At 39.5% G+C, this 144,179-nt stretch overlaps 1 protein-coding gene and 1 long non-coding RNA gene across 2 annotated transcripts; both read right to left on the bottom strand.

Moving 5' to 3' along the window:
• Window positions 1-44,009: 44,009 nt before the first annotated feature.
• On the bottom strand, window positions 44,010-47,020 carry LOC148117291 (uncharacterized). Its single transcript, XR_015736965.1, has 2 exons — window positions 46,620-47,020; window positions 44,010-44,907 (listed from the first exon to the last, which is right to left on the bottom strand). It is a non-coding gene; the product is annotated as an uncharacterized LOC148117291 (long non-coding RNA).
• Window positions 47,021-56,914: 9,894 nt separating this feature from the next.
• Gucy2f (guanylate cyclase 2F, retinal) lies at window positions 56,915-138,357 on the bottom strand. The gene is made up of 18 exons (XM_048428529.3): window positions 137,628-138,357; window positions 125,867-126,168; window positions 113,071-113,425; window positions 111,639-111,723; window positions 107,260-107,356; window positions 101,486-101,617; window positions 94,363-94,452; window positions 86,201-86,377; window positions 83,787-83,943; window positions 78,917-79,066; window positions 75,586-75,734; window positions 73,309-73,472; window positions 71,979-72,171; window positions 68,707-68,881; window positions 65,362-65,460; window positions 62,337-62,431; window positions 57,099-57,187; window positions 56,915-57,002 (listed from the first exon to the last, which is right to left on the bottom strand). Exons 1-18 carry the CDS (start codon window positions 138,355-138,357, stop codon window positions 56,915-56,917), a joined length of 3,327 nt encoding a protein of 1,108 aa, XP_048284486.3.
• Between the last annotated feature and the right edge of the window lie 5,822 nt (window positions 138,358-144,179).

The following is a 144,179-nucleotide window of genomic DNA, read 5'->3' as shown; positions in this document are numbered from 1 at the left end:
ACCTAGCAGACCTGATTCCACCACCTGCCAAGGCTGTGAGTACTAAGCTGTGATCATGGTCTCAGCTACTTTCCTCCAAACCCTGAGTGAGCACACAAACACCTGACCCACAAATGCCATTCAAATGCTTCATAGCCAGATTTCATGGTGTCAGCATTGTCCAGGAAGCCACATTTTAAAACCATGCAGCTTTTTTTTCTGCTATGGAAGAATCAGGAAAACCTCTTTTAAAGAAGCCATGTCTCTGCTTGCTTCTAGAAAATAGAGCCCACACAAGAAAGTGCTGCTACCAAACCATGCTTAACTGTGTTCTTTTGTGTCTAGGATTCCTTTCTAAGCTTTCTCAGGATGTAGTTGCCCACGTTGGCACACCAATCTGTAGAAGCAGGCTGCTTGTTTGTCTCCAGCTGCTTACCCCTGAAATAATCACACAGAAACTGTATTAATTAAGTTGCTGCTTGATCCATTAGCTCTAGCTTCTTATTGGCTAGCTCATATATATTAATTTAATCCATTTCTATTAATCTGTGTATTGTCACATGGCTGTGGCTGACTGGCTAACGTTCTCACATCTGGCTCCAGTGGTGCTACATGGCTTCTTCCTGACTCTACCCTTCTTTCTCCCAGCATTCAGCTTAGTTTTCCTCACCTAGTTCTGTTCCCGTATAGCTCTGCTATATGTCCTTTATTTATCAATGGAAATCACAGCATGCAGAGGGAAATCCCACATCACATTCAAGGCCAGATTGGTCTACAAGATCTAGTTCCAGGACAGGCGCAAAATCTACAGAGAATCCCTGTCTCTGTCTTGAAACCCTGTCTTTAAAACAAACAAACAAAACCAAACAAAAAAATGTAGTTTAAAACAAAAACAGTTCTAAGAACAAAGTTTGTAGAATATTATGGAAAACAAATTTGTCAAACATTTTTAATTTTCACCTCAAAGAACTAGGGAACAAAAGAGGACAAAAGTGGGAGAAAAAAGTAAATCATATAGAACAGATCAGAAATAGAGTGTAGGAAAAATACAAACAATTTAACTGAGAATTGGTTTTTAGAAAAACCGATCAAGAAAAAAAGATAATACTCAAATGAATAAATTATAAAAAGTATGGATCATTATAACTGATAACATGGAAACACAAAGGATGGATCATTAAGTTAATGCTATAAACAACCATATAGCAACAAATTGGAAATTCCTATATACCAAAATGCCATCTTAATGAAATGGGCCTTAACAGAGGATTGAAGCAGTAATCAAAAACTTCCCAACAACAACAACAAAGAAAACCCTGGAGGTTCCAGTAAGTCATGAATTTGTAAGTATTTAGAAAATATCAATTCTTCTCAAACTCTTAAAGATAATTGAAGACAGGAAGACACTGAACATTTCCAAATTCATTTAAAGAAGCCTATATTGTCTTGATATGAAGACGAGAGAAGGAAGCAAGAAGAAAGTTGGAGGCCAATATCTCATATGAAAGTAAATGCAAGAAATCTTCAAACACACACACACAAATACAGAGAGAGAGAGAGAGAGAGAGAGAGAGAGAGAGAGAGAGAGAGAACAAATTACTCCCCAAAAGTGCATATAGCCTATCATTACAGTCAATGATGAATGGTGAAAGCTTTAAACTTTCTTCTCTAACATCAGAGACAAGGCAAGGACTCCAATTATTTCCATTTCTATTCAGCACAGTGTTGAAAATCCTATCCACAGCAATTTGCTTCCTAAAAGAAATAATTGGTGTCTAAGTCAGAGAATAAAATAATAAAGCTTTCATATGACATGATAACATATGTAAGAAGCCCCACCAAAACAAAAACAATGAAAACGAACCCAGAAAAGTTCCAAAGCACAAAATCACATTCCTGCACATAACAATAAACCATTTGAATCTTGTATACAAGAACATTAGAAAACAACTGGGTTGCCTTGTCCAGCTTCAATATGAGGGCTTTTGCCTTGTCTTGTTTATCTTGTTTATCTTGTTGTTCTGTATGCCTATTGTCTCTTGGAAGCCTCCTCTTTTCTGAAGAGGATAGGAGAGAGAGTGGATATGGGGGAAGAGGAGATGGGAGGGAAGCTGGGAAGAGTGGAGGAAGGGGAAACTGTGGTCAGGATGTACTGTAAGAAAGAATCTATTTTCGATAATAAAAACATTGAAAAAACAATATATTGGAATAAAGTAATCAATGAGATAAAAGATATACAGAAAAAAATATTAAGTAGTGATGAAAGACTAAATAAACAGAAATGATATTTTATGAATTGGTATAATTAATATTACTAAAATGCCCATATTCCCCCTAAGTGATCTATGGCCTCAGAATAATACCTACCAAAATTCTGATTGCATTTTGCATTCTTATAAAAACAGAAAATTTTATAATTTGCAGGAACATGAAATATCACAAATAGTTAATCTTGAGAAAGAAAACTAAAGTGGAAAAAACAAGTAGACCTTGCTATTCTAATATGTAACAAAGCAGACTTCAAAGCAACTCTTGTGAGAAGGCATAAAGGGGGTCATTTCATACTAATCAAAGAACAATCCTTCAAGAAGAAATAACAATTCTAAATATATATACACCAAACACAGGCTCATCCAACATTAAAAAACAGCGATACCTGTATAAGGTCATAGATTAATCTAAGCACACAAATAATGACTTCAAACAGAATAGAATAATTCTTTCTGTTTTCCTGTTTTTACTGAGACTTCCTTTGTGACCCAATATGTGATTTGATTTAGTGAAAGTTCCATGTGCTGCTGAGAAGAATATTACATCTGTAGTGTTTGGATGGCATATTCAGTAGGTGTCTGGTGGGACCATTTGATCTATGGTATTAAATTCCAATGTTTTCTGTCTGGTTAATGTCTAATGGCAAGAACGGGATAGTGAAAATGCTAACTATTGTTGTTGCCTTTCTAAATGGGCATGCTATCAAACTACTTTTGTGTGTGTGTGTGTGTGTGTGTGTGTGTGAAGGAGGGGGGGGAGTTTATATCCATAGTCTTGTTCTGTCTCAATCTTATAAAGATAAGCTTCCCTTAACAGTGGATAGTAGTTAATACAGAGACTCATAACTTGCCAGAGTGTTGAGAATCAGTGACTATATATAAGTGCTCAGCCACAGGCAGATCATCTATATTGATCTTTCCTCAACCAATGCTCAAGAAGCTTCATGAAATCACGGACAGAAAGAATGGAAGAGCCAGAAGATGTGAAGGAGAGTTGTGAAATTCTGTCTTCTGGGTATTACATGACTGATTCACTCATGAATTCATAGCCACTGTGACTACCTGAACAAGATAAATCAAGTCAAAATTTCAACATGGATGATGGAAGGGTTCCCTAGGCCCCACCCCTACCTGAGAAGTTAATGGCAGTGAATGACCGCTGAGTGAAAGAAGGCCATTTTTCTTTGTGGACATGGCTAAGGTAGGTTGCCAATGCTCTAGTGGATGACTCCACATCCAGGTGTGTATGGTTAGTGCTAACTGGACTCAGAGACCTATTAATTCTAATTTCTGGTGGCATAAAGTGAAAAGGGAGACAAGCTTCTGGGTCCTCAGGGAGGTAACAGGTGACACTGGATGTGAATAAAATCAAAATACATTGCATACATGTATAAAAGTTTCAAAGAATAAATAAAAACTATTTTGAAATGACTAATAAATACTTTTTGAAATGTTCAATATTCTTAGTCATTACAGATATACAAATTGAATCTATTTTGAAATGTCATGTTGCTCCAATTAGAATGGCTTTTGTTTAAAAAAATGACTACAAATGCTGGCAAAGATATCAGGAAATGGCAACACTTCTTTACTGTTGGTGTGAGTGTAAACTGATGCAGCCACTGTGGAAATCAGTGTAGAGGTTTCGCAAAACGCTAAAAATAAAACTGCCATTTGACTCAGCTGTGCATCCCTGGGCGTATACCCAGAGGAGCCCATAAACTAAAACAGTGATATTTATACTTTTGTGTTCAATATGACTCTGTTCACAATATCAAGGAAATGCAATCAACCTAAACGTTCATCAGTTAATAATGAAAATATGGTAAATAAGCACAATGGGATTTTTCAGGAGTAAAGCAGAATAAAAATATAAAATTTGTAGGAAAATGGATGGATCTGGAAAATACTCTACTGAGTAAGATAAGCAAAGCCCAGAAAGACAAGTCCTGCATGATCTCCCTTAGATCACAAGAGCCTAGCCATAATCTGTTAAAGTAGTGTGCTTAATATTGATTGATGGTAAAAGCAGAAAGGACACAAAAGGTCCATTATATGGCAGGAGGGAACAGTATAACATATTGAACATGAAATATACATTTTAACAAGTTTGTTCAACATTATAACCTAAAAGAAAAATTCTTTGAGTGGAGGTAATCTCCATGGAAGAATAATGCTCTCCCAAAAAGCCATTGGTTATTAAACCAAAGTCCCAGTGTCTGTGTAGAGTACTTCCCTACAAGTTGTTGGCCTATATGGCCCAAAATATGTACTGTTGCCATTGCTCTTGATTGCCCCTAAAAATTTTGAGAGGACCCGATTGCTAAAGACAACCATATACTTTGGTCACAGAACAAAGAGAAGTCATGCTGGAGCTGAGCTGAAAGCTTCTTCCATACTGACTAGCCTTCCCAGTGTCAGATGTTACCTGTGAAAAGTGAAGACTGTAGGGAAAGATCATCAACAGTATTACCCAGTTTTTCATCCTGCGAGTTACAATAATGACCTCCCAGGCAAGATGCTCTACCAGTGCAATAGCTGTGTTTCTGTTATGGAGGTTATCAATTATCGGCGAATCAATCCCACACCAGTTATGTTTTAAGGGGTTATTTATTTTGGGGGGTAAAACTTACATACACCATAAACCGTCAGGAAGGGAGCCAAGTCACAGGAGCCGGGAGCAGAAGCCAGGAGCAAGCACCGGAACCAAGAGCCGGAACCAAGAGGGCCTGATCCGGCTCTGCTTCTCTTTTTAAAAGAGAAATATACCACGCCCCAGTGGGCTGGTATTTCAGCAGCTATTGGCTGACGGAGCAGAAGTCGCTCCCCGCTGCACTGTGGGCTCGTATTTCAGCGACTATTGGTTGAGGCAGCGGAAGTTACTCCCACAACAATCAATCACTTTCTAGGTGAAACCCATTTCACAGGAGGTAATTCATGCTTGATTCTGTAAATCTGATGACATCTCCATGGCAGGGGAGGTTATAGACCCTAGAGAAGAACATACTACTGCTTTGCTCAATGGTCATGTGGTCAAAATGTCTCCTAGACACTCATGTTTATACTCAGGGATTTGGCTGAGCCAAGTCTTCATCAGAGAAGATTCAATTCATAACTAGACCAAGTACCAAGAATAGGTGATGGTGGACTGCTTGGCCCTAAATGGAACAGCTTTAGCACCCTCTCCAAGCTTGAGGAACATTACAGAAGAGAAGGCAGAAAGAATGTAAGAGCAAGAGAATGGAGAATTGTGCAGCAATATATTGGTCCTTCATATGTCATAGAGATTGTACACATGAATACACTATAGCTGCTGTGCTCTGCATAAAATCTACACTCAATTTGGCCTGTCAACATTTCATCATTAATGCATGAAACTGCCCAAGGGAAAAAAATAACCTAAAACTCCTGACCTTACTATGCTACAAAGCTATAGTTATTAAAACAGTATGATGGCAGCATGTTTTTTTTTTAAAAAAATAAACTAATGTAACAGAACAGAGTTCAGATATAAACTCATAAATCTATCGCCTTTTAAAAGGAACAAGCGGCAGGCTGCATTCCCACCCGGCTCGCGCACGGCTAGCTTTACACCCGAAATAACAACACACAAATTGTATTCTTTTAAACACTGCTTGGCCCATTAATTCCAGCCTCTTATTGGCTAACTCTCACATCTTGATTAACCCATTTCTATTAATGTATATAGCACCATGAGGTGGTGGCTTACCAGGAAGGATCTTAACCAGAGTCCATCTTGGAGAGGAGAGCTATAGCATCTGCCCCACTGCCTTCTTCCTCCCAGTATTCTGTTCTCTTTACTCCGCCTACCTAATTTTCTGTCCTATCAAAAGGCCAAGGCAGTTTCTTTATCAACCAATGAAAGTAACATATAGACAGATGACCCTCCTGCATCATTGCCTACTGACTTTAACAAAGGTACCATAATGGAGAAAGGATAGTCTATTTGATGAATGGCTGAAAAGATGATATTCATAAGCAAAGAATAAAACAGTTTCCCCATCTTTAGGCTAGTCATAAAAAGTGATTCTGGGTCTAGCAAGACAGCTTAGTGGACAAGGTATCTTCCCACTTTGCCTGACAACTGGATTTTGAACCCATAAATCGACATAACAGAAGGAAAGAATTTACTGACATTCACACATGTGCCATGGAACATGCACACATACACACACACATACACTCATGCTAAATAAGCAAATATTTTTAAAGTGACTCCAAGTGGAGGATAGATTTAAATGTAAGACCTGAAGTTGTAAAACTGAAACCACAGAGAAAAAAAAATCTCTTGATAATAATATATCTTATATAATATATATGTACGTATACATATTATGTATGCATCAATCGAACTACATCAAAGTTTTCTTCCTTTTCTGAACATAAAGTAGACAGCCAAGAAGATGAAAATGTAATCAAAAGGTACTATGTTAGCGAGGATAAATGAAAATGGAGCCCTTTTACTATTCTGGAGACATTATGCACAGCAGTATGGATGTTCCAAAAGTTACAAAGAGAACTACTATATAATTCAGCAATTCTACCCTGAGTATATATCTAAAGGAAAGGAAATATGTAACTCAAAAAGATAAAATGAACAAGCTTTTTATCATTCATTTGCAATAACATTCAAATGCTTATTAAAGTAGAATTTAGAACACCCAAGACATGGAAATAACTATTAATGGCTTAATGCATTAAAGCGTGATAATGTGTAAAGTATAATATTGTCCAGCTATAATACCAGATAGATGTCATTTGTGGCACCATATGTAAGCTGAGCAAGCACCATGTTATGTGAAACAAGTGAATAAGGAAATAAAATGAAAAGACTATGATCTTATTTTTTATGGGATATTTTAAAAGTTAAATAGTGGCATAGAACAGAATTGTTGACAGGGTCTGAGGAATGGAGAAAATGGGATGTTAGTTAAAGTACAAACGTTAAGTAAAAGAAATAATTCATGGTGATCTGATGTACACTTTAGTAGCATAGCTAGTAGTAATATATTGCATAGTTAAAATTTATTAAGAGGGCACATCATTTTATTATTTGTGTGTGAAATAGTAAGTTTTACTATCAAATTTTCACATCCATAAGTGCATATCAATATATCATAGCCCTAGGCACATATCCATCCTTCCCCTAACTCAGACTTATCCTTATGTCACATCCCAACCCTATATTTAAAATGCTCCCATCACACAAAAATGGTAACTCTGCAAGACTTTGCACATGCTAAGCATATTCATTATGGTAAGCATTTCAGTGTGAGTGTGTAGAATTACCACTCTATAAACATTAACTATATGCATCATCATTTGCTAAATGTATCGATGAAACTGGAAAATGAATAAGATACAATATGTAAAAATTGTATTTATGGTTGTAATGATTTTGCATATAGTAAAACTTAATAATTAGTTTGTATGTGATTTCTCTTCGTGAAATTACAGGAAGAAATGATATTGTTATCCTTTTGCAAAGGTATAATCTGACACTCAAATTGTGCTTTTTTTATTATTTTTGACAGACTGTTAAAAATTCTGGTTTACTTTTTACACTTTCACTGCTGCAATTTATCTTCTGCTTTGCTAGAATGTGTTGTGAATAGAAATTCCAGAAGAACATTACTTTCTATATTAGAAAAAAAAGAGTTTGATTTTGAAAGCACCTAAAACAATACTAAAGATAAAAGTTTTTAAAAATAGAAAAGCACAAAGTGGATACTAATTGTAAAGCAAAGGATAACCAGACTACAATCCGCAGCTCCAGAGAAACTAGGTAAAAAGGAGAACCCTAAGAAGGATGCATGAAGTGCCCTGGGGAAGGAAAAGAGATGAGATCTCCTGTGTAAACTTGGAGAGTGGTAGAAGGGAGGAGAAGGGGGATGAGAACATGAGGGAACCTCATTGTAGAGTTGGGGGAGTGGGAGAGCAATGAAAGAGATACTTTGATAGAGGGAGTCATTATGGGGTTGGGGGAAACCTGGTGCTAGAGAAATTCCCAGGAATCCACACGGATGACCCCAGCTAAGACTCTTAGCAATAGTGGAGAGGGTGCCTGAACTGACCTTCTCCTGTAACCAGATTAATGAATATCCTAACCTGTTATCATAGAGCCTTCATCCAGAAACTGATGGAAACAGATGTAGAGATCCACAACCAAGCACCAGATCAAGCAATTGGAAGTCCAGTTGAAGAAAGGGAGGAGGGATTGTATGAGCAAGGAGGATTAAGATCATGTGGGGAAAACCACAGAGAGAGCTAAACTGGGCTCGTGGGAACTCATGAACTCTAGAACAATAGCTGGGGAGTCTACATGGGACCAAATTAGGCCCTCTGCATGTGGGTGACAGTTGTGTGTAGCTTTGTCTGTTTGAGGGGTCCCTGGCAGTGGAGCCAGGATCTATCTCTGCTGTATGAGTGGGTGTTTTGGAGCCTATTCCCTATGGTGGTATGCCTTCCTCACACTGGATGTGGTGGAGAGGGGCTTGGTATTGCCTCCACTTAATATGCCAGGCTTTGTTGACCCCCTATGGGAGGCCTTACCCTTTCGGATGTGTGGATGGAGGATAGGTTAAGAGGAAGTGAGTGTGGGGAGCAGGAGGAGGCATGGGAGAGGGAACTGTGGTTAGGATGTAAAATGAATAAAGATTTAAAATAAAAAACAACTAACAAAAAAAAGAAAAGAACAAAGAAGATGCAAGTTTTTTTAGCTTGAGTCAAAGGGCAGGAAAAGTGCAATGTGTTGTTATGTAAAATATCTGCTTGCATTATATGTTACCTGACTACGTTATTTCTGATGAACCAAAACTTCTCACTGCTTTTGAGGATAGGATGTCCAAGATCAAGGTTCTAGCAGAGGCAATATTTAATAAGGGCAGCTGTCTACTTCTAATACAGCACTTTGTGCTTTCATCATTCAGGGAGATCAAAGGCTATATCTGCACACGGTACAAGGGACAAAGAAGGCAGACTTTTACCACTGCCATTTTGTAAAGAAATTATCAACTTTTAAAGATGGAGTGCTCATGAACTAAATACCAAAAGCCCTGACTTCTTAAAATATTGAGTCGGGCATTAATTTTTAATATGAATTTGGGGAGTGACAGACACATTCAAACCAAAGAAGAAAGGTGATCATTTTGTTCTATTCTTCAAATGAACAGAAGACTATCTACAATACCATGCATCTGGCTTTATCCTATCTACTAAATGTCAATTTTTATTATTTTTAATTATATGCCTTTGAGTGCAATATGTGAACATGGGTACGGGTGTCTAAAATGTTCAGAGTTGTCAGATTTCCTAGAGCTGGACTTACAGGCAATTGTGAGCTGCCTGACTTTGGTGCTGGGAACCAATCTTGGGTTCTCTGCAAGAGCAATATATGCTCTTAATCACTGAATTATTTTTCCAGCCCTCAATCAATTTAACTATCCTCTACGACTGTTAGAGCCAAACTTGTAACATGAGGGGGGTGCTTGTTTGTGTTTTCTGTCCTGCCCAGCACCCCAGCTGTTTAACCCCAAAGAAAATGACACAGAGGACTCCGTAAGTTATAAAGCTGATTGGCCCACTAGCTCTAGCCTTTTACTGGCTCTCACATCTTGATTAACCCATTTTTCTGATCTATATTAGCCATGAGGCTCAGTACCTTTTTCAGTGGGGCAGCTCACATCCTGCTGCTTCAGCGGTCTGGGCAGGAGTGGGAGGAATCAACTTCCTCCTCCCCAGAATTCTGCTCTCCTTGCATCATTTACACTTCCTGTCTGGTTTTCCCACATACACATCCTGACTGGCCAATCAGTATTTATTTAAAACATGATTGACAGGATATAGAGAATTCTCCCGCACCACCTCCCCCTCTTTAAAAAAAAAAAAGGAAAATATCCATAGTTCATTTTTGGGGAATGTGGGCGTAGTATTCCAGGCTACTTCCAGCTGGTTGAGGGCACTGATAATCTTATGGGGACCTAAAAAAATTTAGAGTTATGATCAAGTCCTGATTGAAGTATCTTGTGAGTCTTGATCATCTCAGGCAGCAGTCTTGAACCTGTTCTGGATGAAGAACGCAGACATCTGGGCCATCTGTTCCTACAAAAATTTCTCAGGTGGTCTCCCTTGTTCAAACTGGATTTTTCTTAACTCAGAATAAATCCAGAGCCTCTCATTTTCTGTGGAAACAAAAGCAAAATCTCTTCTCCAAAGTAACATACCTTTTGACTTCAATTTTGAAGCCAAGGTGTTTTCAAAATACCTATCTTGGATTAATTCTGCAGCATTTATAAGCAAATATCTTTTAGCAGCTGTTGCTCCTTCCTCAGCATTCAAACAATTTAAAGAGAGCATAATAGCATACAGTATCAAGATTCCCTGTGTATTTTCCATCTTTACGTGGCTTTATTTTAACCTCTATTTCTATTATTTTTACTTTTAACCTTTGGCATTTTGAGACAGGTTCTCTGCATATCTTTGTCCTGGAATTCCATCTGTAAACCAGGCTATACTTGAACTCCCAGAAATCCGTCTGTCTCTGCCTCCCGCAGTGCTGGGATTAAAGGTGTGTACCACCACACCCAACTACTCTCTTTCTTTTTTTTCTATTTTAAGGCTTTAAACCTTTTTTTTTAAGCCTGCATATATTTTTAACACACTGTAAACCATTTAGAGGTTTTCTTACTCTTTGAATCTCTCTTTACTGTATATCTCTCTTTTTCTGACCACATGGGTCTTTAATTTTCTAAGAAATATGGAGAAAACAACACTCAAAAGCTCCTAAGGCATTTCAAGGTCCTTGCCAGGAAGCAAGCTGCAACAGTGTTTCCATAGTCTGGATTGCCTGCTTGAAAGAGTCAAGAGTTTTCCCTGGCAGGTCTGCCCAGAAAGCCGGCATTTTAAAACAGCGCAGCTTTTTTCCTGCTATGGCTGAAAACCAAAATTCTTTACTCTAGTCTTTCCCAAGCTTTCTCAGGCTTTCTGTGGATGCAGTTATCCACGTGGGCACCGTTCTGTAACATGAGAAGGCCTGTTTGTTATTTGGGTTTTCTGTCCTGCCCGGACCCCCAGCTGTTTAGTCCCAGAGAAAAATCACACTGAGATCTCTATAAGTTATAGAGCTGATTGACCCATTAGGTCAGGCTTCTTACTGGCTAACTCTCACATCTTGATTAACCCATTTTTCTGATATGTTTTAGCCATGTGGTTCAGTACCTTTTTCAGTGGGGCAGCTCACATCCTGCTGCTTCAGCGGTCTGGGAAGTAGTGGGAGGAATCAACTTCCTCCTCCCCAGAATTCTCCTGCTCTCCTTGCATCATTTACACTTCCTGTCTGGTTTTCCCACCTACACCTCTTGACTGGCCAATCAGCGTTTATTTAAAACATGACTGACAGAATAGAGACAATTCTCCCGCACCACAAACTACAAATAATGTATGATGAACTATTTTGGCACCCAAGTGGCCCAGATATGTTGACACACAAAATTAACCACATCAGTATGTGTTGCATGATATAAACTTTCTGAGGCATCATCTTACCATGTACCCTCTGCTGTTTTACAGCCAGAGATACATGTTGCTTATTCTGTGGTTAGCCTTAAAGTCACAGAGATCCTCCTGACTCTGCTTCACAAAGTGGTGGGATTAAGGGCATGTACCAACAAGTCTGGGTATATTTTTTATTAGAGCAGAAGAGAAAGATATGTCAAGACAAAAGGAATTTCTAAGAGCACCCCATGTCTAATGAAGTACACATGAGATCTGGATGGTTGACTGGGGACTCATGTCACCTTATACGTGATTTCTTGTTTGTTCATGGTAGTGACTATGATTATTAAAATGAAAACTTGTACTTTTATTGTTTATAATTTATAGCTTGCTTGATAATAGAATAGAAGATGTTGTAGTTGACTTTCCATAACTGTAATAATTTGCTGAGATATGTCCTTAGAAAATGTTTATTATGGCTCATGACTCCAAGATTTCAGCAAAGCAGGAGCAAAACCACCCAATATCTCTTATACAGAGGGGACACAAACATTCAAACCACAATAGAGAAGGTGTCTTTTTGTTACACATGGAGTCAACGTTCCATAAGCCCCCCAAGTGCACATTCTCAATGACCTAAAGTCCTCCTGACAAAGCCCTCCTCTTAAAGCTTTCAGCACCTCCCAGTGGCAACAAGATGGGATCAGGTCTTTAACACATCTGGATGATGCTGAAGATTCAAAGCATAGAGTTAAAAATAGCATGGAAATCTCTGTAGCTCATGTCAACTGTTTGAAAGGGACAGAAGTACAGGATAAAAACCCATTCCAAACTGCTTGATATTGACCAAGTGGTGAGAATAGTGCTTCCTCTTTGTTGCCTCTGGTTTATACAGGGTACCCATTCCTCCTCCTGCTTTAGGATTCAGTACCTCTAAATGCAAGAACTTCTACTCCTGACCTTTTTCTTGCAACAATTTTGAGCTCTAACTTTTTGCTTCTACTTTTTCTTCATGTAGTGATTTCTATGTAAAGGATCATTAATAAACTGGAATTGTCTTACTAGAGCAAACATATCTGAACTAATCAGTAGATGATGCTAACTGCTAAGCTCTGCATTTATTCATTTGAAATTTTTTTTTGTATTTTTTCATTTATTTATTAAAAATTTCCATCTCCTCCCTGCCTCCCTTTTCCTTCCCCCTCCCCACCTCTCTCTTGCTCTCTAGTCCTAAGAGCAGTCAGGGTTCCCTGCCCCGTGGGAAGTCCAAGGTCCTCCCCCCTCCATACAGGTCGATAAAGGTGAACATACAAACAAACCAGGCTCCCACAAAGTCAGTCCATGAAGTAGAATCAAAACCCAGTGCCATTGTCCTTGGCTTCTCAGTCAGTCTTCATTGACAGCCACATTCAGAGTGTCCAGTTTGATCACATGCCCCATCAGTCCCAGTCCAACTGGCCTTGGTGAGCTCCCATTAGATCAGTCCCAACGTCTCAGTGGGTGGACGCACCCCTTGTGATCCTGACTTCCTTGCTCATGTTCTCCCTTCTTCTGCTCATCATTTGGACCTTGGGAGCTCAGTCTAGTGCTCCAATGTGGGTCTCTGTCTCTATCTCCATCCATTGCCAGATGAAGGTTCTATGGTGCTATGCAAGATATTCATCAGTGTGGCTATGGGACAAGGCCAGTTCAGGCACCCTCTCCTCTGCCACCCAAGGAACAATCTGGGGACCTCTCCTTGGACCTGGGAACCCCTCTAGAGTCAAGTCTCTTGCAAACCCTAAAATGGCTCCCTTAAGTTTTCTGTCCTGCCCAATTCTGAAGCCGTTAAGTCCCAAAGAATCACACAGAGGTCTACATTAATTATAAACTGATTGGCCCATTAGCTCAGACTTCTTATTAACTAATTCTTATAACTTATTTTAGCCCTTAATTCTTGTCTGTGTTAACAATGTGGCTTGGTGCCTTTTTAGGTGAGGCAGTCACATCTTACTTGCTGTGTCTGGCTTCCTCTCTGTCTGGATGATGACTACAGACTGAAACTTCCCTCTTCCCATAATTCTCGCTACCCTGCCTCTACTTCCTGCTTGGTCATCCTTCCTATACTTTCTTTCTGGCTACTGGCCAATCAGCATTTATTTAAGATACAATTGACAGGGTATAGACCATTGTCCCATAGCACTTCTTCTTCTACTAAAAAAACAGAAACAAAAACCAAAAAACAAGAACTCTGAATCAAATCTCTTTTGGTTAGCTTTTCCCCTGACCATTATCCATAACAACTTGTAACCAACAGTCTAAACAAAATCAAACATCCATAATCCATTTTTTTTGGAAATGTGGGCATAGTTTTCCAGGCTACTTCCTGCTGATTGGGGGCACTGACAATCTTATAGGGACCTAAAGAAAATTTAGAATTATGGTCAAATCATGAATGGAATATCCTGTGAAGCTTGATCATCTCAGGCCGCAGTCTTGAATCTGTTCTAGATGTAGAACTCTGACATCTGGCCCATCCGCTCCTAGCAGAGATTTCTCAGGGTTTTTTTTTCTTGATCAAACCTGATTTTTCTTAATCCAGAATGAATCCACAACCTCTCATTCCCTGTGGAAACAAAAGCAAAACCTCTTCTTCAAAGTAACATACCTTTGGACTTAAATTTTGAAGTCAAAGCATTTTTTCCTTCCTGTTATATGGAAATTCAAAGCATTTTTTTATTTTAATGTCTTTATTCTTTTTTTTTCTTCCAAGCCTATATATATTTTCAAACCCACAGAAAACCATTTAGAGGTTTTCTTCATCTTTGAATTTACTTTTACTGTATATCTATCTTTTTCTGACCACATGAGTGGTCAGAAATTTGCTAAGCAATATGGCTAGGATTGAAGCTGTGGCTTTCATGGCTGAATCCAACCCATTCTTTAGTTTTTTCCTGAGAGTCTAGCCTCATGGCAAAGGTACTGGCTGGAACCATGTTTATTGCCACAACTCTATGGCATTTCAAGGTACCTGGTACCACCAAAAACTATGCAGTAAGCTTTTCATGGACACCATTTAAGTGTTTCATGGCAGAACTTCTTAAAAGAGATGCAAGGTTTTACAGCTAAAGCTGAATCAGGAAGCCTCTCTTAAATGAGAGCCCTTGCCTCTAGCAAACAGAGCCCACCTGAGAAAGTGCTACTAACAAGAAGCCATGTTTATTTCTATTCTTTTCTATCTAGAATAACTTCCCAAGCTCTCTCAGGCTTTTAAGTAGATTTGGCCATCCCCACATTGGGCACCACTCTGTTGACTGAGGTTTCTGTCCCACCTGATTCTGCAGCCATTAAGCCCCAAAGAATCACACAGAGGTCTACATTATTTGTAAACTGATTGGTCCATTAGCTCAGGCTTCTTATTAACTAATTCTTATAACTTACTTTAGCCCTTAATTCTTGTCTGTGTTAGTCATGTGGCTTGGTACCTTTTTAAGCAAGGCAGTCACATCTTGCTTGCTCTGTGTCTGGCTTCCTCTCTGTCTGGATGATGACTACAGACTGAAACTTTCCTCTTCCCAGAATTCTCAATGTCCCACCTCTATTTCCTACCTGTTTGCCTTGCCTATACTTCCTGCCTGAAAACTGGAAAATCAGCATTTATTTAAAATATAATTGATAGGGTACAGACCATTGTTCCACAGCAGAAAAAAATGTTTTAAACCAAGAGGTCACTGTGTGTATCATTATCTTAGAGAGCAGAGAGTTTTATTTTAGGGTTAGTGATGGCAAAGACTTAAGAAAGGTTTAGAAAAAAACCAAAAGGTATTCCAGTCTAAGAGGAAATTTCTATTAACATTACTTCTCTGTGTCATTCTGTGCTGTTATTTTTTCCTCTACTGATAAACTCATAAGGGTTAAGGTTGATTGTATATATTTCTGTAATCACTAGAATTTCTGAAGATGTTTTACTTTTTTGAGTCACCTTTCAACCTTTTGATCCTGATATATGTCAAAGAAATACAAATTCTGATCCTTTTCAACCATGCAATGGAAACAATTGGCCCACTCAGACAAAAGCAAGATATTTCCCATGGGATTCCTCTATGTGATAGACAAGCCTTTTTGTTGCATGTGTGTTTAGTAGCAGGGGGTTTCTTGTGGACTGCAAGGGTAGTCTTTAACTACCTTTAGGCTATATTTATGCCCATACTTTTATGTGTGGATCCATTAAGAATGATTCTTAATATGGCCTACGAATAACTTAGCACTCAACAGGCATCAGTTTTGTGGGAAGTCCATAGTGAGGCACAGAATCTGTTTCTTAAGATGAAGTTTAGGGGACTCTCAGAATAAAATGGAGGCCCGAAGAAGCGTGGGTCTCCCTCATATGCTATTGAGTTCTCACCCTGGCCATGTGCTCTGTGGATCTAAAAGTTCCCAAATAGCTCACTTTTGAGCTGTGCCATTGAGGTACATTATTTTTATAAACCCAGATTCTCTTGTTCTCTAAAAGCATGCTGGGAAATTTTCTGTTTAAAAACATAGTTAGAAAATGAAAGGAACAAATATGGGGGTGGTGCTGGGAGCTTGAAAAACATATTTGGGCTGATGAGACTGAAATTCCTTGTTATAGAAAGGGCTGGTTCAGAGCTTGCCTTCTTGCCTGCATGTTTTCTCATGTTTGTTTTAAACTCAGTGTGAGGGCTTGGGCCAGGGAACATGTGTCAGACCCAAGAAGGCATAGAACCACAAGTTCTCTTACACTTGTATTTTTAGAATAAAGTTGGATAGTATCTGAGCATGAAATAAGTTTACATGTAGAAAGAAATGGTTTGGGACATCACTGAAAGAAGAAGGCAAAGCCTGTGGAAGCCATGAGCTTGTGCCACTTTCAATTTCAAGTATTGTTGAAATTTTGCACTCCTAAAAGGAGACTGAGGGAAGGGAGTGAAGATCATGTGTTGTTAATTAGAAAAGACGGAATGAGAAGAATGCTTAGCTATAGCTTAAACTCTCCTTCTAGGTTGATGACAAGCCACATGTAAAGTTTAAGATGCGTATTTTTGAACTCAACCTTCTGTCCCTCTGAGCAGCTCCAGTGTATGGTAAAGAAGCAGATGTGGCAAAAGAAGACGATGTTTCAGGCTTTGAGTTTCAAAGGGCCAAATGGAAGTAGAGGTCTGGTCCTTTGGTCTTTCAGTCACTGAAGATTGAAGGGTTTGTGGCTCTCTGGGGCTGGATTCCTCACTCTGAACAGGAGCCCTGTTTTTTCAGGTGTTACTACAGAAGGGAAAAACAAAAGAAAAATCAGCGATGTGAAGGGAGAATGTGGGATTCCTCGGGTACAATGGCAGAGATGTCACCACTTCCTGCTTTGCCAAGGATCCTTGTATATTTCACTGAAACTGACTCAAGGATCCAAAATGGGTCAATTTTTAATTCTTCAAATGGGGAGAAGGTGCCTTTCAAAATGTAAGTCTTCTAGACCTCAATCTAGGTCTTCTAGGCCTCCTCTAGATAGAAGGAAAAGGGGGACGCTTGCCTGGTTATGCCTCTGCCTAGGGAGAACATAAGGAATTTTAATGATTTCCTGTGTAAAGTCCTTGAGGGTCCTTGGGTAGCCGTATAAACAGGAGGCATTTCAGTTGATTAGATTTATGTTCCTGAAATCAGGAAACAGACCAACATGGGCCTCTCTCTGTTCAGCTCTGTTCCGTGGGATTAGAAATTGGAATGCAATAGGACCTGCCTCAGGTTTCATCCTTTTTGGATTTTATCTCATCTCTACTTCAGTTTATATATATATATATATATATATATTGGAATATTGGTAAAGATAAAAGTTGTGCATACATAAACACATGAATATGTGTATATTAATATATGTGTATATTTGGGTATGTATATGTATGCATAAGTGTACATAAAAACTATCTCCATTCTCCTAGAAATTAAAGGCTAAAAGAGTGTCTGGCCTCCATGGTTGGAATGAGTCACAAAAGGGTCTTCTTCAGTCCTAGGAAAATATACCTATTAGATTCAAGGTTCAAATTATATAGTTGTTCTAGCTAGGGTTACTAGTGCTGGAATGAAACATCATGACAAAAAGCAACTTGGAAAGGAAAGGGTTTATTTGACTTACACTTCCACATCACAGTTCATCATCAGAGGGAGTCAGGAAATGAAACAGGGCAGGAACCTAGAGGCAGGAGTTGATGCAGAGGCTATGGAGGAATGCTACTTAGTGGCTTTCTCCATGTGGCTTGCCTCAGCCTGCTTTCTTACAGAACCCAGGACCACCAGACTAGGAGTGACCCCACCCACAATTACTGAACACTCCCACAACAATAATTAATTAAGAGAATATCCTACAGATTTGATTACAGTCCAATTTTCTGTAGGTATTTTCTCAATCTGAGGCTCCTTCCTCTCTGATGATTCTAAATTGTATCAAGTTACCAGCACAGTGGTCTGGAATTCGTTCCAGAAAATCCATTCGGAAAATCCACAGTCCCAAGTCAGTGGAGTCTAGACCACTATCATACTCCATTATACCATGCCTTCTGCACAGAACTTGCCAGTCCTCGACTCTTGTTTAGGCTGTGCCAACTTTAAACCTAGTAATATAAGAAAACAGTTTACCAAACTACAGTAGTCACCATGGATTGAGCACTACCTTAGTATTTCTCCCTTATGCATAGTGCCTAGAGGATCACATTTCATTCTTATCCAACCATGGGAGGTGCAGACTAACTACTATTATCTTCACTGAGGACAATATTGTTTCTTATTTGAGAAAAATCTACATTTCAGTTTTTAAAAATTAATTATATCATTTTTCCTCCTTCCCTTTCCTTCCTCAATCCCTTTCATGCACCCTGCCTTGATTTCTCTCAAATTTATGGCTTCTTTTTCTTTACTTGTTGAGATATATGTTCCTAAATATGTAAACACAACCTGTTCAGTCCGTATTACATTACTGGTATGTTTATGATTTCAGGGTTGACCACTTGGCATTGGATAATCAATTTAGGAGCTCTTCTTGAGGAAGACTATTCCTCCTGCTCTGAGCATTCCTTAGTTGCCTGAAGTTCTTTGTTGTAGAATGTGATTTTAAGATGTGTTACATTTGTTTATGCTATGGAACATTTGTATAATGATGTAAATATGTGTTGCATTCTTTTATGTTGCTTTCGTTTAGCTCTGTGAAGCTGTGTTCCTTTGACTGTATAAAACACCTGGTGATATACTAAAGAGTTGAATGACCAATTGTAAGGCAGGAAAAAGAATAGATGGAGGTGGCAGATAGAATAAATGGAAGGAGAAAAAGAGAAAGGGTGAATGGGATCAAGAAATGAGAAAAAGAGGAGAGAAGGATTTCAGGGGTCAGTCATTCAGCCACACAGAATTAGAAAAAAAAATAGATACACAGAAATAGAGAAAAGTAAAAGCTCAGAAGCAAAAGGGAGATGGGAAAATTTAAGAAAAGCTAGCAAGAAACAAGTCAAGCTAAGGCCAGACATTCATAAGAAAAAATAAGTCTCTGCTTGTGTGATGTATTTGAAAGCTGGGTGGCAGATCCTCCAAAAGAGAGAAAAAAAAACCAACAAGAGGCCTTTGTCTAGGCTTGAGCTCCCCCCTTTCCTGTTAGCATATCTATTGGTGTCATTTTTTGAGTAAATAAATCTAGTCAATGGTAAGTTCAGTATGGGAATCCAGAACTGTCTTCAAAGCCATAGCCTTAAGTATGACTATAAACTACCTCCGTGTATACATTTTATATTCATTGTATCCTGAGTCTTTGCAAAATAGTAAGATTACCTTGAAAAATACAAGTCTGCTTTCTTTACCAGAATGTTTCAAGGACAAAATGAAAGAATAGCTATTCCGCCCCACAAACACTTACAGAACATTATTGGTGAGGCATTGTTCTGGAGTTGGGGTATGCAAACACAGATAAGATTGAGTTCCTTCGCTCCAGGAGATAGATTTCTATGAGGCCACTCTGCCTTGAACTCTGATTGTCTGTGAAACTGCCTTAACGAGCATGAAGCATTATACAAGTGCCTATTTCCTACAATACTGTTTTATTACATGTACAGTGAAGGAAAGCTACCAGCCATCAGTACAGAAAAAGCTAGGGTAAAAATCGTACATGGCTTGCAGCAGATCCCTACAATACTCAGGAAATAGATGTTGCCAATTTCCAAGGCAAATGAATGAAGCAGAAACAGGCAATAATTTGAAAGGTGACTATAATGTGATGTGACTACTGCTTTTTGCACAATAAAAGTAGGTATGCACATCCAAAGGAGTGATGTCCCCTTCAGACCAGCACCTTGGGAGACTAAATCCCTGGATATTTATTGTAATCATGTTGCCATTGCTCAAAAACACTTTTTGGAACTTTGCTTCTTAAGTAATTGACTTCCAAGCCTATGACACATTTTCTTAAATACACTCAGTGGTGATAAATCTTTGTCGTTTAAGGGTGTATTTGCTTTTAGCAAATAGCCAGAGTCCTTCAGAACCAAGTCTGGAAAATAAGGTGGATGATCAAGCACAGAAACAAGAGTTTTTATAAGGAAAGAAAACACTTTCCTATTCTTTTTTCCATCCTGTTTTACTCAACCTACCTCTCTCTTTCCCACTCTCTATTACATGTAAGGCTATAAAAAAGACTCTAAAGTTGCAAGGCTAGGTAAGAGATAAATAGGAATTATAGACCAATCTCACTCATGATCATTGATGGAAGAATACTAAATAAAATACTGGCAAATTGAATCCAAGAACACATCAGAATCATCGTCTACCATGATCCAAGTCAGCATCATTCCAGAGATACAGGGATGGCTCAACATACAGAAATCTGTCAACGTAATCCACCATATAAACAAACTGAAAAATTAAAACCACACGATCATCTCATTAGATGCCGAAAAAGCTTTTGACAAGATACAACATCACTTCATGATAAAGGTCTTAGAGAGAGCAGGGAAACAGGAACATGCCTAAACATAATAAAGGCAATATACAGCAAGCCAACAGCCAACATCAAACTAAATGGAGAGAAAGTCACAGTGATCACACTGAAATCAGGAACAAGACAAGGCTGTCCACTCATTTCATATCTATTCAATATAGATCTTGAGGTCCTAGCTAGAGCAATAAGACAACAAAAGAAGATAGAGGGGACACAAATCAAAAAGAAGTCAAACTCTCACTGTTTGCTAATGATATGATAGTTTACATAAGCGACCCCAAAAATTCCACCAAGGAACTTCTACAACTCATAAACACTTTCAGTAATGTAGCAGGATACAAGATTAACTCAAAAAAATCAGTAGCCCTCCTTTACACAAATGATAAATGGACTGAGAAAGAAATCAGGGAAACATCACCCTTCACAATAGCCACAAATAACATAAAATATCTCAGAGTAACTCTAATGAAACAAGTGAAAAACTTGTATGACAAGAACTTTAAATCTTTGAAGAAAGAAAATAAAGAAGACACCAGAAAGTGGAAAAATCTCCCATGTTCTTGGGTAGGTAGAATTAACATAGTAAAAGTGGTAATCTTGGGGCTAGGGAGATAGCTCAGCAGTGAAGAGGACTGACTGCTTGACCAGAGGTCCTGAGTTCAATTCCCAGCACCCACATGGCACAAGACCACATGGCAGCTGACAACTAACTGTCTGTAACTCCAGTTCCAGGTCATCTGACACTTTCAGACCAAAGCACATAAAATAAAGTTAAATAATTTTTAGAAAAATGTCAGTCTTATCAAATGCAATCTACAGATTCAATGCAATGCACATCAAAATCTCAGCAAAATTTGTCAGGCCTCAAAATGATGATACTCAACTTCATATGGAAAAGCAAAAAAAAAAAAGAAAAGAAAAAGAAAAAGAACCAGGATAGCCAAAACAATCCTGTACAATAAAGGAACTACTGGAGGCATCACAATCCTTGACTTCAAACTCTACTACAGAGCTACAGTACTGAAAACAGTCTACTATTGGCATAAAAACAGACAGGAGGACCAATGGAACTGAATTGAAGACCTGGATATTAATCCACACACCTACTTGATTTTTGACAAAGAAGCAAAAAATATAAAATTGAAAAAAGGAAACATATTTAACAAATGGTGCTGGCATAACTGGATATCAAAAAGTAGAAGAATGAAAATAGATCCATATCTATCACCATGCACAAAAGTCAAGTCAAAATGGATCAAGTCCAAATGGACCTCAACATAAAGCCAGCCACACTGAACCTTATAGAAGAGAAAGTGGGAAGTACACTTAAATGCATTGGCACAAGAAACCACTTCCTAAATATAACCCCAGCAGCACAGACACTGAGAAAAACAATTAATAAATGGGACCTCCTGAAATTGAGAAGCTTCTGTAAAGCAAAGGACACAGTCAACAAGACAAAACAACAGTTTACAGAATGGGAAAATATTTTCACTAACCCTCACATCAGAAAGAGGTCTGATCTTCAAAATATACAAAGAGCTCAAGAAATTGGTCACCAAGGAGCTGGAGAGATGGCCAGAGATTAAGAGTACTTGTTGCTCTTTCAGAGGTGCTGAGTTCAATTCCCAGCAACCACATGGTGGTTTGCAACCATCTATAACAAGAACTGGTGTCCTGGCACACATTCATGTAGAACATTGTATATATAATAAATAAATAAAATCTTCAAAAGAAAGAGCTCAAAAAAGGAAGAAATTGATCACCAAAAGATCACATAATCCAATAAAAAAAATGGAGTGCAGACCTAAAAAGAGAACTCTCAGCAAAGGAATCTAAAATGGCTGAAAGACACTTAAGGAAGTGTTCAACATCCTTAGTCATCAGAAAAATGCAAATCAAAACAACTCTGAGATTCCATTTTACACCTGCAAGAATGGCCAAAATCAAAAACACTGATTACAACTTATGCTGGAGAGGTTGTGGGGAAAGGGGAATACTTCTGCATTGCTGGTGGGAATGCAAGCTGGTACAACCCCTTTGCATATCAGTGTGGCAATTTATCAGAAAATTAGGAACCAACCTTCCTCAAGACCCAGTAATACGAGTTTTGGGTATATATCCAAAGGATGCTCAATCGTGCCACAAGGACATGTGCTCAACTATGTTCACAACAACATTGTTTGTCATAGCCCATAACCTGGAAACAACCTAAATGCCCCTCAACTGAAGAATGGATTAAAAAAAAATGATACATTTACACAATGGAGTATTATACAGCAGAGAAAAATAATGACATCTTGAAATTTACAGTTAAATGGATGGAACTAGGAAACATCATATTGAGTGAGGCAACCCACACCCAGAAACACAATTATCATATGTATTCACTCATATGTGGTTTTTAAACATAAAACAAAGAAAACCAGCTTACAAATCACAATCCAAGAGAACCTAGACGACAATGAGGTTCTAAAGAGAGACATAAATGTATCTAATCTACATGGGAAGTAGTAAAAGACAAGATCTTCTGAGTAAATTGGGAACATGGAGAACATGGGAGAGAGTTGAAGGGTGGGAAAGGCAGGTAGGGGAGCAGAGAAAAAACTATAACTCAACAAAATCAATAAAAATAAGAGATAAGTAAGACTCTACACTCTTTCCTGTACAGGACAGGATGAGAAACTCCCTATAACAGAAGCTTCACGATGATAAAGAAGCTTAAATAAAGGAAACAGAAAAGCAAAACTACAGATTATTTATCTACAGGGTTTACCTTATCCCTCACAGAAGTCTTAATTTTAATACTTCTTTATTATTGAAAAAAATCATACAAGATGTTCTAATCATGCATATCCCTTATCCCCTCCCCGTCTCCTCCCAGATCCCCACCCACCAAACTCTAGACACTTTCTTTCTCTTTTCAATAAACAAACAAACAAAAAACTCTGAAAACACACACACACACTCACTAAACCAGAAAACAAATATACAAGTAAAGGACCAATAGGTCCAAAACTATGCCTAAACAAAGCAATCTGAGACAAGTCTACAAACATACCATTGAGTTTGTTTTGTGTTGGTCATCTACTGCTGGCATAGGTAGGCATGGGACCTGCCCTGATGTGTGGTTATTACACCCAATAAAACTCCACTGGGGAAAATTATTCTTTCCTTTGCAAATGGGTGTCAATTGCAGATTGCTTCTTGGTTAGGGGTTGGAGCCTGTGTCTACTGTCCCTTCTCAATGCTAGAACCCCATTTAGCTTGAACCTGTGCAGGCCCTATGCATGATACCACAGTCTTTGTGAATTCATACATGCGTCAGTCCTGTTGCATCTGGAGGGTTCTGTTTCCTGACAGACATTCATTCTCTCTACTTCTTATAATTTTTCATCCTCCTCTTCCACATAGCTCCCTTATTCTTGAGAGCTTGATGAAGATATTCCACACAGGAATTGAGTGCCCCCAAAGTTCTCACTTTCTGCATATTGTCTAGTTGTGGGTCTCTGTGTTAGTTCCTGTCTACTACAAAGAGAAGCTTCTCTGACGATGGATAAGCAAGGCACTGATCTGAGTCCCAACCTGTGTGGCTAGCACAACACTTCTCAATGTCATCAGAAATGCCCCGTGACTTGATACTTCCCTTGCAAATGCTCAACATCTCTGAAAAGTAATTTCCCAATTAGGTTATAAGTTAGAGATAAAAATTCTGCTTCTTGGGGGCTAGAGAGATGACTCGGCGGTTGAGAGCATTGGTGGCTCTTCCAGAGGACCTGGGTTCAATTCCCAGCAGCCACATGGCACCCCACACCTGTCAGTAACTCCAGTTCCGGAGTTTCTAAACACACTCACAAAGACATACATGCAGGCAAAATACTAATGAACATAAAATAAAAAATTATTTTTCTAAAAAAGAATTCTACCTCTTTATTTATTCCGACAGTAAAGCAATGAGACCATAGTAGAGGTGTGGTTGTCCCTGAGTGAAACTCTGAAGGGACTGAAAAGCACATTGCTGGCAACTGCACTTTTCTAGATCTAAACTCTCAACCCCTGCTGCCACCTTCTCCCTACTTCTGAATTTTTCAGTTAGAAAGAGCATGTCATCAGTGCCCTCACATTAGGGAGTTAAAAGGTGATTCATTTTTTTTAAGAGCATTAGAGATACGTTTAATCCAAAAGAAAGACACAGCCTGTCAGGGAATCTTGATGTATTAATAAAGAGATACCTTTAGGCAAAGTTGGAATATAGCAAATCACCAAAAACAGGCAACACCAACCAATTCTGTGGAGGTATCCCCCAGAATCAGCTCTTTGCCTAAAATGCTGGCTTATTCTTTAAGAGTCAGAGTTCAGACTATAGTAATTTCAGAGCAGACAAAGCCTTTAGAAAAGTCATCCTCTCTTCTCAAAATCTGATTTTCAGGTGGATGTGACAGGTAGCCAGAGTAAGAGGGAGCCTTTTTCTAGATTATACAAGAAGTGAATATGGTCCTGTGGGAATTGAGCTCCAGGCCCTGGATTTGCCACCACACTGGTCTCTTTCCTCTGGGCCAGCAGTTACTTGAAGAAATGCCCAGCTCAAGGGCTATGTGAAGTAGGACACAGTTCCTGTGCTAGTTTCCTTCCGCCCCCAAGGGAAACTCATGCATTTCTCTGGGGAGAAAAGAATGAGAGAAATATCAGAGTCTCATGCCATTTCCAGAGGCCCAGCAGCTTCCCTATTGAGGACAGGCAATCCTGTTAGGGACCCAGGAGCTTTGCTTTTGAGCCCAGGCAGCCAGCACCTCTTCCACAGAGATTCAAGTTTGTATTTGTTATTGAATCCTCAAGATAAACGATTGGAGAAAGTATTCAACCAACTATGTTTCCGTGGGGCCCAGAGCACATGGTCTTCATTAGAGTGAGCAACCGCAAAGCAGATTTCCCCCTGTGAAGGTCTGAAAGCAAGTTGAAATCTAGCCAATATTGTTCCAGCAGTTAAAGGCTGACTTCCAGTTGCTGCTTGGTTAAAATTCAAAGATCAAAGGAGATGACACCTGCAGGAGTAGGTAAGAGGTGCCGAAAGTCAACCTGGGGAATAGAACCCCAGAGGGACTGCAGCTAAAGGGATGTTTGTAACAGCTTTCCCCAGCTTCCTCTCTGTCCTGGCTCTGAACCTCAACACACCCAAGCAGAACTGATTGCCCACCGGCCCCATTACAAAGTTCAGAGGTAAGATTTCCTTAGACACTCCATCAGGTACTACTTTTTGTACAAAGTCTTTCCAGACAACTCCACTTCATCAGTATACCTCCGTAGCCTCTTGGCTTTCTCAGCAAGAGAATGATAGTTTACAATTCCATACATCTCTCCACTGTTGTATGCAGTGCTTTAGTCTCAGTGGGCATGCTGGCATTTTCTTATTTTCTGTTTAACAGTTTCATCCCTTTACTTAATGGATAGTATTTGTTCACACCCCCAACCACTCTGTCATTTTTTTCCTGTATGGCTGGATGCATTTAACTAGCGTTTCTTGCCTATGGGTGGGTGAGTGATTATTTGCTGGAGCAAGGACACCTTCTCAGAGTCTACACCATACAAGCTGTTTCTTTCTCAGTTACACAAATGTTCTCCACACTGGAGCCTAACTCTTCCTTCACACAACTCATAATGTCTCACTTGGGGATTTGCAGGAGATCAACAAAAACAACAACAACAGCAACAAAGAGTTTAGAGAGGTCACAGAATCACAAATGGAGTTCTCTAAGTGTTTGCTGGCTTTTCAAATCCACATTGTTTCTACGATCATAACTATGTGATCATACTGTATAGTGCAGAAATGGCTAACCCATCAAAAACTCACCTGAGAGAAGGAAAGACGAATGTGAGTCCCTTAGTGGGATATAGTAATGAGGCTAACATAGTAGGGCACAGGGCACATTGTGGGGAGAAACTATCCCTCTATAAGAGAGAAAAGAATGAAGAAAAAATCGAATTTCTTTAATCCTGGTACAAGCTAATTCTAGATTTGAGACCTGTAACTCTCACTTGGCTGTACCTAGAAGGCCAAACTTTAATATTGCGGATATTTGTTTGTCAAAAGTGGGTATACAACAGTAAAAGACTTTAGAAAAGCCAAAAGCCTTATGAAAGTGTGTGTGTGTGTGTGTGTGTGTGTGTGTGTGTGTGTGTGTGTGTGTACACATTCTCTTATTTTATAGACTACGCTCCAGTTTGGATGCTACAGCATAGACTAATAGCTCTGTCACTGCTTTTCTAATATATTAGTAACATGTCCCAACCCACACAATTCCTGCCACCAATTAGATGGCATATGAATAATAGGCTGACTGCCATTAATGCTGAGTGGAAATACACTATCAATCAAAGCAGAATAAGATTTTCTTTGAAGGTGCAGAGTATTAGGAGAAACAGAGCCTTATCTACAGGACAATGGATGGAAGTAACTCCTTTATATTTTAGACAAAAGCTGGTTTCTGATTTGTGGGGGGGGTTGTTTGTTTGGTTTTGGAATTCTCTGTAAATCTCTGAATCACCAAAGAAATCTAGAAATGTTGTCTTCTGAGGGATTATTCAAAAACAATTAGGAAAGAGGCGTTTCTTTTTTTTTCAAGGTATTTAATTGGCTTTATTAGACTGAGGAGCAAGATTTCTTTGGTGCATATGTCTCCTTCCTCAATTTATCAAACGACTCTAGAAAGGCTCCAGATGGAAAGTAGATTCTCACAGGAGGTGGCTATGGCAGAGGCCGCTATGGCAGTGGTTCTCAACCTGTGGCTCAAAACTTCTTTTATATTCCCTTTTATCTATACATCTTTCTTTCTTTATCTATTGATTTATTGATTGATTGATTGATTTATTAAAAATTTCCACCTCCCGTTTCCTTCCCATTCCCCCCACACCCCCTCTCCCTCCCTTTCCAGTCGTAAGAGCAGTCAGGGTTCCCTGCCCCATGGGAAGTCCAAGGTCCTCCCCCCTCCATACAGGTCTATAAAGGTGAACATACAAACAAACCAGGCACCCACAAAGTCAGTCCATGCAGTAGAATCAAAACCCAGTGCCATTGTCCTTGGCTTCTCAGTCAGCCGTCATTGCCAGCCAGAGAGTCTGGCACGATCACATGCTCCATCAGTCCCAGTTCAGCTGGCCTTGGTGAGCTCCCATTAGATCAGTCCCAACGTCTCAGTGGGTGGATGCACCTCTTGCGGTCCTGACTTCCTTGTTCATGTTTTCCGTTCTTCTGCTCTTCATCTGAACTTTGGGAGCTCAGTCCAGTGCTCCAATGTGGTTCTCTGTCTCTATCTCCATTCATCGCCAGATGGAGGTTCTATGGTGCTATGCAAGATATTCATCAGTGTGGCTATGGGCCAAGACCAGTTCAGGCACCCTCTCGTCTGCTACCCAAGGAACAAGCTGGGGACATCTCCTTGAACCTGGAAACCCCTCTAGAGTCAAGTCTCTTGCCAACCCTAAAGTGGCTCCCTTAATTAAGATATCTACTTCCCTGCTCCCATAACCACCCTTCCTCCATCCTAACCATCCCATTCCCCAAAGCTCTCCCCAATCCTCCCCTTTTCCCATCTCCCTCTCCATCTCCCCTTACACCCACCCCACCCCCACCCCTGTGCACCCAACTTTTGCTGGAAATCTTGTTTTTTAATATCTTCTAGGCAAGTGTCACCTGCCTCAGTAGAATTTCCTTACTAGTTTGTCAAGGCCACTAAGCTGTTGTGCAGTTCCCTTAAGTCAATGCCCTGGGCTGTTCAAACTCCATCTAGGTTTTGCATAAAGTATTATTCAAAATGATGACCATGTCTGGAAGCCTGAATGTCTTTTCCTACTTTGTAGGCATGGCAACTCACCCACGTCTCTCCCATAAGCCAAGAGGAACTAGCTTATATCAGCACATTGAAAGAGATAACCCATAAAAAGAAGTACTTACAACCAAATAGCAGTGAGTTTCTCAAGAAACTGTTCCAATGTGAATGTTTTGGACTTTCTCTAGGTTAGATGAAGCTGTTTAACAAAGTTCCTTTTTTATATCCTGGCATCTTGCCTTTTTAAAGTCTTCCTCTTAGCGACTCAGAAGAAAAATAACATCAATCCAAGGACAGGAGCTTGGCCCCGCTTTGCCCTTTTCTCTTTCATTCATGCTGTTGTGTTTTTGTCATTTTAATAGCACTGAGTTTCATAAGGACATTTTCATACAAGTGTACAAAATACTTTGACCATACTCCCCCACAGAGCCACCTTCATTTTTTCTTCTAATCTGTCCCTTTTACAGTTAGTTGCTTTTGTTCTTTCGGTAGAGTCTTTCTCTGTAGTCAGCTTGGCTGTTTTAAAACTCAACATCATCAGGCTCTGAGGACTGGAATTCTAGGCATGCCCAGCATGTCCGGGTAGTTATCTTTTTTCCTTTGGAAAGAAACAAAAAACACACACGGCGGCAGTGGGGGGGTGAGGGAGAGTGTGTGTATCTTCCTAAACAAACTGAGTTCCACAAACAAACAGAATTATAGAGCTACACCCTTATCATTGACAACAAAAAGTCAAGATTATCAAGTGTAATGTTTTCCAGGCAAAATAGTAACTAGGTTCTGTTGCTTGGTGTTCTTGTGGAACTCCCAACAATGGGAGTGGGGAGTGTCTCTAACTCTTTTGCCTGCTCTTGGGAACCTTTCCTCCAATTGGGTTGTCATGTCCAGCTGTGATATGACAATTTGTGCCCAATCTTTTTTGTATCTTGTTAGGCTATATTCAGTGGATATCTCCTTTTTTTTAAAGGGAAACAGAGGAGGAGTTGATCTGGAGGAGAAAGGAGGTGATAGAAGGGATGGGAAGAGTGAAGGGAGGAGAAAGTGTGGTTGGGATGTAATGTATGAAAGAAGAATAAATGTTAAAATAAATGAATAAATAAACAAAATAAAATAGCTTTTTAAATACGGTATTAAGATAAACATAGTAGTATATGTCTGGAATCCCAGCAATTGGGAGGCTGGGACTAAAGGAATGTGAGTTCAAGACAAATCTGGATTATATAGGCAGTCAAAAGATAAATAAATAAATACTAATGAAAGAATCTTGCATTTCATAATAATCAAGGAAAAAAATGATGTTCTAGCACCCCCTCCAAAATCATCAGAGACTGTTCCTTTCCTCACTATCCACTGAACAAACACACCTTTTGTATCCTTTAGGTGGCCCTGCCATCTGTTGTCTCACCTAAAATCCTAATGGATTATCTGAGTGCACAAAAGTCACTGCCAGAGGCCACAGATGGATCCATCTGAGACGTGGCAAGTTCGTAGGTTTGTCTAGTAGGTATCACAGTGGGACTTAGGTAATTCAGCGGTGTGTCCCTTTGTTGGAACACTAAGTTGCATGAGGGAAAACACCTAAGCACTTCTGAGCTGAAGACTTCCCATCTGCTTTTTGAAACTGTCCTCAAGTCCTTTTGAGAATGTTTAGATAACAGCATGAGGCATTCCAGGACAGGGAGTGCTTCCTGGTTCTCATGTTTGTGGCATAATCAAGCCCTGAATGTGTCAGGCACACGCATTCTGGTTGGCTAACCATATGCAAATATAGTTACAACACAACTTATTGCCATGGCCCAGGCAAAGTTTGATGCTTCCTTTATTTCTCTCCTCTTTTTCTGGCTTCCTTTCTCCATCCCTGCCTTTCTTCCCTTCCACTTTGAATTTCTTTCATCCTTCCTTTCTCTGTTTCTTTTAGACACCCCTTTTAGGATCAGAAAGAAACTTAGGGCAGTTCCTGGAAATCTGTGGTTTATTCCCCACAGCTGGATGGAGACAAGCACGCTAACTTGGCTGCAAAGACTAGAGCATGGCCCAGCGCTTACTGGCCTTGAGGTCTGGCCAGGCCTGACTTGTCAGGTCAGGGAAACCCTGCTGCTCTTGTACTCTGCTCTCCATTGCTCTGGCTCAGGTCAAGACAGAGCTCCGTGGCTCACACTGTCTACACTGGAAAGATCGTGCCGCTGTAACCAGCCAGAATGACGTTTTCCTCAACCCATTGTCCAGTCCCCTGGGAGTGCGGATGGCTCAACATAGCTGAGAACTCACTTCCTCTTAAGACTTCATCATGAAGTTGTAAAATGCTCGATGACTTCCTTCAAGATTGGAAGGCATACAGCTGCTGTCAGGCCAGGAATACTCGCCACAGGAAGCTTCCAAAAAGGGAAGAGTTCCCAGTTAATGAAAAGCAGTTAGCTCCGCAGCTTAAGAGAGAAGCAAGCTGGGCAGAGGGAGTTCGCCAGGATGGATAAAGGCATTTCCCATTTCCACTGAATAACAGCTTGAAAGGAAGTTCCCTTAAAAGTTTGGTTGTGGGCTTATGGCAAACTTTAAGGGAAAATCTAGTTTGATGCCAGGCAATGCCCCAAATTTGGAGGAAGTCATGGATGGCTGCTTCAGAGTAGATCAGTTGTAGCCTGCGACCAAGTTTACACTAGTCTGTGTTGGAAGCATAATAATTAGGACAATGAAGTAACTTTTTATAAATTAAATTTACTCTAAATGCATTCTTCCTACCTGGGGGGGATAAAATAATCACTTTTAAATAGAATTATGGATATTTTCACTTGTAGATTTTTTTTTGTTTCACAAAATAGAAGCTAGAAGCTGACCACCCTAGACCATTCACAATTTTAATGATTTTTGTTTTTCTCTGAAGTCTTAAACACTGAAGAGTACTGCAGTAATTTGTCCATCCTGTTTTTAACGCTGTATCTTCCCCAGTTTGGGCCTTATTTCTACTTGCTGCTTGCTTTTTTTTTAACTTTGCTTCATGCCCTAGAAGGTAAATCTTCAGAAGTAGTGTCAGATAACAGTGATGCTCATGCTAATCACTGCTCAATCAAGCGCCTAATGAGGTGCCTGGGGGAAGGCACACACATCATGCGTGTTTGCTAATGAAACTGTGAATAGCTATAGTATCATTGACAAACGAATTGCCTCCTGATAGGGACCTCACACACTCTTCCAACTCACCTGCTTGTCCACTGGCAAAATCAAAAGAAATAATTTGCTCCATTAGGGACATTCCAAGGGCATTTTATAATGGTAAAGGGAGGCATTTAAAGTTGTTCAGGTGTATCAGAACACCACACTGTATACCTTAAATATATACAATTTCAATATCTTTAACATAAACAATGTTTCTTGTGGTTTATTGATCATCATGATGCTTCTTCTGCAATGGTCTGGTCTGTGTAAATGTAATGTCTTTTCATGCAAGTGCTAGGATGTAAAAAATACATGATGTTCATACATACAGAACTAGAAACATGGAAGCAGCAAGGCATAAAAGAGCAGTCTTGTATCCCAGAGTAATCTGATCTCTGCAGTGTTCATGAATAAGTTGCCTGTTGTCTGATGACATAGAAACATGTCATGATGGCTCTTGAGATAGAGTAAAAATAAAAGGTTTAGCAAGTGGCCTTTATGTTCTTCCAGTTCTACTACTTTATGGATCTGTATGCTTTATACAGTCATTACTTAAACTATTTCACTGAAATTTCCTGATTAACTTAAGGTTTTTATGAGCAAGGCAGTCAATTTTCTTATATATGTGTTGATTATGGGTTTCATTGTGACATTTTCATATAATCATGTAATGTACTTTGTCACTACTGGGCTTTATGGTGATTCCAGATATGAGAGAAAAATATGTGGTATTCTCCCAATTGGCTTATTTCACTTAAAACAATGAATCTCAGTTCCTTCTATTTCTATGCAGATTATATAATAACTGACTCAAACTCTATTGTGTGTATATAGCAGATTTTCTTTATCCATCCTTGAGTTGAGAGTTACTTAGTTTGCTTCTAATCTTGGCAAGCTAGTTTTTGTATTTTTCTGTACATTCCTAGAAATTGTATAGCAGGTATATAGAAATTGTAATTTTGTTATTTTGAAGACTCTCCATGTTAATTTCCATATTGACTGTAAAGATCAGAAGACAGCATCAGATTCCCTGGAGGTGGAGTTGCAAGTGTTGTGAGCTTCCCAACAAGGGTGTTGGGAGACAAACTCCTGTCTGATGCAAGAGCAGAATATATTCTTAACCACTAGTCCATTTCTCTATCCCTTAAAATATTTTAAAATCAGTTAAAATAATGATTTTATTAACATATTTTAATTGTACACATTAATGAGATTTAGTATCTTATCTTTATTTATACGTAGCGTATGCATTGTCATATCCAACCATGTTTTTTTTTCTAAGCACCCCTCTGGTGCCCTTACCAAGCCCACCATTCATTTTACTTTCAAAAATACTCATTTCAAGTTTCCACAAATGACAGAAAGCAGGTAGTATTTGTTTTATGAGTCTGGATAATTTTGATTGACATAATAACTTGATGCAATACTCTCTAGTTTAATCAGTTTTGTTCCAAATGACAGCATTTCTTTCTTCTTTCTCACTGAATAATAGTCCATTGTCTATATGGAATATTTTCTTTAATTGTTGGTCTATTAATGGGCACACACACAGATTCCATATCTTCAGTATTTTAAATAGTGCCAGAATAAGCATGAGCACACATGTATATCTGCTGTGTACTATTTTTATTTTCTTTGAATGTATCTAGGGCTAAGATAGTAAAGCATATATAAGTTAATCCTATTTATTTATTTTTATTTACAGTAATTTCCACCGTGTTATCCAGAATAAACGGCCTAATATTCATTCACACTAATAGTGTCTAAGAGCTCCTTTTTTTCATATTCTTACCAGTAGTTGATATTTCTGGTTTTTGATAATAATCACACTAACTGGGATGACAGAATCTCTCATTGCAATTTTGGTTTGCATTTCCTTCATGGCTAATAATGAGAAACATTTTTTCCATGTATTTACTGACCATTTGCATTTCTTCTCTTGAAAAAATGTCTATTGAGATCCTTTGCAATTTTTCAGTTTAATTGGTTTTATTGTTAAATCATTTGAGTTTTCCATATTCATGATATTAATCTTCTACCAGATAAATGCTACCTAATATTTTCCCATTATGTGAGCTATCTTTTCATTCTATTGATCATTTTCTTTGCTGTGCAGAAGATTTAAGCTTGATGTAATCCCATCTGTCACTTTTTGCTTTTATTTCTTGTGCTTTAGGGGTTCTATCCAGAAGTCATCGCCTGTGCCAATACCTTGAAGTGTTTCCCTTACATTTTTCTCTAATAGCTTTTGGCTTGTTTGAGATTCTTTTTTTCTGTGCAAGATAAGAAATAGAGAGACAGTACCTAAAGAGCTATTGGCAGCTGATGGCTACTAGGAGAGGCAGAATGAGTTTTCTTCAGGGATATAACCCTTGAGAGGGTGCCATGCTCCACCAGGTGAATCTATATATACACTTGCACATACAATCAGCAGGAAGTACACTGAATGGGTTTAAGGTGGGGGACAAAAATGAGAAAGAAGTTTAGAGAGAAAAGTGAGAGGGCAAGATAGACATTGGATGGAGAGGAAATAGGAAGAATTTCATCAAAACCCATTATATGCAGGCATAAATTTTCAATTTTATTTTTTTAAAAAAATACAAGAACAAAAAAGAAATAGCAATGAAAATCAAGTCATCATCTGCATGTGCACACAGGGCTCTCCTTTAGCTAAGGTAGCTTTCTGCACCTTTGTCTGGAATCAATTGACTGCTGGTAAGCAGGCTTATTTCTGGATTCTTTCCTCTGTGCTTTGAAATAGATATCTGTAAGAGAAACTCCTGGCTTCCACTGACTTTGCAGTTCATATTTCTGGGGTCTTCCTTTTCCTTCTCCTAGGGAAACCTTCTCTCCACCTCTGTGCAACTCCTTCACTGTGACTCAGAAGAACAACAGTCTGTGAAGACTTGTGAGGAAACTGCAAGGAACAGCGAGCAGGATGTGAAGCTAGAGGATGCACCTGATGAAGCAGAAAGTGCAAAATAATACGTGTTGCATTTGTCCTTGACTTCCATCTTCATTTACACTGTCTTGACTAATCCTTATGGAGCCACTGCATTTGTGAAAGTTTTCTTAGCTGTATCTGGAGTTCTTTTGCTCAGGAGCTATTGATTTGAGCTGACATTGAGTTGACAAATTTGATGGAGGCTCTTCTTTCCGTGAGAGAGACCAGAGTAAAACAAGCAGTCATATGGAAAGGTGTCTAAAAAATGCCAATACTTAATTAGGGACACACTGGTCGTTTGCCTTCACCAGAACATCTTTTTTGAAATTTTTATTTATTTGTTTATGTGTATGGGTGCTTTGTCTGCATGAATGTCTGTGCACCACATGCATACCTGGTGTCTGCAAAGGCAAGAAAAAGGCATCAGATCCCCTCGAAGGGAGCATATATGTGTTCAGAATTGAACCAGAGTCCTCTGGAAGATTGTCCAATGCTCTTAACCACTGAGACATCTCTCAAGTCCCTCACCAGGACATCTTATCTCTCATCTGACATGAATTTTTATCTTTACCCACAACCCAGAGATTAACAGTGAAGCCAAAAGTGTTCACCCTAAGATAATGGATGCTTCAGAAAACCAGCCTGAAGTACAAATATGTCATGCATATCTTATCTAACTCTCTATTCATTAACATCCAACTTTTTGATGAATCAATGCGTTACAACCCACCAGCATAAATCAAAAGGGAGCCCTCTTACCTGAGGGTTTTTCACACCTCATAACTATCTTGCGACCTGCAAGGTCTGTCATCATCACCCTTCAACATTAACCTTACTGGACTTTTTCTTTGAGACAGGACCTTCTGTAAATCAGGCCACCCTTCAGTTGACTATGTAGTTAAGGGAGAATTTTAAACTCCCAATCGTTCTGCCTTGACCTACCAAGTGTGATTTATACAGTGATAAGATTACACCCAGGGATTCATACAAGTTAAGTAAGGACTCTACCAACTCAGCTACATCCCCAGCTTTGAACATCTTAGAATTTTTAACAATCTAATTGAATTACCTGAGTGTAAAGAAGATAGAAAATTGAGACTGCAAACATCAAGTCTGCAGAAAATGTTATAACTTCTGGTATCTTACCTTTCTGTTGCTGTAATAAAACACTATGACTCAGAAAACTTATATAAAATAAAGTATAATTGGACTTATGGTCTCAGAGGGTTCAAGTCCATGATGGAAGGCATGGTGGCAACAACAGTTTAGTGCCCACATCTTGATCCAAAATCAGGAGGCAGAAAGTAGGCACATAATAACAACACCAGTCTTTTGAAACCTCAAAGTCCACCTCCAGTGACCCATCCCCTCTGACAAGGCCACACCTCTTAATCCTTCCCAACAGTACCACCAACTGGGAACCAAGTATTCAAACAGATGATCATATAATGGCAATTCTTATTCAAACAAACCATCATACCTGGAGTCAATATTGAGGGATCAAAGACTTTTCTTATTTTAGTTCATACATGTATTACTAAAATTTGTCAGTAAGTATGCATGTTTTATAACTTCAAATATTTAAAATAAATTACCTTCTGAATGTAAACTTAGTGCCAGTCTGAACTAGTTGAAGAGGGAGCATGAACTAAGGCCAAAAAGTATCTGAGAAGTATCTGGGATAGAGGCACTTAGCCTCCTGAGTTAAACATTGGGGTTGCTAGCCTGATACAAGTCAGTCCAGATGTTTCCATGGTGGAAAAGGAGCTAAGAGTTGCAGTAGATTTCTGGGGTGGCTAAGGGGTTTGCTTTGTCATCACTGTCTTGAGGACTTCTAGAAATGAAAGATTAAAGTACTAGGTGGTTAAGGTACAGTTAAATGGAGTGGGTTCTGAGCAGAGAGAATGAAGTCTATTTCTTGCTTCCATTACATTCACAAAATCTATGCAAATTATCTCAGATCCATAGGCCTTAAGTAACAGCAGTTCATGTGTTCCTTTTTTCCTGTTCACAAGGCAGCTATATCTTCTGTTACTGCCCTAACACCTTTTAATCTCAGTATACTTTTTGCAGTATGGAGTAGATAGTCATATTTGGGGCATCAAATATGGCTGCTCTGTCTATTGGTTTGAAAGTTGGGGGTAAAGTAGATTTGTTTTCATACTTGTTGAGGTAACCATGCCTGCCTGAAATCCTTACAGGCATGCCCAAGTGATGGATGGCAAATGAATAAGAACCTTTGTATGTACAAACTAAACATTGTTTACAAAGGTTTTGTTCAGATACTTCTCATCGGCTTACTGTTCAGCAGTATTGGTTTGGGACTTGGGGCTTGTGGACATCTGCCAGGACCATGAAGCACCTTACAATTTCTGAAGGCTTGTTCATTGTGTGCCTGTAATAAGCCTGAAGAGGCTCCAGTAAAATACCAGGAAAGGCGTCAGTTCCTTGCTTCTTTGGGTCTGATGATCTTAAAGCATTTGAAATACTGATTGCAGACTCAATCCCTAATGATATGAGGCTTCTAATGTAGTTTGTGGGGCATCTGAATGGGTCTTTTGTTTAACCGCCTGTCACAAATGTACAGTTTAATGTCAAAAATTGTGCAAATTTGGCAAAAGAATAATAGTCAGCTAAGGTGTTTTTGCTTCAGTTAGATTAGCTTTTAAGCTTTAGATACCTTCTATCAAGAGGTTGAGAATGACTAAGCATATTAACTAGAATCTTATTTGTTACTGGTGTCTGGGACTTAGTTAAATTTAGGAATATAAGAAGGAAACATAATGGTTAAATGGGTTAAACCAGGGAGAAGGGTTTCTTTAAGGGCAACTCATCTCAACGGTCTCGTAGGAAACACAAATTTACTGTCTTCTTTTCCAAGGATTTCCTCATATGCTATTTCTTTTGAGCATAACAAAGTTCCCATGAGTCAGATAAAGAAAGAACAAATGTTCTCACTTGTCTAGTGAAGAAACTAAGCCCCAGAGAAGTACCTTAATTTATCCCAAACCCCAGCAAGTTACCGGTAGCGCTTAAAGTGAAACCGAGCTATTCTGACCTGCAGAGATGCATTCTGTCAACTATATGCTGTTTTATTTCGTGTTGAGGTTTCCAATTTTCTCTAAACATAGATTAAGTGCCTCCCATCTTATGGATATTATTCTAAGAATTAAAGGTAGGGTAGTGAACAATATATGTGCTTCCAGACTGCTTATGCTCTGGTGTGAGAGGTGATAATCAACAGACAACAAAAGATACCATTGTTCTAGTATCATTCGGGTGCCATAAAAAGAAATAAAATGCATGGGAAGTCCTTCTCTTAATATGTAATTAAAGAAAACTTTCCTTGTTAAGATGACAATTGAGCAAAAGCCAAATAATATGGGGATGGAGGAAATTGCATATGTATAAACTGAGGCAGGGATGTATGTAATACATTTGAAGAAAATAGCAATGAACTCAAAATCCATTTTCTACAGCATCTATATATAGCCTACATATTTCAAAGAAAAAATAATAATTCTATCTTTGTTTAATGCTTATACTGTCATGTAACATGGGTAGGCCTACGGCTTGTATGATCCAGAGATCTTCAGACCATGAGAGTGACCAAGTTAGTCCATCAAGGCAGAGGTGGGCTTTTCAAACCCAGAGGAAAGATCTGACTGCAGCGGCAGCCGCAATCAAGGACTGGGTCTGACGAGACTGCGTGCATCTCAGTTTAGTTCATGTTCAATATTAAGATTATTTGGAAAATCTCTGCATTAGTTTGGATTCATTCATTTCGGAAAATACACAGCATCAACTCCAATTTGAAACAATGTGCTGTGTTATGCAAAAAACCCAACAACAACAAACATTGACTGAGGTCACGATTCAGTGATAATAGCATGCTCCAAGTGGTCTGAAGTTCAGCACGTGAGTGAGGCAGGTTCTGGTGTTTGGTTGCAAAGTGCAGTATTCAGTGTCCGTCATAAACCCTTTCTGTAAGCAGAGGTATCGGTGATATGGAACTTAAAACATGATTTGGTAGACAGTTTTCCTTCTGTCAAATATTTTAAAGCAAAACTACTTTAAGAGGCTGAAACTTTAGCTAACATTAATGAGGTAAAGCAGTTTTTTTTTCCTTATTTCATTTCAAAATATGAGGAAGCTCATTTCTACCTACCAAGTCACACAAAGCACAGAGAAGGCAAGTTCTGAGTTGGGTTGCTAAATATGCTTGCCTCCACACTTTCATGTTCTTCAGTAGCTGCCACAGTCACCAGGTATCTATTGGACCAAGCCTCAAAGCTAGGAACCTGTTCTCTCAAGTGGGCAATAAATTTCTAGAATTCAGAATTGTAAACATCCCCACTGTCTTTACAGTGTCTGCAGTGAACCTGTTATTTAAGTCTCCCCGGGCAATTTCACATTATGTGAGTATAGTTGAATGAAATGGGATTCATAATAAAGATGAATCTGTCTTTGATTCTGCATGCCCTACATAACCCTGTGACCTTGAGTAATTTGTTTAACTCTTATGACCCTCAGTTTCTTGGTTCGCAATTTGTCATTCATAATACATCACAACTTCTTGCACCAGTGCATGGATCAGAAGCTATTATATGTATATAGCTTCTGCTATGTGCTAGGTATACAGTGATGATGATGATGATGATCTGCTAAAAAGGAACAGATTTAGTAGTTTTCTGATTTGAAACTAACATTCATTAACTGACTCTTCAGAAAATTAATGATGCCTGGAATTAAGAGTCCCAGTTAATGTTTGCTCTGCAATGATGAGCTACAAAAAATATTTAGAAATCCCACAATTACTTTCTTTGTTATAGACAATTCAGATCATTTCAGCACCCCTCCAGCAAACAAAGCTCTACTGTGAAGATAGTTTATCTAGTTTGACATCTTCTGTGACTGATCAGAGTATTTGCCAGATCGCTTTACCATATGTGTCAACCTTTCCTTGGATCTTGCTTTTCACGAGATTGGAAGGGAGTCAGAAAAGAAATCCAATAATTGCCCTTTTGTTACTACCTCTTTGACATTGTGATTTAAAATAAAACACTAGAAAAACTCCTAAGTGCATGCCAAGGACTATGCAGGCAGCATAAGGTTATTCTGATATCACAGAATGAGGACTAACCAATGAGTAGCCAATGCGTAGCACCTTGGGCAGCATCTAGAAGACAGTTTTGCCAATTGTGTTGTTGTAGTTACTTAGAAGAATGGCGTTTTAGGCTTTCTGTTGATTGATTGTTCCACTGATTAGCATTCAATACATTAACTAATCTTTTTGGACACCAGAGGTTTCTATGAGCCTCTGGAAGCTAAGAGGCAGGGAAAGACCCTTTCCTAGGGGCTTCTGAAGGAGCCAACATCTTGATTTTGGACTTACAGGCTCTAAGATTTTTGATAGTAAGTTTTCTGATGTTTGAAGACAAAAACAAAACAAATGAACTAAATCATCCTCCTGAAAGTCAAGCTTATCCCTATGTAACTGAGCAGAGGGGGCTCTGAGAACATGTCAAGTCTACAGATCCATTGGAAAATATGTCCACTGCTTACTGCTCCTTGAAACAACATATTCAATGTCTTCTTCCAAAGACAAGGGTCACTGTTGCAATGAGCATCATAATTTAGTAAATTAGCATTCACTACTATAAATACCATGTGGAATTTTAGGCTTACTTAAGATGAAGAAGAAGAATTTTATGACGTTCATCTGAGTCTACAGCTATACCAAACCAATACATCTCGTCTGATTTCAGAAGGAATTAATCTGAGTACATGGTATTATATAATAGAATATATGGCAGTTCTTCAGTAGAAAAGTCATCATAGTTGCAATTTTTCAAAGTCTATGAACTTGGGCTAAAGTACTTGAAAAATAACTGGTTATTATGTGATTATAAACTGATCCATAGCCTAGTAAATTCAAGTCTCTTTCCCATGGAAAAGAAGAAAACTGAGTAAATATGTTATTCACAAATATGTGGCTTACTTCAATGTGAAGTCTAAAGACTAACTACATTTGGAAAGTAAAAGTCAGGAAGTAATTAAGAACATGAACTAAATGAAAATTTTTGGTCTTTCCTTTCTACTGATGTGATATAACTTGCCAACTGAGCTTGTACAAAAAGTGGCACTGAAGATGAAGGGAAAATATGAAAGATCACAGGAGAGGTTAGAAAAGACAGTGCTACACAAAAGATGCAATTAATCACCAATAATATATTGGCCTCATAATGGAAAGAGGTCATACTATAGTGAATAGAATTATGGACATTATAGAATTAAGAATATGGTATATTTCCAATAGTGGATTCCCTGATGACAGTCAGAGCTTGGATTTAACAGCTACTATGCACCTAAACAGAGGGAAATGAAATTCTAGTCCAAGTTCTGTCCCTTACCAGCAGAGTAAAATCAGAGAAGGTATTTTCTTATGGATGTTTATTTCCCTAGTCTATGAAATTAAAAAATTGAATCCAAAGACATGTAAAACCCCTCCTGCTTTGAAATTTTACAAACATATTTATTGAAACTATTAAAAAGATAGAAAGAAGAAAAACAGAATGTTGGGGGGGCTGTCAGTGGAACATTTGGGTTCATAACAATGATGCCTCTCATTGTGCTTGACCTGATTTCTTAATACATGCAGAGCCATCGCCAAGCACTTGATACATTGTGCCAGCATTGCTATGAGTCACTGAGTTACTTTCATTGCTGTGTTTATGCCAGCTACTACTCTTCGCACCTAGAATCAGAGTGTATTCCATATCTAGTGTCAGTACCTCATAATTTACATGAAATAATAAGGTTCTGGTAACCTCTAAAGTGATTTACTTCATTAGTCTGTGAAGACACCAAGAAATTTGGAGATAGATACTTCTTCATCTTTTCTATATTATAAAGAGGCTGACATTTCTTTAACTCAATGGCACACAATTCAAAACCACAAAATGCAAAAATGTAGGGGTTGTCCTCACATCCTTCCAGTGCTTTCAATATAATTGCTTGTCTCTCATCCAGAATTCTCAACAATAGAGAAGAATAGTAGGATCAGTCATTGAAGTATTGATATTTAGCTTTCAAATGTGGTATTAAGTTTTCATATGAAAAGTTTTGATAATGCTTAGGCATATCACACTACAGCAAATATTGAAGCATTACCACAGAAGACCAGCTAAGGAAACTTCAGAAGGTTTACAGCTGTCAGAACGATATATAAGGACTTCTCTGACCTCATCTACTACCAAGTTCTCTACAGTTAAAATTTTTTTCTTTAGGGCTTTATTTTGAATTCCTATGAAGAACCATAATCTATAAACTGAAGTGGAAAAAAAAGAGGCAAAATGAGCTAATAGCAAAACGAGGTAAAATTGGTTTTGGCAATCCATCTATCTATAACAAAGAATTAACTGTATTCTATTATGGTATAACAAGTAAAAATTATGATACACATATATTCATAACCTTCCCTTTCCCCTGTTTCACGAAGGAGAGATTTTTTTCCTCAGAGTTTCACCATTCTAAGAACCTATCTTTGGCAAAATCCATCTTTGACCTTTTGTGCTGTAGAACTCAGAAGGAGCAGCAAGAGTATATGAGAGGAACGGGGGAAGGGTTAGCCTACAGTCCATGTCAAAGGCATAAAACAGAGTTCTCAGGGAGAAGGGAATATTGCGAAAAATAAGAGATTTTATGTGGATCTTTAAGAATGGTGAGGGAGTGATGTACTAAAAGGAGAGGCACTGGAAACCTATGAAGTGGGAGTTTTTACAAATCAAAAAAGGAATTGCAACTTTATTATTTATTATTAAATAAATAATTATTTATTATTATTTTTATTCTTAAGTACATGCATAGAGGCTTTTTTATTAATATATGATTCTGAGTTATTTTGAAATTATTTTCAACTACTAAACACCCTTATACCCAAACTCCACACTATTTTCAATAAAACCATCTTTCTTTCAGGTTGTATGCCTTGACCCTGTAGATATGCAAAGACATTTCCTAGCAGACCTGACAAACTGGCTTTTCCCAGTAGCTAAGCACCAAAGCCCTCCCTGAGGCCTTAGCAGTCTCTGATATTTGGTTAAAAATTGTAACTTCCCCCACAATGCTTTGGAATCAAATTTCTCTTCTTCTGTCCTCATGGAAACTCTATGAGATTGCTCTATGGTCCCATGATGTAGAATCAACATACATATTATTACTGCCTTTTGCCAATGTAATTGGCAGAGATTACAAATACTTGGCTCTTAATATCAGTGCTCCTTGAGATACCTGCACAGAATTTGGCAACAAGTTTGTCACCTAAGGGATAACTTGATATAGAAGATACTTGCAAGTAGATAGAGGTTGTGTTCACTGTCTATTCTAGGTTTCCTTAAATTGGATTATTTTATTACAGATGAATAGGAAGCAGCTTACCTAAACTCAAATACTTTATCTTTCTTGGAGGGTAATGAAAGGAAGATTCATACTGACTTAACATGTGATTTTTTTTTCCGTTAGACTTGTTTATTAAAGTATCCGAAAACACTCTTTCCACTTCCTCCCCTCCTCCCAATACCCTCCCACTCCCCCCACTACCTCTCCTCCTCCCTCACCATTCCCAAGAGCAGTCAGGGTTTCCTGTCCTATGGGGAATCCAAGTTCCTCCCCCCTCCCTCCAGGTCCAGGAAGGTGAGCATCCAAACAGGCCAGGATCCCAAAAAGCCAGTCCATGCAGACGAAACAAGACCCAGTGCCATTGTCAATGGCTTCTCAGTCTTCATTTGGACCTTGGGGGCTCAGTCAGCCCCCATGTCAGCCACATTCAGAGAATCCGGTTTGATCACATGCTCGTTCAGTCCCAGTCTAGCTGGCCTTGGTGAGCTCTCATTCGATCAGTCCCCTTGTATCAGTGGGTGAACGCACCCTTCGCGGTCCTGACTTCCAGTGCTCCAATGTGGGTCTCCGTCTCTATCTCCATCCATCGTCGGATGAAGGCCCCCTCTGATTTTGCTTTCCTTGCTCACGATCTCCCTCCTTCTGCTTCTCATTTGGACCTAGGGAATTAAGTCCAGAGTTCCAATATGTGTCTCTGTCTCTATCTCCATCCATCGCCATATGAAGGTTCTGTGGTGACATGCAAAATATTCATCAGTATGGCTATGGGCCAAGGCCAGTTCAGGCACCCTCTCCTCTGCTGCCCAGAGTACATTCTGGGGACCTCTCCTTGGGCCTGGGAACCCCTCCAGAATCAAGTCTCTTGCAAACCCTAAAATGGCTCCCTTAGTTGAGATATAGACTTCCCTGCTCCCATATCTGTCCCGCGCTACCGTCTCGCCAGCAAGAACCACGCGGTACACATAGGATCCTTCTGCAGAAAAGCTTTATGTCTCTTGGGAGCTAGAGCATAAGCCACATGGCGGAGACCCAGATAAGATGGAACCCATCCCTTATAAAGGAAACAGACCCTGCTCTGGACGTGTCTTTCCTGGATTGGTCAACTGCTCCCAGTCCCAGGTGAAACCTTGGGAGTAGTGGAAAATACCAACACATGTGAGCTTTCTAGCTCACCTGGCGGTGCAGCGCCATCTATGGTGGAGAGTGTGGTTGCGGCCCTCTACATCTCCCCCTAATTTTACTTCTTTGCAGAAAGGCAACTCCCTAGGAAGGTAAAGATAGAGGTCGCACTTCCCAAAATGAAAACATTAAAATGGGCTTACACGGAATCTGTCCCTAGGCTCATGACACCTGGAACCTATCCGGCCTGCCCTCTGCCAATTTTCTGGGAAAGGGAATATACGGCAGGAAACCCTTAAGCAGAGCGACTTATCTCTCAGAGAGGGTCATTCTCTGTGCGATGCTTTTAAGCTCGACAACCTTCAGGGCTAGCTAAGCCAAGCACTCCACCCTGTGCAATGGACCATTGTCCTAGGGGTGCAGGAGCTGGTTGGCTTAAACCTTACTGCTTTAACATAGATAACCACACATCAGTAGAAGCTCCCTGTTCCAGGGCAGCCAGCGCTGTGCAAAAACCACTTTGTCCCTATGGCTTTGGGATTTGAGTCAGCAGACCATCCAGAGGAGAAACACTATTCCATAGCATAGGACTGTTCCAAACATTCCAACCCCCACCCATTCTTTGAAGTAGGGGATGAAGGACACGATCCAGGACTGGAATCCTTTGGCCAGGCTTATGTCCACTCGCGTGGAGTTGATTGTCACGATGGACCATCTCAAGGAGGACAGCAAATCATCAAAATTCTCCTGCAAGATACAAAGACAATTCTCGGGACAAGTTAGCCATTTTTATAAAGTTCTCATATGGTACACTGGTCACACATAAGGCTGGAGTTTTCCATTCACAGCCCAATTGGGCAAGCTGCCATAAGCTATCCACCTGTTCTTTATTTTACCTCTAATAGATGTATCTATGGTAGCCTGTTGATCCCGGGCTGTAGCCATTGTGGTAGATAACTGATTGAGGGTCTTTGTTTTTTATGATATAGGCCGTGCTGTCCCAGTGGTGCCTAGGAAAAACCCAGGCCCTGTTTGTTGATATAAGGTTTAAGATTTATTGGCTCCCGTATTTCTTGCTGGTATGGTGGCCTCGGGTTCCAGAGCCCGCCCGCCATCCAAGGGCTGTGTGCGGCCCTGGACCTGCTCGCTGCGCGGCTCCCCGTGTCCCGCTGTGCGGCTCCACCCCCAGGTGCCCCAGCCTTTTCCGCGAGGCTAGCCTAGTTCTCTGAGGCTGTGTTGGTGGCGGAGTGTGGCAGGAGCCGACACTCAGACCGAGGCGGCACAGGCAGCAACATCTCAAGGTCCGCGCCAGAGCCGTTGCGGCTCAAGGGGCTGATGGGAGAGGCGGCGAACAGGGCCGCTTTCCTACTAGCCAACTCTCAACACCTGTGCCACAGCAAAAGCAGCTGTAAACAAACTCTCACAGACCCAGCCAACGACCCAATCACTTTAAAAATCTAAGGGCTTTTTGCATCTACCTCCCTGTGGATCCTGAAACATTAGATTTAAAACCAAATAGTTGTAAGCTGCCATGTGGTCACTGGGGAATTGAACTCACGACCCTTGGAAGAGCAGGCAGCATTCTTAACCCCTATGCTATCTCTTCAATTCCTTATTCAGATGGAAAATCTCTCGGGCTAGTAGCCAGCATTGTTCGCCCCGCCCGTTGCCCCAGGCTGTTACCTAGGATCAGCACAGCTTAGCTCAGCCAAGCGGAACAGAAGCCACTCCAGCCTCAGAGCCCCTCACAGTTTCAGGCACATTGCAAGCCTTCTGACCTGGCAGCTTGTGGCACCTCTCTCATTCTCAGTACTGCTTTGACACCCTCCAGGCCAGGCACCAACTGAGCCTGCGCAATATGCCTCCCACCATAGCCACAGAGCAAAGCTCCGCTCCAGCCGCCCTCCAGCCCCAGCTGCACCCACTCCGAGCCCAAACCGGTGCACGGAGCAAAGCTGAACTCAGAGAAGCAGGCTTGAAAGGACCTCATTTAATCTTTAAGGGAATTTGGGCGTCGTTTAGTCTCTTTGGCTGCTTCCTGCTGTTATTGGGCCGCTGCATTTTAGGGGTATACATTACAACATTTCAGGAGGTCTCGGTGATTCAAACCACGTAAATCCCAAGTACACCCTTAGGCTCTCCCCCTCCATGGAGACAAAAACAGAACCTCCCTCCCAAAACACCACATCCTCAGCAGTCTCCAAGTTCAAATATCCCTCTCCCATCCAGTACACAAAAGACAACATGAACAACACAACATAAAGCTTTTGACCCTGCAAATCAGCCCTCTCCCCCATCCTCACTCTCTTTTAAAATCACTGGGGGGTCCTTTTTAACTTATTTTCTTTTCTGTCTCCCCCATTCTTTACCGGAGGGTCCTTTTTAAACTTATCTGGGTGCGCGCACAACCTCCCACTGCTGCTCAGTTTCTGATATGCTCTCTGGACTTTAGAACGTACCTCTCTGAGCACGCATGCCTGCAGTTCTGAATCCTCCTTGTGTCCAAGGGGTCTCCGGTGGTGCAAAGTTCTTCTTTTTCCCGGGTATCAGCACCAGATGTCCCGCGCTACCGTCTCGCCAGCAAGAACCACGCGGTACACATAGGATCCTTCTGCAGAAAAGCTTTATGTCTCTTGGGAGCTAGAGCATAAGCCAACACGGCCGTGGGGACCCAGATAAGATGGAACCCATCCCTTATAAAGGAAACAGACCCTGCTCTGGACGTGTCTTTCCTGGATTGGTCAACTGCTCCCAGTCCCAGGTGAAACCTTGGGAGTAGTGGAAAATACCAACACATGTGAGCTTTCTAGCTCACCTGGCGGTGCAGCGCCATCTATGGTGGAGAGTGTGGTTGCGGCCCTCTACACATATCCATCCTTCCTCCCTCCCCCCATCCCATTCCCCCAAGCCATCCCCAATCCTCCCCCTCTCCCTTCTCTCTAACCATCTCCCCTTACTTCCAAAAGTAATTTATGTCTATGAATTCTATAAAGCTACATTTCCAAAAAGAAAAATATAAAGTATATAAAGAGTCACATGAACAATTCCACCTTAAATTAAACAACAGTGAGAAGATCTGTCTGCACTGTTTGACAAGACTCTGTTTGAACTGTCTTGATAGAAAAGAGAAAGCTTTATCTCAAAAATTATAAAACTCAATCACTCAGTTTTAGACAGCTCTTAACTACTAGGAAGTTCTTATGTAAAGTTTACAACCCCAATTTTATAATTTGACCCAAATTATTCTTAGAACACAAAAAAGTGAATGTTATGCTCATCAGTGAGCACATTCTTTTCATCACATGAATGGTAAAGGGTTTGCTCCCAAACAGTAACCATCAAGGGAAAATAGGTAATTAATTACAACATAATAAATATGTAACTTAATTTGGCTGCTTTGAATAGTATGAAGAGAATATGAAAACACTACATGGTTTTGCAAACAAAAATAAATTTAACTTCTAATAAATGCAACAAATACAATATAGTTTGCTTTCAAACAATATGCATTAAGTTTTATATACACATATAATGATGAAAGGGAGGTGCTGTAGATAGACACATAAATGGAAATACAAGAAAATATTAAGCCAAAAGGAAATATATGTATATATACATGGTGATACATAGAAGTATTAATTTATCTCATACAATAAAATACATACCAAGTGCCTCTTAAGTGTATCAGGTACTGTGTGAAATGTAAAGAGGAATTAAACATTTTTCAAGCCCTTAAGAAGTGTATAATACTTATTTTTTCCTCTAAGTCAAAAAATAATCCAACATAACAAATGTCCAAACACATTAAGAAGTTAATAGTTCATAATCACTAAGTAAGTAAAGACAAAATTATTATAGCAATGGAGGAATAAGGGTATATGCTTTGAAGAAATAAGAAGAGTTTTCTAGAAGAAGTGGTATTTAACTAGACTTTCTTTGAAAGATGGGTGGTGTTTGGGCAGGTGGAGGCAAGTAGACAGTGAAGGACGTTTGGGTGGAAGGAACAACATGAACAAAGGCAAAAGCAGAAAATCAGAAACAGGACTGGGTTAGGGGAAGCAATAGGTATGGACTAGAGCAAAACCTGGGAAGCAGAGGGTCAAAAAGCTAAGTAAAAGTCAAGGAATGATCAAAAAAGGAACACTGATGTTTTAAAAATCAAGAGTATTATAAGATCAGTACTGTAGCACACCCCCCCCCCAAAGTATATTGAATACAGAGATAGTTTTATATACAGTGGGGGAAAATCACCTACAGGAACACAACCATCTTGTAACATGCTTTTGGAAGTGCATATCTGAGAAATCATTAAAGTAGCACTGTACTTTCAAATTATAGGCATAAATGGAGATGACACACGTGAATGTTTGAACCTCTGCTCGAAGAGGTTCTACATGTTAGAAAACATGCTTACTCTGTGTCTAGATGGCTCCTAGATTAAGAGATGCCTAAAAGAACAGCCTGCTCTTGATTCAGAACCACATGAAAGACTAAATGAAAATACTGTCACTGATAAAGAAACAAGCTCCAGCAGGCAGACCTCTAAGTTGCTTCTTTCTATTGCCAGTGTGACTTACAACAATTGCTTTTTCTTTGCTTTATAATCCTAGGAAACCATGGTCGTGAAGAGTTCATATGAGGCTACTTCCCAATCTGGGCTCAATCACCTCTGCAGCTGCTGGCGTCACTGAGAACAGGGACAAAGCCACTCTACAGGCTGCATGACCTTACTGGGTATACAACCGTAGCCACAACTCAGCCTCTTTTGTGGCTTTGATGGATAAAAGTGCTGCTAACAAGTAGCAATCATATTCAGTTTTTGTTTTGCCTTGAAGCCCAAAGGCTTGGTTCTCCTCTATCTTCCCTCATTCTAAACTTCAGTCCTCATTTGTATAACAGACACATTGAAACTATTCTCAACTTCGTGACATCTGCCAATGTCAGCCATAACCTCAAAAATTTCTGAGACTTTAACTCTGTCAGACATAAACCATGTACCTGTGAATGAATCCAACCCATAGGATGAGGCAGAATTGGAGATTTATTTTGTGTCCATTTATATCAAATCAACTTAGTAATTGTATGGCCATGAATAAGGCAATTTATTTCCAAGGACTTCACAATCTTTTCTTTCTTGTTAACGTGATAGTGTTAACAGTTATACCATCCAATGTTAAACTATTCCTATCAAACTCATGTCTATATATAAAGTTAGAAATATTATGCTCAGGATCTCTATGAAGTAGTCTCAAATATCAATGATTGTCATTGATAAGTTTGAATATCTTTATCTTTGTAAAACTGGTTGTTTATCTGGTAAGTAAATGGTGAATTCAAGGAAATGTCTTCTCCTTTCTGAACCCATATTTTCTTCCATATTATGATGGAGTTGACATGTACAAAATCTCTGCCAAATCTATGATTATATGTGCAATTTAATTGGAATTAAACACCTCTGAAAAATATTTAGGGACATTAAGATCCATTCTAATTTATAGGAAGCCAAAGTGAGTATACAGATTAATAATTACTTTTGCTCTGGGTCTTTCTTTGAAATCAACCCACTAATGTTTAGCCCTATTACAAAGTCAAACTGGAAAATAAGAAAGATGTCAGAGTTTCGACAAACTACTCCAGGAGAAATCCAAACAAAGTACAATTAACAGACAAGGCATGTCTTATAAAAGCTAGTTAATGTCTATGTCTGTGCTGTACCTATCAACCATCTTGATCTGCCAAGAAGACATGAGATAGAAAGACAATAAATTTTACTGTGCATACTCCACCATTTCCTTTTTATAAGATTTATTTATTTATTATACATGCAGTGTTTTGTCTGCATGTACACCTGCACACCATAAGGGGGCATCAGATCTCATTATAGATGGTTATGAGTCAACATGCGGTTGCTGGGAAACGAACCCAGGACTTCTGGAAGAACAGTCAATGGTATTAACCTCTGAGCAATCTCTTCAGTCTTCATAACTTCCTTTCAAAATTATTTTTGATACAGCTTTTGTGTATCACAGGCTAGCCTCAAACTCACTAAGTAGCTGATGATGACCTTGAACTTCTGATGCTTGCCTTAACCTCTTTAGTGCTAGCATAACAGTCATGTACCAACACACCTGGCTTCTGGAGTACTGGGTGTTGGACCTAGCTAGGGCTATTCATGCTAGCTCAGCACTCTATCATCTAAGTTACATCCCACCCCAGAATCTATTATTTTAATGATCTGTACAAGCAACCAGATGGGAAAATGTTCTTGTTTAGATCACTCATGTTTGTCTGACGAAGAGGTTAAAGTAAATGGTCAAACCATTGTGGTCTTTCAGCTAAATAATACTGACTTGATTCAACTATGTTATATTCTAGTCCCTGATTTTCACATAGATGTGACCACCTAGCATGTAAAGTATTGCTACTTGGCTATTTACCACTTCCTTCTCCTTGCAAGTTGATTTCATTTGGATTGATAACAAGGATGTGATGAGATTCTTGTTAATCAAGTTGTCTGTATAATAATAAGCCTAAGACAGGGCAGTCATGGGAGTCCTTAGGCCAATACATCTTGATAGAGCAACTTTATGTAGTAAATCAAGTTATAGACCTTGGAGGAGGTAGGTAGTCATCTGTTATCTTTTTTTTATTTTGCTATGTCAAGTGAGATAAAGAACAAATGGATCACTAAAATCTGTCCAGAGTCTCCAAGACTCAATACCTACCAAAAAATATTAGAAACATTGCTGGAAAGAAAACAAAATCAAAATAATTTAGTTTGAGAATAAACTGACTTAGTTTATTTATTATATCATATCATATTATATCATGTCATAATCTATTAAGCCAACCCAAACAGGAATTACAAAATAGAATAAGTGATCTAAAGTGCTTTTGAACATGTCTAATTTCCTTTGTGGCTTTCTGTGTTTTCTACATTTTCTACAGTGAACATATACTGCTATTGAGATTTATAGAGAAAAAGCTAAAAGAAAAAAAACTAAATAATCGCCCATAGATGACTATTCAGTAAATCATGTTTAGAATGTACAATAAAACTTGAAATAAACAAAACCTAACTTGTACTTCATTAGTGTTTGGCTTTCTTTCTGCAGTAATCCATTCTGAGAAAACAGACAAATCACAAGGAAACAAGAATATATGATGGTTAAAATGAAACAAATTTAAATCTCTATTGGAAAATCTTTAGTTTTCTAAATATTTTGTGTCATACACAAAATGCAAGCCACTTAGAAACTACTGCTTTAAAAAAATCATTTGGGTCCCTACCAACCCCAGCTACTGTGCTAGCAAGGAACTCTCATAACCCCTTGTATATAGGAATCAGACTATACCTCACAAAGTCAATCAAATGAAAGTGAGAAATATGTTCCTTCTTCTTAAGTAGTTAACAAATACCAAGGCAAATAGAAGGAAGCTCTTAATGGTGAAGGCATTCATGAAAAAGAAACCAAGAATGAGTGGAACAGCTTTACATAAAAATTCACTCATGCTTAAATCAAAGAAAAGAATATGTGATCATAAGAACACTGATAGGCTAGAAAAGGTACCAGCTAAAGGGCAAGAAAGGAAGTAGGGAATAGGGTCAGACAATCAGCAAGGGAGCACTCTCATTAGGTCTTTATGCCCAATGCAAGATTTGAACTAGACCAGTGATTCTCAACCTTTCTAACGTTGTGACTTTTTAATACAGTTCCTCATGTTATTGTGATCCCAACCTTAAAATAGTTTTCTTTGCTACTGTTATGAATCGTAATGTAAATATCTGATATGTGACCCCTGTGAAAGTGTCGTTTGATTTTCCCAGTGAGCCGTGACCCACAGGTTGAGAACCATTGGGCTAGACAGTAATTATTTTGAAGACCAACATATAGGGAATCCCAGAACTGGAGAATGATGGGATGATCCTGATCCATTGAACACTGTACCTTAGCACTAAGCCCCATCTCTTGGCCCGAATGACCCTTTCACTTTCATAGTAGGGAGCTTTGCCACTTCTTCTGAGAGAGCAACCCTGCTTGAAATCATTTCTCACTCTAGAATTAAAGTCTTAAAATCTCAGCTTTTGACCGAGTCCTTGACACAAGTAGATAAAGACAATTTTATGTCTCCTTCTCCAGAAGAACATCCAGAAAAGGAAAAAGAAAGTGAGGCCCCACGTCAGCCTTTCTGAATCCTCCTAAAACGCTGGCATAGTAAGTAAACCACCTGAGACTGTGATAGCAATTCAGGGAACTTTGATTCAACAGTGAAGGAAATAGAACTGCGAGGGCTGGCTTTTGACTCCAAACTCAGATTTGGGGGTAAGTTGATTATGGAAAAATTAAATAGTGAGAAAGGTACCAAATTATACCCTAGGCATTTCTCCCTTTTAAAGGGGTTGTTCCAGAAGAATTAACTTCTTTACTGGCTTGCATGTTTGGGTTAGGTTTTAATAAAGAGATTATTTTCATAATAATGGGGAAGAAATCTTGCTTAGCCACTTCAAACATGCCGGTTTCTTAAGCCTTGCTGGTTTAGTCCATGTGACTATGGCAAACCACTGCCAACAGCCTCTTGAAAATACAACCTGGAAAACTAAAAATATAAGTAAAAACAAATATTGAAAAAGCTCACTTTTCGGGACATGGATAAGGGACTGAAGACAGAGTAGTCTGAAGGGAAGAAAAGTATAAAACCTCAAGGAGATTGTTCACTTGCTTTTCTGACTTCTATTATCTTTTATCCTGACAGTGTCTCTTACATTTATTCTGTCATGTTCAGTGTATGTCCCTGAGGCCCAGGAAGATTCTCACCAACCAAGGACAATTCAATTGTATTGTCTAGATTCTCTTTACTTAGATAAGAAAAGAGACAGTAACAATTTGGGAAAGATTTTGAACAATAAGCAGTAAGAAGAGAAATTTCTTCTTAGCCTTCAGTGATCCAAATAACACAGTTAGCCAGGATCTTTTCCTCCGCTCCATTCTCTATACATTCCAGCCAACCAAGGTCACAGTGGGACAGGAATAAGCTGGACGTTGGCTGGAGGACCCTTTTCCTGGATCTAATCTCATATTTCCCTAGATCTAATATCATAGTATCAGAGCCATAAATTATACTCATTAAAAAAAACTTTCTAGACATTCAAATGAAGTTAAAAGGAAAACAAAGTGGCCCCTACTTTTTTGTGAAAGTGGAGATCTTATCTTCATCCACGTTGACTCTGCTGCTTTGGAATGATTAAGCTGAGATATGGTTCTCGACCCTTCCTTGATGTCCACATGCACTTCAGTTTGCATTCAAATAATTTTGAGTTTTTTGCTTTGTTTTGGTTTGGTTTGGTCAGTGCTACCTTGGTAATGAACAAAGCTTATAGGCCAAGTTCCTTCCCAAGAAACCCCATCTACTGAGATTGGTCTTGACTTATCCCTGGAGATTGACAACCACTGAGGAATAGTTATTCACTAATATCTTGCTCAGGCAGAACAATGTCTTGATCTGGAATGAGCTTCTCCGTTGCTTTGTCAAGAGAAGATTCAGATGCCAGAGCTCTTCCAATCTAGGTAGGAGAAAGAGAAAACCGTAAGCACACTTTCTCTGTCCAGCCCCTTCCACAGGCTTTCACTAATACTGATTCTACCCACATACAACCTCTGTTCTATGAACAAGCCATAAATTGCTGCTTTCCTGGATCCTTGAATGAATGACCATCATTACCTTTGTCAGTTTTGCATGAATACAGGATTTAATTTTCACAAATATTGGACAAAAGGGAAAGACAAATATACAGGTAGTTTAAATTTGCTAATGAATAATTTGACTATGTGAAACATGAGATGCTTTCCTCAATAGAAACTGTGGTATTGTATTCATATTTATATGAATATATATATATCAGATTTCTAGTCAGTTTGAAAAGGCTGATTTAGCCCACGTGGAGCTCTAATCTAACTCTCCTTCTGAAAGCAGAAAGCTAGGAAGAATTTCTCCCATTCTTTAAAGTATCCTCAAGGAAAAGGTCTTAAAAAGGTGGAATATAAACTGATTTTCCCATCTTCGTAGTCATTTAACCCATCTCCCAGGGATCCATTGTACTCCCGTTCTCCTAAACCTGCCTCTGTGACTCCATTCTTCACAACTGCAAATTTCCATAATTCTCCCAGTCAGGACTGTCAGGTCCTCCTAAACATAGAGTTCAGTTCATATTCATTAGGACAGATATGGGCGATTAATTGCTTCATATTCTGCAAAAGGGACATCCATGGATAAAAGAGGTAGCTTGTCGGTCTCAAATTCACCAGAGTTAGTGGAACTTAGGAATTATAAGAAAAGGAAGTGAAAAAGCAGGCTTGAGAAGTAACAAGTATTTAGGGATACTAGATAAAAACTACTAGATGAACAATGTGGCCCTGCCTATCAGGCATCCCGTGTAGCCAGCCTCTCAAAGCTGTGCCCTCTTTTCTTTCCACGGTGTCAGACTAACCACACAGGGCTTGATAAAAAATTGGTTCTCCCTCAGTAGTGCCAATGATGTTGGCAGCAGGTCAGAACATTCATACGTATTATGGGCCTTTTGTACATTGGGTCTATTTCAATAAGAATCAGCCTGCAAATTCACAGAAATTTGCAAACCTTCTAGAGTAAGTGATCTCATTGAGTGGCATTAATACAGAGTATTTAATGAGAATTAAATGAGGTATTTGGGAATTCTTGAGTTTAGGTTAAGCTTTTTGAAATTTGTCAAGGGTATTGCTCTTTCTGTAGACTTTTTGTGATTTTCACAAGCCTCCAAGATCAGAATGATCAATTAATGTTATAATTTAAAGCACAAATACAAATGAAGCCAGGATCAGAGGCTGAATCCCCTCCTGGGCCAATGGTTTCCATGTTTCATATAGCCACAGTCCTGGCTAGCTGCCCAGGGTCCAGATGAGTAAGTTTTGTATACTGCCTAAGCTACATCTGTCTAAGGCTGGAGCAGCACCACCATGCACACAGCAATGATGGTAAGTCAGCTGCACTGTGTTCTGCTGCGAAGTCCAGCGCCTTTTTAGGAATAGGTGGGTTCTTCTACAATCCCTTCAAAGTCTGCACAACTCTTTTGGGGGATGGGGAATTTTTCAAGAGCTTCCAAATTCTTTCCTGCCATGGGGGAGGGGGAGGGAGGGACTAGAGAAAAAATAGGGGAGAGAGGGAGAGACTGAATCTGTGACTGGTGGTCCCCTTGTTTCCCTAGTCATAGGAAAGAATGTTTCCGGAGCTGGATGTTCCCAGCTGCTTATCTGCTTATGCAGGTCAGCAGGAAAGAACAAAGCCAGACCACAGGTGGCAGAGAATCAGGAGGTGGGCCTGAAAGGCCAAGAACAGCTGCTTGTGAAACAGAGCAGTTTTGACTAGTACATAATACTTGTGGTTGTTGCAAAAGAGAAGATACTCTGTGGTTTCCTTACAACAGAAACACAGACAATTGGCAAAGTCCAGAAGCTGGCATGAGAATAGGGATTACGTGAATGCCTTTTGTAGATTTTGCTATAATTGTGATTATTCTGGGCCATCCTAGAAAGCAAGAGACCAGGAGTATACAGAGCTACTCCACTGTTTTTCTTAGACTCTTCTGATATCTGTAGACTTTTGTGACCTCCTAAAGATACATGGAGAAGGAAATGAGCATGAGGGCCAAAGTTTCTTTCCATGGAAGGGAGAATACTAAATCAATATACAGAAAAGAAGAAGTGGAGGCCATGGCTCAGTCAGTTAACTATCTGCCATTCAAGCAGAAGGATCTGAGTTCAAGACTCTGCTGCTCATGTAAGAAGCTGGGTTCCGTAGTATGCACATGTAACCACAACGCTGGGAAAGCAGAGACAGAAAATGTCCTGGTGCTTGCTGGCCATCAAGTCCAGCACGATTGGCAAGCTCCAGGTTCAGTGAGAGACCCTGTCACAAAATAGAAAGTGAAGAAGACAGCCAACATCAATCATCAACCACTGGCCTACACACACACACACACACACACACACACACACGCGCACGCGCGCACGAGTGTTGATGTGTACCTGCACACAAGCGCATAAACACACACAGAGAAACAGTAAAACAAAAGACACTAGAAGAAATATAAGAAAGCAGCGTGTCCCTCAGATAAAATTATGTGGTCATAATTATTTTGCTATTGCTCCTACAAAGCCATCTGATCCTAGAAAAAGAGAACAAGACATCCTGACCTAGCCAATGGACAATCTTATCTTATTTGCTTATCAATTCTACCCAAGAAAAAGATCAGGCAGTGCCTCCAGAGGAAATGACGTAAGTATCACCTTCAATATAGCCATGTCAATGTATCCCACAAAACCAAGGATATTTCTGTATTGCCTAGATAGATGTAAGTCTCTACCGACGTGCAGTGACTAACCATATGCCCCAGATGCTTAGCAATGAAAGACAGGTGCACCTGCCTGATAACTGTTAAAAAAAATGTCATAGTTGTAAGCATTCAGACTTGTGATCAATGTAGAAGTCAAAGAGTTCTCAGGCCACAGTAGTCAATACCCCTCGAATATAACTCACTCTGTAACAGGCTTCTCCATGATACATTTTTTGCCCAACTCAGTGGAGTTTGGAAGTTCACCAGCTACACTACCTTCTGCCTTCTGCCAAACAAGTGAGGTCTGAGATCGGCACACATCCCAAAGAGAGCCCCAGCTTGGGAAATCCGGCAAGCTTTTGTGCCATTTTCCCACTGGTCATTACCTTACGGCTTGTTTCGCACCAGCTGCCTTTCTGCTTTTCTTCTTTGGAATGCTGCAATCTCCGCTGGTGGCAAGCCATGGCCCGCTTGCCTGCAGGACAAGAGACACCAAGCTAAGTAGAAAGAGAGTATGGCGGATTGGGGCATAGGAAAGCTGATCACGTGGTTAAGTCTGAATTCCACTTACCCATCTTTGCCCACCGGGGGAGGTACAGGAAGAGGTTTTGTGAAACCTTTTTTCCCAATGAGCCAGAAGGTCTCCTCTGTGCCTTTGCCCTTATTGAAAATACAAATAACTTTAACCACATAAGAATCAATTTTTCTAAAGACATCCTTTGGTCAGTAGGGTAAAGCATTCAATTCAGCTCCGCAATAGTCTCCATTCTCCCAGTATCAACATTCCTTGTGCCTATTTTTCTATATGGTCTCCTCACCATATGTACCTGAGGCAAGACAAGCTACAGATTCAAAGTGAGCACCATATTAAGCTGTCATTCAGATATTCTGTGTACTCACCACTAGGCAGAGTGGACTTTTTACTTCAAAGCAATCAGGCCTCTGGATGGTCAACTGAAGGTACTGTGTATTACTTTGGTTCTGATCTTTTGGCATTAAGCAAGCCACTGGCTTTTCCTTCTAGGGTACATGCATGCAGAGTCTACTTTTCCCCATGCTCTACAATTCAACAACTTGTAGAAAAACCCAAAAGAGATTGTAAATGTCATTTCCATCTTTGCTTTTAAGCCCAAGACATCTTGGTTGCTGTGAGAACTTTATATCTACACAGCATACTTTTTTTTTTATGACAAAGGATTCCTCTTGGTAGAGTAAGACCCTAAGGTTGCCCCAATTTATAGGCAAGTTGGTTGGCTGTCAAGACTCTCAGGTCACCAGGTGGTGGTGGCAGATACCTTTTATCCCAGCACTCAGGAGGCAGAGGCAGGCAGATGGCTGAGTTCAAGGCCAAGCTGGTCTGTAGAGTGAGTTCCAGGACAAGGCTACAGAGTGAGACCCTATCTTGAAAAAAAATGAATCACAGGTCTTAGAAGAGGAAGATCACAAATTCATGCTAATCACCGACCATCTCTCTGAAGAACCTAAATCACCTCCCTCTACTTATTCCCCCACTTTTCTAGAAAATCTTTCTCTTAAGTGTGCGTCTCTCTCCTCTTTCTTTCAATTACTTTTTGCCTGTCTTCTCATTTCCTCCACTTCACAAGAAAAAAAAATGTTTATTTAGACAGAAAGTCACATATAGCCCTATCTTAATAATAATGACAATAGACATATGAAAATTAGCATATATACGTAAAGAGTCTCCAAGAAGTTTGCAAATATTTAGTTCAAACTAACCCTCCACGAGACAAGTAGAAAAAGAATACTACAAAATCCAAGTTCTATTACCTGCCAACCACAGAACTGACTTTCACACAGCAGGACTGTTTCTCAAGAGGAAAATAAAGGCTAGAATATACCTTATCATTCATTTTTTTGATTTCATATATCCTTTCTATATCATAGTTTTGAATAAAAAAAGGTTCTCTCCTTAAGCATTTCACAGATTAATTAACAAACAAACAAACAAAAACAACTACCAGGCCACTTTTTGTAAAACATAAGGCACTGTTTGTCTATTTCCCCTTTCATCACTGTACTTAGTAAAATGTGTTACATAACATTGCTTAGTAAATTATTAGACAGTTCCTTTAACTGCAATTCCTAACTTTTGCGCACTTAGAATTTTCATAAGGTTCATAGTGTGAGAACTCAAAACCTGAGGATCCAACCCTTAGCCATATTTGACTGTCTCTTTTAAGATCTACAGGCCACCAGAACAGCACGTTAATTTCCAGAGAAACTTTGTGAATGTCAAGACTATGAAGAGATTTGGGTGTGTCCTGGGTGACTCTGAAATGCCCAAACTAATGCTTGCAAAAACTGATGGGAAGCAAGATGATAGACTGAGGCAAGGTTCCAAATCAAAGAGTATGCAAAGGTGCTCCAGGGGTTTCCTGGGGTTTGGGAGCTCATCCAAGCAGATTCTTGGAATCCTGGCTCCCTGTTTAAACACCCCCTTGCACTATTCTGAAGACAGGGAGAGAGGGAAAACAAATAGAGTAACAACCAAAGCCAGAAGCAAACTCACCCAATATGAATCCCTAGGAAGTCCCAGAGGATCCCTACCCCATCCCACCCCCACATGTATGCCAAATAATAGTATCTTGTTTTGGCATGATACTTTTAAGATGCTTTGATGTCTCCTGTCCTATTTGTTCTTTTTAAAATTCTTGAAGGTATTTTTATTATCAGTCTCATTCTACACATTGGGACACTGAAGTCCAAGACATTAAATGGCTCATTAATAAGCAAACATGACAGACTTGAACCAGTCTACCAGACTGCAAATTGTCAATGCCTTTTCCTTCACACTACCTGTTTCTCCAATATAAATTCACAGGGCATATCTAGAGGCCAAAAGTCAACTCTTAGGACCTTAAAGGCTGTGAGACTAATGGGCTTCCTGGTAATTTTCGATAAGAACACACCTCTATCTAGATAAACAGAAACACAGAGAAGATGGAGCTACTTGTCTGATATCATGCAATAATTAGAGAACAGACCTTCATAACCCTAACAATATTAACTCTTCATTTCTTAGTCATCCCCCCGTCTCGTGTGTGTGTGTGTGTGTGTGTGTGTGTGTGTGTGTGTGTGTGTGTGTGTGTGTGTGTGTTATGGGTTAAGAGAAGGAGTAAAAGAGATTGGAAAAGAAGAATCACAAAACAGTGCTAGTATTTATATACCAGTGAACCAAATACCACTTAATCCCAGAAATTAGAGACAAAGCCTGAAAGCATCCACCTCTAACACTGAAAACACACATTTGCTGAGAACAATAGCTTAGGGAAGCCTTTTCAGAATGTAAGTTTACATAAAGAAAAAACTTTGAGAAATGGAACTGATATGCTACAATACGTACAAAATTTCAGCAACAAACTCCAAACTTGTCAAGAAAACAGTGATCTAAGTAAACTCAGCTGAGGGTGATAAACACGGCCTAGAGTTTTATAGAGCCATCAGGAGGGAATTATGGAGAAGCAGAACTGGCGGGTTAGGTATTGGTAAATTTGGTGCCGATATAATGCAACACAGGGTTAAGTGGGCATTGGGGTTGTTCTGCTAGGTCAAGCTTCTCATCTGTAAATGATTCCTTTCCCAAGCTACCTCAGCTTCCTCATTTTGGTCCCTTTCTTTTTATACCCAATCACTATGAATACCCAATGTAATTATTATATTCTACTCTCTTACTCAATCTAAGCCACTGCCTGAATTTCACTAAGGGAAGCCATATAGGAAAAAAAATCACTTCAGTGAAGGAAATAAAGTAAATGAAGAACATTGCTACTGGATCCAAAGGTGGAGCTCAAGCAAAGAAACTGTACTGGGGGGATTTCAAGCATCAGTCACCTGGAAAGAGACCATGTCTGTTGCCACCAACTTTAAAATCACCACTATTTGGCCAGTACATGTGGCCTTTCTGCCCCCAAGTACTAAGTACAAGTACTAAGGTGACTTTTGCTTGCAACAACAGAGTGGATGAGGGGTGAAAATCTTGAATTAAGACATTCTGAAGTGTGGTAGTTATATGATACAGTCAGATCAGGCATGTTCTAACACAGTAGAAACTCCCTTTGCCCAAGTTCTGCTATACAATGCGTATTTTCTGCCTCTCGTGGTAAGGGAGGGGAAATGAATGGGAACCAAAAAGCCTTTCCTATGGTCTCCTTTCTCTTTGGGCCTTCTCTTCTTCTTTCCTTGCAATATTCTTTCCTTTCCTCAGCTGTTCCTTTTTCCTCTTCATTTTCATCCCTGACCTCTTGATGCCTCTTCCTCATGAGGCTCATGCCACCCTAAAAACCAAGGCCCAGCGAAGCATTTAAAAAACACTTCTTCCTCGCACTTGCTATAACATCTTCCAAAATTCCCTGGGATAGGGGAAACTTCAGGTTGCAAAAGGCTGCTAAGAAGTTCAGCCTTATTTCTCATTTGTGTACTTGAAACTCTTACAGATTCGACTGCTCCTGTCTAGAATCTGTAGGGGGAAATAAAAAAGCCATGGGACGGAACTAGGGCCAGTTTTTTTTTCCTTTTTCAGTTTCAAAAGTGAGAGCTCTTCAGATCTTCAGCTTTTAGGTGAACTTTCTGTAGCAGCAATATGAGGAACCTGCTTCAGCCTTTGTCCCTCAGTGCTGGGAAATGACAGAATCACAAAAGCCTTGAGCCATCCAATTGCTGCCCAAGTAATAACGCTACCCCATCATGTCATTGTGTGAATTCTCTGCAGAAGTAATGAAAAGTCTCTGTCCCCTTGTAAGTGAGTCACCCCAGCTACCAGAAGATATTAAAGATCTATTGGAAGGGCTGAACTAACATGAGGTAGAGAAAGGGGTGATGAACTAGACTTAGGCCTTCAGACCTTTAACTCCTGAAATCTAACTAGATGGAAATCACGACCACCATTCAGGGAAAGTATGCAAATGAGAGAAACAATTGCAGCACGCTGACTGCCCATCTTTTGCTTTTCCTCATGAATAATCACCTAAACATCGTCTTCATATACCACGGTGTTATGGGAGCAGATCAGGCTTATTGGGACTTGGCCTGATTCTGAAGGCAAATGACCATGTGACCCTGTCAAAAGCCTTCACCTTTCCAGGTCTTGATTCCTTTTCTGAAAATGAGCAAGTTATATTATCAGATCAGAACACTGGAGTCTCTTACGTTTAGATCCACAAGACGAGAAAGAGATGAGGAAAATTCGATGGAAATTCCAAAAGAGAGATTGAATTATTTTAGTGCCAAATTTCAGTTCAAATAATAGCCTCAACAGAAAGGAAATATGCTACTAAATGTTTGCCTTTCGTAGAAACAGACTCTGTTCTCAACCCCTACCTTTCCAGTGCCCCTGACTTTGAAGAAATCCCTGTGTATATAAATGGGTCATTGGTGTGACTGAAAAGTCAGAAAGGGTGGACACTGAGTGCGCTAAAGGAAAATATAAATTCACCAATACTGTGACTGTGATCAGCAGTACCAAAGAGTAAATAAAATGGAAATTAGACTATCAAAATAATAGCATAATCCATTAGTAAATCAAATTCTGAACAGATCTTTTGGATAGAAAAGAAAGAACTTAAAGTCCGAAAAAAAAAAAAGATTTTCAATTCTCCCACACCCCGTTAAAGGTTAATTTTTCCAAAAGAAAACCAATGAAGCACAGAGACCCTCAAATGGAACTCAAGAATCTGCCCAACCTGCAGCTCCATGTCCCAGACTCCTTGGTGAGCATTGTCAACAGACCGTGACCTCTCGAGACACAGGTGTGTCCAAGTGGTTCGGTTCCCCAAACAAAAGATCATTATACCTTCAGCTCTGTCCTTCCATGAAGCTCTACTTCATAGCCTTCACTCAGAGTTTGAAGAATTGTTACTGTGCTGAGACTGACATGGATTCGGTATGCTGTAAAAGAAGGGGGAGCATCACTTTGGCTCCATTCTCACCGGTAAAATCAATGAGACATTAACCATGTAATAAATGTCCCCACTTTAGAGAATACAAAGCTCTCAAAAAAAGTTGAGGGGGGGAGAGAGAGGGAGAGGGAGAGAGAGGGAGAGAAAGAGAGAGGGAGAGGGAGAGGGAGGGAGAGGGAGAGAGAGAAAGAGCTTTAGTTCTGCTTGAATAAAAGGACTAAAGAAGGCATTAGCAATAGCACCTATTAACCTCCTAGACAATATCTCAGATGAAAGGTCAGGTCATACAGCAAGGAGTCAATTTGACTCAAAAGTTGAGATGGAGAAAGCAGCACTGTGCTCTCAGCTGCAATGTAACTTCCTCTGAGGGAAGTGTGACTTCAGGAGCTTGTTGCACTGGCTGTTATTAAGGCTGAATTATCCAGACCTATATAATCCTCCTTTAGATTCAAAGGTGTCGCTTCCAAAATAGGTACACTTGCAGCCATCTCTCAGTATTACCATATTTAAAACATCAGTGAGAAATAGTTCAAGACTTATGTCCTTCAATATTTTGTGGGCATCAGACATCCCCACCTTTTTTCATGGGCAGTAGGTGCTTTCAGATGTAAATGTTCATGACCATAGTCTTTTCTTGTCTTACAATAGGGAACTGGATTTTCAAATATTGATCTAGGACCAAATTGTAATTCTTTACTGAAGACCAACCACTTGCCCCTTGAGACAAGGTCCCTGAGCTTCCTGGTAACTGTTACTATATGACCTGACACCTTGTTAAGATTGAGTCTTAAGCAAAAGTCCAAGATCTGTTCTCATATATACTCGCAAAAGCAACCCATCTAGAGGCTGGTTACGATCTGACTAGGAAGGCATGGCTGAAAAGAAGAAGAACCTTTTAGCATGTATATTCATCTTTTTTCTTAACAGCTCCGTCCTACTGTTTGTCTTTCTCACTGAGTCACATTCCTGCAAAGCCTCTGCTCAGAAAAGGCTACCCTGTTGCTAAAAGTCACATCCCTGACTAGTGTCTTCATTCCACTACGTGCCATCCCACTAGAATCTGATCTTCAGGAAATCTTGAAGTAGGGTGAGCTCAAAAGGCAGCTGATTTTAATCACTAACTAACTATGTGATAAGGAGGACCACTCTTAAGTCCCTAATCACTCCCATTTAAAACTCCCACTGTATTTAACTGGATGTGAAGGAGATACTGATGAAATTGATTTCTTCATTAAGAAGTTTGTTACATTCCCTAGTGTCACATCCAATATGAGGTCAGAGTTTATCTCTTATCAGACCTACACTCAGTGACAGAACGTAATGACATATTCGGTTCATAGACTTTAGAAAAACGCACTCCCCAGGTTCAGGAGTGCAGAGATCACACGAACATGCTTTGTGTCCTACACAATGCCTTCCTTGCAGAGCCAGGGCTTACAAAACACTTACTGTGGATGATTCGGTGCATCCATTGTCTCTTCATGCCTGACGACTAGACAAGATGCTACCTAAAGTTCAGAATTTAATTTTTCCTCTCGGTTCTCTATTTTCAAAGTGAAGTGTGTAGTGTTTTCCCTAGTGTGTACCAGAATATGACTTCAGCCTTCTCTGAGCTTACATCAGTCCTAAGCATTGTGCCAAATCTGCATTGCAGTTCCATGCTCATTTTCACTCCATCTTGGGTTGCACTTCAAGCACAATGTCATATGCAATGTCATATTCACACAGCGGCTCTTGGATGACTATCTCCATGACTTCTGCCACATCAGTGGTGTTTTAAAGACTTTCCCAGATGCCAGGAAATTTATGCCACAAACACTCCGTAAGTTTTGTGCTGCCCCTTAATCACGGCTGCACAGACTAGATGGGCTAAGACTGGACTCATTGTACAAACCCGCTTCTGCTGTACATGAGTGATGTGGAGTGGGGTCACACAGGGCACCACCTGCTGTGTTACACGTCCCCATATCATTGGGGACTAGTTTCAGTATGTTGCTGAAGTTGAGAAAGAGCTTGCTTAGCAGTGAGCAGTGACCAGGGCCAGAGCCACTGATGGTTTAAATGATTTCTTTCTTTCACTTAAAAAAAAAAATCCATGGAATCCGTATGTAGGGTTTAATGAAGTTCCATAAGTTCCCCTTATGATAGCATTTGTTTTGCTTAAGCATGATATAAATAAAAAGGCACATTGTTGTACTGACATACCTCAGTAGAGGTGGTGAGTAACCAAAAAACCAATAAAGCATCTTGTCCACAACTAACAAACAATGGCAGAACCATTTGTACAGTTTTATTTGCAAAGAAAAGAAGAAACAGAATTTTTGCTACTTGGGTTTTATGTAGACAAGTTGGAATTAATTATTTTGGAATTCCAAGCTCCTTAGATTGAAAGATTATTACTAGCTGAGTTCTGCAAGCTTATTTGATAAAGCCAGGGACTCCTGGGGTCCTAACTAGTTGAAAAATTGGACTAAAGCAACAAACAGCATCCACCAGCTGGGAGGCAGCTGGCTCATGTGCCTTCACAAACTAGTTGAACACTGAAAATGTCAGTCTCTTACCTAGTTCTTTTCTCTACAGGGCTCCTTCACACCTACCAGGCTAGCCAATTCTTTCTTTTGCCCAAAAGACATTTTTTTAGTTGTTTTGATCAAATTGACTGGCTGTTTCAGTATCACTTAGCTACAGCTTTATTTCTATAACAGGATAGGTACATGTTCAGTCCAACATCACCCCCTACTGGCTTGCTGTTAGAGGCCAGAGGAATGTGTGATAAGTCTTAATCGTCTTGAATTATCTTTCACTTTTCTCTAAAACATTAAGACACTGAGTACCCCATTTTCTTCCTCATCCTCTTGCAGAATCACTTTCCCAATCATAAGATGGCCCCACTCCATCCATCCATCTACAGATACTCACGTAGCCCTGTTGATTCCATCCGAGAAGCTGTGTTCACAGTGTCTCCAAACAAGCAGTATCTGGGCATGGTGAGGCCCACCACCCCAGCAACAACAGGGCCTATTAAACAGCAGGAGAGTGGGACTGGAGTCAATCGATGTGTACTCAGTGCTACTAGAAGAGACACGCAAGCAGGACAGGGGTGGCTTTGTAGAAGAACCAAAGTTGCCATCAAACCGATCTAGAAATCTAAAGGAAGACTGGTGATTGAATTGGTCTACAAGAGGGCAAATTTACCATGCTCCGGACACAACTGCCTTTCTGATTTATACCTCTATTCTAGCAACAGGTTTACTCAAGATGTTGCTATCTGTCAACAATGCAAAATAAACATCAAAATCAAACCAGAAAAGCCTGAAGAAGGACCCAGGATTCAAACGGGTTTGTTGCAGTGTGTGTGGTGTGTGTGTGTGTGTGTGTGTGTGTGTGTGTGTGTGTGTGTGTGTGTGTAACTGTTTCTTATGCCTTAGGGCTGGGAGAATCTTTTAGTCTATCTCCTAACTGTGTCTATAAAGAGAATTATTTCTCCAACAATCAGAAAATGTGTAAACAAGTGGAAGTGACTTTCCATTATCTGTGGTAGCAGTGTGGAAGAGCAGTGTGCAGAGATAATCTAAAATTATTTTCCCATTTATCCTTCCAGGAATTTTTGTTTTTACACTATTATGGCCATGTTGCATGTTCAAGATAACTGAAAAAAAAAAGAACACTTCAGCAGGCAGACAGAAAAATGAGCTCAACAGTCTATTGAAAGTTCCCATCCTTACCTTTCTCATTTTTGTTTTTTCTATGTTTAAAATTTTCAGCATTATATTTTTTTGCTGTTTCCTGGGGTAAAGACATTGTTTTGTTTCCAAAGATTCTTTCTGCTGTGAATAAGAGCAAATCAGAACTAAAACTATATTTTTTCATTTTAATTTACTTCTTTCTTTTTCAGTAGCATCAATTTGGGTACCCTGCCAGGCACTATGGGAGTCAAAAACAAATAATATGTGGTCTAAATTATATCAGATATTCACATCTGAAGGAAGAGAAGAGACTACCAAGCAGGAAGCAAGCAAGCAATGTGGTTGAGGCCAAGCAAACTGTACAGAGAGAACTGAAGCATTTTAGAGAGTGGGGCGTTATAAGAAAGAGGGTTCCTGTGGGCAAGGCTTTCCCAGACTCTTGGAAGGTGACTAGGATTCAGTTACAGGGAAAAGAGGCATAAATCAAAGGCTTGTGGTTGGGATTTCAATGTGCAGGGACTTTGGGGAGTTCTTAGAGAAAACATTCTACCACTTTAGGCACCCGGGGAGAAACTATAGATAAGTAAATGTTAAATGAGTTGTACAAAATACAGTCCTTAGCCCACTAGAAAATTTTGAGCAAAGGTTATATAAAGAATATTATTTGTCTTTCTTCTTCTCTAGTCAGTGTATTGGATGCATTGTAGCAGGAGTGGATGACCCTATAGAAAAGCTATTGGGCATTTGGTGTCATGAAAAATGAACAGAAGGCATTGGAAAGGAGGTGATGGTATAAAGTCCGCAGCCAAAGTGGGCACCAAAAAGACAGACATTAGGAAAAGAGAACCAGCAGACTTGTTAGCTGTCTGATTGATAGCCATGACTAATTGGCATGGGGCTCTAAATTTATGTTCATTCACTGGAAAAGACAGTTTGAAAATTTAAATATGTTATATTTGAAATAATTAGAAAGCACCCAAACTGAGGGACACTTGGGACACTGAAGACGTGACACTGGAGCACAAATGAGAGCAGCGGGATTTTCTTTGGAGAAAGAGTGAGCAGCTGCTATATTGCAAAAATATGACTAAGATATGGTTCCTGCTGCCAAAGAGTTTGAAATCTAATGGAAGTGTGATGTGGCAGTTCCCTCTGTGTGCTGTGATTACCATTAATGAATAAAGAAATTGCCTTGGCCTGTTGATAGGGCAGAACTTAGGTAGGAGGAGAAAACTGAACTAAATGCTGGGACAAAGAAGGGTGGAGTCAGAGAGACACCAAAGTCAAGCATGCTGAATCTTTGCAGGTAAGCCACTGCCACATGGCGATATATGGATTAATAGATATGGGTTAAATTAATGTAAGAGTTAACCAATAGAGTAAATGGGCCAAGCAGTGTTTTAATTAATACAATTTCTGTGTGATTATTTCCGTTCTGGACGGCCGGACCAACAAGCGGCCCCTTGCAACAGAAGTGCAAACAAGACAATGTGGCTTATACTAATAGTTATAGGAAGGATGAATAGAGAGAGGCAAGCATGGAAGCAAAATGATGTTATTACAAGGATCGATACAGGAAGGAGATGCTGGTGGCCTAGACTTGAGTAGTGATTGTCAAAAGGACACAAGACAGACTCAAGAAATGTTTAAAAGTGCAAAAAGTTTAAAAACTAGCAGTTGGGGCTGGTAAGATAGTTCAGAAGAGAAAGGCAGTTGTCACCAAGCTTGACAACCTGAGTTTGAGTTCCAGAACCAACATGATAGAAGGAGAGAACCAAGTACTGTAAATTGTCCTCTGACCTTCACACAAGCACTGTGGCGTAAACACACACACAGTCAAATAGAGTAACTAGGAGTTAGTTGAATACTGGAGGTCAGAGGGAGAGTGGAGTACGGGATGACATCTAAGATGATAAATCGGGACACTGGCAGTAACACTAAATGAAATATGAAACATGGTGGAAGGACATGTGTATGGGAAGAAGACATGTTGAGTCTGAGGACAAAGTGAAATGCTCAGGTGGAAATGTCATTAGGAAGCGTGACACACATAGGTGAAGCTTAAGAGAAAAGACTGCCCTGGAGCTATAGAGTTAAAAGGAAGTAATATAATTATATTTGAAGTTCTAAAAATGTGGTTATAAAATAGATAAATAAATCGTCTGCAGTCACCAGAATATATGTAGTCGTTAAGAGGAAAAGAATAGACAGAGGGGCTTGAAGGCATTTATTTGTGAGGGGATGAGTCCGGGGGAAAATGCTTTTGATTCATCGATTACATTATCCTAAACATCACAAATACTTGACGATCATGTAGCGTCACAGACATAGACATGGTGGTGGCAAATGAGAAGGACAGACTGCAGCATCTGTGGTGTGGAACATGGGCTGCTGCCCACAGCAGTGCTATAGGTAGAAGAGAGAAGGGAAACCGGCTAGGCAGAAAGAAATGAATGCTGGATACCAGGCTAATGCAGTTGTCCAGAATCAGGGGACATCTACATGTTTCTCCTTCCTCATCTAAGTCATCAAGAGGTGCGTGGAAATGGTTTCTCCTGCTTTAGCTAGTTTCCATTACCTGAGTGCAGGCCTATTCGAATTCGGACTGGCACTTCTGGCATGTGTCGCATCTTAAAGGTCCCCACAGAGCTCAAGATATCCAGAGACATGTTGGCAATCTCAGCAGCATGTCTACTGCCATTCCTCTTTGGGAGGCCCGAGGCCACCATGTAGGCATCTCCAATGGTCTCTACCTGGAAATTATAAAAAGTAGGATTAACAGACATGTAACCTCTTCATATTATTTCCCACATACACAGGGTTTCAGGAGTATGTAAAGTGAGGAAGGCAGTTCGTGACTGTCAATCATTCACAAGCCTAAATGTACACCAGAATCATTTAAAGAGCTTTATTAAATACTGATGTATACGCCTCACAACCAGAGATTCTGAAGTATAGCTTCTTCAAAGGCTATTGAATGGCCCTAGGAAAGTATCAAGCTTCTGGAAATTTCTATATGAAGAGAAAATAGAACTACCCCTAAGATGTCCCTGGCAACTGAAAACCCAAGATACTGTCAAAGAGAAAGATTTTCTCTAGCGAATTTTAGATAAATGGGAAGCCTTGGGAAAGTACAGAGAAAGGGAAAAAGGACAAGAAGAGTCTGTCCCCCTGACTTGTCTTGCTAATATGACCATCAGTGTCATAAATCTTTTGGATATGAGAGCTAGGTCTTTCCCCACCAATCACCTCCTCCTCTCCTATTGTTCTATCTTTAAAGGGACGATAATTCTGGCCTTTGACTATTCTGCAAGAACCAGAGCTTAATTAATACAATTTTTATTTTTTTAAATAACCAGAGCTGGACACTTGGAAGTAAAGATGAGTCTCTGCACCTCATCTTCCCCACAGAGTGTGCTCACTCCGAGATAACTCATACATGGAAGCTTTTCAGAAAAATTCAAGTCACAAGCAAAGTGGAAGGACTTCTAAAAATATGAGAGTCTGGATGGCCTACTATACGTGAGATTATAGCTAAAAATCAATGCAATTCTGGAGACATACTGCCCTGCATAGAATCTCAGAGTCACCACTTACAGTCAAGGGGCTTCCTCCATCCAGTGTGCCCATCTTTAAAATAACTTAATGTCAGTCCTCATAGGATTCTTAGGACTAAATAACTTAATGTGCATCAAAACACTTAATGCTGAGCAGGGGGATGATAACAATAGTAAATGTAAGCTATCACTACTGTTACCATCATGACCACCTCCAACAACAACAACAAAAAGCACGTCTTGAAGCTAGTCTTAGGACTATGGTTATTATTCGGTTTCATAAAATGAGGTTTAGGATTCAGTAACAGGGCTCACATAATGACTTTCTAAATAACCAATAATAATAGACATTTGACCCCATGGGACTTTTGCTTCAACGTGCTTCCCCTCAGTCTCCCAGCATTGGTATGGTTTGGAGGGACGATCTCTGCAGTCAGATAGTAATGATATACTTCACAAAAGAAGAATTACAATGCAAACGTTATTTGGGTGCAGTGAGTTAGTGGTTGGCCATTATCAGAGCATGGTAGTTGACCATTTAGCTTTGATAAGTTGTTACCCCAGAGACCCCAAGGATATGGATGAACACAAAGTCTGGCTCAGGCAAGCACTGGAGTGTAGATGGCAATGAGGAATTATGAGATCCATCAGTCAAAGGGCACTTCAAGGGAAGCAAAGGCACAGAAAAGGATCTGGTTGAAATGGGGCAGTGGAAGAAGCAAAAGCGAAAACAAATCACCAACTTCTGCAGCAGACTTCTCACATCCATTCCAGATTACCAAAGGCCAGGGGAGGTGACGCCAATTCCATAGGTAAGGAAAATGAAAAGGCACACAGATTTGGTTACTCACTGATGGTTCAATTTTTATTTCCTTTGTAATCTGTTGTTTTAAATAAACAGGCTTGAAAATTTAGATTCCTATTTTGGATTCAGACAGTCCTGTTCCATCTTTAAAAACAACCCACTAACTCCATATTGCAGCCAAAAAGTATCAAAACAGCTAATGGCCTCATCCCCAGGACCCCCAATGATTGTCTGAGCAGAATCAGCTGGATTGATTAAACTAGTGGCTGTGTTACTGCCCATGCTGAATCATCTTTGATTTTAGTTTCAACTGAATTAGCTTTTAGTGATTTGTTTTTCTCTTCAGGCTTCTTGAGTTCAACAAGTTAAGACAGGTAGTCTGATTCCATAGATTTTTTTTTCCTCCACAGTGGTTTCCATGTGCATTTCTTGATTGGTTTGCAGCTCCTGCTGATTGACAGGTATGATGTTTATTTCTGAACCCTATTTAGATGGCATATTTTACCTCTTAAGGGTTTCTATCAGTCTAATCTGAGATAAATACACTGCCTAGTGCGTGATTTGAGAGAGCTGGACCATTTGAGGCTACCATGAAGGATCCAATATGTGAAGCTACTCATTTTCCAGCTCTTTCATGGTTCCTGAGACAAGAGTTATCTAAACTTGGGGATATCTGAGGCATCTTTTACCTCCAATACAAGTATCCATGTCACTAGCAACATAGAAATGTCTCTACAGAACTATGAGACCTTTAGTCATTTCCTACCTATTCCTACCAGAGACAATATACCATGTAAAAAGAGTAATAGTAAGGAAGCATAGTGCCAACAAGAGTGAAAGGAGTTATCTGTTATCTCCTCATATTCTGCAACCTTTGATTTTTTTAAAACAGAGTGGAACTAAGCTGGAAGGATGGGAAATGGTGAGTTAACACTTCCTCAAAACTTAGATGAATAGATGTACTTTGGGTTAACCTGTATCAGTCCCCAAAAGTTGCATTTGTAAGAGCACTCTGGTGTAATGCTGTGTTCCTTCTTGTACAGAAACAATACCTAAGGGGAAGAGCAAATTTCCATAGCATGTATTATATAAACATAAACGTGACCTGGAATCACTCTGTAGCAGCCATCAACTATGAAAAAAATCATCAGTATTTCTATATCTTTTCATTACCCAGCATGATACTTTATCCATTCAGAAAATGCATTCACTGAACTACAATAGGGCTCCCCATATTAACCTCTTCTTAGTCATAATTCTAAACAACATCTCAAAAGAACTCTCTTAGGCAATCTGTTCCTTGTTTGAGAATTCTTCTACTTGGCCTTCATTCCCAACAAAATACCAGTGGAGTGGTGTGCTATCTTAATTTTTATTTCTAAAAGACAACATTCTGTGAAATTGCATCCTTAAATTTTGGAAAACATATAAATAAATCTCATGTAAAAATTTTCATGTGAGAAAGCATTAATCTGCTAGTTATCATACCTTGTAGACATCATGGCTGCCAATGATGGCATCAAAGAGTGTATACAGGTCATTCAGAAGATCCACCACTTCAATGGGCTCACTCATGGCTGAGATGGTGGTAAAGCCCACAATGTCACTGAAGTACAAGGTGACCAAGTCAAATCCCTCAGGTTCAACTGTGCAGCCCTTCTTGAGGGATTCAGCAACTGATCTGAAAAGCAGACATAGCTATTCCTAAGAAGAGGGCAGCCTCCCCAAGTGCCACACACTAAAGACAATTTCTCTAATGATCACTGCCAGGAAAATGATGAAAAAGAGCTTCACTTGGGCAAAGCATTAATGATCTCATTCAACAAGTACATATTGAGCACAAGCACTGTGTCAATCACTGGGCCAGGTGATGTGGGAGTCCCTTCTGTGTGCTGCAAATAAAGGAACTACTTTGGGCCTATAGCAGAGTTATAGGGGAACAGAGCTAGGCAGGGAAAACTAAATGAAATGCTGGGAGAAAGGAGACTGGGTGAGAGAGAAGTCATGAAGATAGACATGCTGAAACTTTGCTGGTAGGCCATGACCTCATGGTGATGCACAGATTAATGGAGATTGGTTAAATTAATATGTAAGAGTTTGCCAATAAGAACCTAGAGCTAATGGGCCTAATAGTGTTTTAAATGATATGGTTTCTGTGTGATTATTTTGGGTCTAAGCTAGCCAGGAAGCCAGGATCCAACAAGTGACCCCTCTTCCAATAGCCAGGTGCTAGCAGATAACATTGAAAAGACAGATCTGGTCTCTGTTTCCATGGAGTTCCTTCAGCTCCCAGGGCTTCTACTTCACCCTCTCTATTTGGGGGAATGTGCCCAGTTGGTTAGTTTTCCACAAGACTAGTTTTAGCAATTATCTCCTTGAAGGCCAGGTTACTTGGAGGGGAATGGAAATTCCAGCAAAAGATAAGGGAGAAAGTTCCCTGGAAACACAGGCCTGCTTCTTTCCTATACGAGCTCAAAGAGCTCCTGAAATTTTTTGTTTGTTGTTTGTTTTTTGTTTTGTTTTTAAATTGGTCATCCTCTTGGCTCTGTCATGAAGTAACATGTAGAAAAACCAAGCCCCCAAAGCAAAAATGATCACTAGTTTCCATAGAAAGTAGGAAATTAGGATGTATGTTCTGTTTCCTTGCTTTTCAATTCTACTTTGATTTGAAGGTATGACTCAAAGCCACTGGGAATACAGAGGGTGAAGGATGGGGAGTGGAGGGAGACATTTGGTTGATAGGTAACTTTTTTCTCCTTTTTTAAAAAATGGAACACACTGTTATAATGCTTCACACTCCTCGGGAGTTCACACATACAGTGGCAGCATCTGTGTTAGAAGCTTTTCTGTTTTCTGTTTTTCAATTTCCAGTTCTTCAGTCCGTTCCCGGATCAAATCTTCCAGGTTGCTAGAATACTGCTCCAACATCCGAAGCATGGAATCGATAATATTAGTCTTTTTCCCTTTATTGAAAGTTTTAAACTGAAAGTAAAAGAGAAAAGGGAGTCTATGACTGCTTGAGCCCCAAACTCAGTAATGATGGAGTAGATCTCATCACAAATCTTTTCCTCAAAAGTGCCACATCAGGAGAGATGAGCCCAGATACAAATAGGAAATGTCTCATTGTCACCCTGCTCCATTCACAGAGCTCTTTCCCTTCCTTAACCCCAAAACATTTCCCCCATTATTCTGGTTCTTATGAGTATGGGCACAGAGGGTCAGAGAAAGACCCTCCGGTTCTGAAATGATCTAACAATAGTAGCCATTTTCAAGGAAATAGGGTTTTGTCTAGAGCCCAAGTCAATTGTGGGTAACATAAGAGGGAGAAAGAGGGCAGGAACTGATGTTTTATCATTGACATTATCAACCTACAAAATCACCCTTATCTTCAAATAATACATTGTTGTCAAAGACTTTCTTGACAACATAGAATGCTCAAAATATAACATGGTAAAATTTCCCTCTACTTTTTACCATGCTGTCCAATACCAAATGTTTCCATCTAGTAGCTGCCTTTCGTATCAGTCAAGTCAAGTAGAAGTTTAGCTAGTTTTGGTCTGTGTTGCTCCCTGGCTTCTAAGAGGTTGCTGTGGGTATGTTCAAAATATCCTCTTGGGACTTTGTCAATCTGCGAAGAGCTTCCTAACATAAGCACTACAATCATGAGAGTGTACCTCCCTCAATGCTGAGTCACCATGTTCATAACCAGAAAAGATTGGTAGTGGTTTTGATGAATAGACTTTGAAGGTTCTGCACAACAAACTTTATACAGCATTGCCACACATGCTCTTCTTGCCCCAAAGTGGACAGTAAGAGGCTCCTTCTGAAATCTGTTCACATCTATGTGTTCAATAAAATCCTAAGCAACCAATTCAAATCCTCTGCCCCCCACCCCGTAGCCTCACTTAGAGAAGCTCATTCACCTCTTTGCATTTAAGTTGTATTCGATGCAGGAATTAAGGAGGCTACTCTTATCACTGGACAGACTAAACTTCCAGTAAAGCATTTAGTGAGGGTAGCCCCAGTAATGTTTTGTTTGAAAGTCACATGATGGGCATTCCTCCTATCTATCAGTGGCTTCTCTCCTGCCTTCTGAAATAACATCTTTAGCATCAACACAAGGACAAATGGTTTTTCCCTCTGCCTCACAGTAAGTTTTTTAGAAATGTGACCTTTATGGTCCTTTGCCTTTTCCATACCATTGAACACCTGTTTGAGTGTCCTCAAGAACTCCAGTCAGACTAATGGAAGTATTGTTAGCTGGAGGACACGGATGACTTCAAAAGCAGGGCCCTCTCAGGTTTTCAGTCCAAGTCTTTCTCTTTTCCGCCTCAGATACCTGTCAGTCATAAAGCAACTCAGTGCTGGACTCTAGCCAGGCTCAAAAGCCTCTCCCCCAGAGCTGAAACAGCACTCAAGGAGAGCACCTGCAATTTCTGTATCGTGCAAGTCAACAAGTTTTCAACTGTCTGCACCAACAGAGGGGCTCTGTCTTTTCTCCCAGCTTCTTCCTAGCTCTGTCACCAAGAAAAGTATCAAGGTCTTTAGAAAGAAGAGGGGTTATTACTTTCCATGTGCCCATATTCCCTCCAGTACTCTCAGGGAACCTAAGAAATCTGTTTGTCTGTTCCATGTGAACACCCTTTCAAACAAGTCCTATTTCTTCTGACCCTACATAAACAACCTGGCATCACCCAAATACTATACTCGGCAGAGTTCCCTAGAAACTTTTAAACAAATGTAGTTGTGTGAAAAGTACCCCGTGTGCCATAATACTTATCTTCCGACAGTTTCAATGCTAAGTCTTCCAAATGACCAGTGGCTTCATTCCATCATTGAAAGGTTGCTTAGAGCAGATTATAGATGGCTCAGAAAAGACATTCATGCACAGAAGAGCACCAGACCCAACCCCTGGGATCATAGAGGATGTGCTGGTGCTATTGCAGGCTTAAGAACCTCAAAGCCAGCCCTGGGTCACTTTTTAAAGAGGAATGTCCTTTCCCTTTGTAAGGAGCCCCTTCAACAATAAAAGGACTCAATGAGTTTAGCCTCAGGGAGGCGAACTACTGGGCAATGATAATATTAATAGATTTACCTGGTTAAATATTTCATCAAAAGTCGGTCGTTGTTCCGCAGCCTCAGCCCAGCACAGCTTCATCAGCTGGAGACATTCTGGAGGGGCATACTCAGGAGAAACCACGGGCCTATACACAGGGGGAGGCTTTTGGAGTCTGTCTATGATTTCTTACAAAGCACAAGAAGAAAAAAGTTGGTGGTGAATCAGGAGAGAGGCACCAAGGTACAGCAGAGAACTGAACTTCAACCAAGAAAGGGATTTATCAGGAGAAACCATGAAGGGACCTTTTCTTTCATTCCCCCTCAGACCTCTTTAATGTTGAGTACATCTAACAAAAGGCCTTTTGGGAAGGTAGTGAGAAACTGATCAATTGGACTCTAAAGATAATTGAGTCACCATGTTATCCTGCTTCTGTGAGGTTATAGATGCAGCTTATCTAATGCCAATTCCAATATGAGTAGCTTCAGTATCCTGCCTTTTTCGTCTGTCCCCAAGTCCCCTCACAATTACCACAGCACAAACACTGAGCCTTCTCTGTGAGCCTGTATCCAGTCAAGGTCCATGCATTGAGTCCTAGGATAATCACTAAACCAAGGGAACTAAGAACAACAGTGAACAATTCAGGGCCTTATTAAGACTCTCATGGCTACTGGTCAATGAATGTCACTTGGAGTGAAAAATGTATTACATGCTTACATGCCAAGCTAGCGAATGGGCACTTGGCATGTGTTATTTCATCGGATGCTCAACACAAACAGATGAGGTAAGCACTTTTATTCTTTCTGGAGATGGTAAAACTGGAGCACACAGAGTAAGTAACTTGCCAGATGTCACGTGGGTAGTGAGAGTTCAGGTCAGAACCCACGCAATCTTCATCTATTACACTGCTCTGCTTCCAATGCCTCAGATCTCAACCATAAGATCACAGACCCTCTATATAGGGCCAAAAGTCTTCAGTGGCCAAAGGCTTAGGTTATCCAAACTGAGTCTTTTTCCAAAAGCAGAAAACTCTTTATAAATAGAAAAGCATTAGCCCCCAATGTTCCCGTCTACTCATACTAGCCTTCAAACAAATTTTTCTGCTTTTAGTCTAAACTTCTCCAAACTATTCTAAAAATATGTACCTAGTCATGTCACTCTCTGGTTCAAAATGCCTCCATGACTTCTATTTCTAACAGAATAAAGTCCAACCTCTTCAACATGGCCCTATTTCTTCAGACTCACTACCCGTTCCAAGTCTCCTCTCCACCATCACCCTCAACTTTGATCGTCAGCATCCACAACCAAACTTTGACTGCCTTTTCTACTTCCGTATTGACTGTAACACTGCAGGAGCGCTGCTGCATATCCTAATGCGAGATGCTAGGCTCCATGGAAGGAGTTCCGTTCTTGCTTCCGGTTTCTCTCAGTTCTGTGTACAGACAGCTCAGCCTCTGCTCCTTTAGCCCAGAGCAGCCTGTAATAGCGCTCTCGGTGCCATAGATTCCATGGTAATGAACCCCTTGGAAAGAGACTGCGCCAGGGAGTCTACTTTTTATCAGAACATACGTAGTTGACTGGATCACTTCTCTGCTGAGGTCCAGCATGGCTTATTCCCTGGAGGATGTCACAGTCCAAGGAGATAAGCAATGGGAAATATTACAAATGCTTTGGCAGGTACACAGAAATACAGGCAAGAAAAAGGGGGACACCTGATGCAAACTAAACAAGTCAAAGGAGAATCTCCAGAGTTGGGGACCGGAGTTGAATGAGGCCAGGTGGGAAGAGAGTGAGGAAATTCCAGATACTATGAATGGCATGGGCAATGACATAGAGGTGGGGGAGACCACGTACTCTCAAGGCACCAGAATACTAGAAGTAGCAAAAGATAAACTCAGACAGGGAGTGGATGGACTATGAAGGGCCATTACATCACATGAGGACCCTGAGCTGATTTCAAGAGAGATGAAGAAAAGTTGGAGGGCTTTAAACAGAGGTGTGATGTGGAATGCTGCGGCAAAAGACAGCTTCATAACTTAGTAATATTTTCTACATTTTAAAAACCTTTTCCTTTGAAGTTAATTTAGACTTCCAGAAAAAAAAAAAAAACACAGTAGTACTCAGTGATGACCTGCATACTTCTCACTGAGCTTGCCGTAATGTAAACACAAAACAACAGTGAGGACATTGGTATTTGTAAAGTGCCATTACTACAGTCCTTATTTGGATTCCAGGAATGTTTAATGTATTTTTTTCTATTCCGCAATCCAATTCCAGATCTTTTTCTGCATATAATTGTTGCGTTATCTCTTCCAATCTATGACGATTCTTCATTCTTTTTCTCTCATGTTTTTAGATACACTTGATAGGGATTGGCCAGTTATTCATTTATTTATAAATCCCACACTGGCCTGGAACTTGCCATCCCCCTGTCTTGGCTACCCAAGACCTAGGAAAACAAGATTGGGCCACCATGCCCAGGTGCTATTATCCCCATGAGGTTATTTAGTAGTATGTCTTTCAACTAGGATTTAGCTGAAGTTCTCTTGTGATTAGACTGAGGCTATTCTCTGCTTTTGTCTTTGTTGTTGTTGTTGTTGCCAAGAGTGATACACCACAAAAATGTTGTACCTGTCTAAGTATGAAGCAGCACAAACATGATGCACCATCTTACTGCATCAAACCAGGGGTACATGATGTAGGGGTGTATTATTATAGGCAAAGGTAACCTCAATCACTTGGTTAAGCTGATGTCACCAGGAGCCTCAACTCGTAAACTTATTATTTTTCCCTTTGTAGTTACTGAGCATCTTCTGAGATCAGATGAAACCAGGTGCGTTCAGAGTGATATGGCCTTATGTAGACAGGTGCTAAGTGTTTTGTAAGCTCACACGTTGAGAATACGCAGCTAGCTTGTTAGCCCTAAAACTTTCACACACTGATTTTATTCTCTGTTGATGGATCTTACCTAATGCTCATGTATTTCAATGGGAGACAGGCAAGAAAAATCTGCGACACTGCTATGGAGAGAGGCTGGCACCACAGGAGTACCATGAGCAGTACCAAAGTACTTGGGAAGAACTCTCTCAGGGGAGCAGAGGTACTACATGGTGGGGGTAGTGCAAACTAGAAAACTAACATAGGTCCTCAAGTTCCTGGATTATAGTTTGTAAAAGGATCAGCTTCCTGGGTGAGGGAATTTCTTCCAGATGCCTAAAGCTGTCTGGCTCCAAGCCCTGCCTTCGTATACCAGACCCGCTCTTTTCAGACTAGCAGGCTGCTGTGCTAACACATACTGGCAAATCGTGACCTGCTGATATGGGATGGGGCACAATGGGCCCCTAGTATCCTTTTCTCACTTCCTGCTTACCTTTGGCAGGCAGATCCATCATGCAGAAAGGAGCACCCCGGACCATCACTTCTTGCATGATGATGGCAAAGCTATAGACGTCTCCTGCAAATGAACCTAACCTGATGCCCCTAGGGGCTCTTAACAGTTCAGGGGCTGTCCACAGCAGCTCTGCAAAGAAAGAATTATCTAATAAATGCGAGGAGGATTAACTGACATCTGCAATGCCCTAAAGGGCTCTGAGGGTGCTGTTTTATTAACTGCCTTATATTTTTATTAGACAGACTGGCATGCTAGTGCCCCTCAGGGTCTGAATCTATTAATCTAAGGGATTACATAGAGAGAGAGAAAACTTACTATTCTCTCCACCCCTTAGAACTATGCAGCAAGGCACAATATAAAGGTGTGGGGAAAGTCAGGACACCAGAAGTGGAGGCACTATCTGGTGCTTGCTTTCACTCTCTCTTGAGCCTGCAAGTAGCAGTTGGCAGGTTTCCATGGAAAGGCAAGGGGCAGTGCCAGACTGGTTGCCATGGATTTGCTGCTTGCTAAGATCTATATGTGTCTGGTAATTTGATTTTGCCGGAGCTCAACTTGCTTGCCCCAGGTCTTCTCTGAAAGGATGAGAGCATCCCCAGCCCTCTTGTGTTCTTTGCAGAGCAAAAAAGTTCTAGCAGCTACTTACCTGGCTCTGCAAATATTCATTGAGTGTCTACTATGTACCAGGCACTGTGCTGTGTGGAAAAATGGTGCCAAACATGACTCAAGCTTTCATCACCCAAGAAGAGTTTATAAACCAGAGGACAAGTCAGCCATGTGAATCCCTTATTGCAATTACAATTTATGAAAATCACTATATTATACAAGGAAGGGAATCTATTAAAAACCAAATTTGAGTAATGGCTGTGCTCTGCTGAACTTCAGGCCCTATACAGGGCAAAAGTTTATCTCTAGTTTCAGAATTTATAGCAATCAGAATATCGGAACATTTGTAGCAGCCAACTTAACGCAAAAAGAAATGGACTTTTATATTATTAAGGAGGAAGTCAAAAGAGGGGGTGGGCTTTTTTGTTATTGTTGTTGAGTGGCGATATAAAAAATACCATTTCTGTAAGATGAAAAAATGGTTTAATATGGTTAATTTCATCAGATTTAAACTAACAAACATCTGAGCTGGCTAAATTAATCCAGGAAGGCTTCCTGGAAAAGTTAAATCTCAAATGTGCTCATTAAGAAGGTCAAGGGTGCAGCTTCTGGAGCTGAGAGGTGAGAGCTTTGCAGGAAGAAAGAACAGTATGTACAAAAGAACAAGAGGCAGAAAGGAGCAAATTGCAGGTGGTGGGAAGGTGGTAAGCAGATTAGCAAAGGGCTGAAGACAAGGGCGCTGGTAAAGAATAATGAGAAAGGAGAAATGGGGCTGGTGGGATGGGGGAAGGGACGGTGGCAAGAAGAATGAGGGCAGAAGGTGAGAGGCCCTGAGAGCCAAATGAAGGCTTTTGGAGTGAATACAAAAGGCAGTAGGGGTGCTGGGGCTGAAGAGGGATTTGATGAAAACCCTGTTTGGGAAGATTAATCTGGCAACCTGCACAAGCTGGATGGAAGGAGAAAGGCTGGAGTCAGGTCGATCAGCTAGGAAGTTCATGCAGTAAAAGCTTGCCTGAGGTGAAAGGGACCTGAATGGGGGTGGGGTGCAGCAGCAAAGCTAGGAACCGAATAGCTGACGGGTTACAATAGAAAAGGAAGTGGCAGGGTCAGGTGCCTCCTCCCTGGGCTTCGTGAAAGAGGAGTTAGGGGAAACGCCTTGAAGTCCAGACTGGAAAGCTGGAGAAAGCCTGCTAAGGGGTACAGATGTGAGGGCCAGGGTTAGGGCTGGTGATGGCTAACTTTTCATCACGTGCAATGCAGGGGTATTAGGAAGGGAGCCTAGGAGACAAGTTCCTATGAATCAAGAAGGTACACAGAAAACAGAGATTATTTGCTTTGTCAGGAAAGAGAAGCGCAGCCTTATTTGTAGACAGCCATAATGAAGAGGCTGGAATAAGAACTTCTAGACCCAGTCTTTCTCGTGTACCCATCTTCCCGCTTTGTCTTTCAAGCGTCTATTCCCAGTAACAGGCACCTCTGACTTCCCAACCAACATCCACTTCTATGACATTCTCTGGTACACTCACAGTAGTGTACCAGTGGTGGTTTGCTCTTATGTCTCCCTCCCTAGAAAGTCATATTTACAAAACCACTGAAATGACTAAGTGATCCTCTAGTCACTGTGAGAGTTTAAGCAGAGTCGGTTGAGAAGGGAGAGCCAGAGTGGATATTTGAAAGCAAAAACAAAAATGACACTTGTTCCTGGCATGGTTTCCCTGCACATTTAATAGTACGAGAAGTGGAAACAAGTCAATCGTCTGATAAAAAGCTCAGTTATTAAATACAATCATTACCAAATAGTTCTTTCAGAGAGCACGGGCGCATATGTTGTTAATGGCTAAAACGAGCTTGTATCTGGACTACACTACAGTTGAGAGCAAACAGTAATGAACACTCATCCCCATCTTCCAACCCATCCCCACTTCCTCATGTCCACTCCAGAATCAAGTAAGAGCCACTGGCTGCCATTAGATATGAACTGTCAGAAAGATGAGAAAAAAATTACCCTGGTTTCTTTTGTATTGGCTGCAGCTACTACTTACACGAACTTGTATTGATATATAGTCGACTTTGAAAAACCATGATGATATAGCATTAAAAAAATCAGAATGGAATTCAAGAGACCTGGGTTTATAAAGCCCAGTTTGACCACTAATCAGTTTACTTTCCTGAGCCTCAATTTTCCCAATGCAAAAGTTGAGCAGACCCTATAAGCCTCATCATTTAGGATAGGTCAGTTCCATCATTTCATTTTTTTCTCATTAATTCATTAACCTAACAAATATTTATTCTGCCAGGCACTGTGAAGTTGCTGTGGGACTCAAACCTGCTTCTTATCTCCATGGAGCTTGTAGTTTGGGAATGAGGAACAGATAACTGAGTAGGTAAATATTACTAGCAAAGTACAAATCTGCAATAAATTTGGGGACCTTAAAGATCTTGAAAGCAACTTAGCTGGGCATACAGGGTCATAGGAAACATCTTGATGCAACAATACTTAAGCTGAGTTCTAAAGGAAGAGAACTTAACTGTGCTCAGATAAATGTTTATGACAATGGGAAAGGAAGAACATCCCAGGCAGAAAGCATAGCATTCGTGAAAGGGCTAAAGAGAGAGCTTGGCATGCATAAGCAACCTGACGGAGTTCATCAGGGCTGGAGCAAAGAGACAGAAGAGAAAGGGTTAAACCCAGACCAAGTAAGACTCATGTAAAGAATTTGAACTTTGCCCTAAAGGCAATGAAAAGTCATTCAGTGAGGGACACCTAGAATGAAGCTAGATTTGCAGTCTAGAAAGTTGGCGATGGCTGCAATTTGTGGAGAATAGACAGTAATTTGGACAGAGGAGTCAAACAAGAGTGAGAAACAAAGACGCAGAGACAGTACGCAGTACATACCCACTCTCACGCACATACACAGAGGCACAGCTAAAGACAAACTGCAGAAATCCTGTCCTCACTTTACAACGAGATGTCCCTAAGGTTGAAAGTTTTGCCAGTCTGTGAATTAATGTGAATTAAATGGAACCCTGGGAAAGTATTGTGTTTTACCTTTCCTCCATATCTAATTTTTACAGAATGTTAAGTACCTGCCATCTCTGCAGCTATTATCGCAACACCTTATTGTAAAGCAAGGCAAATGGCAAACTAGGCATTCGAACTAGAATTAGACAAGTAATTACCACACAGCTATGTCAGGGACAGGAAAAGGGAGAGGGAGCAGGAGAGGGGAAATATCATAGCTGTCACTTATTTTTCCAAGAGTTTCAACTCCTCCAAAACATGAATGGGCAGAGAAAGAGAAAACTAGGGTTTGTTGCCTGGGTGAAGACCTGAAATGAATTGCAGTGAGGTGACTGTATGGTTTGAGCAGCTCATGAGCCTCTGTTCTCTCATCTGTAAATGGGAGAGTTGGGCCAGATGGCTTCCTACAGTTTAGTGTTGCATACACTTTGGAAAGTGCAGCTTTGATGCCCTCAATGGCTGGCTGTCCATCTCTCTATCTGGACTTGTGGCTCTCTGTCTTTTATTGTTCTTGCCTTCCATGTAGTGAAGTCAGCAATTTTTAAACTTGCAAGGCCACCATGTTCTAGTCGCCTGTCTTTTGGGGACTGTCTGTTCTCCCACACCCCGGGTTTCTCTTTTAGCTCTGATGAGTTCTGATTCTGCCCGGCATTCCTTAGTGCTGCCACTTGTGCAGCAGACAGAAGCCAAAGCCCAAAGTGGATTTCCCAAGCAGGCTTGCTTACTTACAAGTCTTTTACTCTGTCTGAAGCCATCCAACACAACCCATAGAGCGCTCATTTGCAGGGGGCTGCCTCCTTGCTTCTTTCTCTCTGATAGGTACAGTGCTGATGTGCTCTAGTGGCGTCCCATTCTAGAACAAAGTTTGTGGGGGGTCCAACTTCTAAATCACTCTCCATTCAACCTGACAAGTATTTATTGAGCACCTACTGTGTGTCTAGCACTCAGCAAGATTTTCCAGGGACTGCTGGGGTGTCTAAACAATACAGCCTAATCCTGCCTCAGCAGGGGCTGAACAGTACTGCAATGGCTTTGTTTAGAAGGAAAGACTGGGCTGAGGTTACAGCCTACAGACTGCATTCAAGTCCCTTGGCTTGGAAATGAGGATGGATTTTCAACAAAAGTGAGGAGTTGAACTCACCCTAAGGCTTTAATTCAGTGCATAGTTTCATTTGAACCTTGAAGTTACCTTGTGTGCACCAGAGGGTACAATTCATTGCTTACCTTCTTCAGAAGGTTCCTCTTCAGAGAGTCTCAGCATTTCTAAAACGTCATTAAAGCCATAATCTGTCACCTTTAGTACAAAACGCCCATCTACCACACAATTCCGAGATTTTAGCCTCCCGTGAATAAATTTTCTGTGGTGTAAGTATTTCATTCCCTGCAGATGACACAACAAAATTTATTTAGCCACTCATTTAACTGTTTTATGCTTTTAGAGTCAATTTCTGTGATTGTTAATGGCATGGGCGATTATAATCCAGAATTCAACCCTTTTCTCCTATTTGCAGGCAAAGCAATCCTTTGACACATGTTGAGGTCTAGTCTAGCTCTAAAATGCTTGGCTTTGAGAAAGAAAAATATCTTGTGTTTATTGAGAATTATGTGCTACTGGGAGATGTATTGACATTTCAAGTACAGGATAGATCCATACCCGTGTAATTGCCAGGATCTGGGAGATTCTCATTCTCCCCCACAGATCTAATGCAATTCTCAATCCATTATTAGCAGAAACAGAAACTAGTGAGGCAATTTAACAGGAGCTATGAATTGTTTGCATATGTATACTGTAGAGGTTCTACGTCTTCAGAAAAACCATGTATGCTTGTAGATATGCACATAAACAAAACAAGAAAACACTGCAGTTTTGATTTTCTATAGTGCATAATTGGAAATAAACTGAGTATCAATAAGGGAGTAGCTAGATTTATGATACATTCTTATTCTTGAGCATTCTGTAACACTTAGAAAGAATAAAGTCGACCAGTATGCACTTCTAGAGATATAACTATAAACCAAATACAAAATAGTGAGCTGCCAAGTTATGGGATGGCATGTGTATTAAAAAGAAATACAATTGTTTTAATATATGCAAATAAACATAAAAGGAATTTCAAGTCTAGTTTCCAAATTTTTTGCAGTAGCTAACTTACAGAAGAGGTGATAAAAGGAAGATGGTTGGATAAATGTCAATGTTTTTCTCACATAGATTTTTAACACTTGATTCTAATTTAATGTACTGTTTTATAAGGAAAGAATAGCTAAGTGGAGAAAGCTAGGTGTTTCCCATCTGTGGGATTGCATGAGAGCCTCTACATGACATTCAAATGTAATGTACAAGAACTGCCCATCAGATGAGTTTAATCGCTTGACACAGACATACATCTGTATTTTAGTATTTAGAATTGTTGATGCCAAGTGGCCTTTTAGTGCACTAGCTCTGCTTCGCAGCCTGGTACCTCTTTGCATTCCCACGCTTTCGATTTTGTGCTCTCAGGAAGGCTTGCTCTTCAGCACTTCCAGGCCAAGTCTACAATGGGCATGCTTTTCCCCAGGATAGCTAATGTTTGAATATCACTCACTATGGGCCTGAAGAAGATTGTCTCCTTTAACTAAGCGAGTGCTGTGTGTAGTGTGAGCAGAAATAGTACTAGAAGAGGAATTGGGGGATTTGCATTCATATCAGCTATGACAATATAGCTATATTGTCATATTTTCACAGCATTCCATTATCATCTCTGCCACACAATAGTCAGCTGATAGATACATATTAAGAACATACTATGTGTGCTGGATATTGTAAACTAAAGACTGTCTCAAGTAGCCTTTCCATGCTTCTGGAGGTTTGGAGAAGGTTAATCATGGCCATTTTACAAACTGAGAATGAAATAATGTCTTCCCCTTTCATACCTCCTTGAAAACATCTGTCACTATACAAAACTCAAGGCTGTGATTAATGTGTACATAGCTCAATATGTACTCAGACCAACGCCATCAAAATGCAAATACACAGAGCTTTATGTCATTCCATAGAGTTCATTGACTCTACAGAAGTTCATTCATAGACCTTTTCATAAATTCCCATTGTAGAAGTCTATGACACAGACAATGGAGATGCTCCCTTATATAATCAGTGGACACTTGTGTTCCAGTGGTAGAGGCCCACATCCACAATTAGATTTACAAAGTCTCATCATCCAGTTCTAGACTGAGACATCTTTTAGAAAATGAAAGCCAGCAGCTGGTTCTAAATAGTGTGAAAGATTCTAGGTGAGACTATTCCCCAATATCTACAAAGCAGCTTAGAAGTGGGATATGGCTAGAGGCAGAAAAGAACTGATGACAAACAGAAGAAAAGAGGGAAATGTGGCCCGCAGATTGAGAAGGAACATGGACAGATACTTTCTGTATCAATATTCTATACGTATATGGACAAAAGGGCAGTGAGAGGGTGGAGAGTCGGTACTCGGGAGAAAATGCGGAGGAGTGAAATGATCACAATAGCCCACAGGAAAGAAAACATCTCCAAACCTTACATTTCTAACCTAATAGAGTAGAACAAAACCAACAGTCAAAAAAACTTTATAAATTTCAAATCTAGAACGAAATTCCAAGACTCCCTTAGTCTTGCCAGTAACCTTGATGAGGTCCAGCAGTAGTGATGATTTGAACATCCAGTCGAGTTTCAGGTCATCATTTGTCAGTATGTCTTCTAGGCTCCTTCGAGAACAAAATTCTGTCACAATGGCAAACATCCCTGAATCACAGAAGAAGCCCAATAAAGGGTTGACATTCTCATGCCGCAGGTCTTTCATCTGCAAAGAAGACACGCGGAGAACAGTCACAGCTGCCATCTTTCAGTGGCAGACTGTTGGCTGCACTACACAAAGGTACAAGAATGAGGATGTGCAAGATGCCAAAACTGCAAAAAATGAGAAAATAAATATATCTTATGTATTTTCTTGAGATATGAGAAAATGATAATACGATCATAGGATAAAAAATGAATACAGTGCAGTTACTTCTCCCAAAAGAGCTCACACTCAGTAAAGAGTAAAGTGATCTCGAAATTATATCTCATCATGCACTGTGTTTTAAGAGACCATGAGATGTTGAGTGAGTTCAGAGGTTAAACAGCTCATCCAGACAGGCAGTAGAGGAGGCAGGTATCAAAGGAAGCTTTCCAAAGGCAGGTATCAAAGGAAGCTTTCCAAAGAATTGATAACTGGACTATACTGAAGAACATACAAGGATTGATCAATTGCCATGATGGAGGGGCAGAACATTTCTGAGTTGAGGAAACTGCAATAGGTTTAGTCTTCCCAGGTTACTATGCAATGTGGAAAATTTGAAATATCAAGGTAGAGAAATAGACAGAAGTCACAAATCATGATGTGACTATCAAAATTTCATTGTCCTGTGTCATATAATTTTATGGAGAACCGTGGCATAAAATTAAAATAAATATACTCTATTAATAGTTCCAGTAAGTAGAATCTAGGCACACACATTTGTGCATGCGTATAATCTGTGCATCTGCACAGTAAACTAATTATATATCAAATTATTTGAAAAAGTTGTATTTATGTTGAACATGTACAAACCTTTTTCTTGTTACTCCTAAAGCAATACAGCAATTATGTACATAGAATTTACATTGTAATGGATATTACAAATAATCGAGACATAATGTAAAGTATATGGGAGGGTGTACATTGTTTGGATGCAAAGTATTGTTCTATTTTATGTAAGAGATTTGAGTTTTCATAGATTTTGGTATCTGAGGGGTTCCTGAAACCAATTCCCCGAATATAGTAAGTACAATTCTCTGGCCATATGTAACCGCATATATGTGAGTGTGCACACACTCATGTGCACACAGGCTTAGAATGGTAGCAACACTGAATGACTAGAAACAGACTAGATCTTAGATGCATAATGTCATGAGGTGAGAAGTGAGAGGACAAAGTCAAAAGATTGTCACATGGAGTATGGAGAAACAGCAGTCCATTTACTGGCATGAATTATACAGTAAGACTCAACAAGAAGGTCTGAGCCAAAAATAAGTTAATCTTCATGGAAATTGACTCTCTCCTTTGCCTATTAAGTATAAAAAGCCTGACACCTATGACAATTATTAGTCTACTTCAACCTAAACCAATTAAAAAAGACATGAAAACTCGCTTACATATAGCAAATTAAGCACATTCTTCTAAGATTTCATTCTCTTATGAACCAAAAAAATCAAAACCACTGGGCTCTAGAAATGTATTTAAAAACTAATACAAACTGATTAAGAAAATAATTCACATTCCCTAGCCTATACTAAAAGTAAGCATAGCAATATGATGAAGTCTAAGCAATGGAATAAAAGAGAAGGGATATGTTCTAGTTAAAGGCTTTTAAGAAGCAAGTAAATATTATTTCATACTAATTTTCTAATTCTGTTGATAAATACACATTTTACAAGGACATCAGACATCATAAATCCATAAGATAGCTGTAGCCTGGGTTTCTGAACCATCATAGTGAAGGAGGATCACCAACCAATCAAGAAAACTTGTCTTTTGTTACTGATTGAGTGAGAATTAAATTTATGCTGTGTTTTAGCATATTTAGTGCCCTGGGTGTGGTAGGATACACTTTTAATATCAGCACTTGGAAGGCAAGGCAGGTAGATCTCTGTGAATCCAAGGCTACCCTGGCTACATAGCAATATCCATGCCAGCTAGGGCTACATAATGATAATCTGTCTCAAAAATAAAACTCTAAAAGGCCAGGGTTATAGCTGAGTGATTGATCACATACATGACTTACTGAGTTCAATTCCCCAGCACCAAAACATATTAATTATTCAGAAGCATATTATTCGAATAGCCATAATACTAGCGTATTTTGAGCCTACATCTCTGCCTGAACTTTACAGCCATCCATCCTCAGATGCAAACATGAGAGAATATTCTGTGTTGAAAGTAGATAGATACCTACATGCAGTCTTGCCCTATGGAGACTCTGAATAATATGGAGAGAAAGACTAGAACACTTTTGCAAGGTGAACAATTACTAGATAGACATATACTTTACCTCTTCCATAATGCTAACTTAGCTGTCTACAATCAAAATTTCAAGGGTTGAATGTGTCTTGCATCAGGATATTTGTTATTTCCCTGTTTGACATAAAACCTTTAAGCATTTAACTACCAGAGATACCTGCTTCTGAGTCAAGCACTAACACACATAATGTTAAATACTACTTTGGTTAATTAAAATGATTCTGAAATATGGCAAAACCAGAATTAATCCCACCCACCTTCTCTCACACCAGGTATTATTAAATTATACATTGATACGTATTGCAGCAGCAAGATATTTTCTACCATTGACTATACATATCTGTTTCTGGCACTTTATTTTGTTTTGATCATTGTATAAACTATTGTTCATATTCCTGTATCAACCTATCTACTGTCTAACACCCAGAAGTCAATAGTCAAACAGAAAATATTATTAAGGTACTGGCTATGAAACTCTTTTTAAGATTATTTTCTTTTTATTTATTTTATTTTAAATAGTGCACATGTGTGTGTGCATGTGTATGCGTGCATGTGAGAGCACACATGTGTAGGCATGTTTATGTGAATTCAGGTACCCCCAAAGGCCAAAGACATTAGGTACCCTGGAGCTGGAGTTACAGGTAGTTGTGAGTCATCTGAGGTGCACACTGGGAATTAAACTCGGATCCTCTGGAAGAACAAGACATACCCTTAACCTCTGGGCCATCTTTCCAGCCCCAAACTAGAAATTTTATGATCTAATACTACCAAGCAATATATTGCAAGAGTCAGAGGGTTCTTTGAATGCTTTAAAATGTAGATATTTGTATTTTTTATTTACATGTGTATATGTGTAAGTCTGTATGACACGTGTGTGTGCTCATGACAGTCCATAGATCCTCCAGAACTGAAGTTAGATGATTATGAGTCACCTAACATAGGTGCTTGGAACTGGATTAGAGTCCTCTGGATGAAAAAGCCATTACTCTGAACTGCCAAGCAATCTCTCCATTCCTGAGAGTATTGAAAATTTATACCTCTGCTCCCACATCATTTTAGCAGCATTAAAAATACATTTGAAAATTAAGAAAAATGAAAATTATTACAAATAACAAATATGTTGATAAATATGAAACAATATATTTTAATTGTCTTAATTTCTTTAAAATACATATTAATATTTAAAGTAAAAACTGGCCCTGTATTATGTGGTTCATAATATTCATGAAGATAATATACATTCAAATACTAAAGCAAAGAATGTAGATATGCTAAAAAGAGCAGTGTGTTTATAAATCTTTCATGTTTGTGGTAAAGTGGTACAATATTAGCACTAAGCCTATTGTGACAAGTTCAAAATTCATTCAGAACTTTCTAGAACAATTACTAAAAAGAAATCAGTGACGTATACCTAAAAATTCAAATAGAAGAAGCAAATTGAAGTCCATCCACAGAATTTTAGTAAAAGGAAAGCAAGAAAAATGAACAAAATAAAACAGAGAAATGGATGAGATGGAAGATAAATAGTAGATCAAATTCTGAACTATTTCAATTGGTACCTCAATGTACTGAAGATTGCAGTTACTAAGTACAGGTTGTAAAACAGTGGGAAAAATGCAAAAAAAAAATACATGCTGCCTAAAAGAAATGAACATTCAATCCAAAAATTAAAGTGATTCAAAGTGAGAAAATAGAAAAATACTCTACACAAAATTAAATGAGAAGATGAAATGGCTATATTATTATTGAATAAAACTCATCAGGAAAACAAGTATTACTAGTTGAAAGTGAATTTTTATAATGATAAAAACATCACTATCATAAATGTGCATATATGTAGCTGCAGCCTGGAGCTGACTCATGCTGGATCCAAGGAAGAAAATTTTACAGAGTTCTTTCAACTCTGTGTTTGGTGATGTTACATTGGTAGGTAAAATGGCAGGGGGGGGGGGGAGGAGAACCTCATAATGAAAGTATTTACAAAACAGTAATCAGAAACTATTCAAATTTGCTTTTTTTCATATAGAAACTGTTGCAAAGTATTTAATAAGACACTAACATATATGCCCTTAGCATTAGAGTAACGATGTACACAAAAAATGTAAAGTTAAACAATAGGGAAATTTTAATAGTAAAGGAAAATACATTGACAAGAATGTGGTAAGGATATATGAGATCAAAAAATGATCTTATCAATAAATTTTTCTGATAAACATAATTGCAGAAAAAAACCTAAAAATCATCCAGAACTACTTTCAAAGAATGAACAAGTTTCAATGAACAAGTGGAATTTATTCCAGCTATATTAAGGTTTATTCAATACTTATTTTCAAGCAATAACCTTAGTATATTAATAGAATAAAGACATAAAAAACAACCATTTCAACAGGTAAAAGAAACTATTTTTGAAAAAAACAACATAACAGAAATTTCTAGACAATCAGGAGTACATATATGACTTAGAGATTACATTAGACATAAGGGAACTGTATTGAAGCCTTTTCTTTTAGAACTAGAAATATGGCAAAGATGTTGACCATTTCTAAACAATTGTAAAGCCTATGCATGCATAATGATTGAAAAATAATACAAACAGAGAACTCTCAACAGAGGAATCTAAAATGGCTGAAAGACACTTAAGGAAATGCTCAACATCCTTAGTCATCAGAGAAATGCAAGTCAAAACAACTCTGAGATTCCATCTTACACATGTAAGAATGGCCAAGATCAAAATCACTGATGACAACTTATGTTGGAGAGGATGTAGAGTAAAGAGAACACTCTTCCATTGCTGGTGGGAGTGCAAGCTAGTACATCCCCTTTGGATATCAGTATGGTGATTTCTCAGAAAATTAGGAAACAACCTTCCTCAAGACCCAGCAATTCCACTTTGGGGTGTATATTTAAAGGATGTTCAATCATACCACAAGGACATGTATGTGGTCATCTATGTTCATAGCCCATTGTTTGTCATAGCTAGAACCTGGAAACAACCTAAATGCCTCTTGACCAAAGAATGGATAAGGAAAGTGTGGTACATTCACACAATGGAGTACTCTACAGCAGAAAAAAAATGACATCTTGAAATTTACAGGCAAATGGATAGAGCTAGAAAACATCATATTGAGTGAGGTAACCCAAACCCAAAAGGACAGCTATCATATGTACTCACTCATAAGTGGTTTTTTAAACATAAAGCAAAGAAAATCAGCCTACAAATCACTATTCCAGAGAACCTAGACAACAATGAGGATCCCAAGAGAGACATACATGGATCTAATCTACATGGGAAGTAGAAAAAGACAAGATCTCCTGAGTAAATTGGAAGCATTGGGACCATGGGAGAGGGCTGAAGGGGAAGGGGAGACAGGGAGGGGAGCAGAGAAAAATATATAGCTCAATAAAGTCAATTGAAAAAGAAAAATAATATAAATAATAGAGGAGAAGGGAAGGTTCCTTCTTATAATAAATGTCAGCCAATAAGTATACAAAGTAAGTTAGTATTATAAAATTATGACCAGGCTTTGGTGGTACACACCTTCAAGCCTAGTACTTGGGAGGCATAAGCAGGGGTATTTTTGTAAGTTTGAGGCAAGCCTGGTCTACAGAGTGAGTTCCAGGACAGCCAGGGGTATACAGTGAAACCCTGTGTTGAAAAATGAAGAAAAAGAAGAAGAAGAAGAGGGGGAGGAGGAGAAGAAGGAGGAGGAAGAAGAAAGGAAGAGAGAAAGAAAGAAAGAAAGAAAATTAGTAAGTAAAATAATGAATAAGAGTAGACTAAAAAAAGCAGAAAGACACAAACATGGTGTCTCATACCTTTATTCTCAGTTCCTAGAAGGCTAAGGCAGGAGGATTTCTATGTTTTTTGGGCCAGCCTATACTACAAAGTAAGTTACAGGCCAGCCTGAGTTACAGAGTAAGATCCCATCACAAAAAAAAGAGTAAACTATTTCTATAGGTTCAAATTATTTTAAAATCATATACTAATTACTGTGGGGCAAAGTAATTCACATAGTAAGCCATGTACTCAAAGTTAACATCACCAACAATGGGATGTGAGCTGACATTGCGTTCCTCCTGGATAAACTGCACGGAAAAGACTACATCCCTCCAGAAACTATCTGGATAAAGATGCATAAAGAGAACCATGATAATGTTAGGCAAACCTAGGGAGAAGGTTAATTTGCCAATAACTGAATTCTTTAAAATATATTAGGGTGAAGAAAGAGAAGTCTGAGAAGCTGTCATACTAAAGGAATCCTAAGAGACATACAGCCATGGGAACCTACAGTGTAAACTGACAAGAGAAGAATTGCATTATACTGGTATTGTGTTAAGGCAATTGATAAATTTAAAATATGGGTAGTAATTTAAATAACAGCATTGTAGAAATGTCAAATTGATTTTGATCATTGTACTCTAGTGAAGTATAAAAATGTTTTCGGCTTTAGAAAACAAATGAAAAACAACGTAAAGGTGAAAGACAATGTCTGCAACTTACCTTTAAAGGATTCTGAATGTATAAGTAGATCAAGTAGACAACTGAGCAAACTGAGCACGTCCTAAATCTACATGAATGTCCCCTTAAAGAGTCTTGAGGGTTCTTCCAGAAAATTGAACTGATGCCAAAATAAAACTCAACATACACACACACACACACACACACACACACACACACACACACACACCAAAAAGAAAAGGTGTGATGCACAACCCTTATGTTGGCTTATCTGTTTATTCACGTATTTATATTTTATAAGCTTCTGCAGTTTGAGTCATTTCATCTCTATTTTGAATGTAGTTTTTAGGGTTAGTATCTAAGATCATAAAATCACCGCGAAATAGGTTGTTTCTGCTGCCTTTGGTCCTTTTCATTTTATCTATGATTATTTTCCCTTCAGTTCCAGGCACCAAAATCCTATGTAAGGGAAATACCACACCATGATAGTTCATCTAACCCTTAGAAAAACCCCTGTTTCCCATGGGCCATATCGCTCGTTTCCTTTCTTTCCTCACTTGCACTGTGGTCTGCATGCAGTTGGTCCTCATTCAGATCTGTTGGAATTATTTGCCTGCTTTGTAAATATGGAGAAATTTACTATTACTAGCTCTTGAAAGAACCAAAGACAATATCCACTAATTTTTCACAGACCCCAATTCAAGTTCAAGGAGAAGGCAAGAATTTAAATGGCTTAGGAGACATCATGCCTGACTTATTCATAAGCGCTTCCTTAAGTAAACTATCCAAGGACACTTTGATCATAACCAGTGGAGTTAAGAAAATACCATATTTCAAACATTAATTACCAGATGAATCTTCAAGGTCTAAAAAATGGGCACATAGATGATTATGGTATACTTGGTTGATAATTATCTTAATAGGTATTATTTTTATAAAGAAGTTATGAGCCAGAAATATGCAAGAAGCATTGGATGTATCGTCTCTTAATTCTCTTCCCAATATAGAAGAGAAGGCAATAAAAAGCAGACAGACATTTTGCAGATAGGGACATGAATATGGGTGATGGGTGCAAATTAATAAAGCTCCTTCTGTGGTTGAGAGTCTGTGTTTTCCATTTTTCTGAATTTGCTATTGTGTCACAAGATCATACCAAGCTAGTAATGACATTCTGTCCTTCCCCTGCACAGGTTTTCTCAGACTGCCTCATGCTGGCCGGCTGCTGCTAATTACTTGGAAGAAAGTATTGGTTTGAATAGGGATGTACACAAATGAGGGCTTCTCATACCATTTCAAACACATCACTTGCACTTGATTTGATAGACTTCATGTCCCCAAAATCTCCAGGAGGGAACTTTTTCAGCCACACCCAGTCACCCTGGAAAGAAAAGGGAAAGAGTACTGATGAGACTTAGTTGTCAGTCTAGACAACTGTCCCTTTCACATCAAAGGCTTACAGTAAAATTACCACTACAAGCAGATTGTTTATCTCCTCCCCCACCCTTGACACCAAAGAAACTCCCATTCTGGGTTAAAATGAACTCATAGGAAGTAGCTAAAGTTAAATGTGTCAAAGCACTCAGGGCAGGGAAATAAACCACGTGTATGCAGATCCCAGGAAATGCCAGGATATCACTCTGAAATGTCTTCCTTAACTCACTGCAGAAAGTGCCAGGTCACTTCACTTATTCATGGCTAAGTGATGTGGCACAGGGTTTGCTTCGATTAATGGTGATGGTTGGTGATTGCAATTCCGACTGCCTTGAGGTGTCTGTAGTGGGAAATGCAAGGCAGGAGATAGAATGCCCCAAATGTTTGCAGCGTTTACCTTGCTTCATTTTTCTCTTGTGTGATGGGCCATGGGGTCAAGGTGGGGGCTCTCTTACTCATTAATCATAAACTCACTGATTTAAATGTAGATTAAACATTTTTTGTTATTTTGATTCAAACATGTACTGCCGCAGTAACAGGTCATCTAGACCCTTTCAAAAGTCTATTTTCCAACTCTTTCTATTTGTAATCAAATTTATTTTTTTGGAGTTGAAATGTTTGTGGGTATAATGTGATAATTTGATACAAGTATACAATGTGTAAAGATCAAATCTGAGTAATTAAAATTGATTCTTAACTTTGAAACACAAAACAACAATTTCTAAGGTCACTGTCAATTGTAACTCAATTATTTTATTCTTTCCTCACTTCACTGCTAGTACCTGATAATTTTCTTCTGCATGCATAGCCTCAAGGTGTCATCAGTCACCAAGCCATACTTAGTTCTGTCCAACCAAAAAAATTTTAAAGGCAATATAAATATAGATTTCTTTTCCTCTGTGATAATGATAATGTCTTACACTGTGCTCCCTGGTCTTCAAAGTGCCTGCACATCTATTACCTATAGCCTGGAGAGTCCATTTCAAGCTGCACCTACTTGTCATCAAGTAGAGATAATAAAGAAGAGAGCTTTGTGCAATCAAATTGTGAAAATAGGAATGTGTAACCACTCTCTTATTAAGGAATATACCCAGCTGTAGCAGCTCATCTGGAAAGCTGCCAGAGGCAAAGGCTAATGGCAGCTGCAGGCATCTCAGTAACTCCCCTGCATTTTGTGTTACAAAGCTTCTCCTTGCCAAGGAGTTCAAAGTCCCTCAACTAGGAAAAGGCTCTAGATTTGTCTGGACAAATCCACGAGAGTCAAGCTCATTGCCCGTAAAGCTCAGAAAGGCAGGGTAGCAGGAGTTGGCGCCTGTAGCAGAATGGTCAAAGTGTGACCCTGGACCAGCTGCATCAGTGTCAGCTGGAAACTGTTCAGAAGTACCAGTAATTGAGTTCTACAGAACACCTAGGGAATGACAAGGTGTAGGGTTGGGACCAGCAGTCTGGATGTTATCAAGTCCTCATCTTAATTCCGACCCATATTCAAGCCTGCAACCTAAAGACCAGGCTTTCCCCTTGCCTTATCTCTGGGATTCCCTTCACTCACAGGTTCTTCATTTACCCCACACTGACCTCCTCCTACATATTCTGCTCTTGGGCAGGGACCTAAAACTCATTCATAGTAGTCAAGAGGACCTGCCACAAGTTTAACTGTTTTATCTCTTAAAGAACTTGGCCCTTTACAGCCAGCAAAGGCTAAGCCTTAAGCTAAGAGAACAAACCTCTAACTGGAATTTTACAAAATGAGATGATGTATAATAAATATGTACTGATGGGTTAAAAAAAAAAAAAAAAAAAAACCTTTACAGCCCTTTGGCAACTGTCACTTGGCCCTCAGTAACTACCAGCTGCTTTGGCACCTTAGTGCTAATTAGATGATGATGTTTTCCCTCAGGTTAAAAAAAAGAAGCCCTAATTCTTTGAGTGTATAATTGTGCACTTTGTTTTTGGGCAGAAGCCTTGGCTGCGTAAATGCATGCACATTTTATAAGCACACATGTTCCACCCTCACATTTAGTCACCCACACTCTGGTCACAAAGGAAGGCATCCCGCTGGTACATTCTGTATGTCACCAAGGTCTCCCTGCCAAGGGAAGCCTCTTTTAGGGGATATGGAGTCATGCTATTAGGATGGGAGAAAGAAATTGGACGCAGGGTTCCATGAATACGAGATAGGAGAAAGAGGGAAGCTCAAGGAATTTCTGAAGCATAGTCAAAATAATGATTGAGCAATGTGTATAATTGGGAATGGTGGGATAGCTATAGCTTGACGCCCTGCCCATTCCAGAGTTAGGCCTGGAAATCAGAACATCTGCATCTCCTTCTGTACAACTCCCATTTAAGTTAGAACATATTGTCACCATAAATAGAGCCTGCATCGATGTGATGCCCTCATATGGTGTACGATGTGAACGTCAGTTAGTTACTAAGAGCTCCAACTGCCTTATAGATCATACATGATACCTTCATAATCAGAGACATAGGTTGACCTTCTATTGGGATTATTCACTGACAGAGTAGCTAAGAATACTTTTCCTGTCAAATCACTAAATTTGAGGGCTGGAGAGGATCTTACACATACAGAACTCAATCTCATATCTCCATGAAGAACCCAAGACAGTAACAGCACCAATATTTTCCAGTGCCCACTTGGTTCCCCTTTTCCCTATCAGGCCCCCTATGTTTGGAGTATATTTGTTTAAATTTTAGTTCTCAAACATTCTGTAAGCAAATTTGTATTGAGTCTGTGTGCGCCTTCATTCATGAAAAATGAGGGAAAAGGAGGAAATGGGGAGCTTTTATCTCCACCACACATGGACTAAATAGCTTTTGTTTGGGGGTTTTAAAACAGAATGACAAAATATTACACTTATCACTTTTACTTTTTAATTAAGAGAAAAAAATCATCAAATTCCATTCATGGAAGTTTTCTGAAGTAATTTAGAATCTATCTGCTTTGCACTCAGGCCATTGTGAATTAACTAAAATAAGAGAACAAGGTCCTAAGAGTATGGCTCTGCTTCAAGGTCAAGGGTAGCCTTAGCATACCCACTTAATCTGCCTTCAGTGTCCCCACCTTTTAAGATTTACCAGATGATTTCTTCAGGCTTTGTAACTTTAATAATCTATGCCTCTATGATGAGAGGCAATGGCTGATGGAAGGGAGTGGATAGGGGGAGATAAGTGTTATAGGAAGGGGGAAATAGAAAAGGCTAGACTCAATGCACAACACGTAGGGAGAGGATGGGAATTGGAAGGTGTCCAAAAATGAAGCAGAAGATGAATCCAGGGATTTCTCCGTGATTTGGGTCAGGATCACATTGTTTCCTACCTCATCTCTCCAGCGCTCCAGACTATGGTTATTAGAGCAGAACATGAGAAATGCCTAATAGCATCTGCTGTCACTGCTGTCCGCCCCCCCCCCCCCACACACACTGGTCAGCTCACCTGGTTCTCCTTTCTATATTCACAGAAAACCTGTGGAAGGTTATACAACTATGCATAAATCAGAGTATGAATATTGTGTTGGTGCCATACAATGTATGGGGACTTCTCCCCTCCCCCAGAAAAGCCTGTCTTTGGCTATTGAGCATCTCCATGCATATTATGTGGAAATGCCAGGAATCCCAATAACAATTACCGCATTTGATTGGTTGGTTGGGATTTTTTGTTTCTCTGGGTTGTGTGCAAGAGTATGTGCATTTGTGTGCACACGCGCGCATGTGAAGTAATAGTAATAGCAGTAATAGTAGTAGTAGTTCATGTGTGGGAAATTTATGAGCACTTGTGGTCATGTGCATGTGGAGGCCAGGCATTGAAGTTTGATATCTTTCTTAAATGCTCTCTGCGTTATGTTTTGTGACAGATCTCTCAATAAATCTGGAGACTGAAGACTCAACTGGCTGACCAGAAAGTCCCAGCAATCTTTGCCTGTCTCCACCTTCCCAGGGCTAGAAATATAAACACAAACTGTTGTACTGGGTTTTTTTTTAATGGTTCTGGGGGATTAAACAAAGGTCTTCCCGCTTCTGTGGAAAACAATTTACTGCCTGAGCCTTCTTCCTGGTAGAGGGTATCATTACGCAGCTCTAACCTGCTTAGTAATTACTATGTAGCTCAGGCTTCCCTCTTGTAACAATCCAGCCCCAGTTGCACAAGAGCTGGGATTACAAGTATGTAGCACTATGCTGGGCTACAGTAACAAGTCTTATAGAAAACTGACTTGTTTGAAACAGAATCTACTGGAGGAAAAGACTTCAAATAACTTCTAATAGTGGACCATTTGACCAAGCTGCTGAACTTTTTTTTTTAATCTACTGATTCAATTGATTTATACTCCACCTTAGACACCTCTTTAACTCTAGCCAGGCAGTTTTGTAGACTGTCTTTCTTCCTTTACACCTTACTCTCAGTCTAATATTTATTTCACTGTGTGGTTTTATTGTTATTACAAGCCTTCTGGGGCTAGAGATATGGCTCAGTACTTAAGAGCACTAGCTACTCTTCCAGAGGACCAGGGTTCAATTCCTAGCACATGTGACAGCTTACAACTATCTATAACTCCAGTATAAGGGGATCCAACTCCCACTTCTGACCTCTGTGTAAGCACACAGATGGTAGAGATATACATGCAGGCAAAACAGCCACACACACACTCTCTAAAATAAACAAACAAACAAACAAATAAGATTGTTTTTTAAAAAAAGAGCATACTCCTTTTGAAAAGATAAAGATCCTCCACTCATGAACTGACTGACCAGTAGTCATTCATGAAAAGTTATATAACCAGTTTCCTGTTCAATGTCCAAAACAAGAAAGAATCTGACAAAAATCTTCAAGAGCAGTAGCAGATTTTTTTCTTTCTCAGTTTTATACTGTAACCATGCAAGCCCACCAAATAAAGTACACCGTGATTCAACACATTATTCCACTGAATCAGAGAATCATTAGCAGAGTCACACCAGATGTGGCTGCATATATCAAAAAAATATATCAATGCTTGGTTGCAAGTCCCTATCAACTGAATACCAACAACAATCAGTTGGTAAGAATGGGAGTTCTTTTTTACTTTAAGTTTTAGAAGGGGATTTTAATGAGTTCTCAGGATTATGAACTCACTTCTACTTCTAATTTGGTAAATGAAAAGCAAAGGTTATTAAAATTTACTTCATAATCCTAATGATGTATTTCAATTGTAAAGGCCTAAGTTCATGCTGTTTGACAATCCAGAGCTATTCAAACCCTTCTGCCTTAAATTTTTTAGAGAAAAGATTCATCAAAATCTCAAGCTCACATTTGAAACAAATCCCTCATTGATTAGATTAAATCACAGTGAAATCCAGAGGTTTCCTGCTTCAAATTAAAATAAAACCCACACCCTTGGGTATACAGAAAGACCATATGTGATGCTAATTTGATAGGTAGTCCACTTGTGAAACTGGACAATTCATACACATATTTTATTTATTACATACATGTATATATACGTTTATGTATTTATTTTGTATATACAAACAAGAATTTATTTATCATAGTTCTAGAGGCTGGAAAGATCAAGATCAAGGGACAGTAGATTCAGTTGTTGAGTGAGAATTGCTGTCTATGTCCAAGATGGTGTTTTCACATCCTTTGAAGTGGAGAAACCCTTTGTCCCATGGTGGATGGCAAAAGGGCAGGCAGGCCAAATGCTGTGTGAGGTTTTGTTTAAGGACTTTACTCACATTGATTCGATCACTTTTTAAAATCTCATATCTTTTTATTGATACATATTCATTGAAAACAATAAAGAAAAATTCTTTCGAGAATATTCTGCACTTTAACCACAGTCATACTCCCACACCCTCCTCTCTCTCAGTCTCTCCCAGGAATCTCCTCTCTTCTTCTGGTCTTTCTTCTACATTCATGCCATACATCTCTATATATGTTTATATATTTATAAAAATTCTAGGATTCATAAATGAGAGAAAACACTTGATATTTGTGTCAGTCTCACTTTTTCATTTATTATCTCAGGCTATTCCAAATGTCATCATATTGGTCATTAAACTTTAACACCTAAAGTTTGGAGGTAACATGTTCAGTCCCTAGCAAATCCCCTGTGAATTATTTATTTGGTGGAGGATGATATTCCCTTGGAATATTGCAGCCAATGAAATAAATTCTTCCTTGCTTTAGACTTTTTTTTGCAGTTACTATTGAAGCTGAGACTCTCTGATGCTCCTGGGAGTGTCTCCAAACACAACAAGGAAAGCACACTGGGAAAGCCTCACTTAGGAGGGACAGGACAGGACAGTCTAGTTTCCCTTTACCCCCTGCTTAATGTTCTCCTGCTGAGAAGAAACAGCTCATCTCTACAACTGATGCAAGATTTGTTCTGGTTGCCAAATTCCAATATCTAAGAACAATGAGGCGGAGGTGACCTCTTAAATCTTGAAAGACAGAAACTTCAAATGGGGATTTCTATTTTATAAAGCATAAAGTAACCTGTTACCCCCAAAGATAGTACAGGTGAATAAAAAGAAAGAATTTTCAAAGTTTCAATGTCACCAAAATGTTACAAGTGTAGGAAAAACAACTAGACTTTGAAGGTTACCTTCAAACAATACCCTGCATTATCTATTTGTATCTCTAGCTGTCTCATAACAAACAAGCGACTCGGGACTCAGGGAGTCATTTCTTCTATTACATATAGTGTTGTGGGATGACTGGCCCATTCAACTATGTGGGTTTCATGTCTTTCCCCCACAAACCTAATCAATGCATTGAGTTGAAATATCGATGAGGTTTCAAGTAAGATCAGTTGCTGGGGAAAATCACTGTCAAAACATCAATCAAACAAGCTTATAAATGGACACAGGCAGAAAAAAAACTTAGAGGGGGAGACCCTCAATATTTTTACCCAGAGACTGACACTTCAGTGGCAGCATTGTTTTAAAACTCTAGGAAGCTTCGAATCAAAGAATTTTTAGATGGCTTACCTCATATATTGCTATGTTGGAGTTCTCATAAGTAGCTGGAGTTAGACTGCCTGAAGAAAAGGACAGCCTTGGGGACCTCCCACTTTGAACTTCTGAGATGATCTGGAAGCTTACACTGGCACGGCTTCCTCTCTGTGCAAGGATTTGAAAAAAAAAAAAAAACGAATATGAACAGCAGTGTCATTATGTAAAACTAATTTGTTGTACTCACTCAAAACTCTTTTATTGGGTCTCTGTGAGTTCAAGGCCAGCCTGGCCTACAAGAGCTAGTTTCAGGACAGAATCCAAAGCTACACAGAAACCCTGTCTCAAAAAACAAAATAACAACAACAGCAACAACAGAAAGAACTCTTTTTTTTTTGGTGTTATTGGGATCTTATTTACATTCTACACACCACTCAAAAGGTTAGCATTCCCAAGTATTTTTTCCTCCCAGACAACTTGCCTTTTTTAATTAAAATATAATCACATTATTTTCTTCTTTCCTTTCCTCCCTTCAGCCCTTCTTTTGCATCCCCAATTGCTCTTTCTCAAATTCAAGGCTTCTGTTTCTTTATTTGTTGTTATGTATATATTTGTGGAAATATACTCCTAAATCTATAAATACAACCTGCTCAGTCCCTATAATGTTACTTGTTTGTTTGTTTGAGACTGGGTCTCACTGTGTGGTCCAAGCTGGTTTAGAACTCATAATCCTCCTGCCTTAGCCTGTCATATACTGGAATTTCAGGCATGAAACATGCCATCCCTGGTCCCCAGAGAGAATTTGAATTATATATATATATATATATATATATATATATATATGTGTGTGTGTGTGTGTGTGTGTGTGTGTGTGTGTGTGTGTGTGGCAGTAGTTTATCCTAGAAAACTCACTTTATAGACTTGAAATTTAGAAAAAAAATAGTGAAATTATCTTCCAAATATCATCTAGTCAATCATTTAGTTAAGAGAAATGTGGTTGTAGAGAAACCAAAACTTTTAAAAATGAAACTAGGTGATAAGTTCAGTCCCTCACTCCCAACACTGACTCCATTTTCTTCCAACCTAACAAATGGCATCGTTCTTTCTGAAGATGAGATTAATGACAGAAGGTCTTCCACAGAGCAATTAAGTTGATACAGAGTAAGTGGGATTATCAGTTTGTGGTAAGTGTGAGGCTGAAGTAGGCCAGATTCTTTACTCCTTCATTTTACTTAGACACAAGTCTGAAAAGGAGAGCTGCAAGCTTAGCGGGTGAAGGACAAAATCAAGAGTGTTCTCTGCAATCTGTGTTAATCTTTAAAGATAAGCTTCTATATCTTCAAATAAGCCAGTAGACTTATTTTATGTGAAGATGAACCAAATCAACAGGTACCTCAATATTCTTCTCAATAATCCTTAAAATGCCTTTTGAAAGAATTACAATGAAAAGAAATGAATAGATACCCTTGTTATTATCTAGGTAAGGCCCCTCTTCCAATATTCATACCACCACTTATTCATTCATTATTATTTTTTATTGCTAGTAGTCATAGTAGTGTTTTCATTATTTTGAAACAAAGTCTCACTATGTATAACAAGCGGGCCTTAACAACATAATTCTCCTGCCTCTGCCTTCACAGGAACAAGATTACAGGCACACACCACTAATGTCCAGCTTCTTTACCCTCCTTTTGATAAGGAAGAAAAAGACAGCTCAAGAATACAGGGCTTGAACAAAGATTTTTGGTGTGATAGTTCTCTGTCCTGTACACTTTCTTCTGGAATCGTGCATTCTATCAGTCTTGCTTGCCAATAATAATTCATCTTAAGTCCTTTCTAACACTGCGATTCCAGTGGTCTTTGATCCCCTGAAGATAACTGTTGCCTTAGCCTTGAGTTAATTTTTTCGATATCGAAACTATCACAAAGTCCGAAGACAACGTTCTGCATTTTAGCAGGGCAAGACTTAGGCAACATGTAAAACCTGACTCTTCGCATAACCCCTCCATCAACCTGCGCTGCCTCCAACAGAGCGAGGCCAGGGAGTCATCTACTTTCCCTTCTATTCTTTATTTTCACATCTCAGCAAGAGCACGTAGATGTATATTAGGACATAGACCTCTCTGTGCAGGGCAAGGAGAAAGTGATAAAATCTGCCAAAATCCACATACACTTGGATTTCAGCTTCACTTTCCTCTAAAATCTTCCTTTCTGACCTGCCTTCTCCTGACCTGCCAATTTTTCTAGACTGAATTAATTCCTTATTCTCAAAGAGTTTACACTTTCAGACATTCCTCTTGGATGGAATTTTTGACTTGGTTTCTTGACTGATTAAAGACAGCCAGCTGCAAGTTTGTGACTGCAGAGCAATTAAGCAAAATGTATGCGCCCCTATCTGTTCCACTCCAAAGCTTTGAGAGAAGCCAAATGCCAAAAAGGGACTTAGAGGCAAAGAGCTGTGTTCTTCGGGCGTAATGTCATTCTTTTCCACTTAGACCAAAACACTTAAACAAGCAAATGGGCATTAACATTCCTTAAAGGGCTATTGATATTTGCTGTCTTTTTCTCACACTTACAGTAAGAAGTTGCAATGATGTTTTTATCTTCTTCAGGTCAAAATGTGTACCTAAATGAAATGATCTATCATCGTGTGCACTGTCTTCAAACCTAGGCATTCTGTCTGTCTGTCAACAGCACTGCTGTGGTTTCTGTGACATTTTGCAAGTACTGGCACACTTCTATAATGCAAATGCAGTTTATAAATTAATATGAATGAGAAGACACATAATGGATATTTTGTAGACATCACATGATCTATGCATTGAAAAAGCCAATTTCGTCCAAAATTGAGCATAGTTATTGTTTTCGCTACTTTAGAGCACAGCATACAGACAGCTGTCAAGAGCTGTCAGGTTGACATGGGTAATGTCCAATTGTATGGGTTTGGGAAATAAGCTGCATGTTTTGACCAAAACTTTAGTACATTTATTTCCATTTTCACAATGACTTTTATGACTGATCACATTTGTAGATTAAAAAAATTAACCACAGGACTGAATTATTTTATCTTGGTATTAAGTTATAGATTGGGACTGCTTTTACTTCAGCGTCTGAACTTTCTCCTGCTTCACTTGGGGAGTTTAATACAAAGAATACTGAGTTTTGAAAAACCCAGACAGATCCACCACCATGACTGGTGTCCTCTGGTGGTTTCAAAAATGAAAGTCAATTATCAATGAGTTTTTGTGGCATGGGGGCAGAGAACAGATTTCAGGCACAGCACTAGGCTTGCCTTTCATCAACAGATTTCTAGGAAGGTGATATTCACTTGACAAAATCATCAAAGAATTCAAACCAGAGGATTATAAATGACCAGACAGCAGGACATTACCACATAAATCCATTCTTCATGTAGCCTGCTAATTACAGGTCATTTTCAGTATCCTTTTAAAGCAACAGCCCAATTTGCCACTGAGATAACCAATTCTAAAATCTGGTGTGGTAAAATGGCGATAGTAAATGGCACACGAAAGCAAAATAATGCCTTTGTACCTTTTCTCGCCACCCCACAGCACATGCAAGGGTCAGTGTCATTATTGCAGCCAAATAAGCTAGCATAAGGAAACACACCAACTCCCTTGACAAAAATTCCCACCACCACCCTCCCCCCGTCGCCCATGCACACCCTCTTTTTTTCATGCTTCTGTTTATACTGCTTCTTATGCCAAGGATATCTATATTTCAGGGCCAGGAATAAAATAGGAAGACAGGATGGAAACTGTATAAAGCCACAGAAAGCATGTCTTTTACAAAATAAAAAATGTAACTACTTACTACTGAATTTTGGACAACTGCCAACAGTTTAAAAATACATTGATAATAATTATACAACTTTATGGGGTACAGTATGTTGCTATGGTAGATACACACACGGTATCTACCTTGTATATTGCTTTAGTTAGGGTACTTAAGTTGCCCGTCATCCCAGACATTTATCATTTCTTTGTAATTAGAACATTTTAAAACCCTGTATTCTAACTATTTTGGAGACTAGGACACAACAATGTTAGCTTGCAATCACCCTTCTGTAATAAATACCAACACTTACAACCCAACCTTTACAAAAGCTCCTAAATCCAGACTTTTTATGTGTAATTTCAAAGCTTGCTGCTAATTTCTCCTGGGAGGATCAAAGAAAAGTGATTGATAAGCAGTCTGTAATCTATGACATAGACAAATTCTCCTTTCCCTTCTCTTAAGACTCAGCTTTTGATGTGGATCTCTGAAAAACTCCTTCCCACTAATCTGACTTCTCTAAAGTCCTCTTCTATTTCCAGTTCATTTGTACAATCTGGCACCTATTGATTTCCTTGCATGATTTCATTGTCTTCAACTTGACTCTAATGCTCTAGAAGGTAAGGATTACATGTAATCTCAGAAAATGTATCCCAGGGACAGTAGCAGGTTCTTACGAAGATCACCTGTTATAACACAACTACAAACAATCATCTTTTCTCAAACTTTTATTAGTACCTCTTATACTGTAAGCACCATGTTGGGTGTTAGAGGCTAATATAAAGTTTACCTAAAAGGGATTATATAAAGTCAAAGCTCAACTATTTCCCAGAGTGAATTGTATTTGCTTTCAGAACACGATGCTAAATAGCATTATCTAACTGAGATACAACACAAACTATATATGTAATTTTAATCAACAGATAATATTCAAACATATGTCAGGGTATAAAATAATTAAATAATTGATATACATACATAATGCACAGTGAACAAATCATAATAATTAACATTTCAATATCCTTAAATATATATCATTTTCTTTTTATTTATTCTTTTCTCATACAATACTCATTTCTCTTTTAAATGTATTTTAATTTTGTGAATTTTTCTGTGTGTATGTGTATGAAAGCTACATGCATGCAGGTGTCTCTGGAGAACTAAATAATATGTTAGATCCCCTAAAACTAGAGTTACAGGTAAGCTTCTAGACACAGGTTCTTGAAAATAAATCCAGGTCGTCTGTAAGACCAATACAGTTTTGAAGTGCTGGACCATATTTCTAGTCCCCTGTCTCATTTCTTTACGTTAGTAAACTTTAGCATCCTTTTTTCTTTTCATTTATTTTTTGTAAGTTATGCATTAACTTTAAATTATAGTCACCCAAGTGTTCTATAGAACACTGGAATTTATTCTTCTGTCTAACTGTAATCTGGTACCAGTTATATAATTTCTGTCTATTTCCCTGTTTTCTACTCTTCCTACCCTCTAGTGACTACTAGTCCATTCTCCTACTTCTACATTTGAGCAGGATCATGTGACAGTGTCTTCCTATATCTGATTTATTTCCTTTAGCATTATGTCCTCCAGTTTGATCCATGCTGCTACAAATGACAGATTTCATTCTTTTGTGGCTAAAGAATATTCCATGCCAAATATATAACTATATGTGTTCTAACAGTTATTGTAAAATATAAATAAAATAGATAAAATAATTTAATAATATGCTTTTTAACCCCATATATCTAAAATAGTTTTTATTTATAATCAATTTTTCACAAATTTTCATGAGATTTATTTATAGGTCTTTATACTAAGTGTTCTAAATGCAGTGTGCATTTTACTCTCGTAGTTTTGGTTGCGAGCCTAGCATTTAATGGCTAAACCATCTCTCCAGGCCATTCATCTTATTCTTAAAGCACATCGTAATTGAAACTAACTACATGACATGCATTCAATGGAAACTTGTAGCTTCTGGCTATGATATCAGGCAATACAGAAAAGAAGCTACTTACCTTACTGCCAAAGTGAGGATTAATAAATGTCACATCCTCCAAAGTCAGTAGAATTCTGTTGGGTCCTTTAATCAACTGGATTTTATTTATATGTCGCCTGAAATAAATATGAAATAAGATGGGGGGGTTGGATGTTTTTACAAAGCCTGGGTTTATTTGTTCGTGTGTGTGAGTGTGTGTGTGTGTGTGTGTGTGTACGTGTGTGTGTGTGTATCTTTACCATAATATCTACAGCAAAGGGACGTAACAACAAGCCTGGTCACCATAACTTACAAAGACAAAAATACAAACATGAAAATATTATTGAAATCGTATCCAAAAATAAAGCAAGGGTTATGTATAGGGTAATATTTCAGACTAATAAAATAGTGTTCTCACATCAGGAGCATGTTTAAAACACCTCTGAATAACTTTTAAGGAACCCCGCATACTTTCTACTTGCAGTATGCACCCAAATAATCTTAAAGCCAAAACTCAAAGATCTCTAGTTTATATACAAAAACACATTATGGAAAACAAAGTAAAATAACACAAATTGTGCAATTCCCTAGCCTTAGGCAGAACTGGAACTGAAATCCTTAGTCCCTGGCTATATGCCCAGATTTCTGCCCATAAGACCACTTGTCTTGTAAAGTTGCATGCACACGTTGCCAAAGCAACAGGTTGAAAAGTGGAAAAATTCAGTCAGTTGTTTGCTTTGTCCAAACAAGTGGGTTGACTCGGATTTTTTTGTTTTGTTTTGTTTTCCCTTTTACCAAATTAGTCTCTTGTCTGAGCGTTACATAGACATGGTTTAAACATGATTCTCTCCAAACAAGCCTGCTAATTCGGAGTCAATGTAATTATTTTATACAAATCAATTAGTAGATACATAAGAGTGTACGATGTCTATTTCACACAGTCATATGGGTGTCCCAGACAATTTAGGATCAGGAAGGAACCTTGGTTTGTGTGGTTCTCTCTCTCTCTCTCTCTCTCTCTCTCTCTCTCTCTCTCTCTCTCTCTCTGTGTGTGTGTGTGTGTGTGTGTGTGTGCTTGAAGCTAAATTCTAATTTTCTTTTCTTTTCCATAATTCAATAATGCAATGTGTTCACTGCAAGAGCCAGGGTGAGAAAAACAACCACTGAATCAAAGGCTTTACCAAGTTGGCCTAAGGAGACTTTCTTCTGTAACATCACTGTAACTTGAAGTACCAGCAACCCAGTCAATTGTTCTCAGTGACTTCACTGGTTTGGAAACAAACAAACAATTAATGTGTTCCTAATTGTCTGCCAACAAATACGTCCCTTATCACAGTGGGAGCTGCTGCCCTGCAGAGAAAATTAAAAGAGCCCTGTAGTGACTTCTTGGGTAAAGCACATGAATCTTTTGGCAAAGTAAAACATCACTCCCTAACTTATCTGTTTCATATGTGTAGAAAATTGTCTTAAAGCAGGCACACCTGTAAAAATAATTGTGCTTCAAAATACAATCTAGTAGGAAGCAAATTGGACTCCCAGTCTGGGAGGGGGGGGTGGCACTAATTCTGTCATTAATTAGCCAGGTGCAGGTGACCTTGGATAAATGAGTTAACCTCTTCATGCCTCAGTGTCTCCTATCTAGTTGGATAATAGTCCTTACATTCCCTGCTTTCGAGAGTTGTTTTGAAAATCAAATGAGATAATGTATGTGCAAGTGCTCTGAAAACCATGAAGCACCAGGAAAGTAACAGGGCTCATTATTATCATTATCATCATTAGTATTGCAAAGCTCCAGAGAGCTCTACAAAGAGGCAATACAATCTGGTTCAGAGGAATAGGGAGAAAAGAGGGTTCAAAGAATTCTTTGTTTTGGGGTAGTTGGGTTCTTTGCATGGCTTTCTTTCCAAAAAAAGAAAAAAAAACCTTAAACAATCAAAACACACAAAAAGGAAAGACCAGAGAGTCGCTCTCCTGCAAGTAATCATCTATTACAGAAACTCAGCAGCCACTCAGCTCTTCTGATTGCTGCCATGGTGGGCAGAGAGAGGCAGGAAGGCAGCAAAGAGGGGTACCTTTTATGCTTTGTTAACTGAGGAACCAAGGACCAAGAGACTCTGGGAAATGGTGTGCCTTGTTCTCATCTCTGAGTTTTCTGTAACCACTTGAAGTACCAATTGTCTCAAACTCATTTCCCTCTCCAATCATTTTCCTCTCTAATCACGTCCCTCTCCAATCATTTTCCTCTCCAGTCTTCTTTACCCTTTTGCTCACAAGCTCCAAACAACCCCTTGCCCTGCCACACACACATACCTTTGTGGGTCTTCTGTTTCTTTTTTCCTTGTCTTTCCAATGGTTAATGAATTGGACTCACTCAAAGCCCAGAGTACTAATCCATTCAGTTTAAAAGGCCAGCAAGAATTATCATTTGTGGATGTTGATTAGTAATATAAGCAGCTGACTGGGTGGAAAGAACCTATGACTCCTAAAATCTCGGTGGGGGGTTATTGTCCATCATTTGTCTTTTGCTGGGAATCTAGGGATGCTAATTAAATATTAAATTACTTGGCAACACATAAAGGATATTAAATTTCTATTCTTAGCAGTAATATATCCCAGCCACAGAAGTTAAAAGAAAAAGAAAACTTTCTTTGCTTTATCAAGTGTGTTTTAACAATTCATAACCTATCTACTCTTTTGTGTGTGTTAAGTTTTTTACTAGGTACCAGCATATTAAATAAGAATAACACCTCCTATAATGGTTTCAATCCTTTTTTCGTAAGTTCATTAAAATAGCAAAGCTGGAAGAACTTTTCAACATCATCTAAGCTAATTCTTTCACTGTACAAATGAGAAAACCCTGGCCATGAGGTTCAGTTGCTGGCCAAAGATCACACTCTATGTACTTTTTCTTGGGACGTACCAAAACAGTTCTCCTCCCATTGAGTCCATTCATATTCCTGTTGGGACTAGTCTTACGAAGAGATGACAAGGTAGAAAAGAGAGACCTACTTCATTTCTCACTGCCCCCAAACTTCTCTCATATGGACACAGTTCAACTCTTCGAGTACAAAGATCAGAAGAAAGAATTTTCAGACTAAGTGACATTCAGACCAGTCATGAAACATGTCACCAAATTAGTGAGCCACCTGCTAAGGGATTTGAGGGAGGAACCCAGAGTTAATGGTAATGATGATGGTGACGAATAGAGAGGGTATCCAAGAAAACAGAACAGTAGAAATCCAGACTATGATATCCTGGTCAAGAGGCATAGATGTTGCTCGGTGGTGGTGGCACACACCTTTAATCCCAGCACTGGAGAGGCAGAAGTAGGTAGATCTCTGAGTTCAAGGCCAGCCTGAGTTCCAGGACAGCCAGAACTTCACAGGGAGACCCTGTCTTGTGGGGGAAAAAGGAGAGACATAGATGTCCAAATGGAGATTCTGAGTTCACAATTAGCAGGAGAATTCAGCGTATCTACAAAGGGCTTAAGTTTTTCCATTCATTGAGTGCCTACTCTGAGTCATGTACTAAGGTAAGTGCTTTACTCACTTTTGCTTTTGCTTGTTTAATTTTTATTATAATCTTGTTTTAAGATTTTATTTTTCATTATATGTATATTTGCATGTAGATATGGGCATGAGTGCAGTGCCAGCAGAAACCAAAAGAGGTCATCAGATTCCTTGGAAATGGAGTTTCGGGCAGTGGTGAGCTACTTGACATGGGTGATGGGAGCCAAACTCAGCAGTCAATCTTACCCCTGAAGCTATTCTCCAGCCCCTAAAATATGTTTATGTATTTTATGTGTGTGCATGGAGGGAGGGGTATTAAACACTCATGTACCACAGCATGCATGTGTAGGTCAGAGGATAGTCTGTCAAAGTCAGTTTCACCATTGTGGATCCCAGGATCTACACTCAGATCTTCAGACTTAGCAGCAATTGTTTCTATACATTGAGTGATCAAAAGAGTAGAACCTGATACTCCAGACTTAGGAATTAGCACCACTATTCGTAAAGCTTGGAGTCTAGCCAAAGTCTGCCTACAATATTTGAACTCTATTTCCTACCATACCATTTAGGGAAGAAGATGGTTCTTTTTCAAGCGGGGGTGGGGGGTGAGGGAGTAACCATAGATAAGCAGTAATAAAGAAGCTTAAAATCATGGTTCTTTTACTTCACCATTATGTTGAGAGCCATATCTACTCATAGGCAACATCACCACTGACACTACAACTGGGAAATCTATTCTCAGCATCATGAAAACACTTCACTCTAAATGGGGCCAGTAGGGATGGTAAATCACTATGGCAAAGAAAACCAGTGGGCAATTGTACTGAAACATGACTTCCTGGAAATCAATATTAACAATGCTATTGTGAACTTCTGTTTTGTATACACAAAAAAGGAACAAAAAATGTACCTTATAAAGTAAGCAAATCCATTAATAGACAGCAAGGCTACAAGCAAAGCGAGGCAGACCATCATGGCTAAGGCAGGGTCGATACCTGCTGAGAGGGAAAGAAAGAAAAAGAACAGTGCTGGAATGGAAAAGCAGTAAATACAGCGCAACACAGAGCGACTCCTTGTGCTTCCTGGTGACTCTAAAATCAAGCCACATGTACCTAACCTAATTCCATTTTTCTACAGCACAGTCTGTCTTGTTGACTTTATGGACAAGAAAGCAATTTCACTGTTCTGAAGCAAAACCACTCACCACTCTGACAATAACAAATCACACGAATTAAGGCTGACCAGGGTGTTTTCTTTGGAGGAAAAGGTCTACAAATGGAAAACTTTAAGTGCATTCATTTAAGTTGGACAGCAATAAAATTCCTCAGAATAGGTGTAGTATCTTACCTGTGAAGGGTGAGTATTATGCTGTCTAAAATAAAAGACCTTCTTAATTCATCTGAGTCCACAGACCTTATGAATTATATCATTACTTGTCTTTCAAGGGTGAGATACAGTCTAGTTTTGATAGTGTCTTCATAAGCATATATGTTGGTCTTTATGAAATCTAAGTATCTAAATAGATTACAAATATTTCAGGGGGAAATACGTGATGATGTGAGTAAAAAGGCAGTTGGATGTGTCCCGTTAAAATAAAATCAGGCTATTTCAAATAGATGCACTTGGTTTTGGAAAGGTATAGGCAGATACTTAGATCAGAACACTGTGGGTCCTTTTTGATGAGATTTCCCTCTCCCAAAGGCTAGAAGAGTCTTACCAGTCAGTCAATCTGCTAAGGGACACCAGAATTACTAGCTGTGGTTCCTACCCTCAAGGAGCAGTACATTTTGGGGGTAAGGAGACACAACCAATACATGAGAAACAACTGAAAATTGACTTTGTGCTAAGCTATAAGGCAGAGAATTTTACTATAACAGTAGTTCAGACAGGAAGTGGTGTAAACATGGTGTTCTTGTGGTAGAATCGGACTGACAGGATTTGGATATATCACGGAATACCCAGGTGATCATTTTTAGCAGAGCCAAAAAAGAAAAAAAAGCAAACAAAAAAATCACAGGCCACAGCCATCTAAAGTCAGGGGAGCAGGAAGACACTTTCGTTTTATTAAAATTATGTCTTGGAGAAAGAGTTAGACCTCTTTCAGAACCAGCAATGGGTTAGCTTTCAGATTGTGAATGATTCTTTAAGACTGGAAAGTGCCTTTCGTGGTTCTGATTATTTTTAAAACAAGAAGATAGAATACTAAGATGTTTGTGCAATCTGAAATGCAAACATGTGTCTTTGTGAGTGTTTCAATACTGAGACAGACCTTGTCTTAAAGAAGGGCCCCTCTATAACTCACACTACACCACACTGACGCCCAGTGACTTCCCATTCCTTACCTCCTCGGCAGATCTTTCCTTCTGCAAACCAGCATTTTGCATCTGCGCTAGGGGGCCTGCCACCAGGGAAGTGAATGGGGGTCCCCCTGAACCGAAGCTGTTCAGTTTCCATGTCCACGGTGTACGTGCTGCGGAGTTCCCATTCTTCCCCGTTGCTGTCCAGGATTACATATTCAGAAATTCCATTTCCATTTGAATCTGTCCTTATCAACTGGCTGAAGCCATAGAACTGTATGTTTCTGGAATGCTGGACCAGGCCGGCAGCACTAGTCTGTCCATTTTCTTTCATAGCCTTATTCATGGCTTGTGCGATAAAGTAAATTGAATTGTAGATGGTTCCAAACAACGGTGAAACCTATTTTTAAAAATTACAATTATCTTGAGCCCTAGTCACCCTAGAGCAATTTCAGGGTATATTCCAGGCTTCTCTTCATTATTATGTGCCACACGTCTGAATGCAGCAGAGCTATGAAGACCCAGAGGGGGGAAATATTTCTGAGGACTTGCTTGGTTTCTCCCCTGAATTTTTCTGTTATTTCCCAAAGGCCTCCACATCTTTAAACATATCAAATATGACAATTTTATGAGCGAACCAAGTCATACACAGTATATGTTTATGCTTTTTAGCTAAAAAAGTGATTTAGTGTTAAAAAAGTATAAAACACAAGCATGAACTATACAAGAGGAGTTCAAAGGAAATTTAGCATAAGTTATTGGTGCACTGTACATGGGAAAAATCACTTCTTTGCACTACTAGGGTAATAGGTGTGTACGGCAAGACTGTAAATAATGGGACTCCATAATCCATGTCTGTGATCTCCTGTCTCCGTCCAAAATAACCTGTCTCCTAAACACATAACCGTCAGAGAAATGGTTACTAAGATTCCATTTTGAATACATATCTTGTCTACACACTAGACAAGATATGCATTCAAATCAACAAATTGTATATCCTTGCAAAGGATATATGGCTTGCAAAGTTGCAAAATTCTGATGAGAAAACACTGTAAGTCAGTAGTATTATACAGAAAATTGCTTAACTATGCCTGCTACATAATTGTTACAAGGGCAGTGATATTTGTATACTATGCCTGATGCACTGTTCATTAACCTTGTAACTTGTTTTTGGAATAAATCTTGTATCTTTTATTATAAAACATGAAGAGAAAGATCAAACAACTCCTCTACTCTGCAGCCCCCACAACCACTGGCCTCATGATTTCCTATAGCATTTCAAATAGAGCAAGTAAGTCAAAAAGGGTACGATCATGTCATTTTACCAAGTTTTGAGGAAAGTTGATTCTCACTGTCTCTGTATCCTTACCTTAGGTCTACAAAACTAACCTCATGTGAGAGAAAAAAAAATACTTAAAATTAACCGAGTTATGTTTGTGTTAGAAACACAAGTAAATATGCAGAACAGTGTAGTAGCTAACAGAATAGTGCCAAGCTTTGTTTGCATCGAATATGATGGTACAACTATGACTACGTATTAGCATCACCCAAGAAATATCAAAACTGAGCTCATAGCAATAAAGTGAGATGCTAAATTTTAGACCCAGGAATCAGGATTATGAAAAGAGCTTCCTAGGGATTCTAATATCTCTAAAATTAGTAAAACAAACAAACAAAAAAAAACCGTGGCCTGTTCTTAAGAAAAGAATGTTTGGGTGCATCACACATTACCTCACTCAATGTCTTCTATAAAATGATAATGCAGAATTATGACAATCATAACCTTTTATGTCATCTGATTAGGTATCTTTATACTTAGGGAAGGGAGATTCAGAGACACCAGGTAATCTAATAAGTTCACCCATTCAAGCATAAAATCAGGACTAGAACACAGAGTTCCCAGATCTTGGGTTAGTATTCTTGATTGGGGAAAAAATCTGGCTGTAGTCTCTTCTGCTTCTGAACTCTTCTAAAAATTCTCGACTTTTGGACTAGTTAAGGGACTGAAGTTAGCAAGCAGTTATTTTTGTTTGACCTACATATAGGTCCTTGTTTATCTTTCTGTTCTCTTCATATTAGTGTACCCCATACTCCAAGCTCAGGTCTTTATCTTTCTTTCGCTCTATACTCTCTCATTTGGTGACCACTTCTAATTTTATGAATTGAAATGGCATAACTATATCATGACTCTGAGTTGAGGTTACAACTCAGACCTCTCTCCTATATGACAGACTCAAATAGTCAACTGCTTACTTCAATAACTTTACTTGTATGTTCAGTCTCAACATACCCGATCTTCACCCCCAAATCCCTTGTACCGTCTCTAATAAGTATCCCTCATTTTTTTTCTGGATAGCTACTGTATTCTTCCAATATTTTAGACTAGTGAGTCTCAGTCTCCTGAATTCTGTTTTGATTAACTCTCTACCCAACCCCAACACACACCCTTCAGAAACAGATTAGAAATAGATCAAAACAAGATATCCACCTTCAGTGGACAACCATACACAGAGATCCCTTAGGAAGTTTTCAGTAATCACATATCCTGACTTTCTTGGACAGTGGTTGCCTTTAGTATTCCTGCAAAAGCCCAACTCTTTCTGAGACATTGGTAGGTTATGACACAAAGTGAAGGAAAGAAGGCAAAGTACAAAATCAATACTAGGAAAATAAAAAAAAAAACCTAGTTTTTAAACACCCACAGGGCAGCAAGTCTCTGAAAGCAGAAAAGAATTCTAGTATTCTGTTTTGAAAGGCACAGAGCCTTCTGGGAAAGAGACTGTATCTATCTACTACCAAAATAAAATATTGAAACTCTTTTTAAAAATCTGTTTCTGAGATGACTCACTGCACTGTTTCCTGCTGGACAGTCTATCCTGCCATCTGTGTTCTTAGGCAGCCCACTGTGAGAACTGACAGCATCACTTTAAAATTACTGAAACTTGGAGCTTATTCTTTGGGATTCTTTTGCCTATGCCATACTATAAACACACACACACACACACACACACACACACACATACACACACACGCAGGGGGGATCTGATGTGAGTGCCCTCATAGCCACAAAGATATAATGAACAATGGACTTGAAGTTAAGAGAAAAGTCTAGCAACAGCATTCAATTACAAAGAAAGAACTGTCATCATGGCACACTGTCCATGAGAAGCCCTCAGGCCTATTTCACCTGTTCCACTTCTTAGCAATGGAAACTTCCCCTTCGTGTAAGTCCAAAGTCCAAAACATGCTGTGTTAGTATCAGTTACAAAAGTTCTCTAGTTGTATTTGAGGCAAATGATGATAATAAGATGAGGACAATGAAACAAGGCCCTGTCCTGGCTTCTCACTAAAACCACAAAGAAGTGGTTTAAAAGAGATTGACTCCCATAGACTCAAATGTTTAACTATTTGGTCCTGTGTTGGTGGAAATGTTTGGGAAGTATTGGGAGGCATGCCTTGTTGGAGTAGGCATGGCCTTGTTCAAGAAGGTAGATCAGTGGGGTTGGGTTTTGAGATTTCAAAAGCCAACACCAGGCTCAATCTCTCTCTCTCTCTCTCTCTCTCTCTCTCTCTCTCTCTCTCTCTCTCCTTTTCCCTCTCTCCCTCTCTCCCTTTTCTTCTTGTGGATCAGGTGTAAGATATCAGCTACTGCTCCAGGACCATGCCCACCTGTCTGCTGCCATGATCTCAACAATGATAGTCATGAACTCACCCTCTGAAAGTGTAAGTACCATTAAACACTTTCTTCTATGAGTTGCCTTGGTCATGATGCTTTGACACAGCAATAGAAAACTATAACAAGAAGCAAGACAGAATTGACAGGAATACCTGCCAGATAAATGACTTTGTTGATATCACAGTCAAGAATGGTAAGACCATTAATGATCTGTGCTACTGTTTTTGCCTACCGTGTAGATCTGAATCTGAATAAGTAAATTAAATAAATGGCAATTGCGACATACCATTGGTTTTTGTTTCATGACTTTAGATAACTCTATTCTAAGCCTTTTAGAACTTTTAAAGATGAGAAGAAGGTCACAGTAAGGAGCAGTGATATTTGAATTTGTTCAGCGGTTTATGCTATTATCAAGCTGATTATCATCACTTTAGATTTGTTGTGCTCTCTGAGAAGAGCTCAAACTGCCTTCCTAGGAACTTTGTCCTCAGAAGTGTACATTAAAATCTACTTCCTCAAAAAGTCATTACCTGAATGATAAAAATAGCAACATCACTTTCAAACAAGAAGCTGAACACATGTAGAGATTTTAAAACTTTAATTTAATTTAATTTCTGTTGGTAAAAATGATTCTTATGCCAGGCATTAGTGGCTTACACTTTTAAGCCCAGCATTAGGGAGGAAGAGGTAGGCAGATCTCCGAGTTACAGGCCAGCCTGGTCTACTGAATGAGTTCCAGGGCTACACAGAGAAACCCTGTGTAAAAAACAAAGAAACAAAATTATACATACAATAATTCATAATCACAAACCATGATGCTCATGGATACAATATTCTTACTTTACATAGAGCGAGAAAGACAGACAACTGTTGATACAGGAGAATTGTCTGTAATCTGTCAATCATGTTTTAAATAAATGCTGATTGGCCCAGGCAGGAAGTATAGGCGGGAAAACCAGACAGGAAGTAGAGGTGATACAATGAGAACAGGAGAATTCTGGGAAGCAGGAAGTTCCCTCTGCCATTCCTGCCCAGATCACCAAAGAAGTAACATGTGAGCTGACAGCTGAAAAGGGTACCATATGACTAACATAGATCAGAATAATGGGTTAATATAAACTATAAGAGTTAACAAGAAGCCTGAGCTAATGGGCCAATCAGTTTTATAACTTAATGTAGACTCTGTGATTTTCTTTGGGACTTGCCGGTTGTGGGGTACCAGGCGGGACAGAAACCCCAACAAGTCAGCCCCCTCATGTTACAAACTGTTTCAAACTTGGGAAATCTTTCTTTACATCTTGTCTGCTGGGCTTCCATATAGAAAGCTCCAAGCCCAAACTATCTCCCCTTCAACTTAACAGCCACCTGCCAAGTGCTCATATTTAAGATAATGGAAAACATTAGGTATACAGAACATCCTAAGAAACCATACAAAGCCACAGTGGGGGAAAATATCCAAAATATGCATTCCAGCAATATATGACTGTAGTCAACAGAATTTCATTTAAAATAAACAACAGAGTACAATAAAAAAGGGGAGAATTAAGGCATCAAAACCTAATTTCAGAAGTCTATTTTGTGCCCAAGTATACGGGTGCTTAGTGATAATCATTGCTCATTCATCCTGAGACCAAATTAAGAAGTTTGTCTGTAGTCTCCCATCCCTAAATCTCTCTTTTCTGATTTACTGCTGTTTTCACAGATCCTTGGAAATTCTTGCTACCTCCTACATCAAAGGAAAAAAAAATCCAATAAACATGTTCAGATCAAAATATCTGTTACTTGGTTCTGTTTCATTCCTGTAGTGAGGAATGAGCACCAGCCCAGCTAAGCGCAATAAAAGCACAACAAGCCTAATGCGCGCTTCCATAGTCAGGTTCTGATAGCAGTCTTGGGTGGAATCCCAGGTATGTCACTTGCCTTGACCTTTAGGAAACTGCTTGAGCTTTAATTTCCTTACATATAAAATATAGATGCTAGTGTGTACTTTGTGGGCTGGCTTGAAGATAATGAGATCATTTATGTAAACTACTTAGTATTGAGCAAACACTGAATTGCTGTGGGACAATGGTCTGTACCCTGTCACTTGTATTTTAAATAAATGCTGATTGGCCAGTAGCCAGGCAGGAAGTATAGGCAGGGAAACCAGGAAGGAAGTAGAGGCAGGGCAATGAGAATTCTGGGAAGAGGGAAATTTCAGTCTATGGTTGTCACCCCTGACAGAGAGGAAGCCAGACAAAGAGCAAGCAAGATGTGACTGCCTCACCAAGCCACATGACTAACATAGACAAGAATAATGGACTAATATAAGTTATAAGAGTTAATAAGAGCCTGAGCTAATAGCCCAATCAGTTTATGATTAACATAGAACTCTGTGTGTTTATTTGAAACTAAACGGCTGTGGATGGCATGGCTAACATAGAGGGACTGGGTAGGACAGAAACCTCAGTCAACACTGAATACACAATGCCTATTGTTTGTATTTATGAAGAGGAACTCCTGTCCCTGGCAACATCATCCTGTAAATGTGGCATTTATGCCCCTTGTTCCAGTCTTGAATCTGTGACCAGTTGTAGCCTCAATGTCCCCAAATTTTAAAACCATTCCTTTTTATTGGGACAAAGATCTGTTTATATTTTGTTTTCTATTATAGTCCTTGAAGAGTTCCTGAGTCGTAGTAATAATAATAACTACTTTATTAAGAATAATGGCTAACATTTATTGAGGGGTTATTAAGTATCAGGCAAATTCATTACTGTCTTCACTCATCTGATTCTCAGAATTCTGTGAGGAAGTACTATTACTATGTGCACTTTAAAATGAAGAGAAGACACAGACTTTAAGTATATTCAAGATAGTCTTTTTGAAGCTTTTAACCAATGTTCTGTGTCTGAGCTTAATAAATACTTTACTGAGTTAATTACAGATCTGTAGAAAACAACACAAAGGAATATCATATGCACCCTTTTATAATTTGTCTTTCATGTTTTGTCTATAACTTCCTGGTACAGGGAGAAGAAGGAACAGAAACATCAGTGTTTCATAATTAGCAATATCAAAGTTGCCTGCAAATCTGAGCCAGAGATCATGAAGAAAGAAGGTGGCTGTAGGAATGGTAACTAATTTTGCAGAGTAGAGGCCAACAAAACTTAAGTATTTTCAGTGAAATGTATTGATAAGCAGCAAGCAACTATGCTTACTCAGAACACAAGAAAGGATTAGTAGAGGATCTAGCACTATGCTAGTGGGGGTAAGGTTGAGCATTAGAGAAAAGTCTTCTGGATATCTGAGGGAAGAATGTTTAGACATCTCCCTGTCCTGATACTCACTGAGAAGAGAAAGACCTCTGGGAAAAACAAGCAAACAAACAAAAAACAGAAATGCATTATGTTGATTCATAGCAGCTCCAGAACCAAAACAAAGGAAACAAAGAAACTTGGAACTGAGATGGGGCACAAGACCAGTGATGAAGTTAAAGTATTCTTGAGACTGATACTGAGAATCTCAGGTTCATTCACCCAAATTTATGCCCAGATTCTAGCAGTCAAGATTATGAAGTCTCTTCTCTGAAGACAGTCACTGTCCCAAGGGTCAAAATTTAAGAGATATCAACCAAAAACAAACAAACAAACGAAATAAAATTGAACAACAGGTGGCTAGCCAACTGCTCTCTACAGAAACTCTATAGGCAATACACCTACCTTCAAATCTGCTGTTTTGAGCTTCATTCTTAACCATAAGCAGATGTTCAGATTGTCAGATATCCAAGCAAAGCTTCTAACAGTAAATACAATGAGTAAAACAAAGAAACATAAAAAATGAGGAACTAAAGGGAAAAAACAGAAGTGAGCTTCAAAGAAACTATGATATTTTCAAAAAATAAGAGCTCCATGTTCACAAATTCAACCAAATGTAGATCTCAAAAAAAACCCAGCACCCCTATTTGCATACACATAAATATGTATACATATATTTACATGTATATATACTTGAAAAGAATGCATATATATTTGGAGCTTTTTCTGTTATTCACCTATAGCACTTGTATTAGAAATCCCAAATCATCTAAAGTTGATTCAGAGCATGTGGGAGGATGATCATAGGCTATCTACAAATGCTATACAATTTTAAGTAAAGGGCTTGAGAATGCATGCACTTTGATATCTGGAGAGTTCTTAAATACCGAAGGACAAATGTAGTTTGTCCTTGATGAAACAGAACACCAATAAAACAAAAATTAAAAATGCTGTAACTAGGATTTTTTTTTTTAAAGAATTGGTAGAAGACTAAGAGCACAAGGTTGAGAAATTCATAAGGTAAATTAAATGAAACATATGAGATATATACGAGAATAATAAAACTATTAAAACATTAGTCCAGCATATAGAGAAAGCAGATGAAATGTACAGATCCTTGAACCTATTAAGCACTATTCAGAAGAGGCAGAATGTGAAAGCAACCCAAATGCATCATCTCAGCAGATGAACAGACAAGGGAAATGAAGCATATGGGCCACTCACCTGTTAAAGAGAAAATTTTGTCATTTGTCGCAATATAAACTGGAAAACCTTACATTAGGTAAAACAAGCCAGAAATACAAATACTGTATGTCCTCACTCAATTAAGGAAAATAAATATATCAACTTGTAGGAGTACAAAACAGTACAGGGGTCTCTAGAGAAAGGGAAGAACAAAAGAGGGGAGAACAAAAATGAAAAATTAAGAGGAAGATTTAGGAACTGGGAAGAGTGTTAGGGGAGGAATGGAAGACTCGTGGATGGACATCAAGAGTACATGATGGATGTGGATGTAGAAATATTAACTTGAATTCTATTTATTTTGAAAATATGCATTAATAATTATAACAAAAGTAGAATTAAAAACAAATAGTTTATGTCTTATTTGTTTATTGTTGTTTTGTAGTTTTATTTGTTTGTTTGAGACAGGGTCTCATGTTTCTCAGACTAATCTCAAACTTTCTATGTAACCAAGAATAACTTTAAGCTTGTGATTCTCCTTCCTCTACCTCCTTGAGTGCTGGAATTACTGGAATGCAGAACTGAAGGTGAAAACCAGGGCTTTCTGATCACAAAATAAGAATTCTATCACCTGAGCTACATCCCCAGGTCCTCATCAATTATTTAAATAAAAAATGTCAATACTTTTAATATAAAAGAAAATCTAGAGAATCTTACCTAATTGTCTTCTGAGAGATAAGTAAGACAAAATTACTGAGAATAATATCAAATAAATGATATGAAAAATATTCCAGGAAGAATGAGCTTCTAGATCACTGGATCTACCAAAGGAAAACTATAAGATGTGTTAAAGACTCATACATTATCATATTTAGCTTCAGAAATAAAGGTAAAATAAAGCTGGAAATTTAGCTGGCGGTAGAGTGGTAGTTTAGCAAGTATGAGACCCTAAATTCAACCCTCAGTACCTCGCTATCCCCATAAAAAGAAAATCAACTTTAAAAGACTGAAGGAAATGATTTTTCACCAAGATTGATACAGTAAATATAGAATAAAGATTTTCCCAACACGCAAAACTTTAAGTATTTACCACACATGCCCTTTTCAGAGGCTAGTAGGAGATGTGCTGGACAAAAATAAATAAGAGAACAAATCAAGAAAAATGGGAGTCATGAGAATTATGAAACATGGTGAATCCAGTACAGAAGAGAGGAAATGGGAATTTGTAAGGTGAAAATGGCGATTTCAGACAAATAACTGTGTGGCACTCTTAAAAAGCATAGGCTTAGATGGGACTAGGAAGGCAAAGAGCCTTAAGAAAAACAAAGTTGATAAGGGATTTTACGGGTTTTACCATGTATAAAATTATTTTGAGAGGATTTTGCAGTCTTATCAGAAAGCGTGGAATGACTTAGAAATGCAAATGAAAATAAGTTTATTTTGTGTGTAAGGTAAATTTTGCTGGTATTGTTGTAACAAAAGTCTCACATAAACTTTTGATTTCTGCAATATCATCACTGAATGATACTGAGATGGATACAATACGTAAAATACTGTTGGGTGTAGTAGCCAGTAATAGTAGTCAGAGGATCAGGAGCTCACAGCCTTGGTTACATAATAAATTCATAGTTTACCTGGGATTCATGAGATCCTGTGTGAGAGAGATAGATACAGAGACAGAAACACACTTGTACTTAACTAAAAACTGTCAAATGTGATATTATCATATTGTATATATATAGTATATATGTGTATATATGACATTATCATATATATACACACAAATACACCCTAAACCTAAAGAATAAAGACCCTAAACCACATAATAGTGAATACTTCTGATGAAGGGAAACTTAAGGACACCTTTTTTTGTTTCTGTAAACATCTCAGCCTTTCCTGACTTTGAAATCTTTGTATATTCATCTATTTGATAGTTTATTTGCTTTGTTTTAGTCTTTGTATTTTAGCTTTTAAAAAAGGTATTTATCATATTACTAATACAAATAAGGCATCATTCATACAATCTATTATTTAATAATGAAAATATTTAAAAAGCCTTTCTTCTACTTTTTTGAAAAGCATGCATGTTATCTATAGTCATCCTGTTATGCAACTTCTTCCTCCTACCAGGCTATAACTAAATCTTCACCAAGAGCTAGGGTCCAGACCCAACTTTGCCTAATCCTCATTATAGTCTCTTCCTGCTGTACCAGCTGCCTTCAAAAAATACCTTTTAGAAGAGGAAGTTTTTTGAAATGGGGGTTTTGCTCATCAGAGACATGAGGCTAATTATCCCGCCTCCTGTAATTCTTTACAGCCTTTAGTTATACAGGTTTAGCCTATGCACCTGAAAAGTGAAAGCAGAAATGCTTCCAAGGAGGCTCTTTAGAAAAATAAGCTCTGTTCGCTTTGTTGTCGCTCTCTATTTCATTGTGTAAAGCAGAGTGCAGGCTGCCTAGCAACCAAGCTAATGGCGTCTCTTTTTTTTTTTTGCGTTAATTATCTTATGTTTTGCACAAATCCAAAGAAATTGAATCAAATACCTAGAGTACAAGATCTGAATTTTTATACGAAAATATGTGTTCGTATATATGTGCACACCACACACACACACACAAATGCACATACTTCTTCTTTCAATCAGATGACTAAAGGAGACTATATTTATATGATCCTGTCTCATTGGTTCCGAAGACAAAACAAAATTGCAACCTGATCATTTGTGTATAATTACAACGCAAAATGACTGATCAGAGCAAAATTTAAGGGAGTCCTGTCACTCCTGACTACATTGAACAGCTGTTTTCAGGTGTGCGTATTCCCTAAAAGACAGTATTCTAATAGACATATCAGCAGTGATACAGAACAAACGCAGTACTATCAGTATTTTTGTGAGTCAGTTTTCTTAAAAGAAAAACAATCTGAGAACTCTTTGCTATCAAAGCAGGAAATCATATGTAATCCTAAATTTTATCTGAATCTCCTGTTCATAGATAAACACTCAATAGTGCAAAGAAATAAAAAACTGGATCAACAGCTTATCGTTGAGGGATGTGAGAATTAGAGACAATGTCCCTTCTTCTTTGCTAACTAAATTTCAGTTTTGTTCCTACTTTGCTAGCAACTATAGACTATATCACAGCAGCCTCTTTTCCAGATTATGGAGCCAGGCATTGGTAAGAGCCACAGTTGTAACAAAGAAGGCAAAGGTATCAGGGAAAGTCTACATGAATAGCTTCCGAGGAATATTTTCTCAATCTTGAACAGAGATACAAGAAAGGAACCTTCCTGTTTTGCATTTCTGAATACCTATACCTATGTACAATGTCTGAAACTGTGGCAGTCATTTGAGGACCTTAGGGAGAACCAGTTCATGAGTGCAAACTAGCATGGCATGCCTTGCAAAGCGGTAACAGGGAAAAACTGGATGGCATTATTGATTTGCTGGGTTGATCACCACTAGAGCTCTCTGTTTCCCATTTTGCAAAGTAACAATTACTTAGGACAACACATGCTGAATTCTCTATTATTTATAGTGAGACTCAATAGCACTAATATAATATGCTTAAAAATTCTTGAACTTTGAAATTTATCCACAGACCATTCTAACCACTTTTGAAAAATGCTTACTGTCTGTGTCTAACTTCCAACGTATAGAAACTACCTACGAGCTGAGAGTTAGTCCACATAACTGGAATTCTAATATTTGGGAAGTAGAAGCAAGAGAGTTGCAAGTTCCAGGCCAGCATATGCTATAATGAGACCTTGTCCAGAAAGAAAAAAAAAAGAGAGAGAGGGAGAGAGAGAGAGAGAGAGAGAGAGAGAGAGAGAGAGAGAGAGAGAGCAAGAAAGAGGGATCACGGAGGGAGAAGGTAGGAAGAAAGGAAGGGAGGGAAAGAGAGGGAGAAAGGAGTGAGAAAGAGATAGGGAAGAAGGGAAGAAGGAAGGAGGGTAGAAGTAGGAAGGAAGAAAGAAAAAAGGAAGGCAGGGAGGGAGGGAGAGAGGGAAAGAGGAAGGAAGGGAGGAAGGGAGGGAGGGAGGGAGGGAGGGAAGGAGGGAAGCAGGGAAGGAGGGAGGGAGGGGGAGAGGAAGCTTCCATGTGTATTTCTCTAACATAAACAGCTCCTTTGCTTTTCTGTCTTCCTCTTTCTTCTATATGTTCTTCTTCTGTTTTTACTCTCCACCCACTTCTCTACTTTCTTCCCCTTCTACTCCTTTTTTATTTTTCCAAGCTTTAAGTGACTTTAACATACATACATACATATATACATATATATGTGTATATATGCAAACATATATCCTAAATAGAACCTGCTCATTTTGTATAGTGTTCCTTGTATGTATGTTCTCCCTGGGGAAGACCACCTCTTCTCCCAAGCTTTCCTCAGGTGCTTATAGTTAACGCCCACTGTCTTGTCGTGCTGGTGAATTGGTTCCAAACTTGGGTCACAAAAAAGACTTCTATTTTATTAGCTCCCCTTGAACAGCCCCAGCATATGTAAAAATATGTTTCTGTTTCCTCGTTTCTAGTTACCAGAGAGAAGAGAAAGCTGGCAGAATTGGAGAAAATGTTGGCAGCTATTTATCTGACAGGGACTTCTCAGAATATGTAGTAAGGGGGGAAAAGCCATCCTTTCCCCCCCATTTTATGTTCTCAGCCTATGACAACTTGTGAGTCTGCACTTACTTGGTGTGAATCCAGTGTCTCCGGAATTTCTCCCCGGGTCGCTGCTTCTGTATAGGCATCATAGAAGGTCTTTCCATGGGACTCCACCGTAACAGTCAACACAGCATCATAGGCTTCCCGGAGCTTTTGATTGTTCCTCAGGACCTGGTATGGAGTGCGCTTGTAAGGTAAACTGTAGAGCAGTGCATCATAGGGGACAAAGACATAAGTGCCATCCGTCATTTTCAGATCATGAGCCGATTCCAGGAAGTGTGTCTGAGTCTCTCCCCCAATCAAGGCAGAATGCATGCACATGATGATTACTGAAACCAGGGGGAAAGAAATTATGTTACCAAAACATAGAGGTAGAAAACAAACAAGGGAAATACATAAATGTGTTCTAACCAATCATTTAAAAATGATTTTTTCCTATGCCCACCGAGTAAACAAGATCCTGAGGTCCTAAGTTAAGGCTGGGTTATGAATGGGAACTCTAAGTTGTGTATAGAGGCAAGAAGGACATTTCTACAGGCTGCAGAGCCTAATCCTAGATTGGAACAATAGCTTAAGTTGGGGACAGAAAACTAAGAGGCCCTGAGGTTGAAAGTTCTATTGAGTTTATATTCTGATAGCACTAGGTTTTAGCTGTGTACTTCTGGGTAAATGACTTATCCTCACTGTGCCTTCAGACGTCAATACTTCATGAAGAGGGAGTGATAATTTAAAGAGGAAACCCATAAGATGGGTCTAGTATCTACTCTTGAATCTAAGAAGAGTAGATTGGGAGAGAGGCCCATAGCCACCATTGCTTATTGCTGTCTGATCCTTACAAAAATGCAACCCAGCTTATTTTGACTAATGTCCCCGGCTCTTACCAAAAGCCATTATAAACAATGAGTGGCACTAACACACACTCATCAATAAATGCTACTAATATTGTGGATGATATGTTCAATTTTTTCAATCTAAATTCCATATAATTGGAATTACTTTGCACTCAATTTAATTCTTCCTAGACTTATGAAACTATGTTGTTTGGCAAGGCTATGCTAGAATAGACTGGATTAGAGGGGGCCACGGTTGAAGAATGGCAGTTCGATCATGAGACTGAAAGTCTTATATCCAATTTTGTCCTTGGCATGCTAAATGAGCTCAGTTTAAGCCCACTTGTGCTTCAGTGCCCACATCTTTAAAATGCAGATGCCAATGCATTTCACAGGTACATTGAGTAGTTTAATTAGATAATGCCTGGCAAGTATTCTGAGCTCCCTGAAGAAAAGTAAAAGTCCTATCACCACTGGTAAATATTAATTATACATGCTTCTGTGGAACCTTTAATCTCAGGAACTAAGTGTGCTTAACTACATTCAATGAGTGGTCTCTGGCATGACCTTATTGCTTCATGTGTTTTCCAAAGCTTTCTTTACACTTTCTAAATACTCCTGGAAAGTTTGGCTTTGTAACTAGAGCTGCCATCCCTCAATTATAAGTCACTCAGGAACTTTTAAGGTGCATTTGTTTGTTTTTTGAGACAAGGTTTCTCTACGAAGCTCTGGTTATCCTGGAACTCTCTCTATAGACCAGGCTGAGCTCAATCTCAGAAATCTGCCTGCCTTTGCCTCCTGAGTGCTGTGTATAAAGGCGTGCGCCACCACTGCTGGCTTAAGACGGATATTAAAGATACACACACAAAACCCACATACAACTCGGCCAAACTTGAGTTTTTAAATGACAATTAGATCCTGGAAAATAAATACTCTAAGAGGGTCTACATGTATTCTAATGCTCAGGTCATCCTTTGAGTGTGCCCTAAGGAGGTCTTTGGAGCTATCTCATGAGCCACACAAAGAATTCAGTTTCGGTTGTTGATAATCACACACTGTGGAATGGGACAATGTGGCACCAGAGATTTGACAAGGCAAGAGTTGGGCTCAGGAAGAGAGATTAAAACTGACATCACCCTCTCTGTTTGACTACTCCATCACACAAAAATTCATTTGATCCAATCACTCAATTGGAAGGTATGTTACAGGGGGAGACACGGTGAGTTAAATTATGTGCTTTAGTTAGTGGCTAGTTCGTCAGTATTCTTGGCAAGTTAAGCCAGTGTTGGCATTTCTCCTGCAAAGGCAGTGATAAACTGACTTGATCAAGGTTACCAAACAGTTCCATTTAATTCCCTGAAGGGATATTGAAATTACTGCATAGAAAACATTAAATAGAATGAAGTACTTTGTGTTTGTTAAGATTCAAATATTTCAGTGCCTGCAGTGGGAGCCATTATGATGTGCCACCCAGACACACACTTCAGGACCGACACATTCACTCCTCTAGCTGCTGGGAATGTTAGCGTGGAATAGCTAATGCCTCACCAATAATTAACCTCAGCTGAAGAGAGCCACCTCTCACAAGGTCACATGCCTTTAGCAGTGAACTGAAGCTTGCGGGGGTTGACTCACACTGAGCCTATGGTAACATTTTCCGGACTACTGTAAGCCAGTAAACAACATGTTATTAGCTTGAAATTGGCCATAGTGAAGGCGATTTACTCTATAGAAATCAGCAAACTACAAACCAGGGCTTTCTCATTCCTGGAACGATGCTTGCTAAAACAATTATTAGCACATTGTAACCTTTCTTTGCAGTCTACACCTAATGGACATCTGCACAGAGGTAAAAAGTCCCAGACTCTTTATCTCAATTCTAGTTGCCCCAGCTCCAGAGTACCCCTTGGGGACTGGATGAGGCCTTTGTTGTTAATTCTTTCCACCTAATTCTCTAGCTTTCTCTTTCTCGTGGGTGTATACTTGAAAACAAGAACCAATAAACTTCATGCACTCAGAGTCACAGCTAACACCAACTTCAAGCCACCGCTATACCCTAAACTGGCTTATATCATGCTACCCATGGTATTTATTGACTTAATTTGTACATGACAGCTTCTATGAAACTGTGATCTTCTTAGGGTCAGAGACCATGTCCTAGTATCTTTGCAACTGAATACACACACACACACACACACACACACACACACACACACACACTTGTTCAGATGGATGTTTCCATGCTAGCAAATTATTGGGAATAAAAAGTCTGCATTCATGGTTTTTTTTAAGGGTTTCATGAGGTGTGTGAGACATGGACAGATTTGCATTAATAAGAAAGCAGAAAAATTGGCAGTTATACTCTTGGGTAAGTAGACACTAGCAAGCTTATATTTAATGCCAAGTGCCAGTATCTTGCCCCTCAATCTGAATCTCTATTTTTTCTCATTGCCACATATAAATGACATTTTTTAAAGGATCCAAATTTCCAAAAACTAGAAAGACCATTTAAGAGTATCTAGCCCCATCTTTCCTGCTCATTTTGAGATGAAAAATTGAAAACTTTGAGAGGGAATGATCTCAGGCCTCTATTCTTACAGGTCAAGAATTTGCCATTGAACACAATTAAAGTGGAAAGCATAAATACTGAATTCAAACAACAGCATCTTAATTTAATAGATTGAGTGCTTTCATGCACAAGGATTTATGGATGCATCTGTTCTATGAGATGGTTTTCACTAAATAGCTTTTATTATCTCAAAATTACATTCATTAAAATGGGATTTGACCTCTAAGTTGTTGTCAGGAAGGGATTAGTATACAGAAAACTGAAATCCTAGGCAAGGTTTAGGTCAACAGGTGGTCACCAAGTAATATTAATTTGTAAGTTTCCACCTTGATTGTGGGCAGCCAAGCCCTTTTATAGCCAGAACAAGAACCAGAAACATGCCCCCCCACACACACACACAAGAGATCATATCTTAGAAGAATGATTTGAGCACTTTCTCTGGTATCTGGGCACTCCTCTTGAGCTGCCTAGCAGCCATGTCTTCAGACTGTGGCTCTCTCACCTTCGGTGTTTGTAGAAAGGAATACCATGAAAGCCTAGAGAAAGCCAGTACCTGGGTTCCTCAACCCTTCTTTCTCTTCCTATATGGAAAGTCTCTACTCACTACTTCCTTAAGAGAGATAATTTGTTTTCTCCAAAGGGCAAAACTTGCAGACGCTGTTCTGCATGCCTATGCTCCCCAGAACTAGGAAGACGTGGGCAGGATGGTCTTGATGAAGTGTTAAAGTGCATGGCCAGCCTAGACTACAATAAGTTCAAGGTTAGCCTGAGATACACCAGAAGGCCTTGTCTTAAGAATAATAATAATAAACCAGCAGATCTCTATCTTTCACAGATACTGAATCCTCTGTGGAGAAAACTAGGGTCTGGTTTCACATCTTGTGAATGGGAATGGTTCCAAAAACTAGTGCTAAAGAAGTTTCTGGGCCCATACTCATGTTTGTGAATGCTCAATTAACAGAAACCTGCATTCTACCCTCCACCTGCATTTTAGACGGTTGCGTGCCTTTTCTTCCACTGGCATTCCTTTCAGTCTATTTTGGTTGAATGATTTGCTAATAATGAAGGCAGGGCAGACCACAGGAGGACAGACACATAAAAGACATTAACATTGTGGAGGAGGGTCTAGATGTTAAGAGGTTTCCGGCTGGAGAGACATCTAAGTGACTAAAAGCACTGACAGCTCTTCCAAAGGATGCAGGTTCAATTCCCAGCACTCACATGGTGGCTTACAACCATCCGTAAGTCCTGTTCCTGAAGATCTGACACCATCTGCTGGCTTCTACAGGCACCAGGTATGTACATCGTGTATAGTCAGACATGCAGACAAAACACCCAGACACATAAAATAAGTTTAGAGGTTTCCTCTAGTGCTGGGTCTTCAATGCTGACAGTGGATCTGCTCATAAAGACGAGTGGTCTTCTCACCATTTATATTTATGTACACTTACAATTATTTATAGGAAATTGTATACCAAAAATCCCTAACAGGACTAACAGCATTTACCATAGTACTGTCAATATCACTGTTATTAGTGTTGGAAACAAGGCTTAAACCTGACACACCTGGGAGCACTTAAAATAATTCATCAGCGGGTCTTAGAATCAAGAGAATAACAGAAAAGGAAGGGCTGAATCATACATGATCCAGAGAGCACAGCATCTCCAGTGCTTGTGTTTTAGGAGCATATCTCAAGCAGAGAGGAAGCAGTAAAGTCCTTTCACAGATCAGTTATCAAGGTATAGTCCGTGGGTCAGCAAGGTGAGCATCACTTGTGAACTTACTAGAAATGCATATTCTGGACCATACCCCAGCTTTTCTGCATCAGAAACTTCAGAGAAGGAATTCAGCAAAGTGCTTTTAGAAGCCCTTCGGGAAATTCTGCTGCTCACTTGAATTTGAGAGCCACTACGTCAGATAAACCTGAAGACATATATCTCAGCTCTCCCATTCACTAGCTGTGTAACACCAGGAAAGTGTTTAACCTCGCTGCTTCAGACGTCTTACCGATAAAAATGGAAAATAGTTATGAGTCTTATTTTATAGGGGCATTGAAAGAATTGAATGAGACAGTCCATGTAAAGTTCTTTCAAAATGCCTAGAATATAATAAATTCTCAAAAAATATTAGGAATTATCAGCTATTCTTTTATGTGCACGGATTTAATCGATGGAAAGAAGCTGGTCAGACTCTGGCTATAAAAATAGAAGAAACTGTACCTAATTTGAGGAGAACAAGAGAAGGCTATTTGCACTGCCACAATAAAGCAATTCCAATTTGGAAAGATTTAAAGGAAACCCCAAATGGTGGACAGGCAGGTAAACTCAAATGGAAAGGATTTCAAACTAAGAAGACAGGAGGGGTTGAAACAGTCATTTGAAAGGTCCTCTGAGGCTTTGGCCTTTGTAGGAATGAGAAAAGGAACCCCTTTTGGGTAGACACAATCCCTCAGGTGCTTTGAATGACCACTGAATGCTCCTTTGTGTCAAGGGACAAAAACTTCCAGCAGGGCTCATGGTTGGAGGAGCAGAGAGTGGATGGAATTTGGACCCCCATATCCACTCTGCTAGGTTCCCAGGCACAGGGCAAAACCTACATAATCCCACACATTATTTCTGATGGCAAATCGAGGTCTTTGTCTTTGATTAATACCTCCACTTGACTTTGTTAGAAATAAAGGTAACTGGCAAGCATTTCAAGATTCAAACAAAATGAGTTGATAACCTTGAAAAGGCTGAATCCCCCTACTCTGAGACTTTATTGCCCCTATCATTTGGTGCTCACAATGTCTACACCTATCTACTTGCTCTTGTGAGCCTCACAGATATTGTAAACTTCAAAGAAGAAAAACAATAAAACCTAACTCCTGGAAAATAGTGACAAATGAGATGGTCAATGTGTACATTGGAAATTGCAGAGCATTGCTTACATGTAAGGTAGAATGACTTATGTTTCTTTTGTTGTCTCTGTGATCAAATATCTAATAAAGCCTCTGTTGTTTTCCCTTCCAAAAGTCTGGAGCTATATTATTGTTACTTTACTGTTTAATTGACCATTGCCTTTGTACTGTGTAAACATGATTCAGACTCATTTCTGAGAAAGATACTTCCTCTAACACCAATGAAGCACCAGTAATATGACCTAATTGGAAACACTAATTTATAAGGAACAGAAGTGGCATATGGACCAGAGTCTGCTCTTCTCTTCCCTTCATCCCTATTACCACCACTAGTCCCACCGCTCCAGGTCCACTGTCACACAGGAGTGTCTTGACTGTTACTATGAATCAACCTTCCAACTCTTACCAGACCTGGTCAAAAGAAGAAGTCCCTTCCCACTGTATTCTGTGTTACAAAGTGTTCTTCTATGAAAAACTAAGTACTATTGAGTCACTTTCTGATCCTGTGGAGAACTTCCATCTTGGGTTACAATGTTTGGAGCTCTTGGTTTCACAAACTAACCAGACCTATTTTCTTTAACACTCGCTCCTCTTCTGAACTACAGCCATACCTCCCCTACCAACTGGCACAGACTCAAATCCCAACACTTAATTGCACCAGTTGTGGGAACTACATACTCCTTTGCTCACTCTACACAGAGATACGTGTAATCAGACCTGGTCTACAGCCCAATTTACGACTCATGTCAGTGAGGTCCTGGGACGCCTCATCTGAGTTTCCTTATATTTGTCAGAAACACAGAAAAATAATCCTGGAGCATAGAGATTTACCCCCAGCACTGTCTCTTTCAGAGTCCTCCTTCTCTACCTGCTATTGCTATCCTTGTTACATAGCGGCTTTCATTGCTCCTTAAACAGTCTCTGTTTGGCTTCCCCTCATTCTCAAAATTCCCATCCCTTTAGCGGGCTGATTCACGTCGTCATCAAACGGATGCTGGACTAAACAAAGATTAAGGCAAAAATGACTGGTCAATGCAAATGAGGAACATTTATTTGTCTTCTAATCAACTTAAAGGCAGTGACTCTGAACTCCTGTTGAGAAAGAAGTACCTGGGAAACTATTTAAAGAACCTTTGCTAGGGGCCACCATGGGCCAATTCAATCCAAGACTCTGAAGGTAGCTTCAGTCATTTTGAAAAGATGCCCAAATAATACTAGTGGTCAGCTAATGCAAGAACCTTTGAAAAAAAGAGAGATAGGCTACCAGTGGCAGGACAGTACAAAGCATGCTTGCTACCTCTCTACCTCAAAAATTGGTGGTGGTGAACATTCAATACTAATTCCTCTCAGTCTGATGACACAAAAAAAGCCCAGGGGTCTAGATTTATTTAACATTTCATGACTGGGATCAAAATATCAGTATAGTGTTTAGAGTGAGTAGAATATGACACATTCAGGGAATGGAAACTCATAAGAGACATAGGGCTTCATGAAACTCTGCAACATATAATGTTCAGACACTATATATGTTGTTTTATTTCTAGCATGGCTGCTCTCTGGAAATGATTTTCTATCTTTAAAAATAAGTTTGTGCTCAGCAAGTATTACATTCTTTTATGAAGCAATCAGAGCCATGTTGACTGCCTACTGATGTGGGAGCCTATGGCAGGGAAGAACAGAACTAGGCAGAGAAAGCTAGGTTATATGCTGGGAGAAAGAAGGGTGGAGTCTGAGAGAAGTCATGGAACCTCCAGAGACAGATGCTAGGAACTTTACCCAGTAAGCCACAGCCACGTGACAATATACAGATTAATAGAAATGGGTTAAATTAACATAAGAGTTAGCCAATAAGAAGCTAGAGCTAATGGGTTAAGCAGTGATTTAATTAATACAGTTTCTGTATGACTATTTTGGGTCTAAGCTAGCCAGGCAGCCGGGAATTAATAAGCAACCTTTCTCCAACAAACTGATGCCAACATGATGGACTAAAATCCACTTAAAACCTGAGAAAACTTGGGAAGAAATTCTAGGGAAAAACAAAACAAAACAAACACAGAGTTAAGCAGGACTTTAATGTCGCAGAGCCTTTAAGAGAGGTTTTCCTGACTCCAGTGTTAGCAGGAAAAAAGCCATGCCATTTTGAAATGCCAGCTTTCTAGGCCATGCTGCCAGTGTGACCTCTGGCCCTTTCAGAAGACTGAGCATTCAGATGGGGTTTGTGAGAAGCTGCTGCGGCTTGATGGCAACTTGGACTAGCTGTGTGCCTGGAAGTGGGGTGCTGTTTGTGGCTCACGGAAGCAGTAAGCAGCTCTGCCATGTTAGAATGGGCCCTAGCAATGTTGTGGCTTAGATTCTTAAGTGCTTAGCATTTTAAGAAGCGCTTCTGGTCAGAAAATAATTACATATATGCAATAAAAATCCAGATAAAAAAGACTTCTAAATGAGTCACAGTGTTGGATAAATGTATGTAGGATTGGAGAAAGAAGAAAAAGAACATGGAGAGTTGGAAAAGAAGTAAACTGTTTCAAAAAATAAAACAAAGTCTTTGCAGAAACAGAGTACAGACAGTCATAGATTAAAGGAGTAAAGATAATAAAATAAATGTTAAAAAGTAATAAAGTAATAAAAGCCACATAAAGATGGAATATACAAAGAGAGTCTGGATTATGTATATTATTGAGGTTTCTTTGAATATTTTGACTGTGAAAGAGCTAAGTACAGAGAAACATTTCATTGTACAGGCTGCTAAGCTAACCCAATGTAAAGATATCTTGACTTTAAAAAGTCTAAGGATGCATTGCTTTGGAAAAGAGGTTTTTCTTTTGTTTCCACAGAGGATGAGAACTTCTGGATTGCTTCCAGACTAATATAGTTTAATAGTCCATGACCCCCTAAAAGGTCACTGTGAACACCCCCAAAATATTACTTCGCCCAACTGCTGACTGAGTTGAATCTAGCACACAGGATGCATCATGAAAGATCTGATTAACAGTGCCCGCAAACAGCAGGAAGAAGTTTGGATAAAACTACGCCCATATTCCCAAATATTGTCTATAAATGTTTATTTACATTTAAAGAGGGATATGCTATAGAGATTTGCATTGGTATGGATCTTGGTTTATTGATACAAATTTAAGGTCAATCTTGTTATATGTATATTTCTGCTCTTGATTAAGGTATTGTGATTGTGTAGTTCATTTTAAAAAATGTAATATATAATTAAGAAATATAGGTTGATAGATGTTAGTTAGATTTTCTAGACATATAAAGATATATTTCAGTTAGATAGGTATTCTTCAAATCTTTCAGAGACCTTCAGAATATGGCATTTAAATGTTTAAAAACTTAAAACTTTTCATGATAATGAGACAGATCTGCTCCTGGCAGTACCAATCTACTACAAGAGGATGGTGGGCATCTAAGAGGCCCCTTATGGAGTTTGTTAGCCATATGGGCAAGAAATGTTCTTGCCTGGACTGCTTGATGAACTGGACATGCAGAATCCATAGAGAAATGACTACTGAATTTGCCTAAAGGTGAGACAATCCTTCAGGATTCTTTCTCCATGAAAGAGTCTGCCAGACATTCTGCAGGACACAGAAGAAAATGTGACTGACAAACTGCCAATATAGGTGGAACTGTCCTTGAAATTTCCCACTTCATGGAAAAGTCTGTTGGATACTATGGGCCTGTAGGCCAAAGATGGATGCCTCAACAGTACAGAAGAACTTTGGGTGACTGTCTAGGTAGCGAAATGTCTCTGTCAATTCTAGAATTTTGGAAGTTGCTTGCAATGCACTTCCTGTTTACTTAAGTAATATTATATCCTTCTGGAGTCTTTGATGGAGATGAAGAATAGATATAGCTTCCCTTAGTTATGATAAAAGATAAAGTAGATATAAATATTGTAACTGTAATTCTTGCTTGATAACTGTTTTGTTATATGTAATTTTACTATATTAAAGTTAAAGCCTTCCTTTTTGTTTAAACAGAAAAGGGGAAATGGTGGGGAGGTCCTTCTGTCTATGTGTTGTTTTGACTGCTTTGAGCCTATGGCAAGGGGCAGAACAGAACTAGGCAGAGAAAGCTAGGTTGTATGCTGGGAGAAAGAAGGGCAGAGTCAGAGAGATGTCATGGAGCTGCTACCAGAGACATATGCTGGGAACTTTACTAGGTATGTCACAGCTACATGGTGATAGACAGATTAATAGAAATGAGTTAAATTAATATGAGTTAGCCAATAAGAAGCTAGAGCTAATGGACCAAGCAGTGATTTAATTAATACAGTTTCTGTGTGATTATTTTGAGTCTAAGCTAGCCAGGTGGCTGGGAACCAACAAGCAACCTTTCTCCAACAGCCTGTCCCTGAAGATTTTTATAGACTGGAGCTTAGAGACCCCAGGAATACTGTAGATCCTGGAACTAAAACCTCAGGCCTTCTTCCAGCAATGGTCATAATGAAGGCCCAATAGTGGAAACACTTGAATTTTAAAATGGATTCTGGTTAAAAGCCAGGCCTAAGATGGACTATTCTCTAGCAAGTCCATTGTTATGTTAAGAAAAGGAATGGGGTCAGCACTAACTCTAGAAGCAATCAGTTGAGAAGTGGTTTCTGAGCTCCAGGTCCTGAAGTGATGAAGTGGCTCCAGTTTGACAATAAGCATTGTTCCCATATATCACTGCCACTTCCAGAGGAAGGTAAAGAAGAGATTTATTTTTAAAAACCAAATAAAGAGGATAGAAAAGAAAATATCAAAACGAAGTGTCAAAAATGTAAGAAAAAAACAAAGATCTGATTCTAGGGAACGAGGAGCGTTCCCTCCCCAGATCAACTCAAATCCTGGGTGTAATTGCAGCTTCGGTGACTCAAGTCCTCTTTTGCACATTTTGCCTCTTTCCTCGGCAAGAATCCTTTCTGAGCATACAGCTTCCCTTGCAATGAAAGCCATATTAACAGAAATCATGCTTTTCCATGTTTCATTCATCACCTAAGTGCCCTCCATACCAACGATACCATACTCCTCCATGCTGCAGGGAGAAGAATGCCACTTTAGAAGGAAGGGGAGAGAAGATGGGTTCTGAGTGAGATGTAATGATGCAGGAACTGGGCAGCTATGAAGAAATAACTCGGACAAGGGGGGAAAAGACAGACATTTTAAAAATGAAAGCCCAAGAACACATTGCTGTGGTTAGTCTGAAACTGCTATGGTTCTCAGGACAAGTGTCTGGCTACCGTACTCTTGATGTCTTTCTTCTACACCAGGGACAGAGTTCAGATGCTGGTACACAAGAGCATTAAAATCTTTAGAAAGTCCCTACGATTGACTCCACTGGAGCCACATTCTTGGGGTCTGAGTATCCATGAAAGAGGGCATGCACATAAAGAACTAGGGAGTAATGTGCCAGCCTAGGATATGAAGGCAGAAAACCTTTTAGAGACTGTCATGCTTAAACCACATTTAAACCTCGGGCGGGGCGCAAGCACTCACTGCGAATTCTGTCTGCCTGGCGAATCTGCCGCAGAGCTTTCTGAACGCTTTGGCTGTCTTGTCCTGTGCTCAGGATGACCCCTACAGGTAGACCGTGGCTCTGAAGAGCACTTGAGATTCGACTGGCTGTGTGCACCCAAATGTCTTCATCTGAGGAAACGACCCCAGCGTGAGCCCACTGGAAATACTTCATGACAGTTACAAGCACCCGGATAGGAGAAGGGAGTGTCCGAGAGAAGGTCGGGTAGCTTTGTTTGTTATCTAATTCATGATTCACACAAGCCCAAGAGAAAATCCCTTTGTCCCAGTTGTTTCCCAGGAGTGAGGCTGCTTCGCAGTAACCAGGGTTGGCAGGGCCAACAAATACTGAGGCCATCTGCTGGTGGGAAATGAAACTGGAGAGGGCTTTGGAAGTTCGGCAGTCTTCATTAAGAATCACATATTCGAAGGAGTAATTCCTGTTAAATGCCACATCCCGGCTGATTCGTTCAATTGCTAAACCAGCAGCAACCTCAGGCAGGGCCTTTGAAAAGAACGGATCACACGTCCAGGGGCCTATGACCCCTATCTTGTAGGGGAGTACTTGCGTCCACTGCAGGAGAGACACTAGGGCCAGGAGGCACACATATTGCCAGAACTTGGAGGATGCAAGGCCATGGTGTCCTGACAGTCTACTGGAAATGGCAAACCAGGACAGAAGGCGAGAAAAAGGCCAGGGTCCGAGGAACATAGCCTTGCTGCCTTCCGGCAAGCTAACGATGAGATACTGGAGGGTTATTCTGCCCTCTGGAGATGGACAGTGGTGTTTCCGAGTACCTGTCAACCAGAGTGAAAGTTTTGTTACATGAGTCTGAAGCCTCTGGGGAAAATCACTTATGAAACAATGCAGTCTCCCAAGAGTCCAACCTCTTCTGATGAACTCTACCTTCAAGAAGCAATTGAAGTGTTCCCCGCTTCGTGCTACTTTAGTTAACCCTTCCAGGTTGAGTTCAGTGTGCTCATATCCATAACTGTGAGAGAAGGGATTCCTTTCGCCCAAAGCTCTCTATGTTTCTGGCTGTGATACAGATACAGGACTGACTGATGCCTCTGTGCTTACAGAATGTCACAGGGAATAAGCAGTGACAAGGGCAGCTGTGTGGAGAAGAGATCCCACTGGACTAGGAGTTCCTGAAGCCAAGTTCCCAGCAAAGAAAATCAGATGAATGTATGCAAAATGGATAAAGAACATTCAAGCTGGCCCAAGACCATTAATGCCTTCAGTAGATAGAATTAATTGCTCACCACTGTAATCACAACATTTTGAAAATTCAGACTGCAGAGAGCCCAGAGTACAGACTGAAAGCCTGTCTCAAAGGAAAAATTTAAAAGAGAGCTATATATAAGGAAACATGAATCAATCTAGAGAGATGATACTGAGGGAAACCATTAATAAATACTTGCTTGAATCAAATGTCAAAATAATGGCTTGGCTCTCCTTGGGGCTGATAATCAGCACAGCTGTGCACTGATAAGGCCATGCTATTATTGTTTTATTAACTGTAATCATTTTGCCCATGGTAGCCCTGTTGGATGTTATCCTGGCTCCAAGCCCTAATTTTGTGAGAAAGCCTAATTGGGGCACACCTGGTAGATTTTTAAAGACCCACCAAACTACTGTGACTAATATTCACACACCAGAGCAAGCTGTTCAAAATGACAGTGGGGTGGGGGGGGGCGGCGCAACGTGGGAAAGGAAGCAGTTCTTAAAGTAACATGCCAAACACTGAGAAGTGGGAGGGTCAGAAAGAGAAGCGCCCAACTGCTTTAGGGCTGCTTCTGGAATGACCACATGCCTGAAGATCTCACATCCATTACAAGACTTTGAAAGACAATGTGGTCTTATTTCTCTTCCATAAAAACTCACACCCGGTCTGTGTGCTGTTGCGAAAGCATGAGGGTTGGACACAACTTAAAGTATAAGGCGTGGGCTACAAACCAAGATCTAGCTTCTTCTCCCACCTTCTTCCCATTCCAGGTTTTTCCATTGTGTATGGGGGGGTCCCTGTTTCAAGTACATTTTGCGATGAAGATATTGAATTATACAACTCTTAGCACACAGGGCCTCACCCTTTCGACCACTAGGAGTGGACAATAAAACCAACTCCATGTGGTGAACCGGCCAGCAATTAGGCAAAGAAGCTGCCATCATTCATATGTGGCTTGTGCATTACAAAATTTATGATGAAACGTCATCCCCAGTGCAATAGTGCTGTGGTAGAACATTTAAGAGGTGAGTAGGCCTTTAGGAGGGATGGGCCGACTTTGGGAGAACTTGGTGTTTACACAGGGATGAATGAGCTCTTGGGAGGATGAGTGTATTCTTATAGAGTGAGTCCACGTGTTTCATGCCACATGATCTCTTATATGTGTTCTTACCATTCTATGTCCCCTGAAATGTTACAGTGTACCATGAGGTCCACAATGGATGCAGCTGCCAGATCTTGAATTTTCTATTTTCCAAGCTATAAACTTAACAAACATCTTTCTTTTTAAAAGTACTAAGCCTCAGATATGTTGTCATAGCAACGCAAAATGGACTATGGAAGACAAACAATTGGTTCTTCTAACGCAAATACACCAGTCTTATGAGTTCTTTTCCATAACCTGTACATTTAAATTAGAAATCAGCACCAAGAATAATAAAGGCTAAAATGTACTTCATTCTTAGTATGTGTAAAGCAGTAGGTTATATTCCTTGCATATATTTTTTTATTTTACTAACAACTTAAATTAAAGAATTCATTATAGCTCTTAGAAGTACCTGCTGTCACAATTAATTATAGATGAAGAAGGAATGCAGAGAAAGAACAACTCGCCTGGGGGTGCACCAGGGTAGACTGAGGATTTACACCCCAGTTGATTAAACACTGTGATAGAAGGCTTATACATATCCCCTAATCTATAAAATAATTGAGATCACCTCATTATACCTTCTATTCTACTCAAATTGAATTTTATTGGCTCATTTGTGGTTTAACACCTCCTTAGTCCTCCCCTCTCCATGAAAGAATAAATTAGACAAAGAGGTAGAGAAATAAAGCAAATTAGAAGGAACAATGAAAAATTCGCTATCTAAATAGAAGGAACCTGCAGTTTGTGTTTAATTCTAGCTCTGCCGTAACCTGACTTGAAGTACACTGTTGCAAAAGTGGAAATGGGGGTCACTGGTTAAGCTGCACTATATCCCAAGCCTACACTAGTGTTCGGGAATGGAAGTCTTAGAAGTACATCCCCCAGTGCTCAATTTCTTCATCTGGAAAGTGGGCTTAAATATAATCTATAATCTTTTGAAGAGAGCTGGTTAAATAAGTTATAATGCTAAGCACACAACTGTCTTTCCATAGCATGGGTTCTTCCCTGATGTTTGCAAAGTAGATTGTGCTGACAATCAGAAGACCAGGTCTCTGGGTCCAGCTCTACTAGTGACTCAACATGCAATGGGTAACAAATTGCTCCCTTCTTTGTCCTAACCTGGACTTTGAGCTCTTCAGTTATCTTTCTTCTCTGCCATACAGTGATCCTGGCTTCCATGTTTCTTCCAGAAAGTTATTCCAAACCACTCCACTGTTAAAATTTCTTGCTAGGCCACCTTTAAAAGGCTTCTTCCTCAAGTTTCATCCCCAACCCTTTTCCACTGAATTCCATTGGACAGATCCGTTTTTTGGGGGGAGGGGGTTGTTTTTGGTTTTGGTTTTGGTTTTTCGAGACAGGGTGTCTCTGTAGCTTTGGAGCCTGTCCTGGAACCAGCTCTTGTAGACCAGGTTGGCCTCAAACTCACAGAGATCTGTCTGCCTCTGCCTCCTGAGTGCTGGGATTAAAGGTGTGCGCCACCACTGTATGGCTCAGATCGTTTCTTAATTTCGATTTAGCTCCCATGTGAAATCTACTCTTTCCTTCAGTGTGAGTTAAACTATGCTGACAGCCTGAATTCCTAAAGCCACCACTTACCATTATTACTCCTAAACACACAGTTAGAACCTAAGCACTGTGCCTGGATCATAGTAAATGCTCACTAAATATTAGTTGAGCAATTAGTGAAGAGAAAAAAAGCAGCTGTAATGAGACATTTTCACATCGAAAAATCCCTACTTTAGACCTGGGTCAGTATCCACAAAGTGAAATTTGCAGCCCCATTTTTTTTCTCAGTTCTCACTGGCCTCTCCATTAATAGAGAGCCCAACAACTCCATAGAAACCTCTCTTCAAATCATTTGCATGGATATGTGAAGGATGAGGACATTTGATGCCTTCTCCCATCCGCTCAAGAGAACAGTGTTAGAAATAGGAGTAGAGACACATTTGTGCCCAAGTAGTCAAATTTGCAGTACTTTCAAGCCTAAAGTGCTGGTAGGTGTAGAGCACCCACGTTTTGAAGAGGAAAATTAGAGCTTGCAAATCAAAGACAGCAGCTATCCTTTCTAGTGTAAGCCTGGCATTCTAATGGGATAATCCAGGCCACTCTTCCCAAGCACAGTGCCTGACCTATCTCAAATTCTAAAACGTTTGCATTTCTGGAAGCATTTTCAAAGTTTATATGCACTTACAACATAGGCTCTTCCTCTAGCCACAGGTCAAAAAGTGTCCCATTGCCTATCTCTCCTAGTTATTGCTGCTCTTTTCCTTCACTAGCTGCAGAGTGAATGCCCCGCCAAGCTAAAGAGCTGCCCTCTCACTCTTTCTGGCATGTATGTCACGCATTAAGCGCTGCTAACTCTGCTAGGTCTCCCTGAAGAACCACATTTGCCTATGTTGCTAGAATATTTCATCTTGCTTCCACAGCTCAAGACTTTATGGGAGAAAAACTTATTCTTTTAAAAAAATGAATAGAGGAGTTAAAGGAGGAATGAAAAGGGGGGAAAGTGGAGATAAGAAGGGGTAGGAAGGAGGAAGTAAGGAAGGACACCTTCACCTGCTGGTTTTGGATTTAAGGACAAATTATAACACTTGTGTGTAAAAGGCCTCTTTTTATAGCCTTCGAAACAAACCTGCGGGAAGGTCCCCTAGGGTTAATGGGAAGCATAGACACAAATAAAATAAAATCTGAAGTTATGAAATTTTGGAACTAGAACACTACCAACCTACAGTTCTGGGGTTGTTGCCTAGGTAACTACTTCGTAACTCAGGTGTGAAGAACTGCATGGGGGTCAAGCTTCCTTGGACTATGCTTAGCACGTAGGAATGCACCATTTCCTCTCAGATTGCCTTCCCAATCTGCTGAACATACCCAAGGAGAGAGTGTGACAGATAGAGCTGAGGGAAATGGCTCCTCATCCCAGCTTGTCACGCTGGGGACTTCTCCGGATGATTGATCTTCGCAGTTATAGCCTGAATCAAGTTAACAGCTTGGCTAAGACAACATCAGGAAGAAATAAAAAAGAATCATGAGAGAAAGTAAATGAAAGCTTGGAGGAAGGTTTTTAAATCCAGATCTTGATTTAAAAGTGTCTTTAAGTCTCTCTCTCTCTCTCTCTCTCTCTCTCTCTCTCTCTCTCTCTTTCTCTTTCTCTCTCTCTCTCCCTTCTCTCATCCTCTCCCTCCCTCCCTCTCTTTCTTTCCTTTTCCTTTCCTTCTTTTATACCATTTATCACAGTAACTCCGGCAGTGTCTGAGCTTGTGCGTGGGCTGTTTTTCTTCTCCCATCACAATCTCTCCTATAAACAAGAGTTATCAACTACTTACCATGTAATTCACCATTCACTTATCTTCAGTGGACGACCTGTGCATGCAGATCTCAGGCATAGCTACTCCAACGCATCCATTTCTGCACATCTTCTGGGCTGTCATAGTCCTGCCAAGGACTCCAGTCTGTTGACAACTTCCATTGAAAGAGTAAATGATTGTGAGGCATAGTAAACCTTTGGAAAACCACTCCAGCATCCCCACACCAAGATCCGGATTAGGATTTAGAGTGACACTTCTAATCCTTTAAATTGATCCCACCTGTAAGAGCTGACCTAAATGCATTGACCCAGAGATTAACAATTAGAACCTTCTAGATGGGTGCGTCCTCAACAGGCTACTGCCTTCAACCTTTCCAACCAGACTCACATAGCCTTGGATGTGGCCTGTGTGTTTCTCCTTTCTCTCCTTCTGTCTAATAACTACAAAGCTTCCCTTTCTCCAGGACTGCTACTTCTAAATGCCAGAACATTCATTAGCTGTTCTGATCCCAGATATGAATGATAATGCAGGCTGGATCTCTAAAAACTACAAACTAGATGAAATTTCTCTCCCTCATGTATCCCCCTTATGGGCTCGCACTTTCTTTCCTTCCAAAAAGGGGTTTCTAACTCCCCTGCACTCCAGTCCTTATACCTCCTTGAGAGTTCAGATATGTGCTTTTCCCATCATCCCTCCCTCTGGGTGCCTGCTCACCATTTATTCAGGGCGCTACTCTGGAATCCAGAGTTTAAAAGTTGAAATATTAATGAATAAAATTACTTCTATTAAGTAACGGTTACTACATGACAGCCATTTTTTATAATAGCTTAATTCTGGCATAATTCACCTG

This window comes from Myodes glareolus, chromosome X (assembly GCF_982192425.1).
Source record: "Myodes glareolus chromosome X, mMyoGla1.1, whole genome shotgun sequence".
Taxonomy (NCBI): domain Eukaryota; kingdom Metazoa; phylum Chordata; class Mammalia; order Rodentia; family Cricetidae; genus Myodes; species Myodes glareolus.
The sequence above is the reverse complement of the archived record's forward strand: the minus strand, read 5'-3'. Positions and strand labels throughout refer to the sequence as shown.

Coding starts and splice junctions, on each gene's coding strand:
- Gucy2f (XM_048428529.3), bottom strand. CDS start 138,357: ATGTTCCTCGGACCCTGGCCTTTTTCTCGCCTTCTGTCCTGGTTTGCC. Junction 65,461..68,706: donor TCGAATAGGCCTGCACTCAG/GTAATGGAAACT, acceptor GCTGTTTAATAG/GCCCTGTTGTTGCTGGGGTG. Junction 57,003..57,098: donor CCCCCGGTGGGCAAAGATGG/GTAAGTGGAATT, acceptor CTTGTCCTGCAG/GCAAGCGGGCCATGGCTTGC.